The 143602-nt window shown below is 45.6% G+C and overlaps 6 protein-coding genes across 6 annotated transcripts in view; 4 read left to right on the top strand and 2 right to left on the bottom strand.

Annotated features, from left to right (window-relative positions):
• Nucleotides 1-1689, bottom strand: part of LRIT2 (leucine rich repeat, Ig-like and transmembrane domains 2) — a 3637-nt gene extending 1948 nt beyond the window's left edge. Inside the window, exons 1-2 of the mRNA XM_076338056.1 lie at nucleotides 1580-1689; nucleotides 407-1188 (exon numbers count right to left, since the gene is read on the bottom strand). Coding sequence (XP_076194171.1) covers nucleotides 407-1188; nucleotides 1580-1689 — 892 coding nt within the window. The remainder of the gene's footprint in view (nucleotides 1-406; nucleotides 1189-1579) is intronic.
• A 9195-nt stretch (nucleotides 1690-10884) lies between these two features.
• LRIT1 (leucine rich repeat, Ig-like and transmembrane domains 1) lies at nucleotides 10885-21366 on the bottom strand. The gene is made up of 4 exons (XM_076338055.1): nucleotides 21245-21366; nucleotides 18223-18689; nucleotides 14387-14692; nucleotides 10885-11870 (listed from the first exon to the last, which is right to left on the bottom strand). Exons 1-4 carry the CDS (start codon nucleotides 21364-21366, stop codon nucleotides 10885-10887), a joined length of 1881 nt encoding a protein of 626 aa, XP_076194170.1.
• A 13457-nt stretch (nucleotides 21367-34823) lies between these two features.
• Nucleotides 34824-52841, top strand: RGR (retinal G protein coupled receptor). Its single transcript, XM_076338054.1, has 7 exons — nucleotides 34824-34902; nucleotides 37929-38085; nucleotides 39731-39852; nucleotides 49270-49423; nucleotides 50016-50133; nucleotides 51658-51771; nucleotides 52698-52841. Exons 1-7 carry the CDS (start codon nucleotides 34824-34826, stop codon nucleotides 52839-52841), a joined length of 888 nt encoding a protein of 295 aa, XP_076194169.1.
• A 35662-nt stretch (nucleotides 52842-88503) lies between these two features.
• SLC18A3 (solute carrier family 18 member A3) lies at nucleotides 88504-90257 on the top strand. Its single transcript, XM_076338053.1, has one exon. It carries the CDS (start codon nucleotides 88504-88506, stop codon nucleotides 90097-90099), a length of 1596 nt encoding a protein of 531 aa, XP_076194168.1. The 3' UTR covers nucleotides 90100-90257.
• Nucleotides 90258-92312: 2055 nt separating this feature from the next.
• Nucleotides 92313-126175, top strand: CHAT (choline O-acetyltransferase). The gene is made up of 15 exons (XM_076338052.1): nucleotides 92313-92374; nucleotides 95338-95482; nucleotides 97579-97770; nucleotides 99984-100102; nucleotides 101536-101589; nucleotides 104418-104598; nucleotides 105597-105774; nucleotides 110734-110903; nucleotides 112990-113090; nucleotides 113291-113419; nucleotides 114569-114691; nucleotides 116195-116336; nucleotides 119499-119561; nucleotides 123969-124106; nucleotides 125807-126175. The coding sequence occupies exons 2-15, from the start codon at nucleotides 95420-95422 to the stop codon at nucleotides 126074-126076; spliced, it is 1923 nt and encodes a 640-aa protein (XP_076194167.1). The 5' UTR covers nucleotides 92313-92374; nucleotides 95338-95419; the 3' UTR covers nucleotides 126077-126175.
• Nucleotides 126176-131254: 5079 nt separating this feature from the next.
• Nucleotides 131255-133822, top strand: C5H10orf53 (chromosome 5 C10orf53 homolog). The gene is given in 4 exon segments (XM_076338004.1): nucleotides 131255-131300; nucleotides 132654-132731; nucleotides 132734-132766; nucleotides 133758-133822. Coding segments are annotated over 4 exon segments (222 nt in total).
• The last annotated feature ends 9780 nt before the right edge of the window (nucleotides 133823-143602 follow it).

Here is a 143602-nt window from a genome sequence, read left to right as displayed (position 1 = left end):
TATATATGTAGTATATAATATATAGTGTAAATATATATGCATGTCTAGATAACTATGTATTTATTATATTTGTATGACTGATGTATTATTAATAGTTCTACTTCATGTGTCATGATGAAAGAGCTACTACTAAAAATCCACACATTAAATAATGGCGTAAAAATGAGGCTGTGCTCCTTTCATCTTTGACTTACATCCTGCATGAAGCAGCTCTTCTCATGCCAGTCAGACGTGCTTAGACACATAGGATGATTAAGATTATTTGGATTATTGCCACCACAATAACTGTGATGCTCTAAAGGGGCTGAGAGCTGATGTGGTGACCAGATGGCCTAAGACCTTTGTAAGTAGAATAGCAGAATGTAAAATTTTAATAAAAAAGAAAAGAAGAAAAAGCTTTGCTTACCATTAAATGCCCTTAAAAGTTTGAGTGCATAGGTCCACGAGACAGCCGGGGAAGGGCTGGCTTGCACAAAGCAGGTCAGAGTGACGTTCAGCCCCACCGGGACCGTCAGGTTGGTGTCAAGGGCTGTCGTCAGCGGCTTCATGCAGCTGTTGAGCTCCACTTCATGAAAAAACTTCCCTGCCCTGAATTTCGGGCTTGAGCAAGTTAAATAGGAATTCATCAGAATAATAGGTGGGCCGACTGACTTAATAAACTGGACAAATCCCCGCAGGCGACAGTCGCAAATCCAGGGATTGTCGTGAAGGGCTAGGACAGCGTTGGAAATAGCTTCTATCTGCCCCTCCGCCCTCTGGCTTCTCTGGTAGACGGGCCAGCTATAGAAGACATCCTTGGATATGATGGTAAGCTGATTTGAGGATAGATCTAAATAGGTCAGGTTGGGCAGATAGCGGAGTGCGTGTTCTGGAAGGACATCCAGCCGGTTGTGCTTCAGATCCAGGATTTTCAGAGCCGGGGTGTCTTGGAATGCTGTCCATGGCACCGAACCTAATTTGTTCCCTTGCAAGCGCAGCTCCTTCAGAGCCGGCAGATATTCCAGGCTCTTGATGTGCATCACCGTGATGTTGTTAAAATTGAGCCAGAGATACTCCAAGGCACTAATGTTCTCAAAAGACCCACGAGGCAATTCTGTTAGGTGAGAATTTTCTATTCTAATTTTCCGGATGTCCTGAGGGATGTTTGCAGGGATCTGCCTCAGCAGCGCAGACATGCAGAGCAAACTCCTACGGAGGAAACCAGAAAATTCTCCAGGTCGCACACCACGTTCATGGCTAACAAACCAGTTCCCTATACAGGCCTGCAAGCACTTGAATAATTATAAGGTATTGTATACAGGGCATGCATAAGCCATACATCCATCCTTCCCAGGGTTTTACACCCGTTTTCCCACAAAGAACACAATTAAGTCATAAAAATTGCTATGTATGCAACCACATAACTCAGGGAAATAAGAGAAACCTCATTCTATGCTCAAGCTAGTACTATTCAAGTATCAGAGGAGGCATACCATGCGGCCATCTGTTTGGTTTTGGTGCTCACATCATCGGCAAATATATACTGGGACTCTCCGAGCTGCTTCACTGGTGCTATGACTAGGGTAACTAGCGTTCTTACCTTCCAAAGCTGTCTTGAGAACAAGAGCATCCTGTGACACAAGACGAAACAGATGGGTTTATCCTGTGGAAGGCCAGAAGAAGAAGAAAAATATAACAAATAGGGTCCATATTCTGCTTTAAGAAAGCACTGTGCAGGGTTTGCACCAAACATGCCAACAGCCTCCAAGAAGTAAATCCTATTAGCTGTAATCTTCCTTGACGCAGAAATAAATCCTGCTGGGGACCCAACCCTAAAGAAAACATGTAGTATGGTTCATAGCCTGTGTCAAAGTGCTAAAAATCACCCCTGGGACCACGCCTGGCATTTATTTTTTACCTGCGGGGTTTCTGACAAACATGTTTATTTGGTTGATAATATGAAGATGGAGCCAAAAGCACTTCTGTTCCCAAACCCTTGCAAGTAGTTAACCAGGCCTATTTGCTTTTTTCTTTTTAATTTCAAGGGGTCTGTCTCAATCTCCTACATTTTAATGACATTCATCAAGGCAGAAAACCACAGTAAGGGCCGGACTTCACAGCTGTAATTTGTCAGTGCACAGTGCCGTATTGCACAATCCACGGGGCCCCAAAAACCTGCCCGCAGCCCTGTGCAGGGTGCACTATTGCACATGGTGAGCGCGAAACCTACTCCCAAAACTTAGTTGTTCTGTCACGGAAACAGAAGTACAGCACTATTTTTCCTCTGAAACAACTTTTTTTCCCCCTACTATCTCCATTCTTACACGGTGGTAATGAAAACGGTAACATAGCTGTAGCCAGTCCGTGGGCTTCTCTGAGAAAAGAGTACGTTGGAAGTTAATCTCTATTGCATAAATATAAAATTCCAGTGCTGTTCTCTGGCTTCCCCGTAAGACATGTGCCCATTGCCTTTCGGTCACCTTGAAAAACTCAGTCTAAATGAGAAGGGATTTGGAGAAACCAAATTTATTTATCTTTTTTTAGTCCAAAATAGCAGGTTTCGGTTATAATTTCCAAGCAGCGCTGCATTCTCCTGGGGCCATCTAGTGTGTATGGGCTTCATTACAGCCCGCAGAAGGCAGCACGCCGCCAGAAAAGGGCTTAACCTCACTGCCGGTACGTATGAAGCTGGGTCACAAATCGAGATTAGCCTGAACCTACTTAACCTCTAACCTACAGGACCAGGGTAGAAGAATATTTATAGCGTGGCGGCTTAGATCTATACATGGCTGTCGGGGCGATTGCAATAGCGCGGCCGCAGTAAGCCTACAGAAGACATAGGATTGATCCTGCAGCTTTTAAATGGGAAGGTGCTTTGATTTCAAGGCGAAACGGCAAAAACGAACCGGTGGGGAAACCGCCGGGGACTGTCGCGGCGCTTTGCGATTGCCTCCCGTGTACAAGCAGCGAGCTGCAAGTATTGGGCCCGTTGAGCCACCGTTGCTCGCTATGCCCAGCGTCTAACCACGAGCGTATGGGATTTTTATCTTATTTTATTTTTAAACTGAAATGTTCCTTAGTCGTCCACGGTGCAGCACTTGCCGTTTCAACAGCTGCCCCACATTCTAACATGTCAGTAAGCCGTGAGTGAAGGAGAAAGGCTGCTGGTCTGTAGCACGGCAGATGCAGCAGCTCTAAATCCCCCACCTGACTGTGGCGGCCGCTGGGGACATGTCTTGGTGAAGCTGTTGCTGTTGCAGTGAGAGTGGCACCAGCACAGACCCCGTGAGCTGAGGCAGAGGCTCCTTACGCACTTTCAGCGTAGCTTCAGCAGCGAAGGGGCCACCCGTCCGCGGGGCTGGCTGGCTAAACCGGGAGTGCCGCAGAAGCGACACCGGCAGCTGCAATGGGAGGATGTGTCCTTCCCGCTCGTCCCTCAGCCGCCGAAGCAGAGGGCCTCGGGGACCCCATGCCCACCCTGCCTCGGCACCAGCCTCTGGGGACACAAATGCCACGCTCACCAGTGCCTTTGGTCCTCTTCTGTAGTCTGCCATGGAAAGATTCCTTAATAAAGCATCATTATTATTGTTGTTGTTGTTGTTGTTGTTATTATTTATTATTATTATTATTATTATTATTATTATATTATATATTATTATATATATTATTATATAATATATATTATTATATATTATTATTATTATTCTAATTATTATTAGAATATTTTATACTTTTACACTTTATTATAACGCCTGATATTATTACTTGGTAATAACAGTAGTAAACAACACACAACGCAGTTAGTTAGGAAATAGCTGGGAGTCAGGAGCAAACCCGGGAGTCAGGAGCAAACCCGGGGTTTGCCCATGTGTCCGCTGCAGGGTCTGGGAGAGAACAGCTTTCAGCAGAGGCAGAAGAAAACCAACGTCTTGATGGTGTTCAGCGTTAGAGGTGACGGGGCACCTTCCCGCGACGGGAGAAATGGCTGAAGTCCACCCAGGTCATTGGCTTGTCCAGTCACGTTGTCCAGGCCTTCACAAGGTGATGGCGGTGCCCGTCGGTGTGAGGGAAGACTACCCGCTTTGTGAGCTGCACACGTGCCACCGGCGAGGCCGCTGGGTTGGGACGGTTTGGTTGTCTCCGGCACCAGGCGGGCCAGCGGCAGCGATTCACCACTTCTAAGGCTCAACCTTGCAAAAAAAACTCCTTTGCTCTCAGGGAAGGAGCCTCCTTTGCCACCTTCACATCCCTCCTCCACGGCCCGCAGGGAGGGTCTTAAAGTACGTGGCAGCTAAGTCACGTCTTCAAAAAAATCTTTCATGAAAAGCATTATTTATTAACAGGTTTATATACGGAGTAAAAACAACTGGTGTGTCCCCCCCCACGTACTTCTTTGGGGACAGTACAGGTGCAGAATAATGCCCAATGTCCTGGGATGCAGCAAGTAAAATTTCACCCAGGCTTCTCTGTTAGAAAGAAATAAATTAATTGAAATAAACGAGTTGATTAACAGAAAAAAAAAATATGAATTGCAGTTGCTTTGTTTCTCCCACATGAGCTCTCCCCCCAGCCCCACCTGTCTTCTACAAGGCTGGAAAATGGCCTTTCAAAGAGTGGTGTCAGTCAGTACCATGGGCCAACGCTCCGGCTGTTTTCAGGCTGATATTTACTTGCTGCTTGAGAGGCCATTTCTCTAAATAGTCCCAAACCCCAGGTGTACTCAGAAGGTTCACTATTAACCTGAGAAACCAGTGGTGAACTACTTATCAAAATCAGATGAATTAGTGGGTAGAGAGTCTACCCACTCTCTAGGGTAGAGAGAGGCAGGGAAAGAAAAGAAGGGAAAAAAGAGTAAAGGAAAAAAAAAAATCCCCTAAACACCGTTAGCCACAGCCGTTATGTTTATGTTCCCTACTGGAGTGGGATTTTGTTGCCTTTTTTAATTCAGCCCAGTTTATACCTGCCTGTAAATTTAATGGCCACTTTCGTGACAGCAGATGTCCACTCAGTTCGGCTGCTCTTTAACGTCATGTGGCATCCTGGCCGAAGCCAAAATGCAGAACAAGCTGTCTAAAACCCAAGCTGCCAAAATAAATCTCCATAGAGACATTGTCTGCTAATCTATGGGAAGTGGAGTTTAAGAGACTGCTCTGATTGCCAAAGCAAACGCCGAAAGGATGCCCATTGCGTGCGCCCAGCAATGGCGGGGGAGTCAAACTCCGTCTTGAAGCGACGGGCACACACGGCTCTGTAAGAAATCAAGTCCAGGCTGATGCTTTACAGTTACAGTCCCTCTGCCGGGGCTATCGGCGTTAGAAATCCCTGCTGGGGAGGACATACGAGGTGAAGGCTGCAGTTGGGTATTTCGGATACAGTGCACGTAACACCGAATGGTACAGGCTTGAAAAAGCAGCTTTGAAGAAGAGGAGGGTGACGTGAGAAGAGGTGAATAAGGCTTTTCCTTCACACGCCTTCAACAACAACAGCAGCTGTACAAACTTGCCAGTCTTTCCCCAATTTTTTTGAGTAACCCAACGGCCCTGGCAGGGTCCCCTGGGGCACCGCAGCTCCAGCTCCACCGCAGCAAGTCCCACAGAGAGCTGGCAAAGGGGCGTCACCCGCCTCCTTTCACCCTCCGGAGGAAAGGAAAGGCTTCGTCTCTTGCTCTGGGCACCTCAGGGCAGGAGCAGAGTCCGTCTCCGACACCAAAACCAGGAGCCAAGGGCCAGCACGCTCCCGTGGGGTGCGACTACGGGCGCAGCAGCTCCACGTCACCACCAGCAGCCCCCGGCCCTTGGGAAACGGGCCGCGCTCCAAGGCTCGCTGCTGCCCCTGAGAAGCTCCTGGCCCTGCTCTCTGGGGTGTACACACTTATTTCTCATCACTTTGCTGGCGATTGCGAAATTCTTTCTTTTTAATTTTGATTACTAGGAAAGGAAAATGGGGGGTAATTCTTTTGCTCTGTTTTGGGCAACAAGCTGCGTCTTCTGTTCATGGACTTTAAAGCTGGTGAAGCTCCCGCTAAGCCACAGTACTGTAGCACTGACTGTTGATTAAATACATCCTGAAACTTTTCAGACATTCCCAGAACACTCTGACATTGAGGGACTTTGATGTCAGCTTCTTCAGGAGCTTTTTAACCTTTAGATTTTATTTTACCGTTGGAATACTTTCAAAGTCATTCATCAACTTTTTAAAATATCTTGAAAAATGTTTTACTGTCCTTCTTGACATTTTTGGGTTCTTCATTTTTTTTTCACAAATTTATATATCCATGCACATGCACATCTTTGCGTCCTACATTTTTTAATCATTTAAAAAGATCTTTTAGTCTATTCCTTCTGGGCACACAGAAATAAATGTGGAAGTGACCACACTTAATGCATTTATAACCTTCCAACATGTTTAAATCACATTGTGGAAATAAGGTGTTTGTCAGCCCGAACATTATTTTGCATTTGTGGAATTTTTATACATATGTGGCATTAAAAATATTTGCAGAGACTTTATAATTCAGAGCCAGTATTAACCTTTGTCTGGATCTACTCATCAGATAATCTGGACACTTTTTAAGATGTTTGGAAAAACATATTTCAAAGCCTCAACATGTTTTTTTTACATTTCTTCTTGCACTTCAGCTACTTGCGGTACTCCTTTTTAATCACTTTGGGCACATTATTTCATTTATATTCTGCTCGGTTCCCTCATTTTGATAGCTGCTTTTCTCCAGATCCTTTTGAGAAAAAGAAATAATAACAGTTTTTCAGTACAGTTCAGCGCTATTTGGATTCATTTTTAAAACACGATTACCTTATTTTTTAATCCTTATCCTTAATTTTTCAATTTTACACTAATCTGATTTCCAGACTAAGTATAAAAAGATACTGTGGAAGGAGGAGCTTGCCTTTGTTATATATCACATGAAGTGCCCGCTGAGGAGTGGCTCGTCCTGCTCTCCAAAGCGCTCAGCCCAGGCGGCCGGTGCAAACCTCCTGCCTAACGCAGGTGGACAGGTACTGTATTCCTAAGTATTACTGAAGTGGTCCAACACTCCCCTGAGAAGAAATTTTTAAATGGTTTAACAGTAAAAGTAGGGAACATTGTACTCCAAGAGATTCCGAAATAAGAGATTGCTTGACAGTGCCAAAATATTTGAATTAGACCCCAAAAAGCAACAAATTGGTCAAAACCTGGCACAAAGAGATTATTAATAGAGGAAATATTTTCCGAGGAAACATTTTCCTAGGAAAAAGAAAACCAAATAGAACGAAGTGTCAAAAAAAAATATTTAAAATGCTATGAATGCAGTAATTCCAAAGGATATTCAGGTGTTCGTTTCGGTTCTTACAGCACGTCTGGCCCAGGATTGACTTTAACCGAGTAAGAAATTGTTTCCAGGGATGAATATTCTCCTTGCCTGAACTCCGAGCCAGCTCCATTCACATGTCTTATGACCAGAGAGGGAAGCTTGCCCGAGCTAACCCTGCTGAAACTAGGTGCCTAATACCCCTTCGGTTAAAACAACAAAAAAAAAAAGATCCAGTGACGTATTTATCTGTCGCTTTACATGCTTCATACCACTAAAAATCTGACCCAAAGCTGTGCTGGTTTTGGCTGTGGTAGAGTTAATTTTCTTCCCAGCAGCTGGTATGGGGCTGTGTTTTGGATTTGGGCTGGAAACAGTGTTGGTAACACAGGGATGGTTTCGTTACTGCTGAGCAGTGCTGACACACAGTCAAGGCCTTTTCTGCTCCTCACCCCATCCCACCAGCGAGCAGGCTGGGGGGGCACAAGAAGCTGGGAGGGGACACGGCCGGGACAGCTGACCCCAACTGACCCAAGGGATATCCCACACCATATGGCGTCATGCTCAGCGTATAAAGCTGGGGGAAGAAGGAGGAAGGGGGGACGTTGGGAGCGATGGCGTTTGTCTTCCCAAGTCACCGTTAGGCGTGATGGAGCCCTGCTTTCCTGGGGATGGCTGAACACCTGCCTGCCCATGGGAAGCAGTGAATGAATGCCTTGTTTTGCTTTGCTTGCCTGCGCGGCTTTTGCTTTCCCTGTTAAACTGTCTTGATCTCAGCCCACGAGTTTTCTCACTTTTACCCTTCCGACCCTCTCCCCCATCCCACGGGGGGGGAGTTAAACCACCAGTTGCCGGCTGGGGTTAAACCACGACAAGAGCCTTGAAAGTCACATTCAGCAGAAAATCAGTTTACTTAATGGTTTGAAATTTCACCCGCAGTTTAGCAAGTATAGGGTTTCCCTTCTGACCGACAGCAGACGACACAGAGCTTATACAAGTTTCTCTCTATTGCCTATCTTGTGTGAATCACCAGTGCAGTACAGAGAGAGGCTTGTTCTGGAGCAGCAGCAGTTGAGTGCTAAACTGTGATGCCTCACCTATGTGACACTGAGAATACCCATAGGAAATAGAAAAGAAAAATCATGTTTCTTCTACTTGGGTTCGCTATTTATTCAAAGTGCAAAAAATATCCAAGAGAGTCTGTAAAACTTAACACATCCACAGTGAATGTCACAGGATGACCTCTCCATCCTCCCCTCCCCGCAAGCAAAGAGCGACGGCCCTGGCCCAGCCGGTGCCTTTTCCATTCCCGACTTACAGACCGTGTGTCGGAGCACGCACCAACGGAGCGGGCGAGAGCTGCTCCTCTCCGGGGCTGGATGCGGCAAATTACGCAGCTCATGCCTCCAGGCAGCCGAAAGGTAAATACCTCTCGTTCCCAGTCAGATCCTGCAAACCTGACTTACAGGAAAGTCCTTGGGCAGTAGGTCCACTCCACTGCAGGAGAGCTTTAGGACAGTCTTGATCCTTCAGGGCTAGCTTAGCCATCCAGGGCCATGTCAGGCTGATTTCTGCGCAGCCCAGTGATAGTGCTGCAGATGTGGGCAGGAATCAGGCTCAATAATACAGCAAACCTTGCAACTCAACCCAAAAACTGCTACTGGAAGAATATTTTTGTTCTACCTTGGAGAGAGACTCTAAAAATCATCCTGGGAAATGCAACTGTATAAATAATAGATGTTACATACTACATGTATCATCAATTAATTTGTTGTATTAAAATACATAACTTTGCAAAATGTTAATTGTAAACCTAAAAATCTATGCAGTCCAGAGACAGAAGTAGCATGCATTATTTTATACAGGGATTGACAAATTCTCCCAATACAAGAGAAGTTCTTTATCATTAATGTGAGGAATACAGGGAGTCCTATCAGAAACTATTGTAATGTATCCCCTGCTGCTAGTATTTATGTTGAGGTCAAATGACTTGCTTTTTCCATCAGGCCAAGTAATCTGACATAACTGAAAGGCTTCTGTGCAAGGAGGACTTGCAAAATCCATACAGGGCTCCGTTCCAACCAGTGAATTTTGTTAACCCACACTGTACATACACATCCAGAATGTGAGTGGAGATCCTTCCAATAAATTTACAAATATACAGTTCAAAACAATTCAGCAAGCCTTCTCAGTTATCATTTCAACTTGGCTGGATCCATCCCATTCAACATTTGGCAGAACATATAATTTTCTTCGTGAAGAATATTTATTACAAAGAGAAAAACATTATATACAGTATTACTACATGCGGGACTGGAGTGGAAAATTATACAGCTGGGAAGTGCTTTGTGATAAGCACTCAGATCCAAATTCCAGTGGAGCTGCAGGACTTAAATAACTGATTAGCTCACCCTGGCTACGAAAGTACATTTAGATGAATATTAGACAGGGGTTTTTTCAGGGCTGTTGAACTTGTAAAATGTTTGAAACCCAAAAGTCCGCACTGAGCCTCTGCCACCACCGATGCCATGGTGGAAGTCTGGCTGATGTGTGCCTGGCCAGCGGTCTCCCACGGCATCACACACCCCTGCTCTGCACGGAGCAAGGTGTTTCCATGACCAAACCTCAAGTGCCTGGCTGAGCCCTCTGGTCTTAACCACCAGTTTTGTCAGGAGAGCCGGCAGCAATGACGGGGCTGGTCTGGGAGGTTTTTGCAGAACTGTCTCATGTAGGTTTTTCAGTATGATTACAAAGCATTACAACACCTCGCACAATTTGCAGAGTAGGATATTGTATGATTTTCACTAGCACAGATGATATAAAACATACTCTACTAATTACAATACAGCTAGAAAATGCCAGCTAGGCCTGATACCGAAAGGCCTGCGCGGTACCGTTGTTCAAGGAAATCTTAAGTATAGTGTTTAGGGCCAAAATGCAATCACAAAACGCTCTCTATTATGTATTCTTAGGAGTGGATTGGGTTTTGTCTCTTGATTTCTCTCTCCTTTGCACATTTCTCTGAATTCAGAGCATAGAGCTGTTGTTATGTTGGACACGCTAGAAAGGGTTGCTGTACATCTGCGTTTAGTGATCTATTAAGCATCAAGCTGCATGTTTCATGCAAACATGGGGGATGTAAAAGGTGAGACTCTCAATCTTCACCTTCATAGATATTTATATTAAAATTACTAAACACTCCCCTGTTTGTCAACCAAAAGAACATCAAAAGAGCTGAGAATAAAATACTGAGCATCTTGCAGAGCAGGTACTAAACAACACCAAGCAGAGCGCGCTCAGAAATGTTGCTTAATGTCCTCACACTCAGTGTGCACGCTTCATTTTACAAAAATAAAAGTGGTCCAGGAGAATGAGGCCATTATCACAGAAGCTTTTGACCGGGTACAAAACAGCAAACCCCAAGTGGGATGAGCAACATGTTTCTGTAAAGCTTGGGCACCATCTAGCCTCTTACGTCCTCCTCCAGAACATGTCAGCGACAGAAGCATTGACAGGGTGGCCGGCAATGCTGGAGCAGAGAGTCGTATATACAGCCACGTGCTTTCCACCTAGCAAGCCGACAATCAGCCTAGTTACTATCAGCAAAAGTATTCGTTAGGTTGCCCCTCTATCTTTGGTATTGCTTCTGAGTCCACGCTGGATCGGGCGGACAGCAGCCTGTTTGACTCATCGGGGGTATGTCTAGTCAAGTATTCTCCTTCCACGCCTTTCGGCTTGGCCCCAGGAGACAGGCTTTCAAAGGTGACGTAGGACTCCTGAATTTCCTTGGGTTTCCGCGCAAAGCATTTTTTGCAGCGCCTTTTCAGTGCTCCGCAGCAGACCACCAGCGTCAGAGGAACAGCAATGACACAGGCCACGCTGATGACAACCACATTGATGAGCTTCTGGGTCCCTCCTGCGCTGGCAACTTCGTCTGTGGAAAATATGATGCATTGCTCCTTCTTGGGGATCAGCCCTTTCACGCAGACACACACGATGTATTTGGTCTTTGGCAGCAGCCCATAAATGGTGACCTTGGTCTTCCCTGGCTCCACGTTGATCCGCCGCATGTCTCTCTCCCCAAAGACGGCATAGAGGACACTGAACACTGTCGTGTTCTTTGCCAGAGGCGCCTTCCAGGCCAGGGTGATACTCTGGTCGGTGCCTCCTATCACCCTGACGGACCTCACGATTCGCTCCGGCTCCTGCTGACCGGTAGGCGGGCTCACCAGCAGGTTTCTGGGGTTGCTATCTTGTGCCACATCTGGGAGGAGGAGGCCCTCTCCGGTGCCCACTCCAGCTCCCAGGGTAGGCACGGTGGAGGTGGTGATAACGTACCTTGCCACCAGCTTGTCATTGTAGGCAGCTGCTTCCATCCCGCTCACCTTCCCACTCCACGCGCCTTTGGCGTTGGAGTCGGGGCCATCCGTGCTTTCTGAGTCCGTGATGATGAGAGATATGAAGGCCTCTGTCGCCCCCAGAAAATTCTTTGCTTTACAGATGTACTCTCCAGAGTCGAGATAAGAGACTACAGGCAGGCCCAGAATAGACCAGCTCATCCCATCACTGGAAATCTCTTGGTGAACTGCAAGGAAGGAAAAATGTAAAATAAATAGGCAATAATCAATAGAATTCATAACAGGCTTTGTAGAATATTAAGATTCAATCAGCCAAATGTCTGCTCGATGCAGTAGAATCATCGTTTCTTTTTGCCACCAAGAACATTACAAAATCAAAGTAAATCCAAGAAAAGGACATTAACACTAAAATTAGGTTATGTTGGGATTTACAGTGCTTCAGACCGAATATATGTGAAGCAGTTGATCCTATTTCCTCCCAGTTGCCGTACAGTTTGAAAACAAAGCAGGAAAGGTTCTTCCATTAAAAAAAAAAAAAAAAAAAAAGCTTAAAAGCTCTTATGTAGGTACAATACTTAAAAGAGTGGAAGGAGTAGAGGGTAACACGACCTAGTTGAACATTAGATGCAGTTCTCTGAGTCACAGAAAATACAAACAGTGGAGATTTTCTTCTAAAAACCATGTATGGACTAGTCTAGAGTATATGGAGAAAAAAATAGCTGCAGAATAATATCCCTTTTACTGCTAAGTTAGTGCAGGTTTTTATATTGAGCCAAACACAGGGACAGCTGATCGCTTACCACTGAACGATACGTACACAGCTGAGGGTTGATTTTCTCACTTGGTTTACCAGGAGGCTAAAACTAGCTTTTTTTGCCTTTTTCTATCTGCGCAGGAAAAAAAGAGCTGGGATCATGCAGAAGGGTAAAGCTCCCTCTTCACTATTTAACCAGCCTCCTTAGGATGAGCACGTACTCTCTCTGCCCTTTCTCATTGAAAGGTAAGCCAGGGAGATGTCTGAAAGGCAAAGGTAAGACAGGACGCAAACTTCTCCCAAGCCCTCGCGGGGTCAGGATCCAGCCTTGGCAACCAGGGCACGTTCCAATGGCAGTGAAATACAATGGCAGCAGAAGTTACTTTTTCAGTTTAATGATTTACTGAACGGTTATATTAAAAAACATAAAGCTACCGGTCTTCCTATGGCACTTCCCCATACATACAGACTGAGGGCTGTTTCTCACCCCTTTCTATTCAGAACACCGACATTTCAAACAGTCATATTATAGCATTGGCACAGAAGCTGCCATTGCTGAGAAATAATGTATATTTTCAGCCAACTTTTTATTGAAAGGTGCTAAAGTCTGGTTTAATGGGGCACAAAATACATCATTCTCAGTTGCAGCTCAAAGTAAACTCAACGTACGCTTTCAGGAAAGCATCCGCCGTTTTATTTTTTGTTGTGGTTCTCTTTCAAGCGTAGGAGGGATGTTCGCAGCACAATGGGTAGACATTATCATTATGAGGAGCAGCTCTGCTACATCCTGCACATCATGCACAACAGAGCAACAACTTGTGCAGATCCTCAAAAAAGGATATTTATTACAAGTGGTTCTACTGCCGTGAAAGAAAAATGCTCTCTCCCCTATTTCTGTGCGTTGAGGAGCCCAGTAACCCTTCGAAGATCAGACCCCATACTTAGCGATCTATCTGCTGAGTTTAGACCCTCTATGAAAGTCAGGGCCAGGCCTGGGAGACAGTAGCATTCAGGGGAGGTTGGAGGGATGAAGGTTCAGGTCCTGATCTAAAACCTCTAGGGCAAAAAGCTAAGGATGACTGCCTTGAGTGCAGCAAAGGCTTCTTCCCTACATTCCCCACACATTAAGGGGCCAACACTGCAATTTGGGGTCCAATCATTCCTGCGAATGGAAATGAAAACATGATCGGTCACAAAAACAGTGGTTGTTTGAAGGCTTCCCCCGCAAGAGGGGTGAGCACAGAAGAGGGACCTGGTCAGCATTTCTCCCATAGAGCATTTTTCCAAGAGACCTCGTCAATCCATCAGAAATGAACCGTTTCTTGGAAGCATTGTCACTGAAGTAGTGTATCCTTCAGCAGTTTAGTGGCTCTTTTCTCTTTTAATATATCAGTAATGTTGCATGTTTGCAATCTTTTCTTCCTTTGCCACGGCAGATTTGAATCCCAGTTGAATTCATGTCAGACATCTCTCTGCCAGAGATGTTTACCAACTGATTCATAGTAGCTCATCATTACTCTCAAAGACCCATAAAATAATTCAGTGGGAAGCCTTTTCAGTGACTGAATAACTAAATAACTAACCTGAAAAAGCCTCTTGCTACAACTGGACATATTTCATTTCTTCAGCTCCAACAGGTTTGAGCAGAAAACCCCTCAACGTGTCTCACCACCACCACAATTGTTACGAAACAAAGCAAAACCAACTTTTTACGCATGATGGTATACATTTATCTGATGATATTTACATCAACATGTAAGTTATTTCATATTCTATAGAAAATCACAATGCTATAGTGAATTACACACAATACTATTGTGAATTATAGTGAATCTTATTTTTGCACCACTTTCTTTTTTTGGGTCTTTTATCAGTAGGCAGGATCTTTTGTCATAGAAGCTTCCATTTGCTGTACAGTCCGTAGAAAATAAAGGTGCCGGTCTCCCTCACTCAGTCCATGTGTACGAGAAAAGCTTAAACCAAACCCACCTGTGCCGTTTAGTTGAGCACCGTCAGCCCTTCTCCAGCTGAGCTCAGGAATGGGCACCCCCGTTGTCCCACATCGCAGTAGCACGGTGCTGCCCAGGATGGTCTTTACTTTGGCTACGGACGTATGTACGACGGGGCTTTGACACTTCCTGAGCTCGACTTGGCTGAAGAAGACTCCTGCAAGGCTCCGGGGGGTGAAGCATTTCAGCCTGGGCTCAATGAATGCTATGTTGGGAGACTGGAAATTTAGGAAATGGACCATTTCATACAGGCTGCAGTCGCATACCCAAGGATTGTCTTGCAAGCCTGTCAAAATAAACCAGAGCACTAAGTCACTCCAACAGCACCTTTTGTTTCTGCCACGTTTGTTTCTATTTTTCAGCGGGACAAACTGTACTAGGCTCCTAACCTGCCCTGGTAAGGACTGCCTGGGCATATGCAGGGTATGCGGGGTGGGGGGGGGTCCCGACAGCCCCCCGCTGCTGTTGGCTGAGGTCGATTGATCCCATAGTTGCCAGTTAGTAGAAGGGAAAAAATATGGCTTGCTAAGGTATCCCAAAATCTGGAGTTGAAATCATATTCTTTAAGTTCAAAGCAAGACTATCCATATCATGAAAACATCGGTATTTATGCAGGTAAAGAAGCAAAACATGAAGTTACTACAAACAGATTTGGTTCCAGGGTGGAAAAAACAAGCCGCCATGGGGGAGGGTTGGTTTGTTTTGGGGTGTGGATTTTTTTGGTATGAAGAGACTACGGAGTCTCCTCCTCAGACAGGCTAGGAAATTCTTCTCACTGGACATTATTAAAATGTTGGCCAGATTATCAGGCCAACTGTCAGGCCTGCAATAGGTGTAGGTGATCCTACTTGACTGTAAGAGTTCTCTTCCAGCCCTGTTATTCTAAGGTTTTTTCATTATTTTAGTAATCAGTTGTTTTTCCTGAAACACTAATTTACACTTGATAAGATGAAAGAACCGTTTTAAGGAGCAAATTGAAGAATATACGTGTTATGGTATATAAAAGAACATAAATAGACAAAAACTATATTAAGAATATACACATAGAAAGGGGTATATTGAAGAATACACTCCTGTTTCAGAGTCCCAGAATGTTTCTCTTTTTCTTTTTTCTGCTCAGTGCGCGCTTATTGAACTCAAATTCTGAAAAAATTAGATATTACTCTACTAAAAACAGATGCGTGAAGATGGTACTGAAAAAGCAAAATCGGAACTAGAGCAATGCAGGAACAGAAGTTGCTGCATTCTGATTAAATCTGTGTCATCCTACTTACAAATATTCTGTCATCCTACTTACAAATATCCACATTCGCCTGTCCTATGGTCAGGTGAAAGGTCTCTAACGACTTTAGCTAGCAGAATTGGCACTGGGGATATTTACACCATCTGACTCCAGGCACGCATTTGAAGCCTAAGCCAAGGAGCACGGCGTCCCAGGCCTCCTGCCTGCCATGGGAGTGAGCTCTGCTCCCTCCAAGGGGGCTTCACCTCCTCTTTTCCGCAGGCAGCCCAAGGACGTGGCTTTTGGGGCTGGCAACTGCCTGAAAGCAAAAAGTGCTAATAACCCCTCGATTCCCAGCAGGAGGACACAACAGCTGCCCACCCTACGGCGCCCACTCTTGCCGGCCCCCGGCGCGCTGCAGCGGTAGTCAGGCAAGCAGCAGCTTTCCGGCAAGAACCAAGTTCTGGCACAAGCACAGAGGCTGCACCACAAGGCTCCTTGAGCATCAGGGGGCTGCTTGAATTTGCTGGAGTCAACAGAAACCCACGGGCAATCAAAAGCCCCTGAGGCCTCAGATAAACTGTTTTAAAGAGTCTGCTGAAAAATCTCTTGCTGAGACCGTTGCATACCATCTTCCCTGGGCTTGGAAGGGGGTCTGAAGGTGGTGGGCCTTGGCAGGAGGGCACTTCATATTAATTAATGTATTGAAGTTGAGGGAACTACATAAAGAATGAAAGTTCAGCTTGGCTTTGTTTTATGGCATTTTTGCTAGCAGCTTACCTCTGACTTCATGCACTAGATGATAACAATTTATTCCAGATTCCCTGGCAGGTGCCCCAGCCCCAGTCGATGCCGCGGCACCCCCAAAGCCCCAGTGAGCCCTTTGCTGCCCTGCACAGCAGAGTCCTCTGGGCTCACGCGGGCAATCCTCACGTGCAAAATCTTGCAGCCTTGGCACAGGCTATCAGCCAGCAAGCTACCGCTGGAAGTACTTCTTCTTGAAGTAGTCTACAAGCAAGGGCTCTGAAGAGGAGGAGTCACACTGATGCACTGTAGACAAAGGAAGGGACTGGGCTGACTCTTTGTTATTCATGGATTGTTTTATGCCTCCATGAGAAACATTCATGGGCAGAGTGAAACGGAAACGTGCAGCTGTGTTTTCCCATTCTGAATTTTTTAGGATCCTGGCACAAGCAACTTGTGCGCAGCTGGCTACGTAAACGCTCAGGTTGGCCACGAGCATCAAGGCACGATCTGTTCTTCCTGACAAAATACTCTCCTAATCTATATTGAACGGAATAACATTTTTACAAGTAACTTGACTCTAAAAAATAAATAAAGAAAAGAGTATGATCTAGGCAGTGCCTTGTCATGCCACAAATGAAATGGGCAATCCCAAACAGCCAGCTTTGGCTTGAAGAACTTGATACCGCATCTGGCAAAACGAGAGGACGAAACACCTGCTCCTCTCCTGATGTTAATGAAACCTTAAACAACATCTGCTAAAGATACTAAAAGCTTTGTAGGCGGCAATTTGAATCTTTTTAAAGTCTTGTGCCTCTTTCCACTGCAATCTGGTTTTAAAAACTTCACACCCCCCCAAATTTATCCAGAGAACAAAGAGCAGCGGGTACTTCCCAGAGTGAGAGAAAACTTGCGTGTCTCTGATGAGATTACCAGCAAGTGCCTGAACTCACACCCGTGGCTGTAGAGGCAGTACACGCAGATGCACACACCCCGCAGACCAAACACAGTCAGCGGAGCTGGGTCAGCTCATAGGAAGTGAAGACAGCAGATGGCAACAACTCTGAACCATCATCAACCTGCCGTGGATTTGAACCAGTGCACGATGGCGAAAAGGCTGAGTAGTAATCCCCTGAACTAGAAAATGTGCTCGAAACCTCATCTGGGGATACTGCAACTGAGAGGATTCAAGACAGTCATCTGTAATATGCCCTCCGACACAGAAATGGACAATTGCTCCAAAGCCAGACTTCTGAGGAGCCCAGAATTGTCAACAAAAAGTGGATTCCTGTAACTTTATAGCTGCCCTTGAAGGCAGCACTATCTCGGTGGCTTTGGGGAGACTAGGGTTTAATTCTGTGTGAACAGATAAACAAGGCTCTGGAAAGGGACAAACTGGCAGTCCTGACCCAGATTTTATGCTCAGTGATGGCTCTATTCCTCTTTAATTTGAACATAATAAATATCATTCTTTTTATTTAATGCTGCTTGAAATGGATCGATTCCATAGTAACTGTTATTAGAAAAGAGCACATGAACGATGTGGAGCTCTAATCATATTTGTATTTCCCTCAAAAATAGCAGTGTCAGTACATAAAAAGGGCTTGAGCAAGAGCCACCAGTTTTCTGTTACAAAAATTCAAGCAAGCGCTGAAGTTTGTGGTGTAATAAGCCGGGTGTGGGGAGCCTGAGGTGAGTTTGTTAATACGTAAATGACTTTGCAGACTTTATACGGGGTATTAAATTAGCAGCGTACTTGCTGTGGTAACCACAGTGGGCGAAGATGCTGCAGTACGATGCGGCGCTCTTGACAGCTGTGCCCCCTGCAAAATGACAGGCGCTTTTCTTACCTAGGATGAGCTTGGAGTTATCGCTGGGGAAGTAAGGAACGGCCTGGAGGCTGGCCCAGGTGGCAGTAAGAGCCTGAGGAAGAGTCATCAGCTTATTGCTAGACAGGTCCAGGTATGTGATATTCTTGACATAACGAGCAGCGTCTGGAGGGATTGAGGTAAGTTCGTTGTTGTGTAAATCCAGAAGCCTTAGCTGCGGCATGTCAGCCAGGGTTTCCCAGGGGAATGATATTAAGTCGTTCCCGTCCAGCCTCAGCTCCTGCAAGCGACGGAGGCCCTTGAAGGTGATCCCGCTGAGGCTGGCCAGGGAGTTATAGGGCATCCAGAGGTACTCCAGGTTGTGGAGCGCGTGGAAAGCCTCTCCCGGCACCCTGCGGACGGCTGTCTTTTCTATCCGAAGCTTGGAGGTATCTACAGGGATGTTGACGGGGGTGAGGGTCATCTCCGGGTCATTACACAGCACTGTCCTGGTGGGAAAACACAAACACAGATGTGACTTTCTTGTATTTGGAAAAGGTTTTGAAACTTTATTTTAAGGCAAGATTTTGATCTGCCTTTCTTCTTCCACAGGCTTTCTCCTTGTCATTTCTTACTTGCTGCTGATCTCTACATCATCGCCATAAGTACATCAACTTGCAGTAATTCACGTGTACCTTTTGACTGCAGAGATTGCAGCGTTGTGCCTCTCCTGGAGTGGCGTGAGTCTGAGCCTGTTTCTGGGGGTTTTTTCTTTCAATTTTTTTTAGAGTACTTATGATAGGCAGCAGTGACAACATTCATGCACAACAGAGGATTCTAGCGCATGTTAAAACACAAGGATCCATAAACTGAACAATAAAAGACATACGAAAAGAAGCCTTACTGACGTGTGGGATGGCAGGAGGTAATATAGGTTAAATACGGCACGGGGTCTTTGGTTCGTGGAATGAGGATAAGAAAGTCAGCTAACAACTCACTGGAAATACACTACAGCAAGCTCTGCTTCACTATGAAATAGTCTGGAAGGTGTGTCCGGATGGAAGCAGTCACTGCACCGCAGGCACGTACAGTTACGAGAGTGAAAGTGCAGAAAATTAACTCTTTGGAAAATGCTATACTAAAAGCAAGGCAGATTTATGTGTCTTAATTGTTCCTTCCCATTTCTAATCTCTAGAGGTCAAATCATGAAAACCCTGTGCTGCATTTTCGCAGCCTTCGTACAAAAAGATTGTGACTTTGACTTTGCCACGATGTGGGATTGTAGATAGCCGTGAGGAATGCAGGGAGACAAACCAGGTCTCTCAGACTGCACTTCAATTTGCCTATCAGCAAGGAGAGAAAGGCAAGTTCTTAACAAAATACAAAGCCACCTTGCAAAAGGTAGCAGGTTCGATAGGCACGTCCCACTCCGCATGCTAAACAAGATACCGCAAGAAACGTAATGTGATCAGTCAAGTAACATTTTCTTATCACACTGCCTGGCTGATAAACAGAGTGTTACAAAGTTGCCAAAACCAGATTGGTTTTGGCTGAAAGCAATTATTCCTCTACTATCAACAAAAGCAAGTAGCATCGCTGAACCCCTCATGCAAGCCTTCCGGAGTTAAATCTTATTTGATCCTACAGTTAAACTGTTAATTTACAATCAAAGCGTAGTGCATTGCTCCCATCCAGCACCTTTATTGTGGCATTAAATCCTGCCCACCCTCAGCTGAAAGTTGAGATTTTGAGGAAGAGAAAAATCTATCAAATAAGAAAAATCCAGAAATCCTCTGCCAATAAAACATTTTTTTTGTGTAGGCATGACACAAACTGTTTGATAACGGAGACGCTATGGCAGTAAAACAGTGTGCTTCTCATAGTGTCCCTAAACCATGTGAGTGAGCACTAAACATTTAATCTATGGGATAATCTCCTCCTACTAGTGAGAAATACGAATCATAATGCAGGAAAAAAGGTGACATTATGCTCCTTAAGGGACTAATGGATATTTGCTTTATTATGTATCTTACCGAAACACACTACAGCTTTTTCCAGTCACCGAGAGGAAATTCCCCTGGGAACTGTGACATTTATGGAGCAATAATTGGCTCTCCCGCTATTGCACTCCCTTTTAACAATTGCAGACTACTTCTGTCTCAACCACGTTTCTTACTGGGAAAGTTTCTGATATTAATTCTATAGCGCCATAAAAGAGATAAGAAAGTAGATCTTTTTAAGGGGATCCAAAATACAGGGACAGCCTTTCATTTCCATACTGCGGTCTTGTCTAGAAAAAATTTCTTCCAAAGGATTTTGCAAATACTGTATCTCTGTCACAAAACCTCCTCTACTGTGAACCACACCTTATAAAAATGTAGCCTGTATTTCATTAAGTCAGATCATTACTTTGTGATTACCCTTCAGAAAGACTTTTTTATTACAGTCCTCCAGAGAAGTGTCTGTACAACGGCACTGCATTCAAAAATGGATGCCCTTCTGGTCTTGTCATCTTTTTTAACGGAAAGTTTCCCGTCTGAGAATGATCTGATTTTATTTTTACTATTATTATTATCCATTTTTTCGGTTCATTCTCACCTACAGCCTACCGCTTTACCTAAAGTCTCCATATGAAGGATTTTTTTTAAGTAAATGGAATTGCAGGTTTTGGTACCCCAACATAAACCAAATCTGGTTACACTTTAGAAACAAACCAGCAGAGCAGAATAAAGCCTTTTAAAACTAGCATTTTCAGCATAAAGGTAAAAAAAAGAAAATGTTGTTGCAATTTTATTCCCTTTTTGCCATTGCACCAGCGGTAATTATGTCACTTCTGTTCTCGCAGAGGAGATGCCCAAACGCTTTCTCTGAAATCAGCTTACTGTGTTTTCAGAGGCTAATCCTCTGCAAATAAAGCTAGAGCACAAAGCGACTGGAAAAATAATGGACACGAAGCCTGGACGCAATATTTTCTCCTCCGAGCATCCTTACAGAGGAGAAGAAACAAAATCCCCGACACCCGGAGAAAGAGCGGCAACCCCCCGCGGGGAGAGTATCGGCATACCTGGCTTTCGTCCCTTCGCTGAGGCTGTGGAAGGCGCAGCTGCACTGCGATGGGCACAAGCCGCCCGCCCGTGGCAGCCCTCCGAGCGTTAAGCAGCAGAGCAAACTCACCACGATCCACATGGCTACCTGTGCATGGGAAGGACACCTGGGCGCTAGACAACGTGGAGGGCTTCGCCTATTGTTTTATCCATTGGCTGGTCACATCTTGTTAACTCCCTTTCGTTTTCAGCCGCACTGTGATCTTCCAGCCTTCGCTGAGTCCATCAGATAAAAAAGGATAGGCAGGGATTAAGGATGGGGACTTGAGTTATTTTCATGAAGGTGCTTATTGCTTCCTGGAAGCGTACTGACAGCATTTCTTCCCTCAGGGAGCCCCATCAAAACACCCTCCTTGGGCAATCTGTGGCTCTTGGGCAAGCAAAAAGCAAACATACTTTTTGGGGACCTGCATCACAGGCAAGATAACTGCTGTCTGAGCAGGAACGAGCAATAATTTACTTCCTCGCAGGGAACTTAAAAACAGCTTCTTGTGCTAATGGAACATAAGCCTCCTATATAAGAATACTAAAAATATACAGAGGTACTATTAAAAGGCTTTATTTTCTTTTAAAAACTCCTAGTTTGATCAAGCAATTATTGAACTGTTGGCAACATGCCTGATACTAATAAACAATGAATAACCCAGTAAATGTGCACATATGTTGGTTTATATCAGGGCTAGCACACGCCTGCAGGACTGAGCACTGTGCTCTGTCTTGCCGATACAGCAAAGCCCAGGCGAGGGACCATTTTTGGGAGCACCACCTGATGCAGGGCCGTGGGACAGCTTCAGGAATGCTAAGAAAAGCTCAGCTCTGTCTTAAGGACAGCCCAGGACCGAGCGTCAAATTATTTTCGTGCGCTCCCCTTGAAGACAGTTGTTTCCCATCTATTAGCAAAGGCAGCCGTAATTGCAAAGCTGATGGAGACCACCCATGTTTTCAGCAGTCTTCATCTGACTCCAGAGAACGCTATACATGTGAGAAAAGTGGAGCCCAAATATGCACAAATATAAAGCTTAAGAAGTTGCCACTCGAGACGGGAGCAGAATTCTATTCATACCAGCAAGGACATCTCACATTTATAAAGACTATTATTTTCTGTTGAGTGTGAAAATACATAAATCACTCACACCATAAATGTGCAACACTCCCTCAAAAGTAAAAAGCTTTGGAGAAACTAATAGATGATTACTTTCAACCTGATCAGATTGCTACTCCCCCATTTCCCAGCCATACTGCATTATAGCTTCGGCAGAAAAATTGACCCCTGTGTCAGGCACAAAACAGAAAACACAAGTTAAAAGTTAACAGAAATGAGGAGTAACTGAATGGAGCCGAACAGCTAGCAACACAGCGCTAACCAGACACCACTCCTTCAGAGATGCTTTAGGGAAATACTTCTCTTCCAGTTCTGGAGCCGAGGAAAGCCTCAGTGCCCAGCAGCGTCACAGGGGAGAGTCCCAGATGCCTCACTCCAGCGTAAAACATCAGCAATTCTACTAAAATCCGGGACCCTGTTAACTCAGTAGGAACTCTGCCATCTGCTTCACCCAAAGAAATGGGAGTGTGGGATCAAATGTGGCTGGTTGAGGCAGAAACCACCCGGCATCCTGCTGGCCTTTCGGCACCGGTCACTTCCCAGCTTCCCTTTTCTTTACCTAAGGTCAGAGAAGAAGGGGAAAGGAATTACAACCACAAAGGTTTCTCTAAAAATTAGGTTTTCTTGGATCTCAATTATAGCCATATTGATCAGAAAAAGTGCCCATCACAGTCTCTTCTGTCAGTGTTTGAGGATGCCATGGCTCTTCTCTCCACCTCTGGTAGATAACCATCTAAATTCAGATTTCCCTAGGAGAGAACTACAGCTCTGCACCTTTTTAAAAGCCTGGTTGTATCTACGGCTGCCCTTCTGCAGAGGTGCATAGAAGAATCAAATCATATGAACTGCCATAAAGCCAAGGAAGAAATATGAACAAGCTAGCCCAAAAGACATTTTGGAGTTTAGAAGAAAAGATTAAAAAAACCCAAACAAACCAAAAAAACCTGCCACAGACCATTCAACATGCAAAGCTCACACCTGAGAGCGCCACGAGGGACAGACGTGTTTTGAAAAGCTGCTGCGGATGTTACTCCTCAAAACTCAGATCTCCTCCACGCTTGTGCAGCCATCTCAAACCCCTAACAAAAGACCAGTCCAAGGTGGCTGTCAAGAGGGACAGGATGTTCCAAAATAAGCGTAACATCGGCAACTTGAGTTGCCCGTTGCTGAAGCCGGTCTCTTTTCCTGTTGGCAACAGAGGGAATTAAGGGAACCCCGTTCCCCAGCTAAGCTGGACGCAGAAGGCTGCATGGTGTAACCGCCCTCACGTCCCCACCGCTTCCCTACTGCCCCCTGCTCTCCTGCCCGGGCGGAGGATCCGCCTGTGCGAGGAGGATCCCTATGGGATAAACTGGCTGAAGTAGCTCCAGAGTTCACCCCCCACCCCTCCTTTCCAACACTCCTCCCTGTTGCAGACCTGTTGATTCTGCTTTTCCTTTCAAATATTTAATCAGCAGTTACCAGTCAGAAGTGCAGCTATAACATACCTATGGCTACGTACAAACTACCTGAAGGTTAATGAGTATATTACAGCAACGGTATAAGGCATTGTTCCTAACAAAGGTTGCTTACCAGGATTTCTGGCGTATAGCTGTTTCCATTCAGAATTCATCCTGTGTTCTTCAGCAGAATGAAATTACACTGACAATTTTTCAATAATTCTGGGTAATGAACTCTGAGACTTTCAAGGTAATCTAGATGTGGTTTGAGGCTAACTATTAAACAGACATTTTATAGTGCCATAGTTTCGCATAAGCTTGTTTCACAAGTAACTCCGATAATTAATTAAGGCTTGTAGAAATCACTTACTGAGAGGATGGCCCAAAGGATTATTTTTCCCCATGCTATTTTCACATTCGACATTTATTGTTGTTCAAAGAGAAATTCAAGTATCTCATTGTTTATTTCTGAAGAGATGAGAACATGATGCAGTGCTGCTCATTAAATATCCATAGGTGTTCTCTCATCGACTTCCATTATGTCCCATTTCTAGATTTAATGATTTCTCAGTTCCCTTAATGATCTCCAAGCTAAGACCAAGCTCATCGGTTTTTTTAGTGCACTCATTGGTCAACTTGCCTTGCTGCCCAGACTCTGCCTCAGCTCAATACTCGCAACATTGACTGAAACACCTCTCTCCCCACTGAAGTTAAATTCTACTTGAAAAAGCAATTCAACATAATTAACCTCTTGCCTCTATTTTTTTCAATGCATCCGACAAAGTGGTTTCCCTCCATTGGAACTCTGGAATAATAAACTTGTAGAAAGTAGCAGTAACTGTATGGGAAGATTTGCTTTCATGACCCTCAATTTTGCCTCACAAATGAAACATCTCAGTTACGACTAAATGCCGGGAGCAGTAGAAGTAAACTTAATTTATAAAAACCAACAGCAATCAATAAAGCATGCCTTAGCAGCTGCTAATGCTATGCACTTGGTCAAGAAAACCGCTATTTAGTTAACATGACAGACTCACTTCTGAACAAGAAAGAGAAAGACCTGGTGGTAGGCTGAAAGATTAATAAAACAAGATAAATAAAAGTGGTAACATTAACATGTTTCTCACCTTGGAGTGAGTGTATCTCCAAGTGTGTCAGAGACATGTGGGAAAGGGAGGGAAAAGAACTAGTCAACTAATAACCCAGTTCTGTTTTATCAGCACTTACGTGTTTAAGGTTTTCCTCCCCATTTGCTATATTCTCTTTTAATCCTTTCAATCCTTCATCACCACCGAATGATGCAAATGATGGGTTAAGCGTCAAGCCACAGATACACCCATGTCAGGCTTGATCTGAACGGCCAAGAGAGTGGGACTGGCCTCACCATGAGGAAACCCAACAAGAGGTTCATCAGGAGGTGAGGAAGCCAGCTCGGGTAGGCTTTGGACATAAGGAGCTGGAGGAGGAGGAAAAGGAGGAGGAGGAAGGCCTTGGTGGGAGCACCTGGGTTCTCCGGGTGCACAGGCTTCATAGATGTAACAGAAAGGAGCGGGCAGAAGAGAAGAGAGAGAATTGGTAGAACGTTCAAAGGCAGTGAAACGAGATGCCTAAAAACATAAGGGTAGATGCCGGTACTTGCACTTCAGGGACTGCACGACAGGAACTGCAAGCACACGCGAGGCAGCATCGGTGAGTGGGCTGCAACTAGATGCTGCTTCTGGTTACGTCCATGCTCCCTCCCTAATTCAGTGAGACGGAAGAGAGAAAACTGGAAGCAAAATCTAGCTACTGTGTTCAACAGACCACGTATTCACTTTTACACACAGTTCTGGTTTGTCCCCGAAGCATCTGTTTGCAGTGCAACAGCTTTCTAGATCTTCATGGTATTTTTGAGGCTTAAGTGTATTGTCTCCTCCCAACTACTGAACAGTTATTCACACATCATGCTACTTAATTTAAAATGAACACTCATTAGCTAATTTCCTTGTAGGTGCAGGTGATATTTAGATGAGATTTTAAAAATCAGTATCACCTTTTGCAAGTGCCAAAGGTACCAGTGCAGAGTAAAAACATTTTTTCCATGACAGCCAATTCCATTCCATAATGAAACTAGTGGGCGTTAGGCCCTTCTCTTCCACGGGCACAATTCTGCACTCTAAATCATGAAAATAGTGCTCCTTGCTGCTTACTTAGGAAGTAAAGAGTTTCTTCTCTGCATCAAGCTAAAAATGTCAGCTGGAGAAAAAACCATACAAAGAAGCAGCCGGCAAGTGTCATTCAGCAGAAGCGTAAGAATTTGTTTTGCATTCTCCGCGAATAGCCAGATCCCCTGTTTATATTTTTGGTGTGAGTAAGTGCAAAGCAAATGGGGTCAAAGTCTACTGTCAGCCAAGTTCAGCGCATGGCAATCTTTCCTATCCTTCCTAAGTGGGGTATAATTTAGAGAAAATTTTTTGGTTTGTTCTTAGTAAGATTAAGTTAATTACTTGACATTATAGTTTCCATTTTCTCCCATATAGACGTTTTGAAACCAGAAATGTTTTATCAGCAGATTCTACTCACAAGCTCAACAGCAAAACTTGAGTGACAAACTCAGCATGCTCCACCAAGTCACTCATTTTTAATATGGCCATTGGACAGAATTTATTTTTACTTCTTTTCCCCATATACTTAGAGAAATATGGCATAAAGCAAATAAACCAGCATATTTTATCATAAATGAAAGCCATAAAATACCTTATTATCATGGTTTTGTCTGAAAGGTTTTATTAGCAAACAACACAGGCCAGACACTAAATCAATTTCATTAGGTAAATGCATCTCCAAGAAGCTTCTGGCAGGGCACATCTTGTAAAGTGGAAAATCCTTCCCACTGATGCAAGTCGAGAGCACGTTAATGAATTACGTCATTCTAAATTGGATCTTGCACTTAATGCTGATGAAGGCAGCTCCTCCAGACCTATAGGGCTGAAATCATTAATAGACCTCTAGGCGTGCTGAAGAAATAAAAAACACCCAAATGGTTTTTGGCATGGAGCGTTAAAAGTCAGTCAGTGGTATTTCTTCTGTGCATACCTTGGTGGTTATAGCCAGTACAGAACAGCAGAAGTGGGTACAGACCTCTAACCCAAGGGGGACATAAATGCATACGCCTCCCTTCTAAATGCAACATTTGACCCATTTCTGCCCGCGCAGCAGAAGCCGTTCCACAAGGCCACGCTGCAACCAGCAACGCTCAGTGAGGCAAAGTCTAGCAGAAGATGGAGGTGTACACCAATCCACCTCGTCTCTCCCTCCCTCCCTCCCTCCCTCTTCTCTTTGGGCTTGTGCACCTAGGCAGGTCTTTTCATGACTGACGCAAATTTAAAGTGCTGGGTGTCGACGACACTACAGTACCCAGGACCTCCAGGTCCAGCGGGAGAATGATCCCCCCAGTAACCGGTAAGGCAAGTTTGGCCCCGGGGTGGAGGATGTGACGCTAACTCTTGCCTCACCTTAAGGGAGGAGTGGGCCAGCCACCATGGCCATGGCTCTTCTATCTTCTTCTCCAAAGGCCCCACAGGGACAGGCAAATGCCACTGGGGTCGGACGTACAGGACCCCACAGCAAAATTCTCTGGGAGAAACTCTCTATAAACTCCTCTGCAGAGGGAAAACAGCAGATGAACTAAGTATCTCTTTTTAAAAACCCGCCGCAAACCTGTCTTTGAGGCTATTAGTCTTGAGCACTAATGAGAGTGAATTTGTGTTGCCCATTAGATGGAAGCTGGAAAATGCTTCCACCCACAAACAATAAATGCACAGAAAATATGTGTGATTCCATGCCAGTAAATGCTTTCACTACCATAAAACCACCCACCAAGCTAATGTCAAAAAAATAACACAAATGTGAAAAACACAACTGAGTTGCACAGCGTGAATCTTTTTGAGGGTACCGATGTTTCTGACTAGTTTTGTTACACACACAAAAAGACCTTTAAAGCTCAAAACAAGTATCACTCACACATGCTACAGTCATCTATCAGCTTTCTGCTATGCCAACTCTCTTGACGTTACAGCTGGTAGTAGGGGGCGGGGAGGAAAGGAGGAAAAGAGAAGCATTGCAGCAAATTCTCGCTGCTGGAATGTATGGTTTACAAAGTGCTTACTATTTCACATTTATACTGAACCAACGTCCAGGAGCTCTAGTAAGGCGTAGGCACTCTAAAAGTTTTTATCAAAGACCGACACCTGTATCTCTAATAGAGCACAGCCAAAGAAGACATGACACAAAGATTAGGGAAAGAAACATATGAACAAATCAAGTGTATCATTGACTTGTATACACATATATATATAAAAAAATTCTAGATTTAAATCTTAAGTTATCATGAATAGGAAAATTAATACATATGCTCTGCTAGGCATAAGCTCTTGACTCATTTCTGATCAGAACAGCAGCTAAAGGGGAATCTTTACAAGTCTTCTAAAGAAGGAAACCAAAGACACAGTGAGTAAGGCTGGAGAAGTATTTATGTGTCTGTACACACATGCACACACCCACAGAGTTACCAAAACATACACGTACATTTACAGCGTAAATGTAATGTCCGGCAGCATCGTTCTCGTGGAAAAAAATACTATTCTTCTCTGAGATGCCACAGCCACATACCAGTCCACTGTAGTCCATTTTGATGACTGGACATACCATAATCACATCTGACATGTATTTTAAATGGGCAAAACTTTTTTAGGTTTATATTCCTGGCCCCTCTTCTCTACTGTACCTTCATCCCCTAAAACCCAGTAAGGTCCCTACAGTTTAACAAAATCAGCTAACTTTGGGCTCAGCATCCTTAGCTGCATGATGGAGGGGGTCATTGCTGACTGCAACAACCTTTTCTGATTTGGACCTTAATAGTATTAGTCTAAGCCCTGCAGAGTCACCTCTGCTTAGGAAACAGTGTCGGTTTTATTTTGCTTCCTCAGGCATGCAAGAAGAATTCAACTTCTGTTTAATTCTCGGCGCTGTTTACGTGGCTCCTGAATGCAGGTGGAGCATAGTGTTTTACACAGCAACCCTCTGCCCTCTTTCCAGCCCGGTAGTCACCAGCTTTCCTATGCTGATTTACCTGCCTACAGCCTCAAGATTTTGCAGGCCGAGTACATGCCCTTGTGCCCGTTCTAGGAAACCTCTCGGAAGCTGCAAGGCAAGTCTTACGCACAGGGACCAAGAAAAATAGAAAAAAACAAAAAGAAGAAAACAGAAGAAGGGAGAAAAGGTAGGAAGAAAGGGAAAAGGGAAGCTTTTGCCCTGGTGTATTCTATTTTCTTAATGTTGTTTTTCTCAGAGCAATAAGCTCCTCTCAACCTATTATCTTCGGTGATGCAATGTATGTATATATATGCATGTGGTGGGGTCATAACAGGAGAATTACATTGCCTGTGTAATTATTCTTATTTTTATTCTGATTATTCTTGGACTAAATGCTTCATTATATACGCCTGGAACTATCATTTTGAAATGGCACATTATGAAAACTCCTCTCCTCCTTCATTAGCTAGCTACAAAACAAACAATAATTCAGCAACATTCTCACATTAGAGATGACAACAAAAGCACAACTGAAGGCTTTGCCTTCATCATGATTAATTTAGTTTTGTGAGATAACATAATGCAGTTTTTACAGGTCTCGTTCCACTCTATTATAAAAGGCAACTCAGCTTGAAGAAATTGCTTATTACACCGAGCTCAAAGGATCGGGTAACAGAAGCTAAATCAATTAGGCAATCTTTAAAAAAACAGTAGCATTTATTTTATGGACATGTGGGGGAAAGCCCTGGTTAATTCACAGGTGTGGTTTATAAACGGTTCTGTCGAGTGTCCCTAATGTGCACTGAAAAGTGCGCTTGGGTAAGACAAGAGGCCTTCTACACCTAGTAGAAGCCTACTAAGACAAGGAAGATATACAATATCACAGCGACGGGAAAAATGAGGCGCTTTTGTCATACCTGGCCTAGAAGTTCATTTACACAGATGGTCAGGAGCACAGGCTCACTGAGGAATGGTTCAGAGAGAGTCCTGTTGCTTCTTTACGAGAGCAATAGTAAACAGAAGGAGAGCTGGTCTGCAAATCCTCTCTTAATACAACTAAAGCCCCTCTTGAAAAGTAGAGTTTCCTTTGAGAACTGGGTGCTGGTCGCTGAACTGTAATTCCTGAAAGAGTTGTTATTCTGCCTGCTGTGGGACGGCCTGAACCCCGCAGGGCAAACTAAACAAGCGGTGTCAGGTATATCCTATATTCTGTAGGGCTGCCTTCTCCTGCGAAGTGCTGAAATATGCCGCTATGCAGCAGAGAGAGCGAGCATATTTCATTATATTGTGAATATGTATATGACCCTAAAATTAGTAGGCTAACTGCAAACAAAACATATTATTTATCGGTGTCTAAAATCCATTTTGAGAGACAGGTAACAGATCAAGGCAACAATTATACATATCTGATAACGATCATGATTGGTGTATCCAGCAAAGACTAAGAGGTCTAGGATGCAATTAATGTTCTAGTGACTTTATCAATTTTCTAGCCTGAGTGGATATACATATATTTATCAAACATACTCAATTTACTACGAATTAAGCTACCTGTCTCTAGAGGGGCAACCCAAACAGTAGGAAGCAAAGGCGATGCATCTCAACTCCACAGCAAGTTTCGTCTCTCTAATGCCTGAAGCGCAGCGGTGTGCAGGAAAGCCAGCCCCAGCGCAGCCTGGTCCCGGGCGGCCGCGCAGTGCAGAGACCAGGCCACGGCACGGCTGTGAATGACTGTCTGGAGCCAGGCAGCATTGCCTCCTTGTGTAGACGAGCACAGGGTTAACGCATGACGTTTGGGGAGGAGATGAGGGAGCTGCGTCCTTTTTTGAAGGGATTTTCGCGCAGCACCGCTCTGGCTCTGACTCTGAAGATGCCCTCCTGCTTTCCTACTTCCCACTGAATTTACAGCTCCTTCACTTTGGCTCAGCATGGCCAAGGAGCTTTCCCTGGATACTATCCTTGATCTTGGCTCTCTGCACTTGCAAGCAAGCCCCTTCCTCTGCACAGGCGGCGCCTCCCACCCCCGGCCCCCATCCTGTCCGCAGAGATCACAAACCCCGCTCTGGAGACCCTCGCGTCCTCCCCACTGGCCCCCATGCTCACCCCCCAGAAGCACGGCCACTGGCTCCTGCCTCCCCCGAGCCTCCTTGGCCATCCCCAGGCCTTCACCACTACTTCTTCCTCCAAACAGCTCTGGAGGCATCAGATGGAGGAGCGTGTTAGACTGCCAGACTGTTGAGGAGGACGGTTACTACGTGGCCGCAGGCTTGCCCAAAGGGCTGACGCCTGTCCACGTGCTGCTCTGCGGGCTTGTCCCCTGCATCGTCCCTCCCGTGGCCAGCGCCAGGTGCCTATTTACGGTCTGGGGCATATTCCCAATCACTGCTTCCAAATCAAAACGAATTTACGCAGCTGCAACTAAAAGGTCTCCAGACAATACGCTTTCTGGTTTCCTTTCCTTGATGAGAAGCATTTCCCATGGGGACCAGGATTACCACTCATCTCTGCGATATCAAACTGAAATCCTGTGTGGCTGTATTCCCAGCCCGCTTCTGCTGAAATGCTGCAGTTTGTCATTTAAAGGTGCTTTTGAATATAAAAAGTCAAAGACGATTTGGCTAAACCTGAATCAGAAGAAAGGATTAGGAAGGTAGAGGAATAATACTACATCAATTTAGGAAGGTAGAGGAATAATACTGCATCAATTTAGCAAAGTTCTTGCTGTGAATATAAAAAAGTATGTCAGTAATCTGCATTGATTGCTTGGAGAAAATTCAGAGTGCGTGAGTGCTCTGTTATCTTTGCACTGCACCTTCTTTTGTTGTGCTTGTACCAATGCATATTTTACGAAGATTAATATGCTCCCACCAAATCCATACAGTCTTCTGAAATCCATGGGGGCATCTGGCAAGAACCTATCAGATCTTTTTTCTGTGTGTTCCTTGCGAACAGATTAGTAACCAGTGAAGTATTCTTAAGTGAGAGGGTAAAATGAAATGGATGTTTTATTGATGCAGAGAAGAGACCAGTGGGAATTCAAAATGTGAACTTGCAAGATAACATCAGCTTGAGTGAAAGACCTTTTCCCCTGAATTTGCAAACAGCAAGTAGCTATCGAAAGAATGCATAAAGTAGAAAGGGATCACTAAAAACTTCATAATTTAAGGAGTTAATAAATGTCTTCGGCAAACTTGTTATCCTTCGCATGTTTTCACTGGCTTCACAGGAATACACGATGCGAGGTTGTGTCTTACATAAAAAGGAGGGAAAGGAAACGACTGCAGCTTTGTTTTACTCACTGGAAAAAGAACTATCATTAGTAGATTCTATCAAACTCAATAATTTATTCCCCATTTACACCTCCTCTTGGCTTGAAGAAAACCCTTTGTAACTAACTGAACGTAGCAGCCATATTGGACCGTACAACATCCCATACTACCCCAACGAACTATTTGTCAGCTTAGCACAGCATCAAAAATAGATACTGAGCGCCTGACGCATAAAGTTTCTACTGATACCAATCGCACTCGAGTCAGACACTGAACCACCACTGAAAAGCTTGCCGGTGACTGACTTGTGTTATTAGATTCAGTATTGATAAAGTAAATAAGGTTTAGACATGAATTTTTTTTAAGACACTTGAAGAAAAGCAGCCAACGGGTTCACAGTATTCATTCTAATAAAGATCTGCTAAACCCTAAGGGGTTGGGGTAGTAGCCTACTTTCGTGGAAAAAATAGTTTTGGAACGAGCAAAGTTTGTACCACAGACTTTAACACACACCACAGAAAATACCAGCAGTGTAACACGTTTGGGAGGTTTGCTTGGGAGCGAGGGCGAAGTACAGCGACAGGCAACCAAAAGCACCTGACAGCCCTCATGAGGGCAGTTCACACAATACCCATGTCCTTTATCCCTAGTCTAGAAGAGCTGTGCAGCTTTATGTTGACAAGCATTACAATGAGCCATCTATTTTCAAAACAATCACACTAAAAAGATTTACAGCACATTTACAAGATCTAGCACTAATTTTTTGCAAGAACACACAATGGATCACTATTAAAACACAGGCTTAGATCAGTCATTTGCCCTGCTAGGAGGCAGGGCTGTCACCTTCTTTGTCATCAAGACGTGTAGGTGAGTGAAAGACAAACATAACGATGGATTTATGTGGTGCAATGTAATTTTGCTCTGCTTAAACCAAACATCCATATAGCCTAACAAATATCATGCCCTTCTGAATCCTACTTCAAAATTCAAGAGCATATCCATCAAGGCAATTACCTACATCAAAAACAGCTATAAATTGAGTGCCAGAAATCACAAAACACGGCAAGATGCTTTCACAACAGCCTTGAGGCTCCGATCCGTTCTCCCGGGTATCACAGCCTGTAAGCACGGCTTTCAGGAAAACTGCAAAAAATCCACCACTGTCTTCAACTAAGACCCCCGACTGTGAACGCACCTCCGCTGTGTAGTCAGGAGAACCATGAACAAGCTCTGGAACAAATTCACTCTGCCTGACATCTCAATCAGCCAAGAGCCGGGTCAGCGCGGTGTGGGGCCTGAGCTGGGGGAAGCCAATATCCCCTGTGCTTCAGCTCCCTTTTTGCTCCCATTTCGTGGTAGGATTATGAGAATGAGGAAAGTTATGTGTCGAAGTAGCAACTGTCGTGCTAGTGGCACCTTCTTGTCAGGGCAATGAGTAGGTCTGTGAAAAAGTAGTAAGGAATGAGAAGTGAAGAAAAAGGAAACAAAGGCACTAAAAAGGGTGGAATAAAGTGCCGTTAAAAGAAAACAACCCTATCTAGTAGTTACCATAGCTATTGCTACTCTAAATATAGGTTAAAAATTGAGAAGTATGGCCAAGTTGCTCCCTTTTAACGGGCAGGCATTGAAAAATGACATAAATAATAGTTGTATAGCTAAAAAAGTACCATTTGTTTCAACTGGACTCTGAAAGCTGCTGCCTTCCATTCCGCAGGATCCAGGCATTCAACTTCCCAGAGAGTTAGTTAATCAATCCGTGGTACAAGAGATGGAAGGAAAATGGTTGACCCTGCTGGGAGATGACAAGGGCTCATGCACATCTCGGATCCATCGTGTGGTTTGCTCGTGGGAGGAAGCTGGCCGGCCGGTGAGGATCTGGAGGCTGGACAAGCTGCACGTTGCACATACTCCAGAGCCACACTACTCCAGGACCCCAGTCCTCAAACATCTCCAGAAGGACAGTAAGGCAGTTCCCGCGAGCGCTCACCACTGGGCAACTCACATACGTCCTTGTGTGTCTGGGGCCCAAAATCAGCAATTTGTAAGTGTTTGCCTTTAATCAGGCTGTGCACCTTAATTTGAGCCTCAGTTGTGAAGAAGAGAAATGTTAATATACAGAATAGTCATTGCCAGAAAAATACACTGGCCATTTTCTAAAAAAAGGGGTGAGGGGAGGACCTATATGCTGCAGAAATTCTTGGTTCATACTTTTCCCCTAATTACCAACTCAATCAGTGCCCCTTTGTTTTTCAGGTCACTCCCCAATTATATATTACATGTTTCCTTCGTTCCACAACCTTTAATTCTTTTCCAGTGTTGGAGAATTAACTGGACAGGATTCTTAATCTTGTCTCTACAAAGAACTTGTTGTAATTGCAATGAATGCTTTCATTTTGCTGGTGTCTGAAATACGATTTGCAGGGGAAGGGGGAGTGCAGGTTGATGCTAGTCCCATCATTAATGACATTCTTGTGGGGATTGTAGTGGTAGAAGTAAAAACCCCAAAGCTTTTATATAATAACAAGCATGTGTCTGCACGTGAGCCGCTCCTTTAAGAAGCCTTGGACTAGTGGAAGAAGGGGGATCCGGAGAAAAAGCAGCCCTACAGCTATAGCAGAGGGCAGAAGTTAAATCTCTTGGCATTTTTATCGCAAGTATGGTCGCTGCATACCCTCTCCCTGAAGGCTTCACTGAATTAGAGGTGTTTGCCATCGGCACTGCCCTGCTGGTAGAAGGTAAGCTCAGTGCGGGACCTCAGCAGCAGTAAGATTTTTGCCCCTGTTATTCCTGGTGGGAGAGGGAAGGAAAATGGAAGCAAACAGCAGCATTTGTGGCACGCTGACCCAGACCTGCGGTGGTTACTGTGGCCGCATCACCAGTACTTCTGGTCCGCGTATCAGGGTGAGCTGCAAGCTGTTTGCAGTGAAGATCTGCTCTGTATACGTAGCTGCCCTATGGCGGGGAAGTATTTGCTACTTAGCTTTCTTATGAAGAATTCGGGATGTCAGATTTTTGTTGTTGACTTTTAAAGGCAATTTTATCTTCCTTGGGGGAAGGATGTTGAAATGACTGATGATCTCTCAATAAAATTGGGCTGCTTGTTTTGTGGGCTGTGGTGGCCGTCTTACAGTCAAAGATGATAGGTCCAAAATAGCCTCTTAACTGTTAGCACACATCCAGATCGCATTGGTAGCGCTGCAATTAATGGCTGCTGGGTAAAAATAACAAACAGAAATATACTTGCATGAGATTCAAAAGCTCTCACAGTGTTAAGAAGCAAAATTTGAGGTAGGAGACCGTATTCATTTAATTTAGCCAATGTGGGCTTTTCTTAAGGCGTGTGCCACTTCTTTGCTGAGGGACTGCAACAGAACCGTGAATTTGTTCCTACCTGGCAGCTAGCGAAGGACAGGCTTGTAGTTAGGATTATTTCAGTGTCAGTCACTGGCGTCTCTTCTGAGCCACATCCCAGTCAGGGCCTGGGACCCCATCCCCGCACAGTGCTGCTCAGCTGGGGATGCAGGGATCGTGGGGCCCAACAGCAGAGGAGGAGAAGCTGTAAGCACCGTCGGAATGGGATAAATGCTCATCAGCTCACCCCATGAACGTGGAGCATGGGAGAAAGGAGGATGCTCGCCGTTTACCTTGCAGGCGAGCTCAGCTGAAAGGCAGCATCGTATCTGCCTGCAAAGGAAAGTTGGAAGAGCCGTGTCAGAAACTCTTCCTTGGAAGAGAGAGAGAGAAGAAAAAGCTTCTACTACTGGCCCAGGGGCGAGCTGCTGCCTCAACAGAGTTCAGGGCTAAACATGGCCAACAGCCATTAAGCCGTCTGCAGAGCCTGGCAGGTCCTGGCATGACTTTGCACTTGGTTACTGAGGGGTGAGAAGCGGCAGGAGGACAGGGACACCGTCGGGTGCTGGGTGCTGGCAGAGCCCGACAGCCAGGGTCCTGCTGGGGAACGGCTGGTCATGGTACCACGGCCCTGCCGGCCCTCACCTGCCCGCCCACCCACCCGTGCCCGGGGGCTGCAGCCCGCCAGGGACCTGCAGTCGTTGAAGTCCAAGCAAAGTACCTGCTGGTAACCTTCGCTTAAAACTAGATGTGGTCTAACACACTTATGTTTTACTAAACGCAAGTCTTTTCCATAGAGTTTTAGGCAGAATGTGCCCAGTGGATTGGCAATAATACTTTACCTTTGTATGACTCAGAAGATCAAACTAAATAATTAAAGATTAATTCACTTTCTCAGAGATGCTGAGAGAAAGGCAATGAAGACCTTTTTTTGCTGCAGCTTCTAAGTGCAGTTTGCAAAAAAGTGCTGGGGAAGAGGAAAACCTTGCATTCACTTTATTAACTGGACACATTTGCTGTTCTAAAAATGAAAACGCAAAGCTATTTTTTTTTAATTTAGTAAGTTCTCTATTTGTACACTCATGCCGGCCTTCAAGAAAGCACAGTGGGGTGAAGCCTGGTGCTTCCAAAACCAGGGGAAAGACAGGAAAAAGTCGATACAGTAATGACTCTTCAGCTCTACTCTAAATACGATCACACCATACCTCTCCTAAAGGCTGGACTGCGTTTGGGAGAGCTGGCAGCAGTTTCACCCTGTGGGTGGGAGGTAAGCTGGCAGGGAGTAAATAAGAACAGCAGATCTCGAATGGCTCCCAATATTTCTCCTGGAAATATTTTGTTATATGTTGTGTAATGAAAGACACACATCAGCTGTTACTATGGTTATGCCATCAGCCATTAATGCAATTAAGGTAGGAGCAGGATTTCTGACTAGACAAAATCATCCATCTTATGTAACTGCAGAATTAAGACTACGAGCATAAGTAACTACGCTACTTTACAGAATTAGGGGATATGGATCTTCTTCTGCGCTACATCATTTCTCTTTCCAAGAACACAAAGAAAAAGACATACTGCCTCTCATCGAACGGAGACTTAGAGATGGGATGTCAAGTCAGAGCCTCATCAGAGCTAGAGTAATTCAGGTCATCCTGAAAAGGACATTACAGGACAAAGCTTGAGTTTAAACCAGTGAAGAATGGGTGCAGCTGTGTGCTGGGTGAATAGCTGGGGTTGTCTGGATGCTCCTCTCTGAGGACCAACGTTAACTTATTTTTTTAAATTTATCAGTGCCTGCTTTTTGTAATTAGATTATTCCTTTCCATGTATAGTCTATTGACGAAGGGCAGTAATAAGCTGGTGCGATTCAAGCACTGTCTAGGTTAACCTTAGACAGAAGCCGCAGGGAGGCAGGCTGACTGAAACACGGCTGAGGGATTTCTATGCTTAAACACAAAAGACTGTTACAATTGATATTAAACACAACCCATTTCTCTACCAAAGACAGGCCTGGAGACGCGTGCACCAGCAGCATGCGCTGGCTGTCAGCCCCTCTGAAACTGCCTCCTCTGCATCTCCCTCGCTCTGACCCACGTGTCCCTGGATGGAGCCTAGCAATCAGGTTTCTCTACTAAAACAAAAGGCAGAATTACAAATAAGATTAAACCATTTCTGCTCCGCGTGAGTGGCCCTATCCCTGATGCAGTCTGAAGCATTGGCTTCAGCTGTCACCTACGACTTCTCTCCTGAAAGTCCTTGTAACTCGCGTGCAGACTGTGACCACTACAGATATATTCCCTGTGCATAAGTTTCCACAGTAATTATTGTTCTCTCGTTAAAGAAAACAGCAGTGTCATTGTCGATATTTTCCATTTCCAGTTGAATCACGCCAAACAATTCTGTATTTCAGCCCTGCTTGGTTTCTGTCTGAATGGCTTGACAATTATTTCTTTCCGAAAAATCAAAGAACTCCGAACACCCAGCAATCTGCTGGTTCTCAGCATTGCACTGGCCGACTGCGGGATCTGCATCAACGCATTCATCGCTGCCTTTTCCAGCTTCCTAAGGTATATCTTCTCCCTCCTGAATGACGCTCAGAAGAGCCACGTGAAAATCAACAGCTTAAGTTCTAAGAGGCCAAATTCATTAAATGACTCTCTTTCTAGCATACCGTCTAACCAACCTTCTCATTCTCTCAATCTGAAACAGCAAAATGAAACTCTGTATAGTTCTACCAGGCAAGTAAAAAAGCAGACTTCACTGCGTATAATCACTGACAGATTATAAGACTGATTATAGAAGACATTTAACCAGACAGCTTTACCAGTGGCTATAGTAGAAACTACTTGAATATCAAAATAGCAGTACATTTTCATTTGACTAAACCTCTAGACTGACCCCAAAATTTACCTGCAAGTCTTTGGTTTTTTGTGAACCTTTCCGTTAAAGCACTTATTTGAGAAGTTGGTGGAAAATGAAAATGCAGATCTGTTAGCAGGGAGTTCACATCAATTATGACGCATTTGATTTTCCACATTTTCACACATGTCAATCATTTAATCAGAGGACAGAAACAATATCAAGCATTTCAGCAAGTAATTACAACAAAGAAATCACAAGCAAACCATACTCAAAAAAACACCCACCACCCTATAAAATAGCTGATGAATAATTCCACCTAAGTAGCATATTTTTAAACCCTGGAAATACCTTTAATAGAGAACAGCCAGAATGCAATCATTTTATTCTCTCTTAATGGATATAAAAACATTTTTGCAAATTAACAAGTCAATAATAAGCTCCAATGAGGCCTTATTCAACACTGGTTTACCTCCTGTATAGGTCACGCTTGTTTCAGACACTCAATGTCTCACTGAAATCAATAAAGACGCCTTTACTGAACTGGAGCCGAGAAGCTAAGGTCAATACATCAAAATGAGCTTAGTTTTAACAATTGCAGGACCTTTTCTTTTAAATGGGAGCAGAAGTTTCCCAGCCTCCCAAGAAGTCAGCTATCTCCTTGTTCAAGGGGACTAATGAATTATACCGGTGTTCTGTAAATACGTGAGAAAGAAGATTGCTGAAGATTTCCACCTCCCAGCCAGCTTTATGAGCGTAAGAGTCAGGTTAGATGAACACAGAAAGAAAAAAAGCCATAGCTCCTTGCCATGGGTGACCAGGGTATTGAAGGCACGTGTCAGCAGATGTCTGCTACATGAGACCATCTCATGGTTCTTTTCATTCTATGTCTGCGAAGACATCTGGAGGCCTCGGTCTTGCTGTCAGGAGTATTTTTATTTGTTGTGAGCTTTTGTACTGTGTTGCATGGCGAACACTGACTTTCCAAAAGGTTATTACTCATTTGCTACTTTCACATGTTGACAAATTGGCTGCTCCCAGGGGGTGCAAATTTTGAAGATACGGATAATTGGATGAAATGTAGATTTCAAATTAAAAAAAAAAATTCCAATACATAAATGCAGGGTTATATTTTCTTCTCCATATTAAAAGTAAAAATAGCTGTTGTACTATATGAGACACCACAGCAAGATAAATGCTGGCAAATACCTAAAGGCAACCACAGGAACAGCTTTCACGCCGTTTCTCAGACACATGCACAGGTTATCATTTTACCCTCCCTGTAATGCCATTTCCAAACGTGTCTTCACCTTTTGCTATCATTTTCTTAACATATTCCTTGTCTGTTGACAGATACTGGCCCTACGGCTCTGACGGCTGTCAAATCCATGGATTCCAGGGCTTCTTGACAGCACTAGCCAGCATTAGCTCCAGCATGGCGGTCGCCTGGGACCGGTATCATCACTACTGCACAAGTAAGGGCTACAATTTACCTAGCAACCTTACCCAGATCCTGCTATAAGGCAGCTTGCTTAGATTTCGGAGAATCAAATCAAGCACATATTTATTATCTGCGTACCTTATATGTAAGTTTATTTATCTTACGCACTAGAGAGAGCGCAAATATAAACCATCTCTCAAAGGACCTCACACGGGGGGCACTAACCAAGCACTTTCAGGAGCTATTTCCTCTTCCCGATCACATCCAAGCCCTGGCCCTCTTGCCATGCTTTCACCTTCTCCATAAGTAATCTTCAGTGTCCCAAACAAAATCCAATTCCTCATATTGAAGAAAAATCTATGCACCTTGGGCTTCCATCCAACACCCTGCTGTGTACCAAACAGATCTTCATGCCCATGCAGAGTTTACTAATTACAGATAAATTTCGTGCAGCTAGAGAGCTGCCTCTGCAGATACAGCAGCTGGAACAGAGCCCAGGGCAAAGCACTTCTGCAGAGGTACCATCGGGCAGACAGAGCTCAGCAGCCCCATTGTGCGACACCCAGGCACTTCGGGACGCAAGAGCCATTTGTGGGGTTTGTGCTACGTTCCAGGCCCCCTTTTGAAGACTGGAACTCGGTACCTTTGTTCCCAAGCAAGGAACAAATTATCTGTAAGTTTCAATAAAAGTGGCAGAGCTATTTTTAAGTACTGATAAAAGGAGGAATATGTTATTTTTCCTCTCCTAGTAAAGGCCATTTTTTGGTTTTTTCTTGCAATTTCGTTTTTAACTAGCTCTGACAACTTAGCTGGATTTAATGGAAATATAACATTAGGCAGGGAGACCAACCCAGGAAAATAAATTTGCCTTTTTTTGTGGACTTACAAGAGCATGTTTTTGATTTAGGTGAGAAATAGAGATTGACAGGATTGTCAAATATATGGATTTATAGAGATAGATACGCTCTTTTATCACAGAACTACCTCCCAAACTGTGGCGGTACTGGATTTGTGCATTCATGTAACATGAGTGGAGATTTCTGCTGAATTAGGGTGCTGAGTCGGATTTGGTGTCTGCGGAGATGGCTAGGATTTGTGCTGAGGCTCCGGCTGTGCTCCAGCTGCCACTGCGGATGGGGAGAACGGGGGAATAACCGTATTCTCTTAGCACAAAAGTCGGGAAGCACAGCAAGGGGCATTATCACCCGCTGTAAAACAAACTAGCAGCCTCGTGAGCAGTGGAAGTGGCAAAACCTGCTTTCTTGCGAATACGGTGCACAGGGGTGATGTTTGCTTTTGTCTAATAAGATGGACTTGTGCTGACTGCTCTGTGGGTGCTTTCACGGGGCCTCGCCTCTCCCCAAACACCAACTTTCCCAGCAAATGGAGCGACTTGGTGCCTGTCAGTCCCCACTTTCCCTCTCCAGTTTACTTCTAAGCAGCCAATGTTTTCAAAAGTTATTAGGACAGGACTGAGTGACAAACACAGGGTGTACAATCTCACGGCCCTCATTAGGAAAAGGGAAGGAGGCACGATATGAAATACAAACTTATTCTGAAAGGACACCTTAGCACTCCGCAGTGCCAGGAATGCCCTAACCTGCGCTATTTGGCCATTTTGGCAGTTGTGTGGGAGCCCTGCCACCTGGGAGAAATGGATGAGGTCCTCCCATGCAGATCTGCAGCTTTCGTGTTTCCTGCTAAAGCCGGGCCCTTTCCAGAGGAGTGAGGAGTCCAGAGCACCCCACGTGACCGCACCGTTCCCCCAAAAAATTGTGTCCCTTGAGCAATGTTGACAGACAAATGCAGCCCTCCTTTTCTTGCGCTAAAGGACAGGTTGCTCAGGCCACTTCGCAAAATATTTTCTAAATGAAAGTGTAAAAGTTGGCTGGGGAAGAAACTGCTGAGCTGCAGCGCTTAATCCCCTCCGCCGTCAGCATCCGCATGCCTTTCAGGCATGGCCTCCCTATGATTAAAGCAGCAAGTGGTAAAACACACCCAGAGCACACAGCGAACTTGTTCAATCTGGTGATCCCGTTGAGGGTGGAAAGGTTGCCAACTTTTTGTTCTGCACCTTTTGTCAAGGATTCAGCTCAGGCAAGGCAATGTGGTTTTTTTCCCACGCCCAGACAAAGGCCCCAAATAATGCAGGCTGTCAGCGAAATCCATACCAACACCCTTTGGACGCTGAAATGTGTTTGGAGCTAGAAGAGTAGCATCCGTATTTTACAAGAGAGACAGCCTGAAAATAAGCGTGTCTTTGGAAAGACATTTTACTCTCTGCAACATTGACTTTAATGCTTTCATGCCATGCACTCCTCCAGACAAGAGCACACCACATTAAGAGCACAGGCAGAGAGACCCTGAGGGCACAAGCTTCTTTACTTTGCACAAATTGTTACTTACTGATGGCCCAACATTGCTGCTATTACTGAACATTTTGAACAACAAAACAAAAACAAAACCCCAGAAGGTTTAAAAAGCTCATGCTCTGTGGCTATTCCAGTAAAACCAGCCACTGCTAGTTTCATCCTTCACATGCTGATTGCGAGGAAGATTAAGTCGTACTTCAGAGATCTGATACACCAAGCCTACAGGCTATACTGTGTTCTCAATCCATACATTAAACTCCTGTTGACACTGGTGCGAGTTGCATGCCTGTACAGAAGGTACTACATACCTTTGCCTAAAAACCAAAGCTGTCAACCCTTTATCTTCGCTCCCCGGGAACTGGTACTCCTTCCAGGCTCAATTACATCGTCCCCAATGTTTTTGTTATGTCCTAACAGTTTCCAAGAAAACCTTTGTTTTGGCATTCCTCAGCTTGACACTTGATTATCCACTATCCATATTTCTGAGGAAGAGCTGATGAGAATGTGAGAGATTACTATGGTGATGAGAAAAAAATGGGACTTTTCAGCCATTCTGGACGCTAATAACACAAATATGTTCACCAACATCCTCAAAATTAACCAAGTTCTTAAATTTGGAAGTCAGTACAACCCTCAGTGACAAAGTGCTAGCCTTTAAAGTGTATTGATAACCAGACACGTCACTCATCAGAAAACAGGTTGATATTGATGGGCATATGGAAGAAGACAGTATGACCACCATACACGACAGAGAAGCTAGGGTTTCAAGACATTTTACTCTTCCTCCTCTTGCTTTCTTCCTCCTGGGCAACCATGCCGGGCAACTCTCTTTTCACCCCCTAATGTGGCTTTGGGGGCCTATGAGACGCTACTTTCACGGCAAGGAGGAGAGAACGGCAGAAATCTGTAGTCTAAAAGTATGCAATAAGAGGAGAAAAGGCAGGGGAGTCGGAGGGGTTTGAATGCCAATCGCTAGCAAGATGGGAAAACAGATTATTGTATTTCAAAATCTGATCATTGGGGGGGGGGGGGAGAAAACAGAAGCGGTTCCATGTTGGTGCCTGACAGCGAAGGAGGAAGGGGCAAACTCTGAGGAAGCTGTCTATCAATAGCCAAGCATTCAGGACAGAAGATGACATTTTCTGTCAAGGCAGACATTGTTAGTTCTCCCTCCCTGGCCATTCAAATGAGGAAAACGTCCTGAATTACGGTCTTAACATAGCGAGGGAGGAAGGGAGCAGCAGCCTGGGGGGGTCCCCCTGGAGCTGGGATCAGGCGGGCAGAGGGCAGCTGGTGGACAGCCCAGGGGGTCAGCGATCTGAAAGCAGGCAGCCGCGGAGACGTCTTTGCTGAAGGCATTTCCATCTAACGCACGGTTCATTTTTGGTGAGAGGGCAGCACGCTGCTGTCAGCAGGTTATGGAGAGGGGAAGGATCCCGGTCAGTTTTTTTCCTTTCATAAGCATGGCATAGAGTTACAGTTTTAAAAGGAAAGAAAAAAATCTAGAAGATTTTACACTTGCATTTAAGAATTAGGGGGAAATGGAAAATCTGGAGTGAGTTATGTCAGTACTTTTCTCAATATTAACAAGAGAGAAGACGAACAAAATCATCAGGGATTTCGCAGCAGCATTCAGTTTCAAAAAGTAGAATTGCAGTGAGTTTTATCTAATCCTTAACATTCAGGGAAATCTAGGTTGTTATATCAGTATTCAAAGATTAGCAAACTACCATTTGCTCCAATTGCAGCTGTCAGCTCTGTCAAATTCGGAGCATGTCCTGCCCTCACACTTACTGCAGCCACCCTGCCCCACTTCCCTCATCACGTCTTGCACCTGCATCAGTTTTCCCTGACAAAATGCCAATGTTTACACAGATCTTGCATTTTCACTGAAGCGGGAGGTAATCGCCAAGACAGCTTTATGAGCATGGAGAACCACAGCAAAAAATTAATGGAGTAAAAAAATCCCTTTATTGGGTTATTGTAAAGAGCTTTTTCTAATGATATGCACAATAGAAGCTATTACGCAGTGCAGCTTCTTATTCCTACAAAAAATGAATACTTGTGAGCACCAGTGACTGGTGCTTTTCGCACTGCAGATGAAGTAGGTACCAACACCTATTTTACTTATGACTGATACATATTTTCCCTTATAAGACTTTCAGATATTTTTGTCTTCGACAAACTTTGCCAATTTTAAGTGATGCATGCCATGAAGTCTGGTACAAGCCATATTGTTCCAGAATATATCAGTTATTATAACTTAACCATTTGCAAGAATGAGGAAAAGGGACTTTTCTTCCCTCCATCCTAGAAAATCCTGTTGACCTTTTGTTTGAGAAATCCCTTTTGAACACCAGCCTGAAATCTAGTTGAAAGGTAGCCACTGCGTCAGAGGGGGTTTTTTGCCCTTTCTGTGAAAATCAGCTAAACGTTTGACCAATTTATAAATCTTCAAAAAATCTAAATTTACAAATGTCCCCACAGACTAAAGATGGAGAAATGTTTTATGATCATGTCACTAAAAACTGGCCAGCATAATCAAAAGGATTGTTCCATGCTCTATCTAGCGCTTCCTAAAATTCAAGCTTTTGACATCACAACTTTAGTAATCTTTAAACGACGGGGGGGTTTTGTTCATAAGAGTGACCTCTTTCTGTTCCAAAGCAATTACAGAAGCCATTTAAAATCCCCTGTATTAATATTTCACTGTATGGAAAAGAGAAGTTTCCCTCTTGCTCTTCAAGGAGAGAAAGCCAGAGCACAGGAGTGATTAGACTTAATAGGACCAAATTGCCAGCACTGGGCCCTAATTAGGAATTATATCCTTAAACATATGCTGAACTCCATACATACACATTTAACTGAATTAGGACCTACATGGCTATTATTACATTAAATTTTATCAGGCAAAAAAAGGCGTTTAAGGTAAAGCAATGGCTCTGCACAAAAACAACGGAACTGCTCTCGACTTGCTCTCTTGCTGGCGGCCCTCTCAGAGGAGGGCATTTTTGCCGTGTGAACGGAGCATGATTCTCTCACTGTTCTTGTACTGAAAGTATTTTTTTCTGGGTAAAACTAAAATAATATCAGGTTTGTTTAATTTTACATTGATACTTTTTTAGCTACTTCTGATGTGTCATTAAATGTTTTCTGGAGGGTCAACAGGCAGCTGATTTCACTAAGACTATTTCACCCCATTCTCATTTTGCAAAAGGCCAAATCCGGAAGGAAAAATTTAATATTGTAAGTTCTGATTCTCTGCTTTTCTAGTGTCCAAAATGGGACTCCTTAAATGTGAGGAGAGAGAACGTATGAACTCAGCCCCAGAGATCAGCTTTCCAAACCGCAGGCTGTCGAGACGTGCCTGGTGCCACACTCCATTATTGCATGGTCCTTTTATTCTTCACCTCGTAAGAAAATGGGGTTCCCTAACACCCATGGAAAAGTAACTAAAATAAACTTTTTCTTACAGTTTTTCATAGAAGAGGCACAAGCGTTAAAGCAAAAAATTAGGAAAATAAAGGAAAAAAAGAAAGCTAATGGAAATGGAGAAGTGTCGTCTCGCTGTGCCCCCCCACGGCCCTGCCAGGCGCGTGGGCCTTCCCAGCTGCAGCAGAGGGGGAACCGAGGCAGGGCACTGCCAGCCAAAAGCACGGGGAGTCTTCCCCTAGAGTGCCCTATAGGCTGCCCTCTTCCTGTTAAAAAATTAAACACAGAAATCTTCATTAAAGCCACTCTTGATAGAAAGCATTTGAAAGCCATTTCAGCAGGAGGCCTCGCAGCTTTCTTGTTGCTCGCACGCGCCCCAGCTGGTAGCGCATGGGGCCGGAGGAAAGACGTGGCACCGAGAGACTGGGCACCGTGAAAGACCCCGGCGGTGGTGGGAGCCAGTGGAGCAAGAGCTTCCCCCGCTTTTCTGTGCAAGGCGACAGCAGGGAGGGTGAGATTTCCACCCACCTCCCCCCCCAAACGCCTGCAGGCAGCTGGATCAGCACCCACGGGCTGCCTTCAGCATGCCACCAACACTGTCCCAGCGGCTGAGGGCAAATTTTGTCAGTGCAAGGATCTTTTCCTTGCGTGCAAAGATCCGTAAGGTGCCAGCGTGCGGCTAGGACACTCGGGTGCCTCAGTCGTGGCCCTTCGCGTTTTGAGACCTTCAAGGTATTGCAGTAGTCCATGAAGTGAAAGGATGGGGTGGAAAGAGGGCAAAGCTTCTGCCACGAGATACCACGAAAAATAATCGGTATTAACTATTTTATAAGACTTGCTGAGAAACAAAAAAACCCCCCAAGATTTAGTTTGTTTTTTCAGAATATCAGGAGGGCTTACCACTTACAAAATTGCATTCCCAAAGCAATAAAGCTACTTTTGGCATGAGCTTGGTTTAAAAGAAACACAGTTCAGATCCAGGTTTCAGTGCTGCTGCTTTTGATAATGCCTTTAAAAAGTTGCTAGAATATGTAAAAGACAAAACAAACCCGACAGCTTGTGTAATAAGCTTTGTCCTGATTGAATTTCAGGTTACGGTTGTGTAAAGCCAAGTTACAAGAACTGCTATGTAGAACACAAATGGAAATGGAAACCTTGGATGAGTAACAGCTCTAACATGCTTGCTTGAGCATATACCTAAATAGGATGCAGTTCTGAAAGATACAACTTAGGCTACATCGCTTCTTTGGACTGGGAGGTTAAGAATAATTACAAGTTACTAAAAAGTTTGACTCGTATTTCTAGTCCCCTAAATCAGAAACTACCCCTTTATTTTCATCTATGTCATTCTAGAGTCATATTATGTCAGTACTACAAAGCGGTATTTGAGCCTTTGCAGCCAAAGTATATCTTCTATGTAGGAATCATACGAAAGACAGATATTAGTCATTATTAATCAGTCTTCATTAGTAATTATTAAAAAATAATGTTTTAAATGACTAAAAACACCAATAGATTTTTTGGTAACTACCATATTAAAACATAGAGTATTTAAAAAAAAGGATTTTCTTTACTTTTTCCTTGGTATTTAAATTGCAATGTGTACACCTGGCTTTTCCCATAACTAATTTTTGAACGCCTGCACCAAACAATTTTTCCACGTTGATTTTTAATGCAGTTCAAACTCTAATTCTTTTCCCTGAAGAACTTATGGAAGGTAAGAAAAAGGACAGAGGTAGAATCAGCATTCCTGTAAAAGGGTGTCGTGGTTTAATCTCAGTCGGCAACTAAGCACCACGCAGCCGCTCGCTCACTCCCCCCCCCCGGTGGGATGGGGGAGAGAATTGGAAGGGTAAAAGTGAGAAAACTCATGGGTTGAGATCAAGACAGTTTAATAGGTCAAGCAAAAGCCGCGCAGGCAAGCAAAGCAAAACAAGGCATTCATTCACTGCTTCCCATGGGCAGGCAGGTGTTCAGCCATCCCCAGGAAAGCAGGGCTCCATCACGCATCATGGTGACTTGGGAAGACAAACGCCATCGCTCCAAATGTCCCCCCCTTCCTCCTCCTTCCCCCAGCTTTATATACTGAGCGTGACGTCCCATGGTATGGAATGTCCCTCTGGCCAGTTGGGGTCAGCTGTCCTGGCTGTGCCCCCTCCCAGCTTCTTGTGCACCAAGCTGAAAAGTCCTTGCCTAGTGTAAGCACTGCTCAGCAACAACTAAACCATCGGTGTGTTATCAACATTGTTCTCATGCTAAATCCAAAACACAGCACTGTGCCAGCTGCTAGGAAGGAAATTAACTCTGTCCCTGACGAAACCAGGACAAAGGGCAATTTCACTAACACACCTACTTTATTATCCTTCTTTAACGTAAACAGGGACAGTACAACACAGAATAGCTACTGCAGAGCTTGCGGTCCTCCCCGGGGCTGCCGCCTTATGGGGATCTCCAGCCTGTGCTCTCCACCCACGAGTCGGCCACGTCTGATCCCATGGCAGGGCATGATCCTCATGCACCTCCAACCCTTCACCTTTCGGAGAAAGGTCGGAATGGGCCTGAATCTTCCTGGCCTGCTGTGACGATGCCGCTGTTAAGGGCAGGCGAAAAGATTGCTTCCCAAGCTCAGTGAAAATTGCATCATTACTTCTCCCTAATGGCGGATTTGATTAGAAAGGAGTGGTGGGCACAGTCACCGTGCTCCTCGCTGGTGCAGCTGGCGTCACGGGCTGTTCGGCACGGGCACGATTACGGACGTTAGCCTCGATAACAGAATTATCCAGGCCTTTTTACAGGCAAGCAGCGAGGCTAACGCAATGTCCCGCAGCAGCAGGGAAGCCTGCCTGCCTTCTCCATGAAGAAATTCTTCCTGTGCTTTCTGAAGTTTCCAACCTTTCATTTCATTCCTTGACCTCTTCCTGTGGTATTGTACGGAACTGGATGAGGTAGGCACAAGCGATCATTTTTATCATAAAATTAGAAAAAAATTACTAATGCTGAGCTTCACATTTCCTGTTCCAGGCTAAGCAATGATCTTAAGGGCAAAATAATTTGACCAGCAGTATTTCTAGGACAAGATCTGTTGTCAGGTTGTGTATACACATTCACATATATATTGATGAGCAGCGTTCTTAGAACAGGGTATATTTAACATCCAGGCGTGCCCTGCACGCCCGGCGGGGCAGGGGCCGGGGACGGTGTGCAGAGTCACATTTCTGACCGGAGTCACACCCTGCAGCCCGGCTCTCGTTCTTCCGACGCTAGTTATCGCACCGCCCCGCGCCTTCTACTCTCTGCCTCATCTGAGTCTTCAAACACGTTCCCAAAACGCAAGAACGTAATGTTTGCAACAGCAGCTCTGTCTCCAGTGTGGTACAAAGCTGAGCAGCAATACAGCGTTTGTCTAGGTAAAGCACACAAAAGGGAAGCACAATTTGCCGTTTCCTAACTTCCAAAAGCTTCCCTCAAATTTTATGCGAGGTTGATTCCTCCAGACTCAGGTCAGCTTCAGGCTACAAAACACAGACAACTGCCTGTTTCTGCCCGAGGCCGTGGGGCCGGGCACCGGGCTCTGGCCCCACAGAACCAGGCAGCTTTGCCCCGCGGTTTCATTCCGGGGATGGAGACCCCCTTTTCTCTTCCCGCAGGGAGCAAGCTGCAGTGGAGCACGGCCATCTCCATGATGGCGTTCGCGTGGCTGTTTGCTGCCTTTTGGTCCGCGATGCCCTTGCTGGGGTGGGGGGAATACGACTACGAACCCCTCCGAACCTGCTGCACCCTGGACTACAGCAAAGGGGACAGGTGAGGGCCGGGGCCAGCTCCCAGGGGAGGGCGGGTGGAGGCTGCCGTCCCCTGGGGTGGCCTCAGCAGCACACCAAAACCCACAGCTGTCCCCCATCGTTGTTGCGGGGGGGCAGATCTCCCTCCCCAGCGGCTGGGGCAAGGCAGGCACGACCCGAGGACTGCCTTGACTGGCACGGCGGCATGTGGGAACAGCTAAAGTCAGCTTCCTCCCTGGGAGAGGCTGACGCTCAGGTGTCTGCTACTCCCTTACTCCTTGGTCATCTAGAAGCTGCATCTGTTCTGGGTTTAGGACTTGAAACTCTTTAAGAATGGTTTTGTTTTCATGCAGTCCAGCACTGATGTCTGAGTAGGGATGCTTGGGTGTAGAAACCAAACACCCGTCGCGATTTTCTGCAATACTATCTGTCCCACACACAACAGCATGGCACAACTTAACCGGCCTTCAGCAAATGCTGCACCTAAAGCATGTTGACAAAACTGGTTTTGGCCATTTTAAAAATATAAGTTAACGAATTTTTACAGCAAGTTTACAAAGATGCCCTAGAGAGGAATTAACAACCTCTTTTTTTTCCCTCCTCACCCTTTCCAGAAACTATATCACGTTCCTTTTTGCTTTGTCCATTTTCAATTTCATGATCCCGGGCTTCATCATGCTGACGTCCTATCAGTCCATACACCAGAAGTTCAAGAAAAGCGGGCACTATAAGGTAAGAAAGCTTCCTCGGCCCCTGCAACTGCCTTGCCAAAATAGGGCTGCATCCAACAGAGACAAAGTCCTTAAAAAGCCGATTTCTTTCACAGAGGCTTTGGCTCAGCTCCTTCTGTGCTAACTCCCCAGTGTTACTTGAGTAGGAGGGTAGCACAACACAGGATGGGGCCGCCCAGAAAATTCGTGGGAACCCCATCCTCAGAGATTGCAAGATTTGACCAGCCAGCCACATCTGCCCCGACCTCGTGCTGTAAACAGTTCCCCATCAAAGCAGGGGTCGGACTAGTGACCCTGAGGATTCCCCTCCACCAACACTGGTCCAACCCCAGTCACAAAACAAACACGCAGCATGCAGAATATTTGCTAATAGCGCACCAATATTTATCCAGAGGAACTTTGCTCGGGAAGGACCATCATTTTCCTGCTTTGCTGCAGGCTCTTAGCTTATCGCTGCGGAAGTCAGCACTGCAGGGAAACACGCAGGCACCCCGTGGGGGGGAGAAGGGCCTTCCCAAACACGCCGTGTTTACGCTTGGCTGAGGAAGTTCAGAAACCTTTATGAGCTGGAAACAAAGGAACTGCTCCGGCGTGGCAGGTTTATGGGAATGTAACGTGGTGATTACATGAGTTGTTTCCTTAGGTGCAGGCTATACAGTCTGGGTACTATGCGGGGCTGGCGAGCGCAGCCCGACCCCTGCACTCAGTTCTCAAGGGGGATGCTATACCGGCAAAGAGACGGTCAGGCAGACTGGTTCGTAGCTGTCTGGAATATACACATGTGCCCTCTACATATTTCTTGAACAAATCTCCGTGTTTGTTATTGTAAGTCTATTACTTTTTTTTTTTCAGTGAGTTTATGCAATAGCGTGTGATTTCTTTCTTACGATATTCTGTAGCTGTGCAGACTAGTTACGAAGCAGAAAATTTAAGGATGAAATTATCACTTCCCTATTCATTAATATTTATAAAATACTTGGGAACAGCTGGCCATGAACACCACGGGTCAGGCCCTAGCATGAAGGACACAGGAATCCTACTACCACGAGACAGATGCCGCTGCATCCATCTGTTGCACTGCCACAGCAGCGGCTTCACACAGTTTATTTGTCTGCAAGACCCTCTAGGAAGTCGGCAAAATATCGTTCCTCTTCATCTCTTTTTAAATTTACACATTGCCCTCCCTCCTCAGCAGCAATCACTGGCCATGGCTTCTATGTCTCGCACACACACTGATTTCACTGCTCTGCCATAAGGTGCTTTTGTCACCTCTGCCCAGGAGCGATTGCCGCTCCCCACCCAGCCCCCCGGAACGGGGCTTTGGGGCTTGCAGCCCTCGAGGCAGAGGGAGCTGTGCTCGCACGCCTCCGACACCGACAGCAGAGCCGCAGTGATACGGCATGTCCTGCTGGCTGATCCTCTCCCGCTGCCGAACACAAACCACGGTCTCACAGGATCCCTCCCATCCGCTTGTTGCAGCGCGTGGTTGTGAAACACAAAGGAATTGGTTGCTCTTGTTTTTCAGTTTAATACCGGTTTACCGTTGAAGGCGCTGGTCATTTGCTGGGGTCCCTACTGCCTTTTATGCTTCTACGCAGCAGTCGAAAATGTGATGTTCATTTCACCAAAATACCGCATGGTACGTCTATGCCACCCGAGGGAACTCGAACAATGACCTTCTCCTTACTCTCCTCTCTCTCTTCCTGTGGAACAATGCCAATTTACTCACAATTGGTTTTACTTGTTATAACAAATATAACAAGTAGATCGTTTCCTCCGAGCATTCTGTTCACCTACCGCTTTTAAGGCAAAACAGCTAAGCACAGTGATATAACAGGCATTATATTACTGCTTTGATCAAGCAACAATTTAGGAAGTCAGGGGTTTTTTTTTCTTCAGCAGTCAGTTAGAGGTCTGTAGCCTGCACTGCTTCGTGGTTTGTAGGAGCTTTTTGTGTCCTTCCCAGAGTCAAGTACCAGCTCGAAATTTTCAATTTTGAAGAGACTGTTTGTCTCATTCATTCTTCTAATACTTCTCCCGCCTCAGGGAAGCTGCAGTTGGTCACTCTTAAGGTTATGCTGCCTCCTTTTTTCCCTTTTTTCTATGAGTCTTGGCTCCGAGACTGCCTCTGGGCCTCAGTAATATCACATCAAACCTTTCAACCTTCATTCAGTCCCCAAAAATCAGCCCAGTTTCAGGTCACCAAAAACATTACTGTACTTAGGTATTCAGTATCCCACATAAAATGTGTTAGCAATATCAGCCCACTTATCCATCAGAAGGTGTCCACCCTTCACTCCTCCTAAGTGTTCGTATTCACTCTCAGCTGAAATATCCCAGTTTCAGGCAATGCTGATCTAAATTCTTTCTCCTGGAGACTATAATTTCCTGAGCAAGGGCCTCCAACTGACCAAACTGCTTTTACCTCTCACCTCTCCGGGGGCAGCAAGCTACTGCCATTGGAGACAGGCATTTGTTTGGTAAAGGGAAACTGAGCCTAGGCTGAAATCAGCCCATCGGCCCCTCGGTGCTTTTCCTATTAATAAATACTGTGTCTCACGACAGATTCCTGCCATTATTGCCAAGACTGTGCCAACGGTGGATGCCTTTGTATATGCCCTGGGGAATGAGAACTACAGAGGAGGAATATGGCAGTTCCTCACCGGACAGAAGATTGAGAAAGCAGAGGTTGATAATAAAACTAAATAACCCATTACGGCATTAAGCTAAATTAATGCAGGTACGTCACTGAAAGCCAAACGGCAGAGGAAACTGTGTGCATTCTCTGATATGTACGTGCAAAGGTGGTTCCACATTGGAAAGGCCGTGCATTGGCGACAAGCAATGAAGTACTGAAAGAAAGCCCTCCAGATAACTGTCCAAACCATCACGAGCTGCTTGTCAAACAAGCTGCCTTAAACCTGGGTTGATTGTCATCAGTCTCATTTTATATGTCACTGCAAATAAACTATGTGCTGGAAAGCATTTTTTTTTTTCCTGATACACTAACATAAAAGCTCAGCAAATTAACTGAAGCGGGGTATTCGTTTATTCAGTGAGGCCTCCTCAAATCAATCTGTGCGGTTTGTCCATATGGTAACGTCTGGATTGCTAAAAGATTAAAGGAGTATCCACTATTACACCACATGTCTGTATAAATAGCTTGTTCATCCGAACAACGCATTTTTCAATGCACCCAGAATGGGAGTTCCCGAATTTCCATGATGAATCTGCCTTCATAATGCCATAAAAACATTTTAGTGGGCATTCTACCCCAATAAGGAATATTAGCTTGGCTCCTATTCAAATGAATTAGCGTGTGACATTCAGCTTTGTCACACACTAAACTGCATCAGATTTTGCAGCTGCGGCTTACCAGGACAATCAACAAGCTCATAGTCCATCATAAAAACATTCATCTTTTTCTCGAATACTGAGCAAAAACTGAAGGGAGGTATGGGTCAAATTCTATTCTAAAAATGTCGTAAGAATAAAAATTACCTTCACATCTGCCATTAAATTGCCCTACGTTCTACGTGAGTGAGAACAATCTCTGACTCGGTTGTGACTAAAGAGCCTGAGCAATTAAAAAGCCACTTATTTTATAATTATCAGAATTCATATATATTTTAAACTATTAGAAATGTCCATTTTAAACATTTGTATTTGCTCATGTTGCTCACGTTGCCTACAGGATGAAAAACTGTCAGTTGATGTTGCCTGTTACTACAAGACGTGTCTCAGAATGACCCAATTGCAAAAAAATATGTGCATGACACAGAATACGAGAGATTGTGCGTACAAAAAGCCAAACCTAATGGAATCTTACAGGCATCATATGGTTCATTTCCAAGCATTGACAGTGAAAAAGCTTTTGAAGCTAACCAAAGAAAAAGCTGATCTGTCCCTGTGATGCTTTCCAACATACAAGAAGGGAAAACGGTTTTGTATGAGTTACAAAAGGGTCAGGAAAAATAGTTGTGTATGGGTTACAAAAGGGAAGGAAAAACAGTTGTGTATGGGTTACAAAAGGGTAGATGGTGCAATTCTGGAAGCTAAACAATCAGCGGGTAGAAGGGACATTCCCCTTATGGCTAGAGATAGGAAATAAATGTCATTTTGTCTCAAGTTAACCATCAGGATCCCATTCGGAGATGTGCTTCGGGACTTGTGAGGCTCAATCTAGTCACAAACTACCTGACAGAGCAGTGAATAACACCATGACAAAATTATTCAGAATAATCACATCGAAAGTTGACAGCTAAGACTTACATCTTAGGTACACATAATGTTAAGTGAGCAGATGACAAAATGTTTGCACTGATAAGTGCAAAATAATGTGTATGGGCACAAAATTACCTTTAAGTATGTATCTGCAGTGACAGGCTCTGAATCTGTAATTATCTCTTTCTCAGGAAAGAGAACTGGGCAGGTCTTGAAGTCATCAGTTCACTTGTCAGCAGGGTCATACTGACAAATCCTGGCAGAATGCTAAAAAACACTAAAAAAGGAATAGGAAACAAAAGAGGACACATGGTCACACCACGTGAAAGCCACTGTGCTCAGACTTACTGAATAGTGTCCGTAGTTTGGGTCATTCCAGCTCACAGAGGATACAGATAAGCTAAAAAAGGGTCACGGGGATGATCAAACATGAGGAGAAGTTTGAACACGGCAAGGATGAAATGAAGGAGAGTGCTGGCTCAGAGGAGGTAGCTGGTGAGGAGACCAGAGACAGCCTTATTGAAGCAGGGGTGCCGGGGATGTGAAGGTGGGATGATCGTTTGCTGCTTCCAACAGCGCAAGAACGATGGGACACGCAGTAAAATTAAATTGAGCTGTGTATTTTCTGAAGTTCGCCGTTTGAGGAGTGTTCTTCATGTTTGCCTACTGAAACACATTACGGCTTACATAACAATACTGTAATCATGTAATAAATAACAGCTTAAGACACTTGGTTAGGATCCGAGTCCCCTTTGGCTTAAAGGGAACATGCCTCAGTTAGGAACTCATCTCAGGCTTTGGCTTTTAGTCCATTTTCAGTTTGATTTCTGACTTGCCCTCACTGTAAAGCTTTTGTCGTGGGAGCAGAAAGCAGCAGAGCTGTTTTCTTCATTCTGTTGGGCAGCTACAAATTTTAATGTGCCTCTGTTTAGGTTTGTGTATTGTTTTTCATATTTGATTACTGAAAGCTAGCGATGGGTAAAGCTGAGTATTATTACTTAGTGAGCATAAAGTTGCTTAGCGGTACTCAAGCCCCGAGAGGAATACGGCCTCTGTCCTCGGCAGCAACCGAAGCTGTCCTCTGCGGCTGCGCTGAGGAAACGCAAGGTAACGAAGTCACTGAAATCTTCCAGACCTAGGGATGGTGCGAAACTCACAGATGTGCTCTGGAGAACATGGGACACGTTCGTACAGCCCAGTGCAGTGCTGTAAATGGAGACCACAGCAGAGGCAGTACAGCGCATTACGGCGACATGAGAGCAGGCTGTCCCACCCAAGAGGGGCCTCACGCGGCTCCCCGGAGCAAGACCCCACTTCAGATGGTTCCCTGCGCCCCAGCCTGTTGCACTGAGTAGCTTTGAGCTCCGGTTGCTCCCATCTGCTCAGAAATCCCACCTGCTTTCACGCTGCACCTCCAAAGCCAAGGATGTACACAAAACCTGAATCATTTCTCCTGTCATTCATCTCCACCCTAAATAAGCGAACGCTTCTCAACCAGTCGGGCCCGTGGCTGTCCCAGCCTAGGGGCTCCTTCGTACAAGGAGATACAAAGGCTCTTGATTGAGTGGAGAGAGGCAAACGAAGCATTTGGACAAACTGAGTGGACTGAAGGACCTCCTCAGTTCTGGTTCATAATGCCTCGGCTGCTGTCTTCCTACCAAAGAGTGGAGCAAACGAGGCTGCTCGTGGCTCATCTATTGGATCATGGATAATCTCACTCTCCCTGCAAAAAGAATTGAAACAAACGGAGACAGAAATAAACAAAAAAGTTTCCAGGAACTGGTCACAAAGGCAAAAATCCTCTTCTAGCTATAACTAGTTCTCACCACTAATTTATCCACATTAAGAAGAACCGGCTGATGATCACTAACGAGTGCACCAACAAGCGTGCTGTGTTTCTTTCAGAAAAATGTCTGAAAGCAAACTGCAGTGCATCAAGAAGCCAAACACATCCTTCCAGTTAATTACACAATTCATCGTTAGCAGAGTCAGCCTTCACCATAACAGGGCTGGCCCAGTGCCCTCCGGCGCTGCCGGTTGTCCAGATCTTGCCAATTAATACCTGCTACCATCCTGATAAAGCCTGCCACAACAAGGTCCCGTATCTCGAGTAGGTTATGCTGAAGCATGCAAAATCCCGTCATGTTTTCACATTCTGGAGAATCCCAGACGGCTAGAAACAGGATTTATATTACCCTAACCGAGGTACAGCCCAGGGGGTTATACAGGGGCTGCAAAGCACTCCCGTACAGATAGTATGCCACCTACTATCCAAAAAAACCCCCGAAAGAACAAAAAAGGAGAAACGTGTAACCCATGGATGCATTCAGCAACTCAGCTGAAGCCGGAACAGCCAGTCTGAACAGCAGTGATTAATACCTGTCCTGTCACTAAAGATGAGAGTGGCTACAACCTGTCCACTTGTAAAAATAATTAGGTGGCACTTCAGGCTACTTCAGGTTAGCTATTGCAGCCCTTCGTTGGGGAGGGCTTGGACAATTGCTCACGATCAAAATAGACGAGGAAAGCGTGCCTCTCCTTAGGGTTCAATTACTTGGTTCGGTATCCAACCACTCTTAACACACAGTGATCTGCGGTATTATATCCAATATTACCAAACCACCCTACTGTCCCTCTTACAGGCAGTCCAATTCTGCTCATTTTGCTCATTTGCGTCACAGTGAGTATTTTGACACGCTGATGAAAAACAGACTTCTGAAGAAGAAATAGAAGGCGATTTTTCCTCCTTATCCCTAGAGACAAACAGCATAATTTCTTCAGGTCTTCTTTCAGCAGACAGAAACGCCTCACACCTTAAATGGCATCTCTTGCAGTCCTATTTTCAAGGCTATTGAACACCCACAACTCCAAATGAAGTTACTGCGTCCTCAACAACGCTGCAAATCAAGGTCTCGCTGACTCAGCTTTCCTGCACTGCCCACACTCACAAACACCCTTCAGTGCAATAAAAGGGAGTTGCGATTTTCTGCAGTGCACCTTCTCCCTGTGCTCCGTACGCTTTCTGATGCATTCTTCCTAGCACCTCTTGTACATCCGATCGGGGCATTACAAACCGATTCAGGAATAGGGTGAGGGGAAGAATTTGCCCTGTTCCCAGTCTATCATCATACGGCTTTGAATCGCTCTGCTGTAGAAGAGTGACGTCAGCCGGTTTTGTCACCAAGTGTTCGTGACAAGTACTTATCCTTCCTGTCACGTCTCACTTAAATTCCTGTTCATGTTTCACCTGGGAGGATGGCTAAGCGGAGACTCACACCTCAGCCTATGATATTGAGAGTTCGCATTTTGGAGTTAAAATGGAAAAATATTTGGTACCATCTGCCTTGCGTGCATATTCACACTTAGAGGTTATTCATCAGAGGGTTACCATCAACGGCCTGTAGCTACCCTAGGCAGGCTAACACCGTAAATACTCAGAAGGTGCTTTGTTATGAAAACAGGCATTCCACTTTCTGCAGAGAAAAAGGGAGGCTGGATCTGTTGCATTAAGATTATGTAAAATAGTAAGAATTTTTAAATGGTGAACAGACGTGCTCACACATCTGGTTTAGGTCTTGTTTGGAAGTTTGCTAATGTAAGCTAATCTCTTGTGTACCATTAAAAGACAAAAGGATCCAATAATAGCAGCAACAGAAAGCACAAAAATTCTAAGAAGATCTCAGTAAGATGCAAGTTTGAATGATTATGAATACAATTAAAATTGTACATGCAAGACTTAAGAATTATTTTATTAACACTTTAAGACCCTTGGATTTCGACAGGCAGGATTTTTTCCTGTGTGAGCCATGTATGAAATTTTTCAAAGCAGGTTTCGTTCAGAACGCAACATCAGATCATAGAACTGTCAGAAGAGGAGAGCTGGGGCTGAGTACAGAGCTGGGGTACAGATTTTCCTCATTTCAGAAGAAGCAGGAGACAAGCCCAGGGCTCAGCCTCCTGCACGCTGGCGGGAGACGGCTCCCCGGAAAAATGCCAGAGAGGTGAAGCAAAGGCAGCTGAAGCAAGCTGCTACCTCCTTTGAGACCCTGGCCCACAGAAATTGTCAATGCAACCAAGAATTTACACCTAAATGTTGATTTCATGTTGAGAAGTATTTCAGGTGCAGATTCAATTACCTACTTTATAGGAATCTAATTTTAATTAACCTGAGTTTTAAATTAATGTAAACTAATTAAACACTGTTTAGAAATACGTTTCAGAGGACAATACTTGATTCAGTAGGTCTCCAATGGTAGAAAATGTGCTTCCTTTCAATAACAATTTGTTCTTGGGAATCTGAAAAATAATTGTGTAGTTATAAAGCAAGGTCTAACATCCTAACACAGTGCTATCATAAAGTTTTAAAAATTATTACTTCTAACTGGTAGTACAAGAATACGACTGTAGGGAGACAAATATTTGTGGTCTACAAACACATGTACCTTATTTTGTAAGAAAGGACTGAAATGGTGACAGCAATAGTTCACTTACATATGAAAACCAGCAAAGAAAATAATATATTTGGAAGCAGAGAGCGAACTTTCAAGTCCTAACAGCAAGAGTGCTAAATTTTCAATGTGCTTTAGATCTTGACAGTGAAAACAAACTGTATTTTGGCAGACAACAGTTGGAGGCTCTAATTGCTGGAGAAGTCACTATTTGAATTTTCTTGGTGAACAGTGAGATAACAGATTTTTTCCCTCATGGTGTTCAATGATTTGCATCCACTGCCCCGAGATTTGTTCCACTGAACTACACAAGGAGGTGCTACGGCAGCATTCCTCTCTCCATAAGCTGACCTATCGTTCAAATACAGGCAGTTTTGCAAGCAAATTATATCATGTTAGGTGAGAAGCCGCTGTACTGAAAAGCAGCTGTACAAGCAGAAGCTTAAGGAGGAAAAATGCCGTTAAACAAATAGAGGGAAGACAAAAGCAACGCTTTGATGGCAGTATTTGTCAGCTCTTTCGCTATTGAACCGGAGTAATTTCGAACCTCGAAGCTGATCGGCACTCCGCAGTTACGCTTTCGGCCCAGCAACGCATTGAGGGGCAGCATGTCCCAGATATCACAGTGAATGGCACCTGTGATGTCTGGATCAAATGCTGTATTTCCCAGAGGGCTCTGCGGCCTGTCCTTCACTGGGAAGGTTTCAACTCTCTTGAAATAGCTAACAAAGAAAAATCTCAACGGAGACAAGACAGTGGGCTGATTTACTGAGTTAGCCCTTCATCTACAAAGAGGCTACATCTTGAGATACTTGGCACAGACATCCAGCTCCTGGAGGGTAGTCCCCCAGCCTGAGTTTGGTACATAAGCTCTCCCCCAAAAGTGGGATCCACACACAAGGTAAGGAAAAGTATCTTAAACAGACTATCAATCTGAAAAGGCGTTTTTTTGTTTCATACCCTGCCTGCTTGGCCTTTGGCACCACATTGAGCCACTTCCCTGCAGCCTGTTTTCAGCAAGGATTCAAAACCTGGGACTAGGCAACTTGAAGTCTGTCTTTTCATGTAATGAGCAAGAAATCACTGTTATGGCCAAAAGAGATGCTTTTATCCAAATAGCACTCATCTGGAAGTGGAGGGATTCAAATCCATTTGTCCTTAACCTGATGGCAGTCAAACACACATCTTCTCTCGCCCCAGAGAGCCACCAGGCTATTGCGAAACTCTTCCCTTTCCCTACTGACACTATACCGTTTGCAGAAAAAAAATACAAGGTTTTGCCAACTGAAGGGGTAGAAAATGAGAACAAGCAATTTGGGATTGATTTGATTTGACTAGAAGGGAAGAAATCTGGATCATGATGTTTGCTTCCAGGACAAAAATGCAAAGGCTCATGTGTTGCTAATGAACACTTGAATTTCTCCAAGATACTTGTGAGGATGAGTAAAATACGACAAATTACACCTCCTATGGAATTAGCATATAACATATTCTATGGACTAAAAACTAGGCCACTGGCAGATCTTAAAATACAGTTGGTAGGCAGATGGCACTGAACGGGAGAGAGACTTTCTTGATCCAGATTTTTTTGCTTCTCTATGCTATAGTCACATATTTAGGTGACATAAAAATTTGTGGAGTAGTAAACTAAGAGATAGATGGGTTATCATTACAGGATGACCTGAACCACCAGAGTAAATAGCTGTAACCTGAAAAAGTGTATTCTGGTAAGACCAAGTGTTTGAGATCCAAGAATGGCAGTCGCTTATATTTACACAATGGAAGACTTCGCTTTGAAAAACAGAGCTCAGAAAAGGATTTAGGGGTCATTATAGATAATCGCCTCAATGTAAGCTGTCTGGGCAATGCTGTAGCAAAAAGGACTAATGAGATTCTTGAATATAGCGGGGTCGGGGGGGGAGAGTATGAAGCAGAAATAACGAAGGATTCCAGCATCTCTGGGAAGCACTGCCAAGGCCCCTACTAGGTTACTGAATCCTGTCCTGGTGTCTGCATTTTAAAGAGGATTTGAAGACATTGGACAGAGTTCAAGTGAGCGTCACAAATGAATTCTCTGGCTTTAACAAAAAAGCCCAAGCCTTCTGACATGACACGTAAGGAGCTCAACATATTCAGCTCACTGAAGAGAAAGCATAGACATACCTTCATCACACTGTGTAGGTAATTGCACTTGCGGAAGATATACGTGAGGAGCTTTCCAATCTGGCTGACAAAGATCCAATGAGTAAAAGTTGAAACTAGATAAATTCCACCTTGAAATAAGGGAAAATTTCCCAGCAGTGAAGTAATGAAAGACAGGAACAGCTTATCAGGGGAACTAGTGAAACCACCATCGCTTGCAGCCTTTTAGACAAAGACAGATAGCTCTGAAGAGACACCTTTAGCCTAGTTTCAGACTAGATGATTAGGGTTGTGCTTCCTAGCTCTGTAAGCTGTGAACCCTTAGCTCACCTATGCATACCTTTATTTCCTCAGCCCCTGGTGAAACAGGATTGCCTACACTGTACTCAACGTGCTTGCAATGTTTCCGTGATGGCTCGAACGATGCTGCAGGGCTTATGACTGGCAAGGATGCAGAGTTGGCGTTGTGGGGCCACATTGGCCTCATGGTCAGGGAGAAGGGGTGGTAGAGGGCAGGCGTTCCTGACTCTGAAATGCATGAGACTGGAACCAGAGAGAGGCATCAGGTGGATGAACCATTGCTCCTTCTCAACAAGAAAAAAAACCCTCTTTTTCTCTACACCTTGCTTGTTCTAACAGATGCGTCTATGTTGCAGCCCCAGAAACAGCTATGTGTTACAGCGACAGACGTCCCACGGGAACTTTAAACAAATTAGCCTGTCATACATGGGAGGTCAGACTAAATGATCTTACAGTCCCTGAAGTTGTTTCTTTTTCTTGTATTACCCCAAGTATGTTTTCTCTTCCTTTCACAGGTCACTGGAGCAGAAGTATAAAAAGAGGGCAGAAAAAGTACGCACTTGAACTGAGGTTTTAACCTGGCGTCCCCTGGGAGTAACTGAGTGAATGCAGTGACTTCCAGGCTACGTGAAGGTAAGCAAGACAAGATGAAACCCTGTCAGTTGAGCAAAATTGCTTGTCTGTGAACTCCAGCTTCCTCCCACTCTTATGTCCTATTCTGATACAGGCAGGCAGCTCTGACAATCGGCTAGGATTTTGATGGCAGGTGTTTGAGAGATCGTGATCCATTCCTAAGGTAGGAATGAGCAATTGCCACAGCAGCAGGGTGGCCATTAGCAACTCTATTTTGGCAGGTAAGCAAAAAAAAAAAAATTCAATATGGTATCTGGGACAGGACTCAAACAAAAAAGCACACCCAGTATAAATTTTGATCTTGAATAGCAGTGGAGAGTGCTCAACCCTTGTGAAGCTAAGAAAGCTTTCCTTTACACGCAGCCCAAAACTGTTTTGAAATGTTCCACTGCTTTCTTCAAACTCACCCACAGAGCAGTTAGAAAGCGGAGCACATCACAAACACAGAATCATTAAATCATAGAATCATTAAGGTTGGAAAAGACCTCTAAGATCATCGAGTCCAACCGTCAAGGTCAGACCTGGTCAGACCTGATCCCAGCGTGCTTGCTGAAGGGAGTCACACTAGACAACTTCACTTGCCTAAAAAGTTAGGAGGCACCAGGTCTTTTATGGTCCCTCTGCTCATTCAGAGGCAGGGTCCTCCGGAGGACTGCTCATCCCGCCCTCAGATGAACACGTAGGGCAGTGCAACAATACACCCTCCGAGAGCGGTACCGTTGCCATCCAGCCACTGTGGCCTGCGCTTGGCACCAATGCAGCTACGCTGCAGGCTGTGACAGGCACACAGGCAAACTGCACACTGGAGGGCATTGCAGACACACGGACACGCTCTGCTCTCCCCGTCTGCCGATCCCACAGCAGGCACCAGCACCTCCGCCGCTATCACCGAAAGATGGCGTTTGAAATTAAAGGTATATAGCAGCCATACTTACAAATGCAACACATGAAGCAGCAATGAGTTTAGACCAGAAACATCAGTGGAAAAACCCAAGGTTCTTGACTCCAGTGAAAACCCACTCAGCAGCTGAAATTAGAAACATTAATCCCGTGGCATTGCCCATCTACCAGCAAACAGCTGTGTGACTACTGCTGGCTGAACCTCAGTGCCTTGAAATGGGATTAGGATGAAACGAAAGGAAAAGCAAGCATCGCAGGCATCGGTAGGGCAAGCAACACCTTAGTGTGTTTTGTATTGCATTGACCAAATAATAAAACTGGTTTATTGGTGTCCTTTTGCAGTTCTTCTTTCTGAGAATTCATTACCAGCAGAAACGAGAGTATTAAAACAAAGGAATTCAGGACTAGAAGCATCTCAGCATCCTATTACCCAATAGTCTATGCTTAGATCCTGCATTGAGCATTCGTTAACTTCGTTTTGCTATAACATTTCAGAGGCCTGAGCTTGCCACTGAAGTCTATTCCATTGACTTACCACCACAAGAGGACACTATGCCTCAGACAGGATATACAAATAAAGAATTATCCAAAGAGATGGCAATCTCTCCTTGGGTGTCTTTAAACAGCGCGTGTTGTTTTTCTGGCTGAAAACTATTTGTGGATATGGACAAATGACAGGACAGCAACAAGAAAGAATCATCCTGTGGGGAAGGTGCCATATGGTACACAAATCCCATTAAGAGGGTTTAATTGTTATTTTAAAGCCTACAGACAAGCAGGAGTAAAAGGGAGCCCAGTTCAGATCTTCTCCAGATGCCAATTTTGCTTACATTTTGGTCACACTGAGAATGCAAGATCCATCCCTCCTCCTGCTGGCAGCCATTAAATATGACTGAAAGAAGGTGGAATAACTCCCAATTACTGTAGGCAAACACCAGTAAGCCAGTGCTGTGCGTTGCCTCTCACCGAGTCCCCAGGCTCCTGCGGTGTCCTCGTGCTAGCAGCCAGTCCTTTCTCAGTTGCACTGCCAACGTAACTCAGAGAAGCTGGTTCATCTATAATGCAGTGATGGGATTTTCCCCGTTTAAAATTTGTTTGCCTCTCTTTTCAGAAGTGACCCACCCTCCTGGCAGAGCCGTAAGGCCAGGGCTGCAAACGGCATTACTGTTCACACATCTATTTCTTCTTTTTTCTTTTTTTTTTCCTTTCCTCCAGGTGGTGGAAAAGAAATGAACTGGGAGGGCTTTTCAGGGAAGGTGACTGTACTGTGACCAAGGGGTAGTACTGGAGCTGCAGAGCTGCAGTCTGCATTGGTCCCTCACATCCCAGGCTGGGCTTTCTTGTCACCGTCGTGTTGGAAGTAACTCGGAAGAGGAGCTGGTTAAGTACTGGCTCCAGCAATCAAAAATAATGGCACGGAGGTGGCTCGTCAAACTTCAAGCAGTGGAAAAAAACTGACCTCTGAAAATGCATCCTGGCTGTTCCATCAAGGGTATAACTGAAGCGTCTAGTGTGATTTTATTAAATTGGTGTATGGAAGTAGTACGTCATTTAGAATCACAGGCTTTGGTTAAAGCTCTGATTGCAAGGTTTTAAGCAGGTCTGAGGCCCAATTAAAAAAATTAAGTCCACAAAATTTAATCCATCTTTACCTTTTTGCTTCAATGTGACTCTTGTTAGCTCCCTAAAATTAGATTTTTAATCTCAGATTGGCACCCCATTCTCTGCCACTCAAGTAGCACAAACAGTGAGAAGATTATGGCCACTTATGTAGTATCTATTTTCCTATAATCCTTTTAGCACCATAAATGCTAAATATAGCATCCAGTTTAAATTAGCTTTAACCTCAAGTTGACTCCAGTTAACGATGCAGGAACAGTCATTTAAAAAAAAAAAAAAAAACCACAAAAAAAAAGGTAGAAATATTTCCACCCTTAAAAAAAAAAGGTATTAAGCTGGTCAGCGCATATCAACAGATCACCTCAACAGTGGTGAATTCTCTAACAGCTTTTTGGAAACCTGGGACACGTGAGCTATTCGTTTGCCCCACACGGGTGGATTGGTTACAGTACTCACCCTTACAAACAGCCACCCCAAAAAGCACAACAAGAAACTGGGGCTGCTCATGCAGCTCCTTTATCCTGGCTATATTTGCAGATGGCTAACACCGAACACCAAAGCATTGTTGTGAATCAAACTCCCACTAGTTTTTCCAGGACAGCCCTTTGTAGGCCCCATGAGACCTTCACAAGGAAAACTAATATATCCCTTAACCAGGGGAGGACCGTCGCTAGATCATCGTAAGTCACTAGTGAAAAGAGCTAAAACAAGCTCAAAACCTAGAACAGGAATGACTTCAGTAAAACAACTGCAGGGAACCCTGCCTTTCGCTTGGCAGTTGCTTCGGAAGAAATACGTCCTCAGCATCAAAGCAGGGGTGTCAGGAAGGCTGCCAGAGAGCAGAGGTCTCCCGCAGTCGGCCGGGGATACCCGTACGTGGCCCCAGGGAGTCGGGGCCAGCTCCTGCTGACCGCAGCCAGCTTTACAGCTGGGGTACACCCAGCCTGCCAGGGCCAGAGCTCGGTCCGTGGATTTTAACGTAGACATTTATCGGTTACGTGCTTACTTGTCAACCGGTATGCTCTATTTCTGCCTCCGCAACATCACTTATTCTGGACCAACTATGTTTTTTCATCAGCCAGTTTGCCTGAGGAGCGTAACAGCAAATGAGCCCAAATAACCCAATCACCCTGAAGTAAACAACCATCAGGTGCAACACCCTTAAAGTCACAGGTTCGTCCCAAAACTTAGTGCTGGATTTAATAAGGCTGCAAGTTTCTCCATGTCTTACCTTTGCCCTTTTCGGGCACCACGTGGAGAGAAGGGAAGTCCACCCTCAGCAAGCCTGGGGAGAGAATGACCGCCAAACCCTACCCTGGTATGGGAAATGTCATAGAAATGCAAATTAAAACATATCTGATTGTGTCTGCCCGTCCATTTTGCTTCAGCTCGTTAGGAACAATTAAACAGACGCCTAAAGCTGAGCAGTAAAATGAGTACCCAGGGGCTCTTCCCACAGAGTTTTCCTCCTTCACTTGGAGGACTGCCACGCACACATATTGGGATATTCTCAAACGTTCATTACTGAGATACACCCATCTGTTAAATACAGATTGAAAGGAGACGATAGATAGAGCTGGTCAAAGGAGAAATAATGAATCAGAAAACGTTCTTGTGAACTGCCATGACCGCTACCGAGGCATTTTGTGAGCTTCTGTTTAAAAAGCTATGAAATCCCAGCAAAATAAACAAACGCATTGAAAAACTGGTATTAGGGTTCTACATCAAAAGCAGAATCAGACTGGCTGTAAGCATGAAATCCAGAGCCCGTAGTAACGAACACGACCCTCATGCTGCTTCCAGAATGTTTTTCCTTAAGAAGCATCAAGTTTCTCTTGTTATCTGGACAAGACGTGTAGTACAAGAGTAAACAAAATGTTTTCAACTACTCCGGGATACAAAACCAAGGAGCAATAAGATACTAATCAATACAGGAAATATCGGAGGAAATACAAGCTCCAGGTATTTATTTTGAGCCCCCTGAAGCTAGACTGAGCACCTCGTGGACCCCAGCAAGAGTATCGCTGCCTGGGGGGCACTCGGTCTCACTGAGACACGAGGAAAGAAGCAGCACCATAGAGAGGAGGGGGGATACAAAGATGAAGGACAAGGACACAGGGGTAGAAACACATATTTAGAGGAGAAATTTCTCCAGTTTCCCTATATTTCAATTTGCAAACATATTCAGCTCTCGACTTCAGCAACCTCTCTGACTCGGATCAAATCCCCTACGGTAGGTGGTGGACAAACATCCCAAGTAGGTCACACACTTTAGAAAAAGAAGTCATCTGCGTTTCATAAACTAGGCCCTTTGGAATAAAGTGTTTCTCTTCACTTTCATTCTGCAGAATTTTTAAAACTTGCTCACTGATACTTGTGAAGAGATCAGGAAGTTAAGCAACTATCTATGCTCTCATTTCCTCATGAAATACAGGTTAGTTTAATCTTCTTAGGCTTTGCAATGATACTATAAGGCATAGCTATAGTACGAAAGAGCGTGTCACTCCAGATGAAAGAGGCTGCAAAGGTTTTGCTTTCCTCTTTAAAAAAAAAAAACAAAAAATACCACACACACACACACGACTTCATCATAACAACAGTATCTGTAATTTGCTTAAGGGACATCTAAAGGCAATTCCACTCTCAAAAAAAAAAAAGGACAGAAAGCCCAACCTTTGAAATTGGAGGAAAGAGATCAATGTTACTATGCAAGTGGGGACACTCCCTGTAATAGCGAAAAGTCAGCACGTACTTGTCCAGGTAAAGAAAACGATACAGCCACCACGTGTGTGACAGTGGCAGGAATCGCTTGCCGTAGCAAGCGAGTCAGAGGGGTAACGGGTTGCAGAGGGCAGTTGCGATGGCGGAGGCGCAGCAGTGACATCCCACCAGCTGTGCCCATGCCTACCCAGGGGAAGCCCCCAAGCTGCGCCAGTGTAATGGCACCCACCGCTCCACGCTGGCTCCGTACTGTACTTCCGTGATATTCCAGCCTCTGAGGAAAACGACTCATCGCTAGCTTACCGCAGTTCGCTACCTGCACAACTATTTGGGGGGGGGGGCATAATAAATAATTAACACTGACCAGAATTGGTGTGCAAATGAAAACTCTTCTCCCTCCCAACTCAAATTCCTGTGTTATCATTACCAGAGAACACTGAAATGGCAAATTTCCACCGTAGGGACAAAACAAGTGCTCTTACGCCGAGTGACCACATCCTACACCCGCAGCCAGGAAAGCTGCACAGCTGGTGCACGCCAGAGGTTGCTCTATGGCATTTCCCATCACTGGAGCAGCCTTAGCGGGCCCCAAGGAAACCTCAATTGGGCAACGAGGCTGGCGAGGGGTCTGGAGAACAAGTCTGATGAGGAGCGGCTGAGGGAACTGGGGTTGTTCAGCCTGGAGAAAAGGAGGCTGAGGGGAGACCTCATCGCTCTCTGCAACCACCTGAAAGGAGGTTGTAGCGAGGTGGGGGTCGGTCTCTTCTCCCAAGTAACAAGCGATAGGACGAGAGGAAATGGCCTCAAGTTGTGCCAGGGGAGGTTTAGACTGGAAATGAGGAAAAATGTCTTTACTGAAAGAGTGGTGAAACATTGGAACAGGCTGCCCAGGGAAGTGGTGGAGTCCCCATCCCTGGAGGTATTTAAAAGACGTGTAGATGAGGCGCTTAGGGACATGGTTTAGTGGGCATGGGGGTGTTGGGTCGATGGTTGGACTCGATGATCTTAGAGGTCTTTTCCAACCTTAATGATTCTATGATTCTATGATTCAATCAACCATTTTTTTTCCTTAGATAGTTCCTGTCATAAAAAGTCTTCAAAAAGGGGAGTGCAATGAGAGAAATATTTCTTTAATACTGCTCTAAAGTTGCAGGCTTAGCCAATGCCCAGGCACTTCCCAACATCCTCAGCACTGACAGTCCCCTGACCAGAGCACTGGACTTTTTTTTTTTTTAAATACCATAGAACGAATGGCGATGGACCAATTTCACACTGGCTTTCTCCTCACCCTCTCCTCAAGACAGCACTGAAATCAAACTGAGAGCACATCGCTTTTATTTGTAGTGAAACAACTGATGGACGCCTTGAGGAGTATGTGACTCGTCTGATTTCTGCAGGGGGCCGCCGGGTCCCGCTGGTGGCTCACAGCCTCACGCCTCTTCAGGCTGTCTTTTCCAGAGGCCTGGGGGCAGCTGCCAGGAGGGCTGGGGAGGCACGTTCTCGCTACAGCCAACCATGAAGAGCACAAATCACATGCACACAATTTATCCAGACTAATCTTGTCGAACCCAATCTACTACCCCACAAGTGCTGCTGAGCGAAGAACCAGTGGCAGGAGCATACGTGGCAGAGGCCTAAGGATGTGCGGCCGTTTGATCTGCTCAGCCTGATCGGTGGCAGTGCCGTGCCAATGTCACAGCTGGAAAAAAAAAAAAAAAAATCACTTGGCATCTCTCGGCTTTGTCTTTTCTGAAAAGTCAACATTCCTACCATATTATTGTTTCTCTCTCGTGACAGTAAGGAGACTCACAGAGCCCACGACCTCCGTTCACTTGGCACGTGCGTGGAGCACTCCAGGGTGCATATTCAGACGTAACCCGCCAAAGATGTTAGCAAGGCCTTTCCCACAGCCCACCAGGGCAGGTCTACAACACCCTGTGAAAGGGTTTGGGACTAGTAACCACATGCCACAGCAGAGACAGACACTTCTCCCAAGGACTGCAGGGCACCCGATCGCCCATGCTGCTGTTTGTGACCACCGCTGTTTATTTAGCACAACCGGCTGAGCAGCATTGGCCAAGTACGCCAAGAGAAAAGCCCTTCTCTCCTACCACGGCATCTCTGGAGGGGAAAGGCATTGACAGCTTCTCTTGCTGTTAGTTTTCCAGGCTGTCCCTCATTCCAGAAGCACACTCATGTAGGGACGTCAGCCAAAGACAGGGAGGTCTACCCACCCAGCTATTCCCAACTCCCAGGGTACCTTCCTTCCCTAGAAGCAAGCACCATCCTTCCAGTCCTGGAGATATGTTAAATCTCCTAAGGACCTCTCTAACCAGGGGAACCACTTCCAAGTAACGATAAAATAAAATCATCTCCCCAATAGACTGTTTCTAGTAAGAGCAAAGCGCTGGAGAGAGGACAGTCCCTGCATCGCTTGCTGAGGGGAAGGATCTGGTGTCCTGAGCATCCGTAAGTCCATTTAATACAGTGACCTGTCTCCATTTACTGAATTGATTTGGCATATGAGTGTTTACTCTACTGAGTGTATTTAAACTAATGGCTGCTAAAGCAGCTTATGTGACTTTTTAATCTAGCTTTTCCATACAGTCATTTGTGGAATGACTGTTTGAAAGGGAAACAGACAAGAAATTGGGGCAAAACTTCCACCGACAGACACTGAAAATGGTAGGATGTGGCCACAGCACATGCGATTACACAGGCGGATCTGTGGCTTGTTCATTGCCGCCAGCCTACTTTCCCCACAGCCGAGCACTTCTACAGGGCACCTGACTAGAGGCACATGCACGCTCCCGCTGAGCAGATCCCAGACAAGCCCCCGGCAGGCTGCACTTCACAAAATTAATTTCATCCTCTGAAGCAGAAAACAGAAATTCCCCCGCCAGCCCCTTTCCTCGGGGAGAAGGGGGACACGTCCAGCTGAGAGGAGAGGCCCAGCCAGGTGGCTCATCGCCCCGTGCTCTCTCTCAAGGGTTTGGACCGTCATGAAGCGCTGTGGCAAAAGGAGCGTTGGTCACTGAAAGACCGTTTCGAGAGCCTGCTGCGATGTGCAGAGACTGGCTCTGATGACAGATTACCTCATTTATTGAGGACATGTAATATTCTGTGTCACTGTACGGTGGAAGTCGCTTTGTGCCATTTGCCCTTAGAGAAAATAACGTTGATCTCTCACAAAACACGAAGATCTATTGATCTGTTATTAAGTATATCTGTATCACGCTATTTTCCCTTTCAAGGTCTTCCATACCTTTCTATAGTAATTAAGCATGCCACACCAAAAATCAAATCAGTGCAAAATCATATTTACCCCCAACATGTCACGCAACTCGTGGTTTCAGCATACGATAGAAAAAGCTAATCAAAGGACATCAAACAGTCTTTGCAACAGTAATCATCAGATTTACTTCTCCTAATGCATCACACTTGACCTTCTGATGACTTCCCCGGCTTCTGCGCTGCAGGCTGACCTACATGCTGCAGAACTGCAGACAGCACAGGACCACGTCCAGGTATCGTATGTAACCCATAACTCCTTCACAGGTCGTCTTCTAGGCATTGCCACTGCTGTTTTAAATACGATCAATAAATTGACATAAAGTTGATTTTTAAAATGAGCATTGTCTAAGCCTGCTGTTCTGATACTGATATATCCTTATCAACAGTGGCACAGACACCGCTTCAAAATTAGAGACAAAAAACCCAGCCCAAGACATTCTCCTCTGAGGGGACTGGCGCTGCCTACCCCATCAAACCTCCACCCGCACATGCCCCCCCGAGGCCAGGAGCCGGGGCTGCTCTCACGGTCACAGATCCCCCCGACTGTCCCGCTGCACTCAACAGCCAAGCAGCACGGTTTTGAGAGTCCCTGCTCAGAGAGTTGGTGATCCGAGATATAAACATAGGAAAATGAGCCAGGAAGGGATAAGTAACACAAACACAATTATGGTTCCTGGGTAATAAACACCGTCTTTAGCTTCCTGAAGAAAACCCTATTCCGTCAGCGCGACTCCAAAGGTGAAAAGTCACTTCCCACCACCTGTCACAGCAGGAAAAGAAAAAAAAATCACCTTTGGGTAATCTCATCCTGGGGATAATCAAGTTAGCTCAGCCTGCAGATCCGAGAAGCAGGAGGAGCAGATGCAGCATGATGTGGCCAGCCCAGCTCTTTATGAAAGCCACCTTTGCTCCTGGGTGGTTGGGGCCATGCTCGGGGCAGGGGTCTCCACTTTTCTGGGCATCCCACCTTCCCGCAGCAATGGCAGCACCTGACTGTTGCTGCAGCTTCCAAAACTACAGAAGGAACTGGCATGATCTACTTAAACCACAAGATCCACCTGGCAGTGGATTTCTGAGTGATTATCACATACCTCAGGTTGACTCTGGACTTTAATCACCCAAGAAGTGCGATAATCTCCAACATACGTGCCCTATTGTGGCTTATCACTGGCAGAAAATGACAGTGATGCATAAACGACGAGTTGTGCTCTCCACACGCACTTGGATCTGGCGTGGATCCCGGGAGCCTACTCATGCCCTCTGTTAGGTCAAGTGCAGAAAACAGCTCTCCTCCGTCGCCACTGCCAGCTCAAAGGTACGCCACAAGGTCATCTCCACGCACATCAAAGATTTGCTGACTAGATACTTGCGTGCACAGCTGGGAGGTGGAAATGTCATTCGGCGCTGTGCCTCGTCTCAAAAAATAACATGATGTGGAAGAAAGCTGCTGAATATAGATCATCAGTCCAAGACTGACGGCACAAAGTGGCAGATAGCCAGGCAACGAGATGGGAAAGCCACAGGTCTCTGTGACAACTATTTCTTCACTTTTAGAAATTGCTTTGATGAGCTCTCAACACGGGGTAGCTGCCATTTCCTTCAGCCTTTGCTGAAGCTTTAGTAGAAGCACGGGCTGTTTCTGTTTGTTGGATTTTGAATCAGAGAAGAAGTGGACTTTCCTGCAGAAATCAGGGTGTCCTCTCTCAGGGAGGGAGACTGGCTAAGTAAGAACAGAACCAAAGGGGTGTTTAAGTTCAAAGATGGCACCAGAAGGATGCCTGAAAACATAGAAAACATTCTTTGGAGGAAGGCCAAGATAGAGAGGTGCGTCTCAGACTGTAGTTACAAAACAGTTGAAACGTCTGAAGCCCCGGCTGGCCCCTCCGTTCAGCTACTTGCCTAAGGAGCCCAGCCGCGGCTCAGCTTCGGATGTATTTTAGACTTGCAGGACAGAGCTGTCTATGACAAGTCAGAGGGAGGTTGATTGTCTGGACTCTCCAGGCCGATGGCCACTGGCAGCACACCTCACTGCAGCTTAATCTGCTCTAAGCAGCCCAGACAGAGCAGCTGCCGTTTGCTCTGTGCTCTTGCATAAACGCTGTGGATTTTACTGCGAAATCTGGATTCGACAAACTGGGAGCAAATAAAGACAGCTGATGATGATAGCCAAGCATCTGAGCAGATTGCCCTTAATGGAAACAAACTCTGCCAGAAAGAAATTTGTTTCTCCAAGAAACGTACATTTTTAAGATTGATGTATTTGTTTGCTGTTCACCAAACACATCATTTGAACAACTACATTGTGACTCATCTTCACTGACATCATCTTAATGCATTACTGATGTTACAATAGAAAGAAAAAAAAAAAGACAATGTCACAACCAAATTAATATCTCCATTGATCATAAAACGTAGCGTACCCATCCTCAGAGAGGAAACTTCTATGATGATCCTCATGAATGTTTACAGAACACAAAACTAGGACTTCCTCACACAAAACTCCTGCTGAAGCCAGTAACTTTAAGGTAATTCTTACGTGAGGAAGAAGTTGCTGAATGTTCTATCAAGCACAAAGATACCAACATTTGTCAAGGAATACTTTTTATGACAAAAATGCTGTCTTGTAATTCTTAATTCCTTTCAAATAATTCTACCACTAAATTACCTTATACAGGATCTAGTGAAAATATATAACATTTATTAACAAATTTTCTAAACATATACAACTGTCTTCAGAGTCTCAGAGGCATGAAATCAGACAGTTGATGTTTCTGTGCAGAATTTGGTGTCAGCATACAGCAGCCAAGAACAATACTTGTTAAAGCAGCAAATCAGTGCTTATACTGGTAAAGTAATGGAGAATGAAATTTATATATCAAACACTCTAAGATGCAAGAGGAAATATTAAATAAGTGAGCTCTGTCAACCTGAAGGTGGAATTAATTTCTTGGTATGCCCCAATAACTAAGTTCCTTCTCACTTCAGAAAAGCAAGTCTTTTTTACATGCAAAAGGTGGCACCAGATCTTTGTGCTAAGGAATGAAAAAGCAGCAGTTGCTCCAAATATGAAAATAAAATATGTTTTCACACCAAAAAGACATGCAGAAATGCTGTGCTGTCAGTAACAATGAAATACTATCTAGTAAATAGAAGTCAGTTACGGTAAATAGAAGGAGCCCCATTCCCTGCCAGACTGCATCTCCTACAGCAACCGGCATATGTGCGAAGTGAAATGAAATTCTATCACATAATGCTTCTCCATCTGCTTACACTCCGCTGCTTCTACGCTCTCTTCTTCCTTTGCTGTCAAAGACTTCCCAAAATGCTAGGCAGTAGATAACCAGATCTGGGGCTGAGATGAAAAAGAAAAGGGCTTTTTTCCCCAAAAAAATACACGATACCTTTGCACCCCCTACTGGGGAAAGGGTCAGGAGCAAACCGGCCCGAGAGCCCTGCCACGGAGACCTTAGCTGCGGTTAGGGAACAGGTTACGCGTAGGATTAACGAACGGTAAGGGAAGCTCATGAAAATTCCTTATTTTATGATCACGTTCTTGCAAGGTCACTCAACTCTTTGCTTTTCGTAAGGGAGGAGACCTCTTGTGCTGGGTAGAAAGGCCATTTTAACACCAAAAAAAAATCTTAACTAGCAAGGTATCATTAAATAACATGTCGGGAGGACAAGCATTTGCTAGCTGCTGAAAACCAGGCCTTTGCAAGTGACGCACAGAAATCACTGTGGCAGATTTTCTGCAGCGAGGATGGCGAGCCCTCTTCCGTAACTTTGACTCTCTCCCTTTAAGTTCAGCAGCAGCAGACCACAGTATGATGATTTTATTCTTATCAGTATTTTTTATTAATTTAAAGAGTTATCCAAGGGAAAGTGTTCATGTTACTCGGTAGAAAATGTGTTAAAATAAAAGTATTCAAGAAAGCTACTAAAGAAGTTAGATATTTGGTTATTCCAGTTTATCAAATAAAGATAGTAACAAACCCACTTTCAAAGAGCCTCTCTGCTGTTATGTTTATAACCAGAAGGTGGCATTAAATTGCCACAAATCTGCTCCAAGTGTCCTTAACTGCTGCCTGCCCGAGCCTTGCAGGGAAGAGTGCCGGGCACGTCACACAGCTACACGTTCACCGTTTAAGCTACCACTGGGGTAAACCCCCTGGAACTAGAGCAATATAGCCAATAACTAACTCATGCTACACCGGCGACAAAAATGCTTTATTTCTTCCCTCCTGCCTGTTCCCCCCGTGCAACCGGCCTCTGGCGTATCTGCCCCGGCTTTTCTGGAAGACCACTGAAACTAGAGGACTCGGAAGGACCCCACGTCCCTTGGTGTGTACGAGACGTGCAGTACTGTCTCATGTCAGCAGTCGAGCAGAACCCCAACAACTCAGGGGAGTTTCAGGGGAACAGGTTCCCATGATCCTTACCGCTTACTCACATCATCTCCAATGAAAAGGTCACGCCATGGAAATCGGGGGTTTGGCTGGAGCCTCTGTTGGTTTCCAGCAAGTCCGAGGGCCACGCTGCCACGTTGCCTCTCCTACAGCGTTTCTGTATAACTGCAGGGGTGCGTTTGTATTGATTGCCCAAGCAAAGGCTTCCCAGGTTTTACTGAGAGTGAAGTTAATCTCAGTAACTGTCCACAGCCTGGAGCCCTTCCCAAGTGCAATGGAAAGCATCCTGGGGCACAGGCTCATATTGATAGCATCTCTCAGATGGCTGAAGTTTCAGGAAGAAAAACCCACACGTGCACACCTGCGCACGGGCACCAAAGAGAGCCGCAGAGCCCTCAAAGTTTCCTCCAGTCGAGCAGGAGGCTCGATTCCCTCCTGCACTGCTCCAGATCTGCGCTGCTCCCCTCGGTCCCGGGGCCGACACGCGCTCCTGAGCAGTGGGACACACTGGGGCAGGCACTGCTCCGGCTGCACCGCCAGCTGTCTGTCATGGATGCAGAAAGGCTGTCCCGTGACATAAAAAGAAGAGGTCAAAAGGATGCTGGGAATACCCTGGTAAATCTGCCGTTAGAGAGCAACACTCACCCCCGCACTGCGCGTGAAGTGAACGGCAGGGTGTAAGAGCAGCCCTCGAGACGCGCACGGGCACAGCTTGCCTGGCTCCAAGCCGCCCCTCGGTGCGGTGGCGAGATTTCCAAGCAGGCTGCAGCGAAGAGCGGAGCAGGCGGAGGAGGAGAACCAGGGTCCTGCTCCCCTTGGCCTGCCACATCCCCGCAGCAAGTGGCAGCCACGCCGTCCTCTTTGAAGGAGAGAGCTTTGCTGCCACGGGGCCAGCTGCCAGTCAGACAGCTAACCCCATGCAAAGGCATGGTGCTCTGCCCATGAACGGTCGCTGTCTCAACGCAGACTCTAGCGTACTGCCAGAAAAAGAACTTTAAAACAAAAATGTTTTTTTCTTTTTTACTAAGGTAGCTCAGCACGGTTATTTCATTTTCCATTTTTAATGAGTTGGTCATTATTCCTTTTTAGTGAAGTCTTATTTTATTCTAGTGTTACCCCACCCCACCAAAAAAGAATACATTTGGGAGAAGAAATTGCCATTTACTAAAAAGTACAACAGGAAAAAAAAAAAAAATAAGTAGGCATCCAAAGCTGCAAAATGGAAGGATCAACATTCAGGATATTTCAACTCTAATGCAGGATAAGGTGACAAGGTGAGTAGCTGGGACTTCCTTCTTTCTGTGATCATTTCCACACAAACAGAAAAGGAGACTCCGGCAAGGAAAAATCCGGGTGTTGGAATTACTCTGTATTTACACAGAATAAGTAGCAGTTCTCTCAATAAGTTTTGAGATAAGGACAAATCTTATTTGTAGCTTTGCTTGGGAAAGAAATAAGGAGAAAAATATAATATTTTTATTTCTGTCTTTCAGATAAATAATTCAGAGGTTTGAGTGTTTGGAGATTTCTTTGTTTTGAAGAGAAGGAAGGGGCTCCAGTGACGGACATTTAAAGAAGAGATCAGCTTTGCCAACACCCACGTGGCGGCCCAGACAAGATGAGTATGTGCATGCAGAGGGAAAGGAAAGAAATAAAACTCAGGGTTGGAAGAAGCCTCGCCATTTGGGTTGCCAGTCATCTGGATCGGCACAGCCTCCTGACAGCCCGAAGTCTGCACTTCCTTCGCCTGAGACTCGGCGGTGGAGGGACGGGGAGGACAGACTGAGACCAACGCTCAGCGTGACGCGAGTTGGATGTGGTCAAGAGCCAGACCCGGACCCACAATATAAACGTGGCAGGGGGTGTTTATGTATGAGCCCTATTACTGCTGCCTGAGAAAGTGTAAGGCAGGGAAAGGGTTGGAGTGAGCGGGCAATGGCAGGGAGCTCTGATCAAGAGCACAGCGGTGCTCAGTTTGTAGCACGTGAAACTACTGGAAGATCGAGTGCTCAGAGGGACCGAGGGAAATGCAAACGGAGCCCCCGGAGGGGAACCATATTTCAGCAGGTCATGAGCAAGCCAATAATGATTTCCACTTCATTTGTATGTGTGCTAAACATACTCGGCATTACTTCAGAGGCTGGGGTCAAAAGTTCGATGATTACAGATCTTTGCTAAAGGCATTGTGCTAGAAGACACATCTGGATCGCTGCTAGGGGAGGGTCAGAGCCGGGTTTGCACTAACCCTTACCCCTGCCCTGTCCTGGTAGGGTTTCCCAGCTGAGATCCGTTATATGTGTAACTGGCACACTGAAAGACAGCCACAAAGCTTATCTCATATGTTACCTCAGTACCAGGATGCTTCAAAACAGCGAACAGGAAGCAGAGCGAGTAGGGCCAGCATTGATTTTGCATCTCCCAATAGCCTTTCCACGGTGCCAGCCTCCCGGGCCAGCAAAAGCCTGCCTTTGTTCCAGACCCTCTTCAGCTTGTCCTCCAAAAACGTATCTAAGTACAGCACACACAAAAATTAAGTCATGCATATATGAGGGAGGGGGAAGGATAGCCATCTTCCCTACCAGCCTTCAGGGGAAGGGAGGTAATTACAGAAGGGCAAAAGTAGAACACTTTAAATTAGCCAGTGCCTAACGCAGAGAGTGCAAATACTCCCCCTTGCAGTAAGTCAGCATACACACTCTTGCTGTCTCCGCAGTGGTGCCCGCACTGCAGTTGAGGCCCTTGTACACGTTTCAACACCCACTGCTTTCTCAGCACACAGTAGGACACCCATCGTCCAGGTACAAACACAGCACCTGGTCTTCAGGGCATCCTTATGGGGCTTAAGTGGGACCTAACCATCTGCTGCTAAAGGAAGCTTTGGACCAGCCTCATTCCCCCGGGGGAAGTAGCAGCAGATGCCTGTTCCCAACCCCGGGGCAGCTCTGCAGCAAGCCAGCGTCCCTCTGAGCACCCCAGCCCCCGGAGCAGCGCCAGCAGGCAGCTCCCTCGCAACCACTGCCACGGCCTCTCTGGAAACGGAGGACGCTGCACCCTTAGCTGCTTCACTGCTTGCCTCCCCGTAACGCAGCAGCAGCGAAGCGACTCCCAGCACGAGCTGATTTGCCTCGACCCGAGAGAAACACTTCGCAAACCAAGGGTCAGACAGCTGATAACTTAGCTTCTTGGCAACACGGGCAGCATTGCAACCTCGCCCTTTAGGCTTTGGTGGTCGGGTGGACTCACAACGTCAACCCCACACACTGAGGTACGTGGTGGAGTTCCCCTCCACGCCTGCAGAAAGGTGGCCGTGACGTTGCCCCTCACGGCCCCAGTAGCACTTGGCTGTTGCTGCGTGGGGATAAGCTGAAGGGAAGGTGACCTGCAAGCACAGGATTCTCTGTCTGAGGAAGAAAACAGAGCTGCAGCAAAAGAGAGTGTCAAGTACACAAACCACAATGCTGGAAGCGTCCTTTTGCACCAGCTATTGATGTCTTGGCTCTCTTGCCTTACTCTGAAGCGTACCTGTGTTTCAGAGACTCTCACGACTGAGTTTCAGCACACAGTTTGCCTTTCTTTACATTGAACTGGCAGGAAAAGGAGGAGATTCCTGTTGGCCCCAGGGGCATTACACTGACTGTGTCTTCCAGCTATGAGTAGCCTCACAGAAAAGAAATCTTCCAGGGAAACCTCCAGACTCGAGGGAAATGGAGGACCAGAGGCTTTCACTAACTCGCACAGGGCTTGGCTGAACTGGATTCAGGTAATGAATACTGGCTGGGGAAGACATGGGTTCATTTTTCAAGGACTCCTGCGTGATTCTGTTGAACTTCAATAGGAGCTTGCAATGCACGTTCTAAGGGTATAAGCCTGTTAACAAGCCATTGTTAATTTGACTTTTCACAAGGGGGGGGAGCTAAGGAAAACAAGCCCATTTCTTTCTTAGGAACTCCCCCCCCCCCCCCCCTTTTTTTTTTTGCTAATTAAATTCACCATAATTACCACTGCAATATAAATCTAATAAGAAGTCTGAGTTCTGTTTTCCATTGGTAGTCATTTGCACTGCTCGATACAGGCAACTCACTAAAGCATAAGAACGATACTGCAAGACAACCTTCTTGAGTCAGTGGGTAAGAAAAGCTTACCTAGACAGTGCTAAATCACTAAAACTGATTACACCCTATTGCTTATGCTCCGATTCCACTGGCAGGAAAGGTACGAGCTGCCTTATTTACACACACACACACACACACACACACACACACACTAGTGAACTCATTCACACACAGCTGCTTTCCACCTCGGAGCAATAAAAATTAATGATAAAAATAATTAAACCTCATCAGCCTTCGAGCATTTGGAAGCCCCAGAGCCCCATCGCCAGATCCTCTGAAAATGCGTCAGCCTCCTCCTGAGAGAGGCTGGGGCTTGGTTCCTGCAGAGACTGGCTGCCAGAACTACCACGGCGCCTGGTCGTCACACTCCAGCAACAGATTATTCCATGGTATCGACCCCCCTGCTCTGGGTTAATTCTTTTAATTGTCTCGCCACATCTTTTCCCATTAGGCTGATGTAACTTGTTTAAGTATACACAGATTGATTTATGACAGCACTAGGGATGTTAATCAGATGCCTGCTCTCCAGTTAATGCACGCTCTGTAAGAGATGCAGGACAATAGTCTCCCATACGGGCGCTCTAGCCTTTTGCCTTGAAATCAAAGGCAGCCTCACAGCAAGAGCAGAATTACACCGCACTAAGAATAGGCAGCCTCCACCGGCGTTGCGGGTAAGGCAAGGTCATTGCCTCCTGCTCTCGATTCTCAAGTACCATCTTCTTTAAATATAGCTGCAATCAAGGAAATGGAAAATCTCTTTAAAAGTTCATTGTTAGGAATTTATTGGAGTCAACCGAAACCCTAAAACCTTGTCAGGAGGTAAAGGGTTCTCTTCAAATTCAACCTCATTTGTCTCCATTTAAAGAGGCACTTTCCTTCTCAGTGTATGTTCAACATCCTTTAGCTCACCGCTGCGTGTTCCCTGCATTCCCCTTTTACTGAAGCGATGTGCATAGCGCAGAAGCCTGCATAGAACAGCCTTCTTTTCCATACATACAGCTTAGGTCATGCAACGCACAGAAGACTTAATGTTCAGATACTATGGAGACAGTTGAAAAAACAGAGTTCTCAATAGTACCAATAAAAATTTGAGAACTCTGGAAAAAATAGGACACCCTGCAGATCCAAGGTACTTTTCATTCTATTGCTGTGTTCAAAATGAAATCAGTTAGATACAGTCAGTAAGAATGAAGTTCATCTGCAGATGCCACCATCTCATCAAAAGTCAAAGAAAACTTGACCCCTAACTTTGTGCTTCTAGGGAAAAAACCCAAACAAAAAACTCCCACACATCCACTTTGCCAAACTGCTAAAGAAAACTGAAGTTCTGATTCTGACTCTAACCTACATAACCAGACACTCTTTGGGATTACAACTGGGACACCACTGGTCCCATCACATTTTGACAGCAAATCCCATGCATTTTCCCACCAGGAGCTCTCTCAGCTGATTCTCCCAGGTGCTCCTCCTGCTACCCAGCTGGTCCTGCCTTGGTCAGCGAACAGACTTCATCCCTTCGGATTTGCAAATCCTCCAGAGAGCTTTCAGTACAGTTCCTAAACGCAAAGTTACTGGATGTGCTGACAAATCTCAGCATTTCTTAAGAAATTTACTCCACTTATGGCCTACTCTTCTCAGATTCAAGGAGAGAAGGGGAGGAACTTATGTAAAAAATTGCAGAAATGATCTCTTGAACTGAGTTCCAGACCCATCTTATACACTTTGAACACAGCAGAGAGGAAGCTGATTCGGACGTAACCAAGAAGTGAGGAGAGCAAATACAACAAGGCCTAAAAGCGACCAAACTGATGGCAGCAGCAGAGGCTTCGGGGAGGAGAAACACACAGTCAAAGCAGGGACACACTTCCAGAACTAAGTAACAATGACACACCTGCCCTTTCACGGTTTTCTTCTCTCATCTGACTTTTTCTGCAGCCAGGCCACAGCCAGCAATGCCTCTCCATCAGTGCTGCGCAGCCTGGAGCCTGCCAGCAGCAGCCTTGCAGCCCCTGAGCAGGGGCCAGGACTGCGCCGGGCAGGGAGCGGGCTACAACCCCGACAGCATCGGCCAGGCCAGCACTGCCTGCCGCTCCGCTGCCAAGCCCGGCTCTCGCCCAGCAAGGGTCTCCGGGAGCATCAACCCCAGGGAAGGCTTCCCAAAGCCCTGCATCGGCATAGACGTGCTAGGGACGCCAGGAAGGAAAGGGGAAACCGGCACTAACTCCACGTGCTTCCAGCCCAGGCAGGGAGGCAACGGGAGGTGCGCGGCCCCCGAGAGCCAGCCAGTGCAGCCCAGGTTTCTAGTGTCAGGTATCTCATATTTACAGCAAGTTCTTTGAGAACAGCCTTCATGCTGAGAGCAACTCACAACATTCTCAAACAAAATAAGTGAGACAACTGTAAAAGCACCTCCAGATGATTCATGAACAAAGACCAAAAAAACCTTATCTAATGTATTATTAAGTATGGATTATTATTCAGCTCTATTCAAAAATACCAAAGGCTGCTTTGATAGATCTAAAAGCACCAGCAGGAGCCACTGCCCTTTGTGCCTTGCTAAGAAGGGCCCCCAGCTGACAAGGGCCACACGGACCATATGCCGCTCTGAAGCGGCACTGACAACAGAGATCTCAGCAGATACTCCAAGTGACAAAAAGCACCGCGAAATCACTACCTTCACACTCTTCTGCCCCTACCCACAATCTACCCCAGGCCCTCACTCCAACAGCAGCTTCAAACCAGCACTGGCTTACCCCAACCCAAGACTGGCCTCACCCATGGCCCGAGCCCATCCTCCTTAGCAGGGTAAGACCCAGCCTTATACCTTCATGAGGAACCAGCCCTGACGCACACCTCATGTCCCTTCCTAAACTTGCGTGGATACTAATCCTGCACACCTGCAAGTACCTACAAGGTGGCTTCAATCTCCACTGATTTTATCTATGCTGCAAAAAGGAGCATTTTCTCCCCTTGTTCTCAAGTGCTTTCAATGCTTTGAAATGCCACAGCCATTCAAAATGTTAAGGCAAAGGATGAAAGCTACCGAAATGTAACTTCTTATGGACAAAAGAATGCAATGAGAAGAGATGGGCACGACCGGTGATAAATTCTGCCACAGCCACACCTAACATACCTATAATGTATGCACATGAGTAAATATCTAAGGCACTGAGTGATTATCTAAGTTTATCTTTTCTGACTTTTGTAAGTTACATGGAAAAGTAGGATCCGCTACAACATTATGTTGTTTGTCTCCAGACACTAACGCCCATTTCATACTTTACTCAGAATTGTCTCCTTTGCAATAATTTTGTAGAAAGGCATTACAAAATTGCCAGGTGCCAGAGCTTTTCTTGACAGTGAAATTTCATGTAAATAGCATGAAGATACAAGCTGACCTGTATCCTGTCACTGGGATATGTCACATACAATATACCCTGCAAACACGTTTTTAATTCTTTGCCAAGAGATTTGCCTCCCCATTTAAGTAAAACATCCATATTCAATTCATTCTGCTTGGGACAATATTGATCGCTTTACAGATTACCAAACCAAAATATCTGACAGGTTATTTGAAATATCCTTCTTCTGTAGCCAGCACGAGGAGAATGCCCAGCATGATGGAAACCAACGTTTAAACTGTCAGCAAATCAGACTGCCAATCTGATACCGCTTTTAAAGCCGCAGAAACTATTTGTGAGCGTGTGGAAGACGTGTTTCCTGCTGCCTTAGTTCTGGGAGGCTGTTAAGCAACGAGGAGCTAATGAGGAATTTGATTTGGGCTACAGCAAAGCCTTAAAGGGTGAGCAGACATGAGTGGCTAGTGGAGAAGCACGTTAAGAATCAGCAGCATCAAAACATTTCTTCAGTTCCTGCTCCCTGCAAAATTGGACGAACAATGAGTGCGTGCATGAACTTGAGGGGTTTTGGAGCAAGGATAGATTCTGTATTTTTACAATTGAAAAGCTGAAAAACAGGGTAACTTTGGAAAAAAACAATGTTTTTATGGTTGGTTGGAGAACATGTTGACAGGCTTCCTCAAAAGAGCAAAGACAGACATAGGACAAAAGTGGTGCTGAAGTACTAGGAAGAGAAGCAGTCATTGGGAGGAGCAGGATCTTCCCAGCTCTTAGAGCTGCTTCTTGCACCTCAGAGATGGACACCATTTGTAGTCCTCGTCTGGTCTGGGACTGACAGAGCAAATGTTTGAAGGATGTAAAGAGGAGACAAGGGCGGTTTAAGGTGACACACAGAGTAGACGTAGGCATAGCGGGAACCAAACAGGAGAAGAAATTTCAAACTGAACATTAGGAGACTACTCAAGCTGTGAATTTCACTGGACAGCTAAGTATTCTCCAAGGGGGGAAGTGGAAACTCCGTTTGCTCAGTAGAGATGTGACTTTATTGTATAGAATACCCTGTACTTTCAGAGTTGGAAGACATGCTATAATTTAACAGCTCTTTTTTAACTCTAACTGCGCAACCGTCTATTACAACTAACAAGAACATCAACTATTGCTAGATCTAACATAAGCTTAGACACAAACCCTTGAATAACTTTCTCTCTTCTCTTTCTCATCTATTTTGCTGTCTCTCTCTAAGCATTATTGCCAAAGAGTGAAGCAGCATGAAGTATGGGTGCAACATTAAAAAAAAAAACCCAACAGATCATTTACCATTCCTCAAAAAAAAAAAAAAAGGTTATGACAACCATTTTTAAAGAGCAGTTTTGCTTATTGAACACAGCTTTTACGGACATGGACGGGCACACTTCCATGTACAGTCCCCGTCCCTCGTCACACCTGTATCACGCACGAAGTTTTGACAGAGAATTACAACAGACCCGGTCTCCCCAGGCGGCCGTGCCTGGTGGCTATTCCCGCTAACACCAAAAGCCCCGTTGGCTGAAGGCGCTAAGGCTTGTCCAGCCCGTGCTGCCAACCAGACCTGCCCAGCGGGAGCCTGAAGCAGGACCAGGGGCACCGAGCCCCGCCCGGCCCCACCCCACCCCGCCCCGGTGCCACCGCATGGTGCCACCAGCCATGGGATTTGCCAGCCCCTGCCAGGACTCCCTCCCTGTGGTGAGGCCGCACCTCGAATCCTGTGTTCAGTTTTGGGCCCCTCACTACAAGAAGGACGTCGAGGTGCTGGAGCGTGTCCAGAGAAGGGCAACGAGGCTGGTGAGGGGTCTGGAGAACAAGTCTGATGAGGAGCGGCTGAGGGAACTGGGGCTGTTTAGCCTGGAGAAAAGGAGGCTGAGGGGAGACCTCATCGCTGTCTACAACCACCTGAAAGGAGGTTGTAGCGAGGGGGGGGTCGGTCTCTTCTCCCAAGTAACAAGCGATAGGACGAGAGGAAACGGCCTCAAGTTGCGCCAGGGGAGGTTTAGATTGGATGTAAGGAAAAATTTCTTTACTGAAAGAGTGGTTGAACATTGGAAGAGGCTGCCCAGGGAAGTGGTGGAGTCCCCATCCCTGGAGGTATTTAAAAGACGTGTAGATGAGGCGCTTAGGGACATGGTTTAGTGGGCATGGTGGTGTTGGGTTGACGGTTGGACTCGATGATCTTAGAGGTCTTTTCCAACCTTAATGATTCAATGATTCTATGATTCTATTTCCTCTGCTCTCCAGAGCTCCTGTGTGTGCCTTCGTGTGCCTCTGCCTGCACCCGTCTGTCTGTCTGCCTCGGGAACAAAGGTTTTAGTGCCCGGCAGGAAGGGTACGAAGCTCAGCTACCACCGAGGACCAGGAACATGTTAATGGCTAAGGCAAAACAGCCAATGTTTTCTCAGTAATTCCACTCATGGCAATAATTTATTGGTTTCTGTTTGACAGCCCCACCATTTTGTGCACAAAAATGCTTTTGAAATTAAGTTGTTGAAAACGGACTTTACCTTCTATCTCCTCCCTTTTCCTCCACCACACTTGTAAAGATTATAAAATACTTGTCAAACTAGGTGAGCCTCTCCTATTTGGCAGGATCAGATTAGCGGGTCTTTTAATCAGAAATTAAAATTAGACAAGAAACACGTAATTAGTTTAGCACTAAGTGCTAAAAAGTATTGCCATATCCTTAAGAGGACAAGCTCTCTATGGCAGACATTAAGTACTTGGGCTATTAAGAAAATTAGTATTTTGCAGACATGAGGAACTAACTCTCTGAGTCATTGTGTTTGGACTCCTCCTAGCAAAAAGTTTTTCTCCTGTGGAAGAAAGACTCCTAAGGATGCACAGTTAACTTAAGTCCATTCCTGACAGCAGAGTGCATCACAGCAGTTGTTGCTTCTCTCTCTCTCTCTCTCTCTCTCTCTCTGTAAAATCACCCTGGTACAGCATAAAAAACAACTGTCATTCCAAAGAGCAAGGACTATCAATTCAGTGGGTAGCAGGACAAGCGAGCGCATATTGTACACAAGTCATTTTTTCTGTTTAACTACTCGGATGTTTATTTTGATGTTTGGAGAGAAACCTTTCTCATTTTTCCGAAATTCCCAAGGTAGGTAGGTCTTTCTCTTTAAACTAAAGTGAGTGTTAGAAGTGTGACCAACTGGTCAGACTAAACCCCGCTTTCCCCTCATATTCAACTTGAAGTGATACCATCATCAGACGTGTAGGTTTATGTGCTTGTATGTGTGTTATATATTTTCTGTTGTTTCTGAAATCTTGAAGATCCTAAATGTAATTTCCCTTCCTGGGCTTTTTTTGGACTCAAGAACAAATTCCTCTCTGTGGCAAAACAGTCTTCATGAGCTGCACTTTCCTTCATCTACAGCCTCTAGAACAAAGTGGTAAGAAGTCCTGGTGCAGTCAACTCTGTTCTTTATACAGACCTAAAAGCTCCTCCATCTCCTTGACATTAACAGTGGCTTTCCAAACCCGCGTGTTCTGCACTGGAGGACAAATGAAGTACATCACCTCCTCCGCATTCCTCCTCTCAAACCAAGTAAGTGTCACATCTTCCGGGATTTGGGATAAAAGTACAAAATTTTAGAAGTCGTCTCATCTCAGCCTGAAGTCCCTTCCCAAATATAATTATGGGTTTCCAAGCCAAACACTAGGGAGACTTTTTTTTTTTCACTTTAATTTACTATGGGTCCATCAACTTTGACCATATTTGAAGGTACATTTTCTCCCCATTAGTTCTGTCTAGTCAAAGAAGCTCACGTAGCGATGACGCATCTCTTGCAGATAAGGGTATCTGCTGATTTGATTTACTAAGAAGGCTAAATTTATTATGCAACATTTTACAAGTATAATACTGCTTTCCCTTGATGGTAATAAATTCGGTATCAGCTCCCCTGAGACAAGAGAACCAGTCCCTTTATTATCCAGACATGACCCCCAGAGCCAGATTCCATTTTAGAGACGGGAAATGGCCATATCTCTGATTAAAAGGGAAACTTTAATCAAATAAAGTGCCTCATCAAGCAAGAGCCAAGATTCCAATACTCCTGACTGCAGCACAGCAATGATCCAAAGTCATATCTGCCCCCAACCCATTACCGCTTACTGCAAACGTGATATCCATCCCAAACAGGAGGTGCATCCTTCAGCGGTTTCTTTATCATCCTGGGAGCCGCTCCTCCTGTGCCCACGGTCCCTCGCAGAAACATGTTCTCAGGCTGCTACCCCAGGGCCTGTTTGAGGAACCCGAGGAGGATGGGCTTCGCGGTGTTTGGGCGTTTTTTTCCCAACTAAATCAATCTCACAGGTGACAAGTAGCCTGAACCATGCAGCCAAGCACAGCAGCCGTGGCCTTCAGCTCAGTACCCTTCCAATAACACTCTTCCATTCTCTCAGACACGTTCCTTCCACGCTCTGAAATGATCTTTTGAAGCATTTAGGATACTAGCTGATTTAGAATCCCGGGGTCAAGAGCTTTGTCCCTATTGTCAGTGGTGTATTTCTGCAGTTTTACAGCGGGGTACTAAACGAATAACAAATAACGATAACAATGACAATACGGATGTCTAGGGGTGTTGTTATTTTAAGCGTGCTTTAAGACTCCACTTCTGTGTAAGCACAATTGGATCTGTATGCCACTCCATGCAGGGATCCATCTTAAAGTCTTTCTGGCCCTTTAGACAGTTTTCTTGCAAGAGAGCAAGATACAGCAACTGACAGATAAATCATCTCCCTTTCAGCCGCGGAAGCCCAGCTACGCAAGCAAATGAAGGCGCCCAAATTCCACATCTACTCAGGCACCGCTCGGCTGAAAGATCCAGTTATTTCATACAGCCTTCTGCAGAGATCCTCCCTGGATCAGCCCGCGTGTCATTTCTGCTACAGCAGCAATGATATTTACCCTCTGCTTTACGCCAGGAGTATCTCCCTAACACCAGAGCCTCTGCACCGAGTGAGGCCCCTCGCTCCGCAGGGCCCCCAGCTGCGGCACCGGCCAGGCAAAGTGCGGGAAGCATCTAGTACCACCGCACTTGAAGATTGTTTTCCCTGGTATTTGTCGGAGCGCTACACACGCACACGCCCGCCCGCAGGAAGATGGTCACTGTGTTGCTCCCCGCTTTCCAATGCGGCTTCAGTGGCCTCCGAGTTGGGAGCGCTGTCCCCCGGGGAGGGGGACACACGCCCCCTGAGGAGGGGCAGGGCTCAGCCCGGCCCTGTCCAGCCCCGTTCCCGGTTAGCCCCAGCTCCGTCGGGGGGGGGAGCGTCCCGGACGGGTGCTGGCGGCCCGCCCCGGCGGGCAGCTCTCGGGTTAGACGGCGGTAGCCGGTAGGTCCGGGCTGCGCCGCGGAGGCACGGGGCGGCCGGGGAGGGGGCGGCGGTTCCTTGCGGCCCCGGCGCGGGGGCGGAGGGGGCCTTTGCGGGTCGCACCGCACAGGGGCCGAGTCGGTAATCGCCGACCCCCGCCGGCGAGCCGGGCTCCGGGCCGTCCCACCGGGGCAACGGCGGCGCCGAGCCGCGACGACGCGGGACCGCTGCCCGCAGCGCCGGCGGGCGCACGTCGGGCCCGGCCCGCTGCCCCTGCACCGTTCAGGCCCAGAGGGAAACGACGGAGCGAGGGCTCCGGGAGGCTGCCGGGGGAGCCGGGGCCGCTTCCAGGGCCGCCCGGGGGTCCGCGGGCAGCCGCGCCGTCGGGGCGGGGAGAGCTGCCGGCGGGCCCCCGCCTCGGGAGTGGGACCGCCTCCCCGCCGCTCCCCCCCCCCCCCCCCCCCAAGGCACACCCCCGGGGCGGGCAGGGACCGGCGGCACCCCCTCCCCGCAGCCCCCTTACCGCGGCCGGGCTGAGCTGCCGCCGCCGGCGCGGTACAGCGGGGCGGGGCGCGGAGGGCGGGCGGGCGGCGGGGGGGGGGGGCGCGGGGCCGGCGCCGTGGCGGGGGCGGGTGGGGTTTCCGTGCGCGGCGCTTATTAGTGTGGTGATGGAGGGCCGGCCCCTCGGAGCCGCCTCGCAGCGGCGGCGCGGGCTGGCGGCGGCCGCCGGGAGGTGAGCGGCGGCGGCGGCTGGCGGCTCGGGCGGCGGCGGAGGAGGAGGAGGAGGAGGAGGAGGAGGCGGCGGGGCCGCCCTCGCCGTGCCCCATGCGGGCGGCGGCGGGGCGGCGGCGGCGCTGAGGGCGATGTCGGAGGCGGGGGGCGCGGGCCGGGCGCGGGCCGCCGTGGCGCGGCTGTCGGAGGCGGTGGGCGAGCGGCGGCGGCGGCTGGGCAGCGCCATGGGGGAGGCGCGGCGGCAGCGGCGGCTGCTGCTGGTGGTGGTGTGCGTGGCGCTGCTGCTGGACAACATGCTCTACATGGTCATCGTGCCCATCATCCCCGACTACATCGCGACCATGCGCGACCGGGGGGTCGCCGCCGGCCCGTTCCTGCCCGCGGGGTTCAACGAGAGCGGCGGCGGCGGCGGCGGCAACCGGAGCCTCCTGCCGGCGCGGTACCCGCCGGCCGCGGGGGACAACGAGGACGTGCAGATCGGGGTGCTGTTCGCCTCCAAGGCCATGCTGCAGCTGCTGGTGAACCCGCTCAGCGGCACCCTCATCGACCGCGTGGGCTACGAGACGCCGCTGCTGGCCGGGCTGGCCGTCATGTTCCTCTCCACCGCCACCTTCGCCTTCGCGGAGAACTACGCCACGCTGTTCGCGGCGCGCAGCCTGCAGGGGCTGGGCTCGGCCTTCGCCGACACGGCCGGCATCGCCCTCATCGCCGACCGCTACGCCGAGGAGCCGGCGCGGAGCCGCGCCCTGGGGACGGCGCTGGCCTGCATCTCCTTCGGCAGCCTGGTCGCCCCCCCCTTCGGCGGCATCCTCTACGTGTTCGCCGGCAAGCGGGTGCCCTTCCTGGTGCTGGCCTGCGTCTGCCTCCTCGACGGGCTGCTGCTGCTGGCCGTGGCGCCGCCCTGCGCCGCCGGGGCGCGGGCCAACATGCCCGTCGGCACCCCCATCCACCGCCTCATGGTCGACCCCTACATCGCCGTGGTGGCGGGGGCCCTGGCCACCTGCAACATCCCCCTGGCCTTCCTGGAGCCCACCATCGCCAACTGGATGCGGGAGTCCATGGGGGCCAGCGAGTGGGAGGTGGGCCTCACCTGGCTGCCCGCCTTCTTCCCCCACGTGCTGGGCGTCTACGTCACCGTCCGGCTGGCCGCTGCGTACCCCCACCTCCAGTGGTTTTACGGGGCCCTGGGCATGGCCATCATCGGCGCCAGCTCCTGCCTGGTGCCGGCCTGCAGGAATTTCGGGCAGGTCATCGTTCCCCTCTGCGGCATCTGCTTCGGCATCGCCCTGGTGGACACGGCGCTGCTGCCCACCCTGGCCTTCCTGGTGGACGTGCGCCACGTCTCTGTCTACGGCAGCGTCTACGCCATCGCAGACATCTCCTACTCTGTGGCGTATGCCCTGGGGCCCATCGTGGCCGGCCAGATTGTGCACACCATGGGCTTTGTGCAGCTCAACCTGGGCATGGGGCTCGCCAACGTGCTTTACGCCCCTGTCCTCCTCTTCCTCAAAAACGTCTGCCAAATGAAACCCTCTCACTCGGAGAGGAACATCCTCCTTGAAGAAGGACCTAAGGGACTCTACGACACCATCAAAATGGAAGAGCACAAAGGCATGGGCAAAAGCCTCCGGCCAGCGGGTGAGACGGGGGAGAACGGCATGGACTCCTACCGCAGAGACCTGACAGGGGTGTCCGAGGAGGACTCGTCAGACTATGAGTACAGTTAGGTTCCCCCACGCGGCCCAGCCCCAGGAGCAAGGAGGGGCGTGTGGGAGAGAGGGAAAGGGGGGGATGAAAGCAGTATTGCATTATGTTTCTGTACCGACGTGCAATATATACAGTTTAACTTTTGTCATGATGTAATGGCTTTCTTCTTCTAGACTTATTTTTAATAGGCATTTCCTTCAGCATTCTGGCAAGGTGGGGGGGGGGGTACGGGGGGACAATCCTGAAGAAAATTATCTGCATAATCATTGGCATAAATCTGGGGGGGATCCTTCCAAAAAAACCCCACCAACAACAAAACAAAACAAAAAGCCCAACAGCCTCGTAGCTGGGGTATAATTGTGCAAAGTTTTCTCAAGCTGAAACTGTGTGTGACATACTGTATATCTCTGTAAAAAAAATAAAAGCAAAAAAGTCTGTAAAATTTCGAATGGCATATTCAGGGACTTAGTAAATCTTGTGTACATATACTTAGATTTTCAGTTGGTTTCATATATTTAAGAAGAGCAACGACTATCACAAAATCTTATTCTTCCTTGGGAATAAACAGAAGTATTGTACTTTTTTTTTTTCTCTCGTGCTGCTCTCTGGTAAGTGCAATGTGCTGTATTATGTTGAAGTCCAAACTACAAGAATAATACGATCTGAATAAACGGAACCGAAGGGGATCGATTGTCTTTGTTTCATTGCCGAGGGCTGCTCGAGGGAGGGGGCTGGTCGCGCTCGGCGTAACCCCTACGGTAACAATTCCTCGTAACACAAACCTCATCGGTTACCAAAATCGCCCCGGAGAAAACCCCGGTGCAAAACGTTCTCATTCATTCTTCAAAACGTGTGTAAAGGGGTCCGAGCAAACAGCATCGCACTGCAAATGTGCTATCGATCGCCTAAAAACAGCTCCTCGCACTCCCCCGCGAATTTAATTTCAGTTCTCACAATCGTGAATGTCAGTTTTCGAATATTCCAAAAATTACGTTACCAGCAGTTGGAGGCACAACACCGGAGAACGCCTCTCTCGGTGCCGAGTGCTGCCCCCGTCGCAGCGTGCCCACCTCAGCGTAGCCGCCGACGGGGATTAAACAAAACAAAAGATGGGTGAAGCGCTTCATCCAAACCCTTGCAAAAAGTGGAAACCTTCGGTCCAACCCCAGAGGAACCGGAGTGCGTATTTTGCCCTGCAAATTTATCTTGATATAAAATAAAATCGTTTATTTAAATTCCTAGCTCGTTGGGAAACAAAGTAAGAGACTTACAATCTCCAGAGAGGGGGAAAAAAAAACGTATAAACGGCCGCAGCAGCCATTAACGGGCTTCCACCCGTCCCGGGGGGGGCTGGGCGCCGCGAGGGGGGCGCGGAGAAACCGCCCGTCGGTCCCGCCGAGCTGGGCGGGACGCGCGGCCCCGCCGCGCCGCAGCTCCCGCCGGGGCGGCCGAGGCGCCGCTAAACTCGGGCACGCACCGCCACGGTGCCTCGGCACGGCGGGTTTGGCGGGGGGGGGGGGGCGGTGGCCACCGCGGTGGGAGCGGAGCCCCGCTCCCCCGCACCGCAGCCGCCCTCTTTTGCGGTAAGCGGCGACAGCGGCGCCTCCTCCGGCCCCGCCGCCCCGGGGCCGCCCCCGCTCCCGCCCCGGCCCGGCCCGGCCCGCTGCTGCCGCCGCCCGCCCCGGGGCAGCTCCCGCAGAGCCCGGGGCCCTCCCGGGACCGCTGCCGCCCCTCCCGGCCGCCCGCCTCGCTCGGCCACGGAGCTTTCAGGAACCGCGGATGCCCCACGGGCCACGCCGCTCGACACTGGCGACGACCCCCGTGGCAACGCGGGTCCCCGAGAGCTGTGGCCCTCAGGGGCTCCCCTTGCCGCCGCCGGGGAGCCTCTCGGCTGACCCCGACGGCGGTAAGGGCGCGGGCGAGCCCGGCTCTGCCCGTCTCCCCCCGCCCGCCCTCCCGGGACACAGCCGGCACGGGGCGAGCCGGCGCCGGTGCCGCCGGCAGGCACAGCCCGCAGGAGGGGCAGGACAAGCGCGGCGCGGCCCGGGCGCGGAGGGAGGGCGGCAGCGCCTGTTGCGCGCAGCGGGAGGGCCGGGCCGGGCCGGGCCGGGCCGGGCCGGGCGGCGCCGGGGGCGCGGGGCGGGGAGGAGCCAGGCGGCGGCGGGGACGAGCCGCGCTCCGCACGCCCCCGCCCAGAGGGGACCCGGCCGCGGAGGAGGCGGCGGCACCTTGGACAGAGCCGCCGCGACGCGCGGAGCCCGCCCGGGAGCCGCTCCGGAGCGCCCCGACGAGCAGGTACGGGCGGGCGGGCGGGCTGCGCTCCCGGCGCCACCCGCCGCCCCGACGGCGCGGCTTGCGAGTGCCGGGGCGGGAAAGCCGCGGGCCTGGGAGCGGGGGAGCGGGGGCGGCGGGTCCCGCGGAGCGGAGCCGAGGAGGCTCCCCTCGCCAAACCCCGCGGCGCCGGCGGCTCCCACGGGGCCGCCCCGTTGCCGCCGCCCGCGGGTCCCGCCGCGACGGGCGGTCCGGGAGGGAAGGGGGTTCCCCGGGGCTGAGGCGTGGGAAGGTCTCGGGGCGCGCCGGCAGCCTCCGGCGGAGCGTGAGCGCTCCCCGACGGGCCCCGCCGCAGCTGCGGCCCGCAGGGAGCTCCCGGCGGGCGACGGGGCGGCTCCCGGCTCCTCTCGTAATGTCACGGCCGCAGCAGTGCACGCTTCGCACATGCACTCCTGGTAGCGCATGCATTCCTCCTGACGCTGAGCATGGATTCCTGAGAACTTTAAGCTTGTCTTCCTGATAACACTGAGAGCGGGGATGAGTAGATGGGGGCTGAGTGTAACGCCCCGGCAGCGTTACGTACTGCAGGCTGCCTGCTGAGCCCACAACGTATGGAGAACTCAAGTATAAGCACATGGGCTTATTTCAGTCCTTCTCCGCTGTCTGCTAACGGAGAGATCAGTGCCTTTTGTTGTGGATTTGAGCTGCTGCTTTGAGCTGTGGGGAAGGCCTCCCGGCTCCCCAGCCTGCCATGCCTCGCAGCCACCCCGCTAAGCCGCTCACCCCGGCCCTCCAGCTAAGCCGGCTGTAAATAAAAACAGCTAGGATTAATTTTTTTGCCTAATAACTTTGACAATGCACCTCACGGCCGTTCCAGTGAGCAACTTTGAAGTCATCTTGAATTTCTGCAGGATTTTCTCTCGTGTCAGTTTCCTTGCCCTTTATTAAGCAAATAGAGGATTGGGCGTGATGCTTAGCTGGCAGCGCTTGAACCAGAGACAAAGCCTCAGTTCATCCCCACGGCAGAAAAGCACAGTTCAGGCTACCACCCCCAAACTCTTTATCACACTGATTTTGCAGATATGCGAGACTGTTGTTAGTAGCATTTCCCAGAGACACAGAGCCAGCATGGACTTGTAGTCGGTGCGACTCCATATTGCAGTTTGACAAAAAACATAAGGAAAGGGAGGACGAGAGTCCCAGTGAGAGGAATACCAGCAGGATTTTTCCTTTAGGGGAACACAGTTTTAGGGGCTCTGAAGACAAAATGGCTGCTCTGTATTTGAACACAGGCGGGGAGCTGAGGCCAGCCCATAAACAACTGGGCAAGCCACAGTCCTCCAAGAGTGACGGGACGTGTCCCATTATTTGAAGCGCTTTGAACCCGCGTTGCTAGGAATAGAGTGCACGGCTAAGCGATGAGACCTGTGTAGCACACGAGAGGGAGCGGAGCAGCGCAGCGGGTTAATGTGGCCTTTCCGTGAGGGAAATCGTCTCTCACCTGGGTTGAAATCGTGAGCAGATGACAGATCAACACGAGTTTGCTGTGTGGCTCATTGCAGGGCCCCAGGGACATCTCTCAACCTTATACAACCTACTTCACAGCACATGGCCCCACTGGCAGCCAGTGCAGGACGGGGAGGGGACAGGATCAACACAAGGTGTCAGTGACCACATACGCATTGGCAGAGCCATGCTGGAGCCGCAAGGCTGGAATAGCCAAGCCGATTCCTCAGGAGAGGAATAATGCACAGCCATCCCTGCCCGTCACTAAACAAAGCTCTGCATCTCACTTTCATACACCGTAGGTTTTTATCCAAATTGTTCTTAAAAGCTGTTGTAGAAATAATTCGAGTGCCCTGAATGTATAGCCCCAAGGGTTTCAGAAAGGAAATGACGTTCTCTTCTACTTCGTCAACACATGTTGTCTTTTATATTTTGTATACACACAGCGCAAAGTAATTAAAAAAAAAACCTGAAAAACTGTGATCTGTCAAGACCTGGCTGAACACATAGAACTTACTCTGCTTTAGATCTACCACCGCAATTGAAGGACAGCTGCTTGGTGTGGGCATTATTATATCGGAAGAAATATGTGTGCCATACAGCTTGTTCTTGTACAGAAAAGGAATAAGAGGCATCTTGAGAAGTGAAAACCAGGATAAGCGCAATACCAGAGAGAGACGAGTGGCAGTATCTGCTCTGTCACAGATGACTTCTGTGACTTTTGGCAGGTTAAGCCGTCTCCCTGCATAGGTATACGCTACTTGGAAAGACTGCTGCGCGAAGCGGCTCAAATGCAGCGTACGCCACCCCTCCCAGTCCTCCCACAGCCAGCCTGCCAGCCTAGGCAGGCTCACGGCGTCCCCCAGCCCAGAGCTATGCCCCAAAGCACTGGCACCCTGCGAGCTTCTAGCCTGCGGGGGGCAAAGGCATGTCTCCATCCAGCTCCTTTCCACAGCTTCCACGTCTTTAACGCGGGGATGGCAGCACCTCACTGTGTCCACGGAACCGTGCGATGACAAATACATGTAAAGACTGTGGTGCTTTCATATAAAATGGTAAAGGGAGGACATATCCTGAGATAGAAAACGGCAACCTTACTATTACCTGTGTCGACATTAGTACATTCAGAGAAAAGTCACCTCTTTCCTCCAGGTAACGTATAACAGTAATACAAAGCGTGCAGACCACAGCACAATGCACTGCGAAGTAAGCTAGAGTGACAAAATAAACCATGCTGAGAAGGGACCGTTTATGTGCATCAGATAGTTCTGGATAAAGAAATTTATAGCGAAATGAGACAAACAATGTCAGAGCAATCTCCACAGGGCTCAGTTCAGCTACTTTTGAATGTTGTGCTTCTATTTCTCTTCAGTTTTGCATTCTGAAGCTTCTATGTATGCCTGCGCAGGGAATACTCCCCATGTACATTTTGGTTATAAATAATGGGTACTGACTGGACTTTAAATCTTTTCTATTTCCAGAACTGAGGCGTGAGGCTCCATAAGTGCCCCCAAGTGGCTTCAATTTCTGTCCTCAACAAAAGATATCAAAAGAAATGCAGGAATGCCTGTCCTAGAAAAAAACATGCAGAAGAAAGAGAAAGATACATGCAGTAAAGATGAGACAGTAAGTGACTGTTTCTGGGAAAACAAAAAGGAAAAAAGAAAAAAAAAATGGTTGAAGATAGATGACTTAACAGCTTTTAATGCTGTAAATTAATGTAAATTAATATAATAATTGTAAACCAAGCTCTGTTCCAGAGCTGATTTCTTCATTTCAGGGAACACTAGTTATCCTGCAGCAGTTTATAATCAGGAACTTTGATGTGACATTAGTGCTCCTCGTACCCAAATACACTCTTCCTCCCAACGTCCTGTGAAGAATTTCAATAAGTGAAGTGTTATTACACAACAGCAGACGCATTACTACACAGTCAGAGATGGCATGTAATTATTTCTTAATAGTATGGAACTATCAAACTGTCACATATGATTCGTTTTCAAGCTGGTTTAAAAGATGCCGCGTGTGTGTGCCTACAAGTAGTCAACCCCTTGGGTTTAAAGCTTTTTTCCTAAGCAGAGCCATGAACTGTACAGTAACCTTACCCAGAAAGATAGGGCCAAAGCCAGGCATCAAAAAGAAATACTATTTGGCACATCTATTTCCACTGAGCAAGAAGTCAGTGACAGAAGAGAGATGCCCTGACTTAACATAGCTTGAAACTGTAGAATTACCGTTCTCTTGTTTCTGAGATCCAGGGTGCTTTACAGGCTAAACTGGATTTGCGTTTCCGTTAATAACAGGTAATCCTATGGCGCTTTTTATGAGTATCTGAAATCCTGGGTTTCTAGATAGGGAACCATAACGCAGCAGTGACTTTTCTGTGGCTGTCCAAAGGCAGAGCTGGTGGTTGAGCTCAGAGGAGACCCGCTCCCTGCCGCCTTCTCTTCAGAGCACTTTCTCCACCGCCTCCCGCCCTGCACGCGGTAGCAAAGGCGTTTGCAGCTAGCCTTGCTCTGAGCAGCAGGTGGGACTAGGTGCCTGCCAGACATCTCTTCCAACCGAAATCACGCCATGGTCCTGTGATCCTGTGGAAATGAGTGTCCGTTACATCACGAGCTAGTAAAAAAATCTGAACTTTACCTGCTTTAGGAGACAGGCAAAAATCGAATTAGAGAAATAAACCTTCCAAAAGTGTATGGTCTACACTAATCGCTAATGGACAGGCACGGCTGAATTAGATGACTGTTTCTCAACTGGGAGACACGTCTACCTCCCTGAGGAACCATGCTTAGAGCATCACAGCCTCTTGCAATTCCCCAGTCTTTCATGGATTACTTCCTTGCTTGATTTCCCCACTGCCCCTCTGGCTTTTAAATGACTAATTACACTTCACTTGGTTAATTCTACATTAAAGAACAAAGGAAGCTTAATTGCATGGACAGCATCAGATTGTTTTCTTCCCAGGTACTATTGGTTTCCTGCTCCAAACAGGATAAGGATAAAGCAAGCAGAAACAGAAATGTTTTATCAAGCCTTCTAGGAGGGTTCCAGGCTGGCTGACAGCAGAGGTTTGGCAGGGTAAAACACGGGTTTATTGAGGATTTTATGTAGTCAGTGCTAATAAACAGGTAGAGCTGCGTGTTTTCTATTTCTGCAATTTTATAACCAGTCATAATACCAATCAGACAAGTATTAACCCATGGTTTTACTGATCACAAGCTAAATGCACTTCTTTACTAATGAAATACCTTCTCTTAATGCATTCTTTTATATGCTCTAATGTATTTGAAGATTTCCTAGAGTCTAGCTCTATATGCTTGCATCATGCCTATTTTCCTGTTTGTCCTAGGATTTCTAGAATTTTTACCAAGGAATATTCTCCTGTTTTCCACTAGTTTCCTGGCCTATCCATCTGAAATCCTCAGTGGCCAAAGGCCTACAAATAGAGCTACTGGAGAGGTGCCACTGCTTCAGTATTGCATACAACTGCATACGATGTCCTAAAATCCAGGCACTTTAAGACCTAAGGCAACTCCACTGAAGTCACACAATTACATTTGCAGTAATCAGGCATCTCAACTGCTAAAACAGAATAAATGGATTAAAAAAGGGATGCAATATCGGCAACAGAAGAAAAAAAAGAAGGAAAAAAAAAAGAGGACAGTTTGAGAACAAGTAGAATTACTTGCTAATCACTTTTTTTTTTTTTTAATGATTAGGCAGTGCCAAAACTTCCAGTGCCACCACTGCAACAGACCTTACGCATGTACCTACAGTGCATGAAACACTTGGTGCCAGAGGAGCAATTTAGAAAGACCAAGGTCATCGTGGAGCAGTTTGGAATTGCAGGAGGCCTGGGGGAATCCTTGCAGCAAATCCTCGAGGAAAGAAGGGAAAAGACAACGAACTGGGTAAGCAAATGCAGATGAGAAAAATAATTGCTGTGTTGGATGATGCTCATTTACAAACTCTGCAATGTTCTATATGTGGTCACTGCTTTCTTTCAGTGGGTCAATGCAAACAGGGGTCACATCAGATTCTACCAAAGGGAATGAATATTTCAGACATATTAGGCTAGAATTTTCAAACAATGTCAAAATCCACGTCATTATTATGTTTTCAGATCAGCAGTTTGCTGACACGACTGAGGGAATTCATGCACCTCAGGTGCATGCATGCAGGTGTCAGCTCTACCTGTAGGAAGCACTGTATTACATCCTTTTTGGATGTAATTTCTTCCTTTCCCTCGAATAACAGGATTTAGAGTTTTTATTAAAATGAAAAATGCTTTCTGATAGGGCTATAAAAAGTGCCTTGCACACCCATCTAGCCAAAGCTCTGAGCCAGTCAAATTATTCTGGAGTGGAATACTTTAGGATAGGCATTACTCTTTTTAAATTAAACTATTCTTTGCCATTCGTTGTCACACCATACCAATGTGGTTACCCTGAAGTATTTACTTTGCCGAATATACACACACATGTATAGAGATATCTCTCTCTCTCTATCCCATAGACCATGCTGAGACCTCAGCCTTTAAAGAAGTCCAGCTTTCTGCTTCCCAAGACAGGAAAATTAAATAAGCTGTAGATAAAAGAGATTTTATCATTCCACAAAGTCACAGTTCATCCTCCCTGCATTAACCGTGTAAGAATACGGCAGCTGAAAACTAGAAACACTTATTTTATTGCAGTCCTTCCATCCCAGCAAGGAAGAGAGACACTGAATGGTTTCATGGATTCGGTGAAATCCTGCAGGCTTGCTACTGATGTCAGTGAAGCGTGGTTCTCCCTTAACTTTTCAGTTGTGTGGCCCGCAAGAAAACCCCATCAAATTGCTGCTATAGTCAGAAAAAAAGGCTACAGTACTGGCAGTGCTTTTATTCTAAAAGCAGCGCTTAATTTCTGAACCACTTGTTGCCACAGTCTGAGGCCTCCACTAAATGCCGCCCAATCTCTTTTTGTTATTCTGATCACAGAACTTCATGTTTTTGGCGGCTAAATTAACCATCGCTTAAATAGTGTTCCTGATAAGAAATAGTGTTCCAGGAGACAACCTGGAACACCATTCATTTAACCACTTCCAGCATGAAAATTACAGAGGAAGGATGTACAAGCGTTTTCTGAAATGTCTCAACTTTAAATACTGGTTATTAAAATTAAATACCTGATTCTTAAGATAAACTAGAAATGTTTTTATTTGGAATTCAACTTGCCAGGAGTACAGCTCTAGCCTGTTCTCCTGAAGACTCCAGAGACTGTGGGGGAAGCATCTGTTCTAACAGCAATGAAATATCTCAGAGGAAAACTTTTTCAACTGATGCATGCATTGGTAATTATTTTTGCATAATATCGTTGTTGTTTATAGTTACTGTATGCAAAGCATGCCTGCTAAACTCAGAAAGACCATTTGATCTTTTAATGAAAGCCTCCATTTTCCAGATGATTCTTCAAACTCTGCTCAGACATAAAGGAACGCGGTTACCGTACGTCTGTGTTTTCAGTAAAAATGGTTAGAAATTTAATGTGTGTGTCTGTCTGGGTCAAGCATCAGTAATCTGCATTTGAGTCAGTGGACACAGAGGGAATTCTCCGGGGGCCCTATCCACATGCCAGTATCTGCAGGACCGAACCATTAGGCTCGGGAAATTCTTTTCCCACCCTGTCTTGCTGCAGGACAGCATCTGATGGCTAGCGACAGAGCGTCTTGGCATCACTGACAAATATTAGAAGCCCCCTGAGGAAAGCCATCGCTAGTAAAATTCTGTCCATTTCTTAAATATATCCGAATCACGATTCGAGTCAGCAGTTGGCATGTGGTCCTCAAACATTTTTTTGTTGTAGAGGGGAGCAAACAACAAAATACCCAAACCACCACAATATGGAGCTTGTTTGCTTTTTAATGGAACACACCGTAAATTGCCATTGATTGAAAAATAGGATTATGGAATTGCAGCTGATTTCAGCTGAGCTGGGGTCACAGAGCCCGGACTGAAAATGCTCAGCAGCTCCATTAATCAGAGCCCATGCCTGACACCAGGAGCACCAGGCGCTCTCCCCTCATCCCCAGCCTGCCTCTCCGCCCGTTGTTCATGGCTTTAAGATTTCATGTCCCCTTCCCTTAGGTGTTCAACTACTGGCTGGATGACATGTACCTCAGCAACCGGCTAGCTCTTCCAGTCAATTCCAGCCCAGCAATTATCTTTGCTCGTCAGTATTTCAAGGATGTAAATGACCAGCTGAGGTAATGTACTACGACTTTGCAGCTTTTGCTAAATGAAGGGATATTTTCAATGTACTGCTTCTGCAAAAAGACAATCAACTTTCATTAAAAAAATGAGGGCTGTAACCATTAAATGATTTCCTACTAGGCCTGCTGACAAAGGCAGTGTTTGTAGGGTTACTCATACTGATATTCAGAAATGAAAGTGTCATTACTATTACATTTATTGCATGGAAAAAAAATGCCATGGGATTTATAATTTTTAAAGGAATATTTGCAAAGCTCTTCATTGTATAATTCAAGTAAACCATTTTGCGATGGAAAAAAGAATTACTGATTTCTGACACATTGTTTAAAGGAAAACGATCTTTAACATGCCATCGCTATGACTTGTAGCCACCCTGCAAACTGAAAAGGCCACGCTGGCATTAAATCGTCCCTCCCAGGTGCCCAAAAGGGCACCAGAAACACAGGGGATCTAAGAATTCAGAAATCATTCCTCCCCAAGAACACTGCTTCCTTCAGGCCCTTCCTTCCCGGCCCTGAACTGACCTTTCTCCTTTGAGCTGTTGTGGGCAATTACAACCATTTAAAAGTGAAAAGGCAAGCAAGTAGCCAAGCACAGAATACACCTCTCCAGACACTCTTAAAACAGGGCTCCATTCTTCAGCCTTTGCCAAAACATTTTCTCCTTTTAAAACAGTAAACCAGATCAAATCTACCTTCATATAGTGCAATTTCCCCCTTTGCTTTTAGCACTCTCTAGCTGCTCATTACTGAAAGAATTAACTGCACGTGAATTTATGCTATTATAAAACAGCCAGAACCTTGAAGCCGATACGTTATTTTAACATTTTGCATAGACAGCCAATGTGTCTCTTTATTTTACTTTAAACATAACTATAAATGCTTCCATTCATTACTGACTAAATTTATTGTGCGCACAGCTTTCGAAAAACCTCCACTTTGCATTTTCTAATGCATGCGCTTTAACAGGGAAATGTCTCTCTCAGAGCCTCCCATTCAGATGCAGTGCAAATGGGCAGTGTCAGGAAATAATACACCTGCCCGCAGCTCTGCAGAGAGCCTATCTGCTTAGGACAGGCAGTACTCCAATAAATCGGACAGCTTATGAGTGTTGGTATTGAAACCCGCGCTCAGGATTCTATTAAATATTCAGCCTCTGCTCCCGTTCTCTAAATAAATGCTCTCAGGCTTCCTCCTGTGGTAGTCTCTTTAACCAGTTGAAGGGACCATCTCTAGGATTTCATATTTCTCTTGACATGAATTAATTTAGGTTTTGGGTGGGGGCGGGGGGCTCTTCTTGCCAAGCCAGAAGACTTTCTCTCCTTATGCTGTGTCATCAATCATTCAGGCTCCCCTCTGTCTCTCAGAAACAGCCCAGTGTTGCCAAATGATAAAAGACTGATGTCACTTCTATCTGCTGCTTGCAGGTTTGCCGCCAACCTCATTTCAGGAGTGCAAGACTATAAAGCTTTGCTGGACACGTAAGTAGCTTGGAAGGAGAGCTGCTGCTTGAGTATCCGCAGGGCTTCTGATTCAAGGGTGCTCTAACGTGCCCAAAGTCAGGCTGCATTGCACCTCTCCACCATTTGGAAGGGCTGGGGCTCCAGCATGCCTCAGGGCAAGCGCTTCAGCAGCTTTTTATGCACTTTCTGCTTTATAACTGCGATCTAACAGGTTGGAGAAGGATCCTTTTTGACGCCTGCTGGTCATCACTCTAGCACGCGCAGTGCAGCCCAAAGGACACACACAGCCTGCTTAACAGAGCTACTGAGAACACACCGAGAAGTCTCTGCTCCCCAGACCCAAAGAGCAGCAGCGCTGCGCTTACACAGCCTGCACACCTTCCCTGGCACCGGGCACCTGCCCGGGTGCTGCACCCCCTCCACGTACTGCACCCTCCATTTAGAACATCAGCCCCCCCGCCTCCCTTCCCCCAAAAAAGAAATAACACGTCCCACCGGGAGAAGGAAGCCTCGCCACAGACAGGCTAGTTCAGTGGCTAGTAAAAATAAGAAGTTACTTACGCCATCGTTACTTTCTGTGTATAAACACAGGGGAAATCCATGATTCTTTAAGTCATGCACGAGGTAGCTCGTAACAGCATTTTAGGTAGCGTTTCTTAACCTCACCTAACGTGTTCCAAGTTTACTGCTGAAATCACTGCTCCCCCCGAGAACAGAAACAGCGGAGAGCCAAGCACAACGGCCACCGCACCATAGTAGGGAAGGGGTCGTTCTCCTGTCTGGAAGTACAAGAGGCCTATGTCATATGCTTAACCAATGCTTATTTGGATGAGGAAGGCAAAGTCCATATTCAAACAACAAAGTCCCTATCATCTATGAATTAGACAAAAGAAAGAGGAAGAGGCTGTCTGATTTTTCACTTCAAAAGTCTTGACGGCTACTCAGAAAGTATAGAAGAGGTACTTATTTAGGAACACGTGCTGTTGTCCAAGATACGCCATGCGGCTGCGTACACCAGCACTGGCGTGCTGTGAAGTACTATTGCATGCTAATGTAGTTCGTTGCATCTCTATATGACAGCATCTGAGATGAGACATTGCTCAAACAAAGGATAATTTAAATTCTTATTATTTTGACCTCGCTACTCTAGATCCAAAGACTCCTGTGATCAGATTTGCTTGCCTTAAATCAATAATCATTTAAATCCTCACTACTGCGTCCTTATATTGTTATTACTCTTTGCTTATCACCCCTCCTGTATGATTATGAGGACACCATAATTGTAACGTTTTCAGTTCCTTGTTGCTGTTAAGGACTTCTGCCAGCGAGCGTACTGCTAGCTTCTCTTGGATCACCCCACATGCAGAAGCACAATATTCCAGCCCAAACCCAGGCGTTTAGTTTTAACTGTGCAGATATTCCATGCAGTTGCCAGGACTAAATATTTCAAACAAAGCCTAACTTGCTCACATAAGAGAGTTATAAGATCTTACACAGACATCTCCTAAATCAGTACAAGATTTTCTGGTGCCGTCAGTCAGAGTTAACTCTGACCTGGTTAGTTAACTCTAACCCCTTTCTTAACTGCTATAATTACAGATTGTCTTATCAAAATCTACCATGCTATTCTACTGTTTTCAGTCATCACAGGCGCTCTTTAAAACTCTGTTAAATGTAAGAGGATTTCTGCATTATGCAAAACGTGGGAGAAGGAGAACACTAATAACCCTGTTTTGCTGATAAGGAACAAAAGAAAATTAAGCACCTGTACAAGGAAATAAGCGATACAGAGAGTGTGAGAGCCAGGAACTAAAGTGAATATCCCTGGTTGAGAACGGCAACAGTTCTAAAGAGACAGCTAAACAAGATAAACTGGCATAAAACGTTAGCCCGTATCAGCTGTATGACAGTAACCCTCCTTGTCTGCTTCTTTGCCCCTGCCCCTCTCTGGCAGGCTGGAAGCTTAGCCCTCTCTTGCCGAGGGAAAACCTCTGCACCACAAGATCTTCTTCCTCCTGTGGTCTCTGCAGCCTCTCCCGAGCGGCAGCACCGTTATTTCCTGCTGCAGCGTCAGTGGGCTCTTTCACAATCCGTAATCATAATTGTGATAACTTCTTTTTTTTTTTTTTTTCCTGGCCAGTAAAGAAGCCTTTTCAGAGGTGGTGTTTTCGCATGCCTTCCAATAAAAAGGGAATAGGTTTTCAGCACTTCTTCCCCCATAGGTCTAAGTAAGGATTAGCGCGTAAGCGAGGCTGTGTGGAAAACAGAAATGCCCTCCGTGTTGCCCCAGTCGCTCCTGTTCATCAGGCAAGGCCCTCTCACACACTCTCTCACCACTCTGCAGAGTACGGGGCCGCTGTGGTGTGCAGGGAATTTCATCGGTACTTTTTTTCCGGGGCCGCTGTGGTGTGCAGGGAATTTCATCGGTACTTTTTTTCCGGGGCCACTGTGGTGTGCAGGGAATTTCATCGGTACTTTTTTTCCACGGCGCTGTGTCTGTTCTGCTGACTTCTGTCCTGGCAAGTTCCCGGGGTCCCAGCTAGGCAGGCTTCCCACGCACGCTGCAGAGCTGCTTGTGACCTGCTATTCCTTCCATTTCCACTAGATGATAATGCAATTGCTTAATGAATATGCATGAAGCTGCCAGGAATGATGTATTTAACTGTGGTATGGGAATTCATCTATTTCCCTTATACTGTAATCTCGTTTTATTATTCAATTTGTGTTATACCTGATCTAATTGTAACAGAACAAAGGACAGATTAGATTTCTTTTCCTTTCTGTCTCTCTCTCCCCTCTCTCCCCTCTTTTCCTCTGGCTTTGTTTTTCTCCTTCTCTCTCTCCAGCCATGCTTTACCTGTTGATTTTGCTCATGGACAGCTGTCTGGTCATCCTCTCTGTATGAAGCAATACTATGGACTCTTTTCTTCCTATCGTCTTCCAGGACATACCAAAGATACCCTCGTGGCCCAGAAAAGCAGTGTAATGCCAGAACCAGAGCACATCATTGTTGCTTGTAACAATCAGGTAAATGAGCGTTCTTTTTTTATACCTTTCTGTATTTCTTAGTTTGCTTAAATTCACTCAAGAAGAGCCTGATGTCATCACTATTCAGAAACACAATTAGCGTGCTGCGTATGAGCTCGCTTCTTACCAAGCATTAGCTGTCAATATTTCCAAAAGATGCTTCAGCAGCGTTTTTGTCCTTAGCCCACATTGTGTTCCAAGTACAGCGATGCAGAAAGGAGGAATGTGGCAGAATTCATTTGCTTTCTCATTCAAACAAAAATGTTTATTAAACAGAGGTGAAACCACAGAGAAAAAAAATCTTGTTAGAGTGCATTTGCTGGAAATGCTCTTCTCTTGACAGTCAAGTATTGGCACACAACGCATGGCATATATACCACCGTCCCACGCAGGGGGGGGCAAAGCTATGCCTGAAGAAGTTAGCACAGGTGCAGGCAGAAATACTGAAGCGTTAGAGTGAATCTGTCCCAACCAATAAATGCCGTCGAGCAGCAGAGTATATTGGTATAAGCAGAGTACCTTATAGCCCAGCTCGACTATTTGTAGTACCGGAGCCGTGCCTGCAGGCCCCCTTGGAACGAAGGGGTAGATCCCGGTGGTCCCTTTTCCAGGGAGTCCTGTTCTTCACCTCAATGGGAAGTTCTCTAGATTCTCTAGGTTATTTTTAAACAAATACTACCATGGAAATTATTTACATGCTTCCTGATGTTATCTCTTCAGGGGTTTTTTTTAAGCTTATTCAAATAACGTCTGTTTTATTTGAGCCCAACACACAGTATAAGTCCCCTATAGCAACTGGCGTTACACTGGTGTACAAAGACAGGAGGGGTGAGCCCTGCGCCAGCCCCCAGAGTTTTTGTGCTCCATTGCCTGCAGGCCTGGCTCTCCAGGCAGGACTTCAGCATCTCAGCACCTACCCAGGCGAAAGCAAAATGTTGGGCCAGTAAGGGTCCAACCCATCTGTGACTGTTCTTCTGACTTCTGTCATTTTTTTGCAGTTTTTTGTTTTGGATGTTGTCATTAATTTCCGTCGTCTCAGTGAGGGAGATCTTTTCACTCAGTTACGAAAGATAGCCAAAATGGCAGAGAATGAAGAGGAAATGCTGCCTCCAATTGGCCTGCTGACAACAGACGGAAGAACAGAATGGGCAGAGGCCAGGACGATCCTTATGAAAGGTTAGCAGCAGCAATCCCAGCTTTCTCTTCTTCATCATCTTCCTCCTCTTCCTCCTCACCATCATTGCCTTTCTTTGCTGGGAGTGAACATTACAGCAAATATAGGACTGAATGTGCAACCTCACTGCTGAATTTTGCTAGCAGGAGAAAACTCAATACCTGTAAGTGTTCAGATGTGTGTTACCAGGGAAGCAGCAGATGTGGTTTGACCCTTTGGCTGTGTATGTTTAAGTGTTACGCCGTGTAAATAGCTCTCGCTCCATTCTCTGTTTTTCATCACATAAATTACATTACATCAGATTTTGTGATTTGTCTCTTTCTTCACATCCATTTCGTACCAATAGGAATGACGTATCCTCTTAGCTTTTGGCAACTATTAGACGTTTTTCATCTCATCTAACAGAGGCATCTACAAGTTCAACACCTATTGAATCTAGCTGTGTACTCTCTCTAGTCAGTGGAGAAAAGCAGAAAGTACCAGGGCTGATTCATCCAAATCTTCAGTAACTATCTAGGAAAGGTGACGCCAATTATTATCTGGGGATAGCGCTCCTCTCTTCCAACGACAGGCAGCATTTAGCTGTCGTGGATTCTGGACTTGAATGCCTGACTTTGAAACAGATGAAAACAAAGGGTGGGATTAGTCACCTCTATCACTTCACACCTTATATATTTTACCCTGAAGCTAGGTGATGTAAACACCCTCTTTTTGCCATTTTAGGTGACTTAGGTATTCATTTTTCCCTCCTCAAAAAAATGTTAACTCATCTCTTTATCCCTAGTTCAGCAATGCTACAGAAAATACTGCTGTTTTACCAATGCCCTGGAATACACAAGAGTTGCCAATAGTCTCAAAATATGTTTACCATCCCAAGGAGGATCTTTCCTTTTCTTACTCAAGTTTATCTGTGCTTATAAAAACTTTATATAGATAAACACACGCAGAGTCCTGGCCATTATTACAGCATTATTACGTGGTACCAGTCTCATCTTCAGGCTTTCCCCCTCCCCTCCCCATCTTTTCTTTTTAAAGTGGGAGAAAAAAAGATTCCTTATTTTAATGAAAACTGAGATAAACACCTAATCGTTTATTTTCATGCCACGCTTTTAAGTAAAACAGTGAATACCTTGAAACCTGCAGCAAAATCATCTTTGTAAACCTCCATCATCCTGAAGAAAAAAAGACGCATCAACAAAAACTAGCAGAACCATCTCCACAGTGTGTTTGGATTGCCTGGCATTTGCTGAAATATTCATTTTACTGAACGGAAGCAAACCAACTCAGTTATGCAGCTGAAAAAAACGGATTCTGCACCAGCAAATATCACCGCAGTCTAAGCAGGAATCCCATCCTAGACCACTCGTATTAGCACAGCTCCTCTATATAGTATAATGCATTGCTGTTACAGGTGGATACACGATTATTAACAGCCCTTTTTTCGTTCTTATCCGTGGTGTAATGTTCATGCAACAATAACTAACAGAGGAAGAGAAAAGCCTCTAGTGAAGCCGTGTGAGGTGGAAGGGGTCACTCCACAACTGTTCTGCACTGGGCAGGGAAAGAGAGGGTGCTTCGGGACGGAGAAGACCTATACAGCACTTTGCAGAGGTTATGAAGGAGATGTATACATGGGCCTGCATAGACCTACAAGTAGAGGATAGGTCTTCCAGGTGAGAAAATTTCAAAGAAATTGTAATAAGCCCAGCCATCACTGATTTATAAACACATTCAGTATTTTAACTGCATTCAGGCTGCAGAACTCACTCTCCTAAGTACACGAAGTGAATTCTTACTGCTATAGGGGCTGCTGTCCCGTGCGTACTGTGTCTGAATTTGATTCAGAACTGCCTTCTCGTATTTTCCTTTTTAAAACAAAAGCCCCAGCTAACCCAAAGCTGACTGGCCAATGCAATGCAATTGTGTGCATTAGAAAGGAAGAAGGACAAGAAATGCCTTGCAGGGCTTTAGGCTTGTTCTCACACTTCTCCATTGTTTCAGCTCTTTCTGGAAATACTTATTTTCCGTCCCAAGTCATGGTTCATGAGTTCCCGTGCAGTTCATTGCCTGCTTTACATGATAATTTTTTCAGTGTTTGATCAGCTCTCTGGACATGTCTGTTTCTTTCTGTAAGGGCATCTTTCCCCTTCTTTTCTGTTTCTAGCAGAGCTTAATTTTATCCACTCTAATACCTAGACTCAAGATACCCTGAAGCCGTATGTCAGAACAAGGGCTTCATATCTGTCAAAGATGTGTGGGCAGCAGCCACAATGAAATATATATAAACCTATCAGACAACATAAAGCAGAACACCGAGCAAGCTGTGAGCAGTTTGTAAATCACTATCCAAGCAGTTTTTCCTTGAAGGTGCCTGTCCGCAGACACCAGCAGCTGATGTGTATGGGGCAACTTCCATTCACAAGGATCTTTTCAGCCTTTGTGCACCCAGACCATCAATGGAATAAATACCACAATTACGGTCAGCCCTGCAAGTGTCAGATACTAGAAGAGCTTTACAGCCAAGAGGACAGGGACATGTCTTCTCCCTTATAAAGCTTCTGAACACTTTTGAAGACGATTCACAGGGACATCAGTGTTTCACATGTTGTAGGGGGGCACAGATCACTAGCAGAAAGCTCAACCTATCTGCTTGCCCCATCACAGAATCATAGAATCATTAAGGTTGGAAAAGACCTCTAAGATCATCGAGTCCAACCGTCAACCCAACACCCCCATGTCCACTAAACCATGTCCCTAAGCGCCTCATCTACACGTCTTTTAAATACCTCCAGGGATGGGGACTCCACCACTTCCCTGGGCAGCCTCTTCCAATGTTCAACCACTCTTTCAGTAAAGAAATTTTTCCTTACATCCAATCTAAACCTCCCCTGCCACAACTTGAGGCCGTTTCCTCTCGTCCTATCGCTTGTTACTTGGGAGAAGAGACCGACCCCCACCTCGCTACAACCTCCTTTCAGGTGGTTGTAGAGAGCGATGAGGTCTCCCCTCAGCCTCCTCTTCTCCAGGCTGAACAACCCCAGTTCCCTCAGCCGCTCCTCATCAGACTTGTTCTCCAGACCCCTCACCAGCCTCGTGGCCCTTCTCTGGACACGCTTACATCTGGACATCAGTTACAATCTCCTGGCTCAGGTCCTCGTAGGAGCTGGCAGGAACGCCAGGTGACTTCCCTAGGACTCTGCTTCTGTGGGCAAGGGAAGGCAACACACGATGTCCTCCACCAGCTCCCCACACAGCCTGCCAGAAGTCAGGCTGGCCACCCCCGTCACTCGGGCTGCCAGCGCTCCCTCGCAGGAGCCGCCAGACAGCAATGGAACCTCACCACAACCTGCAAGAGGCCGCAGCTCCCCCTCTTCCTCCTCGGCCACTGCTATCACTTGCCTCTCCTCTTGACACCTTTTTCATTTCTTGCGTATTTGCGCTCTTTTTTACTACGCAGCGTCTGGAGGATGAACCTGGATGATAACACGCATCTGGGGTTTTTTCTAGCTCCTCGCTAACCTGTGTTACTCATTTTGGGAAGGTACATTTTTTCTTACTTTGAAAAATGCTGTTCTTTCAGAGGATCAAGCTCCTTTTCATATTTGCAAACATTAAGAACATGGACATTTTTGAAATGGCTCCATATTTCAAATGCAAATCAGAATCATTTAATTTTAAATTTTTTTTCCATTCTTTCAGCTAAAATCATCTCCTGAATTGAGCACAGGTTTGTTGAACTTAGCACAGACTTGCAAGAAGTTTTGATCAATTTGAATTTATATCTTTAGTTAAGAACTTTCTGAAACACAAACATTTTCACCAAAATCTAGCAAAACCAGCAGATGAAAGCTGATCTGTTAAGAATGGAAGGAATTTTAAGTTGATGTTTGAAATCCCTTTTTCCTTTAATCTTGTTAACAACCATTTAACAGCAATTAATGATGTTATATGCTTTTAAATAAAACAAGTTCTTGTTATAGGTTCCACACTTTTATCCTTTCAGTTAAGAGCTGTATTAAGTGCTCACAATTAAATATTTCCCATGCCTCAAACTGGCCCTCAGAAGCGAACAAACCTTTACCTTCATAATATTTCTGAGTTAAAGAAACTGAGAAAAAAACCCCGCATAAATACACCATAAAGAAGGAGGAGAGTGCTGAGGACGACGTAAAAATAGCTTTTGTAGTCCACCTGTAGAAGCAAGAGTGACAGGATAGGGAAAAGAAATAGAGAAAGAGCGCCAGAAAAAGCCCGTTTTATTCAGCAGTACAGTAGCAACAGGGGGAAAGCGGAATGTGGCAACCCATGGTTTTGGCAATACCATGTTCAAAAACTAAACCTCACGACCTCATCCACAGATGTTTCCTCATGTGATGTAGGCAGTATACCCAGTCCGGGGCTTATTTCTCTAAAGCACAAGAAATGACCAGGGACAGGAGAGAGAAGAGGGTTTTAATACAAGAGCACAAAACCAACATGGGCCCTGCTGCTCCTTGTCCAGAAAAGGGTTTTAATGGGAGAACAGCACAAAACCAGTATTGGAACAGCAGGGCCTGAGCAGAATACTGCAGCAATAGCATGAGCTCTGAAATTCTCTGTTTTCCACCTGTCCTCTCTGTAGCTGTTACATATAAAATAAGTGAGCATTGCTGGCTTTAAGAGGAAAGCAGATCTATTTCATAATATGATTACTTCAGGAAATGAAAGGCAGAAAAAGAAAGTGGATATTACTGAATCATATGAAAGATACACAGCGATATTGCAAAAGTTAACACATGAATGAATGCCTTGGTGTACCGTTTCCTTGCGCTGAGAGGTTCTGCTGTTGGGAGCGCTCTGCAGACGCCAGCTCATTGCAGAGTCAGGGTCAGATCTTCAACGCTCTCCAAGGCAGCGGGGTTCCCCAGCCAGCCCTGCGCCACAGGTAAGAGGATGTGAACATTTCACTTTTTTATCCCCAGACTCTACTAACCGCGACTCTCTTGACATGATTGAACGGTGCATATGCCTGGTGTGCCTGGACAGCCCAAGCGGGGTGGAACTCAATGACACGAACATGGCATTGCAACTGCTACATGGGGGAGGCTACCATAAAAACGGGGCCAATCGTTGGTATGACAAACCTATGCAGGTAAAAACCTTACGGTACTACGATATTACTAGCACGTGGCAAGGGACTCCAGTTGCCCTCGTGGTAGGGACCACTTAGAATCAAGTGGGAGAAAGAGGGGAAGGTGGTGTCAGCATCTGCCAAGGCAGGGTTGGCGTGAGCAGCGCTGCTCCTTGGAAGGCAGGGGAAGCAGACCTACTGCCTTGCCGGCAGCGGGGGGGGCCTTCTCCAACACAGGTACGCTTTCACCTTCCCTGAAGTTGCCCTTTGCACTTGGGGAGGTAGACAGATACGCAGACATACAGGTAGGTAGATATCTGATTAAAAAAAAAAACAAAAACAAAAAAGAGTACGCATTTAATTGCGCTCAACCAAATGAAAGAAAAATGCTGGACTAGCATCCCAGAACAAAAAAGCAAAGCATAATAGCTTTCTCTGTTTTCTCTTCTCACACATTTTCCTGACGCCCTAGAAATACTACTGCTTACAATTTAGCATGTGTTTAAGTTAGTATTCCGTTCTCACTTAACAGACTGTTTACTCGTTTAATGACATCCTTGTTGAGACTTTCCTGGAAAGTATTGATCTCTCCAGCCTTTTTCCCAATCAGATTTTGATTGTCATATTTGGCAGTGTCGCACTGTTACTTTCACATTTTGCAATAGACCCAGGGTGAAGCAATGTATTAACGTCCAACTGTCAACAATGTTGACATCTCATGAAAAATTGAAAAAACCCCTGACTGATGCATTGCTTGCGCAATGCTTGTTGCTCTTGCCATATCTAAGAACAGCAACATGAAAAGAGAAACCACTAATTTCACTTGCGCTGACTTACCCCAGTGCAAATACATTTCAGTAGTCATTCCTGATTTATGCCACTGCAAATGACATTATTAGCAGGCTCCAGTGCTGTGTTCTTAGAGAACAAACCATTTGTCTGTAGTTAGAATCCTCTGTTATTTGCAGGGCCACTAGTTGAGATGTTTCAAGCAGATGAGAATAAACAAGATTTTGTTTACTATCAGAAGGTAGCAGAAAGCAAATAAATTTGCATAGTATATGGGAGAGCTTCATCTGTTCAGATGTATTCAGGCCAGAAGTAGTTCAAAGGCGAAGAGAAATTCTTAGGGAAAAAAGATCCCATTTTCTTTCCTGGAAACGCAGGTTATGTAGGAAGCCATTCTCGTAGCAGGACTTGTTCTTTCTCTCCATATTCTTCTTCAACTTTGCAGTAAGGCATCAGAAAACGTCCAGGTAAACTTTTTGCATCACACACTTACTCTGTGAAAACCTCATGGGAACCAGGGAGGCAGGACGCGTGTGTGATACAAACGCGCAGAGTGAGCTGAGTGGGAGAACTCCAGCCAAAGACACTTCAAAAGAAGTGGGGGGAGAAGTCCAGAAAAAGGACAGGAACCACGTGAGACGAGTTGCAGTTTTGTCCTAGACATCTGCTTTTGTTTGAGATGCAGAAGTAACCGACTGCATGGGGGTATCACGGAACTACAGTGCAGCAGGTTAAGTGTCACCAGTTATACCATGCGTATGCAATGAAATCAGGAATGAAGACAAGAGGGAAAGGAAGAAAACGCCACCAAAAAAAAAAAAAAAAAAAAGGTAAAGAGAAAGCAGGGCAGTAAAACAAGCTATGAAAAAGCTATCAAACAAGGATGGGCTTGCTCATTTGATATGATATTTGTAATAAAATGCGATCCTAAGGGACTTCCCAGATACAGAAGTTGCATTGCCCCCAAATGTGGAAGGAGGACCCCGGCCTGTCTTTCTATTGACGGGTTTTCTCTGCCATAAAGCAGATGCTACATCCGATTTCTGGACTCCAATGGGAGTTGCTAAAATTTACATTCTCGCAGGACTCAGTCCAAAATAGCAGCATGAAAGGGATCCAATGCAACGCCATTCACGGGACAAGAAAGTCCCTGCGGTAAGTCACCCACTGATCTGTAAGTCAAGGAAGTTCCTGATATGAGCAATAGGAAAACCACAGGAGAACGACAACATCTTTTGTTAGGTTGCCATCATGGGTAACTTACCCAGGACATGATTTATTCCCTATGTATCTTGCACTTGTTCTTTTCCTTGCTCAGTTTGTGGTAGGAAGAGACGGAGTCTGCGGTACCGTGTGTGAACATTCCCCTTTCGATGGCATCGTACTGGTGCACTGCACTGAACACTTGCTCAAGCACATGTGAGTCCCCTTTCAGTACAGCTATCGTACTCGCTCCAGCCCCCGGGAAGCCTCTGCCAGTGGCAAATTCCCCCTGATGCACAGGGCCACTAAGACCCATACAACTGTTGGAAACCAGTCATTTACCTGCTAAAAAAAGCAGTGTTTAACAAATAGATTATTCCTGTGACCTTAATGACTTTTCTCTCACATACTGACAGGAAAGAAAGCTCCAAGAAATTAGTCCGAGCTGACTCAGTGAGCGAGCTTCCTGCTCCACGGAGACTAAGGTGGAAATGTTCCCCTGAAATTCAGGCACATTTGGCATCATCAGCAGAAAAACTCCAAAGGTAGAACAGATGCCTCATTTTTCTCAGCAATGGCTGCAAGCTGGGAACTACCCGGCACCGTGAGTGCAGGCATGGGTTTCCTCCTGGAGGGCTCTCCCTGCCCTCCCGCTCCTCCTCATCTTCCCAAGGTGGACATACCTAGCATCTCTCTGCAGGATGGCACCCTTACGGGCTGGAGCTGCTTCGCTGGATTCGGGAATTGCATTAGCATTGTTTTCCTTCCATGTAAATATTAGAAAAGCTAAAGACCACTGGAAAAACAGCTGAGTCCTATTTGCATGGGATGCAAACAGTGCAGGTCCTCTGTTTCTGTGGATGCATTTAATAGGATTGACCTGACTAAAGCCGAAGCCAGGGCAATGGGGATGTGTTTATGGGACAGTAGAATACAACTGGTTTGAATAAACAATTTGAATTCAGGAATGTAATTTGTTTACATCCATGTTGCTCCAACAAAGGTTAGTTCTTCTGACTCTGTTTCCAGACTGTAAAAGATTTGCATGATCTTTGGGGGTGGGGATGGCAGTGAGAGATTTTCTTCCAAATTATTTCATCTCAACGCTCGGGCCTGTGATCTCTCTGTAGAGAATTAACACATTGCCTGCATGATCAGCTGTAAGTATGTCCAGCGTGATTGCATTAGATGAGAACTCGAAGTGGCTAGAAGCATACATGAGAGTATGAAAACATTCAGGATGCAGAGAAATTCCTTTTTGTTTTTAAATAAAGGTAGTAGTCCTCTAAATTGAAGCTTGCAAGGAGCTTACAGCCTTCATCAGGTTTTAAATCCACCCATGTCTCACACTAGTAAATCTCACAGAAATTTGTCAAGAGCAAAGGAGGCCCTGGCTTAGGCTTTTTTTTTTTAAAAAAAAAAAAAAAGATGTTTTACTCAAATGAACAGAATGACCCGAGTGCCACAGCTCATGTTAAGGCTGCAGACAACAAGCCCAGTCTAGCACCTGTATGAATAAAAGTTACTAACTAGGAAGATGTGACCAAAGGCTGGGACTGGCTGCAGAGCAGGAGCCCACTCACCTCCGAGAGGGTACAGGCAGAAAATGATCTCTGGGTCTTATCTGCAAATGGAAATGGAACGTGAGATTCTTGCATCTCCCCCTGCAGTAACTGCCTCTGCTTGTTTTCCAGGATAGTAAAAAACCTAGACTTTATCGCCTACAAGTTTGAGAACTATGGAAAGGAGTTCATTAAGAAACAAAAGATTAGCCCAGATGCCTACATTCAAGTAGCACTTCAGCTGGCATTTTACAGGTAAGGTTACAGGTAATTCAAATCATAGGAACAAGCACAAGAGGAGATTCACAATTTGTTTTTTTTATACAGAGGGTCCATTTTCTCCTCAGCACCGAAACAAATGCCTCCTGCATGGAGGTGAGTGATCTTGCCTAATGACCGTAGGTCAGACAAGAGAAATTGCCACCCGGTTCTGAGACGGAGTACTCCTTTCCTTCACTCCCTTTCCCTCTCCTTGCTCTACCTTCCCATCCCCGTGTCCCACACACGCCGTTCCCAGCCAGTACCCTCCCCACAGCTGCCCCCGCCCTTGGCATAGAGAAGAGGGTGAGGGGACGTGGCGGGGAGTGGCAGACAACCCTGCCACCCACAGCAGCAGAAGCAGCTAGGGACTCCAAGTCCCCGGGGCAGAAACACTCCCTTGCCGCTGCGGGTAGCATGGGAGGAACGGTGGCAGTAACCCAGAGCTCACCGCATACGCATCCTCTGCACCGCAGGGAAAAATACTACAGCAGCATATCAGATCAGAGTTCCTACGCAGGAGAGTAACTACTGCCGCTTCCTTCTTCGCAGGCATCCCAAGATTTGATAATATCCTCTAATTTCCATGGTATTATCAAAGTTAAAAGCTCCTCTCTACGTTGTTGGAACAGCTAACGCTCCAGGCTAGAGATTGGTTGCATGGTTTCCTGCAGAACAGCCTATTAGACGAATAATTCTTTATCGTGTCAAATTAAATCCTGAAGTGGTCTTTACCTAGTCAAAACCAGAGATGCCCAACACATTTTGCATACGCCATTAACATCTGTTAAACATCCATTTTGCGTATTCCGTTAACCAAACTCCAACAATGGCCGGGTCCAAGATTTTCATCTGGATCCCAGCCATGATATAAATCCCGTGTATGCAACAAAAACCTTAGGGGACAGTCATGTTCCGAGACCCCTGCTTCAACTGGAAGGCACAGTGGTGCCTGAAGCGACGAGTAGTAGCTGTATACCTGGACCCAAATTAAACAATAGTCTTCACACTCTGTTCTATTTGCTGTGTGGGTTTTCATTCCAGCTCACAGTCTCAAATAGCACCCTTCTCCCCTTTTAGTTTTCTATTTTTCATTCACACACAGAGTGCATTTTTTCTTGTTTTAAATAAAACATATTTCACGCCCATAAGTAAATGATTAATTACACAATTATTTTATGATGCGGTACAAATAAAACATTCCTTGAGATCTTTCATTAAATTTTAGTTTCACTAGCCTTGTTTTTACACAGCAAGTCATTTTTTACTGGCAATGCATAACTAAAATGTATACAGCTGTATGCAGCTCCTCATATTAGAAAGGAGTGAGCATCCGTCTTTTTTAAGTTTCTTATAGAATTCTATCAACATTAAGATGAACACTATGCGAAAAATAAAATCGTGGCTGTAACAATAAAACATACCAAGCCTACATTTCTTTTAAGCTTTATGACGCCTTGAAAATAATTATTCTTTGTTTTTCTTACTTCATTCTCTCAGATGCCACAGGAGACTTGTCCCTACCTACGAAAGTGCTTCCATACGCCGATTTGACGAGGGCAGAGTCGACAACATTAGGTCTGCTACCTTGGAAGCATTTGCTTTTGTAAAAGCAATGACTGATGACAAGACAGCTCTATCGGTATGTTGGTCTGGCTCCCTCTGCCTTCTTTGGCAAAACACTAAGCAAATAGTGCATTCATGATCCCCAGTCTCTCGCCTTTTAACTGTTAACCGAGAACATAAAGGCACAGGGCAGGGTAGCAAGCCTTACACGATTTTGCTTTTCGTGCAAACCAACCATTAAGCTAAATATAAATATTTCCTTATTTTTATTTAAGCATCCAAAAGATTCAGAGGTGCCTAAACATGACATTATAAGAAACAAACCATCTGATCTTAGTCTTAGCACTGTCTTCTGAACGATCTATCATCAGATCCAAATTCTGCTCCCTGGAGAGATCGAGGCTGGACATGCAAAGTTCAGGATCATTATACTGCCACACCAGGGGAACTGTCTGGCAGGTCCCCTCCAGTAGACAGCTCTGCTGCAGACTGCAATGCGTGAAGTGATATAATTCACATGCTTTGATTTTTGGATAAGGTGGATATATTCTGGCTGATCTTTTTGGTTTTAAAGGTATGTTTCTACCAAATAGACTTAGGTTTATAGGATCCTCAAGGGGGCTGAACCTTCACGATGAAAAAACTTCATCAAGCTAATAAAACAACTCTCCGAACTGTCCTGACATCATCCTGCAAAAAGAAAAACTAAATTGCCTTTCTTTGAGACACCACCATCTGTTTGCCAGAAGCATGAGTACTGTACATAGGAGATGGGGATGCAAAGAGGTACAGCTGAGACAGCTGAGACTATAGCTGCACAAACAGCTTTGGGCACTGTCCCTCCCGCCATCCCCGGAGAGCCTCCCTCAACGTCTCTCTGTGTGCCACTTCCACCCACTGCACTTCGCAGCTGTCCAGGGAATTTCCAGGTAGCTGTTTAGATGCAAAACGCTGCCACAACGTAGATTATTTCGCACAGTAAGCCCACTCCAGTGGCAACAGCCCACGTGACTGTTCTTTAGAATCTAGCATGGCATTGCTAGAAGTATTGCTGGGCTGTAGATTAAGTGTAAATTAATGAAATACTGTGCACCAAGCTCTAATGTCCCAGAGGATGAGGCAAATTTGCCCAGGTAAGTGCTCTGTTCCTCCACTGCTTCTTCAATCTCCTTAAGGTTACCGTGCCCAGAATTTAGCTCATGAGGAACAAGACTCAAGTAAGTTCCATGTTAAAATGATAACTCAAAGGAAACCTGAAGTAATTCCCTACGCTGAGTGGGTAATTCAAGGCAGATTATAACCATACTATTACACTTAACAGTGACTACCATACCATAGACAAGAAGAGGCTGTTGTTATTTGCTGTCAGTGTCCTGTCTGACAACATGGTTCTTAATTGTATTTCATTAGCATCTAATGAATGCTGTCACCTGTGCATACCTTCCCCTCCACACTTGGGTGCTCAGCACACCCCCAGCCCCAACACACATTGCTGCAGGCTGACTGTACTCCTAGGAGGAGCCAGCCTGCTCCTAGCACGTTGTTTTGCCAGATCCTTCTTGTTCCCTCCAACAATCTCTTCCTACCTTCCTTCTTCCAACACTTACTGACTTCTGCAGCTCTCCCAAAGCTTCAGCGTTTCTCACTGTTTTACCACCCAAATCTGAGATTGTGCCCACCTTTCACAGCATCCTAAACTGTATTGCTTCGCAGAAGCAAGCAGAATGCCATGCGTGTCTAGAGTGAGCTTGGTCTCAGCCCCCAAATCTTTATATTGCATGCCTTGGCAGAACCGAATAGGGAGAATAATGGTTTCATTCCCCCTGAAAAACCTGCAATCATAACGCAAAGCAATCCACTGATAGCTTTCCTGGCTTCTTGCCCACTGAGACGTGCAAAGGACATTTAAACTGGTCTGTGATTGTTCTTTCCCACAAACTTTCAGAAATCTTTGTTTTTACGTGAACATCTTTCAGTTCAAAACCATATATATTGTTATCACAGAATCATTAGGAACAAAATTCACTTAACACAACCCTATTCCAAGGTGATTTCTTTAGACCTACAGATTGCCTCTGGATGTGAAGGGGTTAATTCTATTTTTTGGTCAGAGAGATGAATCACTTGGTTTAGGTAGCCCTGAACTCCCCAAAATATTGTTTGTTAACAGCCATTAATCCACATCGAATTAAAAACAGTTTTCTATCTGATGCTAATAAAAGTGATCTTCAAACGATGGCTTGAACAGTCACCAAAGATTGATCGAGTTGGATTGATTCTCTAGCAGGAGAAATATCTCATGCATTTGACACTTGCTGTAAGAGAAGCAGCAACTGACACTGCAGAGATTGCTGAATAGCTGTAAATTCATCAGATTTAAAGACTGCATTTGGTAATTTAATCTGTATAAGGGGTCTAAGGCCTAGCTCTGGCCCTATGAAAAAATATCAGACTCTGTACTTTGAAGGTCCCTGATGGTGGCCTTGAATTGCTCCTAAAATGAATTCTTTGTTCAAAAGATCATTCATCGTCCATAGGAGCTGAAGGTTCCCTGTTTATCTGGAGACCCGGTCATTTCTGGCTGTTTCAGGGTCTCCCAAAGTTGCAGTGTCGGACTTGATGTACAGCAGGGCAGCACTTCTTAGGATTGTTCCCTTAATATAAAAGGCTGCCATTTGACAGGAGTCAAAATTTACTAGCTTGTTATCTGAAATGTGAGGCATCTGTGGATAGTAGAGCAGCCTTGGAAAATTCTAGATGCCCTTTCACACAGGGGAGTAATTTTTTGACCAGCTAGTAAAATATCAGTAATGGCTTTCATTAATATCACTGTCATTGTCTAGATAAACCATTCCGGAGAAGATATACTGCCTGGCTGTTTTGAAAACACTGAATTACACTAGGCAGTTATTCTCCCTCCTTCAAATGGAGTGATTCAATTAGTAATAATCTACACCCACAAAATCCATGGAAGGAATCCATGAAAGAAACTGCAAGTCTTTCCTTGACTTCAAACAAACCACCGCCGATAAGCCTGTTCAAGCCTTGCACACCAGGCACCGTTGCTGATCAGGACATTGAATCCCTATGGCTTTTCATTTATAAAGAGTACTTGCACCCGAGCCAGGAGCAAAGGACATTTGAGAGTGCTTGCTGTTTGGCTGCTGGTTAATTGATGGACGATGCTATTTCTTTGAGAGTTTATTCAATAATAGGTATTTTTTGATTCTCCCAACAGGATTCTGAGAAGATGCAGAGATTTAAGGATGCAATTGCAGCTCAGACTAATTACACTATTCTGGTAAGTAAAACACCGCTTTGTCTGAATAAGTTAGTTAGTTTTTTCAAGAAAAGTATGAAGATACAATCATTAACTATTTGAGCACCAGAAAACGTAGGCATCTCTAAATAGGAAAGTGCCTGCTATGTCACACCTATGAAAATTTCTGATGATGCAAACACCCTCCAAATAGACATATTCAACTAACCTCACCTTAAAAACCACTTCCTGGAAAGCAAAGTAACAAAATTCTGCATTAGACATCAGTGGCAAGACCATCAGTCTTGGGCGTTAGCTCTCCTATCTAGAACTGTTATGGAACATGACACTCTGTATTCAACGTATTAATGGGGAATATGCATCTGTGAAATGTTTATGATTTGTATCTGTGTCATAATTAGGAGACCCAGACACGAATTAGGATTCCACTGTTTGGTGCTGTGCAAATTAACAATTCAAAAATGGCCTCCATCTTAAAGAGCTTGCAATCAAAATTTAATAAAGGGATTTTTTTATATATATTGAAAGGTTTGCAAGGAGGAACAGTAGCCAGATGAAATAAGCCTTTATTCTGAGTGCTCTGTGAAATGCAACATGAAATGTTAGCCGTGCAGATAGCCAAGAAGTGGCAAGGACAGCTGAGAGCCTTAGCAGGATGAGAAGTAAGCAAGGCTTAAAAGCAACCAATTTAACTGCTGTGTAACACGCATGAGAAGTAGAACTCCAACTGCAAAATCCAGATCCCTCAAATTTACAGGTATTTAGACCCATAAGTGATGAAGTTACAGATAAGCTCGACAGCTGTAACATGTCAGGAACTCTTTTTTCCCCCTAAAACGAACTATTTCTGCATTTTCTTATGTTCCTCTTCCCTAAAGGAGAGAGGTCCTTATCTGGGACCTGATCCTCAGGTGGACTGGTATTCCAAAGTGCCATTTCTAATAAAGGCCATTAACAATGAGCGAACGATTATAGTAAGCTCTCTTTTAAAGACCTGAATGCAGTGTCTAATAAAAGGAAGACATGCCCTCCAGTGAAGAAATCAGTGTAGTATCAAATACAACTCATTTTCTGTTGATCAAAAATGAGACAATTCAGCCTGGGTAATGCTCTACATTCCACTGTGCCAAGACAAAGCACAGACTTACTTGCTCTACAAACAACTTAGTCAAACCACTCATGAAATTAATAAATGTTAATAACCAGCTACGTTAAGTGAATTTGCTACCTATGGTTTTGCCTCAGACCATTGCCTAATAAACCCACATTGCTGATTACTGTTTAAATACTCGTAATATTCAATAAATCATTCACTTCCAGAGGTGGTTTCAAAGGTATACGCAGACCACTGGAGAGGTGAAGTGTTGCTTTCAGGCAGGATTTGTTCCTAAGACTGTGAAACAAAAGAAGCAGGGAAGAAAAAATGGTTTTGGGTTTCAAGCGTTGTGCTGGGAACCCACATCTTAGAAGCTGAGACTCCACGTCATCTCTAAAGCAGCGGCAAGTCTTACTTCAGGGCAACTGTCTCACCTGACCCATCTCGGGGTAATCTCACAACAAACACAACATACTGTAGGTCTACTAGGTCACAACCAGTGGAATTTCTGTACACAGCTCTTTAAAAAAAAAGAAAAAAAAAAATTCCATTAAATCCCCCCTCCAAGTCATTTCTGTTCCAGAAACTGTTACAAAATTCAGCCTCCAGTGTAGCTCATGGGAAAATATTAAAATCGCCATCAGAAAATTAATTTATCTTTAAATTTAAAAAGGTCTCCAGGTATTTCTACTCACCAAGCTGCCCTTTCTTTCTCAGAATAGCAGAACATAATTGTTGTGCCTTTAAACTGTGGGCAAGACTTACATGGTCTGACTAAATCATGTGTAACAGACTGAAATGTAATAGCTCCTAAGAAAAACAAAGAAATCTACTTCATAAAACAAAAAGCAATTTAATGATTTTATTTCCCCTTGTTAGGGCTTACTAGTAGCATTGCTATCTTAAATGTGGAGCTCTAAAATTCAATTTAGCACAGTTTTTTCCTATGCGTTGACTCACAGTTTATTTCGTTAGCCTGTCTCGGCCTCTCTTCAGACATGACATTGATTTATGTTGCAAAAATGTCATTGCTAACAGCCTTATAAATCTTGTGTGAGAGCAAAATATTTCCTTTGATTATCAAGTCCGTTTCCCTCTATGGGAAGAACAGCGTAAACGCTGCCCTGATGTATGCTACTTTTTTGCAAGCATCCTTGCTCCGTCTGGGCTGGTGGACAAACAGCCCCTTTACCGATGGGTGCCTACTCCTTAATAAACCAGACAAGATTATGCACTCCCGGCCCCCTGCTTCAGGCACTTAGTGGTTAAAATAAGTGTTGTTCGTCTGTGGGGTTTTTTTAATTCTCCCCTTAAGAGGAAAACCAAGCTTGTGCTCTTTTTTAAATCCTGCCTTCTCTCAGGTTGCTTGTTTCGCTCGTTACAAGGGGCCTGTGCCACGGGGCTATCAGTTCTGCTCTCAGTGTAGTACGACGTGCCTTGTTCAGCATCCCCTTCCTACATGACTTCAGCCTGGTACCGGGGATGAGCTACAGCTCAGTCCTCATAATCAATGCTCTTACCAGCTAGAATAAACCTGGACTGAAGGATTCTAAACGCACGTTTTAATCTGAGGCAAATCCTGCCTGGCTGCAACAGCTCAGTGCTGTTCTTCAGATGCCAAAATTTTGATTTGGTTTCCTAAAGAAACAAAACTCTGTAATTATCCTGTCTGCCCATCTCCCACTACTGACTTTTGATCCTGTTAGCCATCTTCAGTCACATTTGCCAGCAGGACAAAGACCTTAAAGCTAATAAATTCCCTAAGCCTGTAGCATTAGAATCATAGAATCACAGAATAGTCTGGGTTGGAAGGGACCTCTAAAGGCCATCTCGTCCAACCCCCCTGCCCTGGGCAGGGACATCTTCAACTAGAGCAGGTTGCTCAGAGCCCCGTCCAACCTGACCTGGAATGTTTCCAGGGATGGGGCATCCACCGCCCCTCTGGGCAACCTGGGCCAGTGCTTCACCACGCTCAGCGTAAACAATTTCTTCCTTCTATCTAGTCTAAATCTACCCCCCTTCAGTTTAAAGCCATTCCCCCTTGTCCTGTCGCAACAGGCCCTGCTAAAAAGTTTGCCACCATCTTTTTTATAAGCCCCCTTTAAGTACTGATGGGCTGCAATAAGGTCTCCCCGGAGCCTTCTCTCCTCCAGGCTGGTAGGTATTAGGTATTATTAGGTAGCTGGATAGAGCAGAGAGACCCAAGCATAGCAAGCTCATGGCAGAAGGACTTACTGCAGGCTCAGCAGTAGTTCTTGTGAGCTGGCTCGCTGGCCACCAGCACTGCTAACGTTCAGCCACTGCACATGCTGCTGATCACCTCGGCTGTAACCACGAGAGAGGAGAGGAAATTGGGGACATTCGGGAGCAGGGTTTGGGGGCAAGCGTGGCTGGTTCTGCGCTGGGGATGATGGTGAGCGGAGACAGGGGCAAGCAGGATGGCAAGTAGACTGCTCTAGGTCTCTCGCTTGTCAAGCACATTGTTCTCATTTGTTAAGCGCCGTTTAATTTGTTTCTAGACTCATGGTGCCTGGACTACGGTACCATCCAGCTATGCTGTCCTACACTTACTGTTTCCAATTGCCTCATTAGAGTGAGGGCTAAAGTAAGGGCTGCCCCTGAGATAATCCAGCTCTGCAACGATGCCAGCACAGGGGGAGGGGGAAGGAACTGGGATATTTGAGCAGTGAATTAAATTGAGAAGGCATCTGTGTCCCTAATCTCAGTCTTCTCAAGTGGTGGGGTATGCTAGTAGATCTGTGACAGATCACTGGTAAATCTCTCTGTTATTCTCTGATCACTGTTAAGTCTGTTGCAGACGTCTACCAGATCTTTGGATATAAATTCTATGGAATAACACATGCTTTACCTGCCAGAGTCAGACACAGGCAGCAAGGCAATGAAAGATTAATTTGTTCCAATTTGGAGGTGGTTTGGAGCCTCTTATGTTGAAATATAATCCAAGTGACGCACAGGAAATTCCAAAACACACTTAGAGATTTCTGGTGTCCCATACGCTCCCCTCAGCAGCTTTGGAAGCCCAGCCCATGATATTCAGCTCTGAGAGATGGTGAACACCCAGAACGCCAGATAACTTCAGCACATAATACATCTCAAGACCATCTCCTTCCGAATTTTTACATCTTCAGAGCACCATATGAATTTCTAGTTACTGATCATCAGCAAAGTACGTACTCAGAGTAATAGCTGAACATTACAGGCATTACCTCACTCAAACCAAGTTCAACTCTGACCAGAAAACAAGGCAGTAACAGCCAAGAAAATGTCTCCATACTCAGTTAAATGCTGGTGTCTTATCATGTTGTACACAGGCTATTACTGGAATGGCAATAGACAATCATCTGCTAGGGCTCAGAGAGGTGGCACGGGAACACATCAAGGAACTGCCAGAGATATTTACGGATGAGACATATTTGACAAGCAATCGATTCATCCTCTCGACCAGCCAGGTGAGTTTCTCCTGTTCACTGGTCTTGCTAAGCAAAGGCTAATTCATTTGTGTTCTGCCAGACCTTGTAGCTCACAGTGAGAACGATGTATTACAAAAAAAAAAAAAAAAAAAGAGCTGATACTATCGAGAAGTCTGCAAAGTTCTCCAGATTTTTAATCCAGTTCTGGTTCATTCCACAAAATCAGCACAGTAAATACCAACTGAAGTTATCACTTCCCTTGCAACAGCCCAAAGCCCTTCCTGGAAATGCTCACAAACAAACTCAGTAAAATTTGTATGAGGGCTCAGTGTTTCCTCACTTTCCAAACGACCTATCTTCCCGTTCCCTTTCTTCTCCTCCTTCCCTAAGGTGACAGCTCTAGTGGGAATTCTTTAGTCCAGTGACAGTACAGCCACAAGCCAGACAGGCTGCCACTCTGAGAAACAAAAGCCAAGAGCCATGAGGCAATTTTACTCTTAAAAGTAGCTGCGTTTGAAATCTTCGAGAGCCTTCAGTTACTCGGTGTAAGACTGCAGCCTCTGCAGGCGTGCATCTTGGATTTACAGACATTTTACAGACATTTACGGATTTACAGTTATTTGCAACTATATTAAGATACTCTAAGAGTCAACATTTCCTACATTTAACGTCCTGAATAAGGAAACATCTTTATAGCACGCAGCCTAAAAATTAAATGTTTCATTGCATATAGTAGCAGTCCTCATGAAAGAAGAAATCTATGTAGGAATTCATTTACTGAAGCACTAACCCAACTGCACTGATTGGAACTATGCAACAAAAGAGACTCATAACATCATGCTACAGCATAAAACCTTAAGAAGTAATTTGATCTTTCCATAACGTTTGTAGGCTTTCAGACGTGAGTGACTGTAACCAACATACTACTACATAAATTCTCCAAGAAACTATCCATGAGCAAAGAGTGCTTCTGAATAGCTTTATGGCCTTCGGCTGTTGCACAGCAAATTTATCTGACAATTCTATGGCTCTATTAGCAGGACTAATGGCTTGTTCTGCACCATTAAAGAGGCAAACGTCATTTGTGAAGGCCCATGTACACAAAGTCTGAAACAGATTTCTAACTCATCTTTTATTCTCTGCAGTAGAAAGTGTTTCACTCCTGTATGTTGCCATGATTAAACTGAGGTGTAACAGAAACGTAACATCTAGATGCATTAAAATACGTTTTTATACAGCATCACAATTACAAATGATTATTAGAAATGGACAATACTACTTTCCATAATTGATTACAGTCTTCACATTACAAGTTTAACATAACCTTAAGATAACCTTAAGAAATTAAAAACCTTAAGAAATTGAAAACCTTAGTGAAGTTTTATGTATCAGAATTACATACAGCCTTAAAAATTCCGTATCTATCAGTAACAAAGCTCATAGCTCTTGAAGATCTGTATAAAGTGAGCAAAGAAATGCATTATATCCACTTCAAATTATACCAGTTTTCAAACGCTGGCAAACAAACAGAGCAACCAAATTCTATGCTGAGATCAGCTTTTACCTTCCAAGTGTCAGCTCCAGGTCTGGACTTCTGAAGGAAGTGATATTCTACAAGGGGGATTCACCACATTTCCAGCATTTGTAGCATTTGTTTATCCTTTTCCTCATTCCTAACCCGCCGATTTCGGGTGCCCTGATTAATCAGAGATCACTCCTTACCTTCTCCCTGCAACCAGGTTCCAACTACTACGGAAATGTTCTGCTGCTATGGGCCCGTGGTGCCCAATGGTTACGGGGCATGTTATAACCCTCAGCCAGAGCATATATTATTCTGCGTCTCAAGCTTTAAAGACTGTAAAGAAACCTCCTCAGACATGTTTGCAAAAGCTGTGGAAGAAAGCCTCCTAGAAATGAGAGATCTGTGCAGCAAGTGCAACTCTACTATGGCAAAGCCACTTGCTAAACAAGAAGCAGCCCCGCAGCTGCAGAGTGACCGCAAACTCTGAGGCTGTGGGAATTACTCTCCTGAATTCACCTTATGAAACAATGACGTAGTTGTTCAAAGGCAAGATAGTACTAGTAATATATTAGCGTAGAACCAAAATGTCATTTGTTTTACATTGTTGCCAACGTTTAAAATGCTGTAAGTGCTAAATCTGCCATTTCTCGCTTGAGAGTCGGCAAAAAAGGTTCGGTCTCACTGGCTGCGATGAAGGAGGAGGTAATACGAGCATGTGTTGTGCTACCATTTCTAACCATAATCAACTTAGGCCATTTTATCACCTAAAAAATCGAGTAAGTTTGTATATGACATAAATTAAATACTAAGGCACACCAATTAATTAATATCCCCTGCAAGTAGTTCTAAAATATTCACATCTATTCCTGCAAGATTTGCATGTAAAGGAAAAAAAAAGAAATTTCCCCTATTAGGAATGTTGAGAATAACATTGTAAATAACAGGCTGAGGCCATTAAATCTTGCAAATTTACATGAAGAGTATTTAATACCACCATGCTATTTCCTACATAAGAAAAGCAGATTATTTTTAAGAGTGGCCGCTGTGTATTTCCACAAACAGAGTTTGGGAAGATTATACTAGTGTTTGCATGTTCCCCCAATTCAAAAATGCTGCAGAAATAATTTCGCCTTTATTCTGGTTTGCACTGGCCTCCAGCACAGTCCCATTCCGAAAGCAGCGTATTGGAGGTAAGATCCATCACAGAGAACTGGGAGAATTTTGTCCGTAATAAATTGACGTAATTATTTCTTTCTATCAGTGAGCAAAATCCAGTCTCGACAGAGAGGCAAAGCACAAAGCGTAAGTGCAATTCAATCCTACTTAAGACCTTTTTTGTTTGCACAAGAATGAATTTAGTCATTGTGACTAGCAGGAGCGTGTATGCAACCACACAAAATCAAAGAGCAATAAATAGCTAGAATGAAGAGGCAAACTTGCAGTATAAGGAAGTCTCCAAGCTAGAGCTATAAATACCAGTTTAAGAGTACTGGTACTCATATCAGCTTTGCATCATCCCACTTGGGAGGGATTTATATTTTTAATAGTAGATGTAGGGTATCATATTCTGCAATATACAGTAAATTCAATCAGGAAAATAATACAGTATCTGGTAATTCCCATATTCTGCGAGTGTTATCCTGAGGGTTTTCTCATTATGTCTTTCATTCCCTACAAATCCTTCCAAGGACTGATGTTTTCAGTTACCTTCTCTCAAGCTCAAATATGTTGCCTTGCTTCGAGGTGTTCAGTCATCATCGTTAGACCACAACTTGCTCACTGACTAAAGACACTTACTTACTAACTCCAGCGCGGGCCCCTTGCTAGGCAAGCTGGAGCGCGCTCGGCAGCACCGCTTATTTGCCTGTGGAGAAGCGGAGACATTTCTTCTTCCTTTGTAGACTGAGCAATCACGTGCTTAAGTACTCTCAAGCCTAAAAGTAGGAGAACAGATTTATTACAATAAACTAGAAGCGCAGATACGTTTCTAAGAACTCTAGATACAGAGTCAGTAGCTTATACATGTCCGTGCTTCCTTTGCTGCCTCTTCGGAGTTGCATACATGCAGTTGAGCAGTCTGCTGGATAAAGGCTGTCCACAGCCCCAGGTGTGAAAGCACAGTGGGCCCGATAATCAATCGGAGCAAGCCAGCTATGTTGGAGCAAATCAATTGATTTACAGTGATTGAGAGCTGGGCTCATTTTTTTTTAAAGTTAATGCGTTCATTTAAAAATATGTATGTTTCATTACTCCGAGAGCTGTGGTTCAAACCAAAGATGAAATCTATTTTTTAGATTATATAAATAATATTATGGCATAAAAGCTGCCCCAAAGTTAAAGTGTAAAAAAAACAAAGAAAAAAAAAACATCAAGAAAACTGTTAGTCAAACCAAATGTTCACTTAATGAATATACGGTTCAAAATATGACTTTAAATTGTTCCTATACTATAATTATGCAAATTACTTTGAAACATTCCCAGTAATTTTGCTTTGTTCTGTCTCATGTCACTACAAAGGCATTCTGCGTTTTTAACACAAATGTAGCACTATAATCTCCAGATTTTTTCATAGAATTATATGTTTAGAATGATAACCATATTTTAAGTGTATAAAAATGCTGTGAATAGTTGATTATTTATTAATTTGCTTCTAATGAAATACATAATTTTATTTTGTATTCCTAGTTCTATAGGTACTGATATTTATTTGCAAACATTACCTGTGTTTTCATTTTACTTTTTTGACGGGAATTTTAACAGTAGCTCAGACACTGCGCTCACCACACAGTCACCGCGAATTCAGGCAGAAACTACAACCACACCTGAAATTTTATACCACTTCATCATTAGGAGCCCCTTACTTGCCTACAGCTGCCGTAACAGGTGTTTTGGATTTCTCCAACACTGGAAAATACTGGTGGTGGAAAATACCGACACCGTGTTTTTACTCGAGGAAGAAACCGGTGACCACCCATCCTTCCTATTTATTTAGCTAGCCGTTCCGTACTTGTGCCTCAGGTACTCACCGAGCTGGTGCCTGAATACCTGAGACGAGCAGCTTCAACGAACTCGGTCCCTCCAGAGGAAGGCATTTGCCTACGTGCTTAACCTTAGCCGTTACCCCTGCTAAAAGTAGTATCTGCAAAGTACCTGACTTTGTTCAAGAAACTTCAGACGCAGTTCAGGCATGTTTAAATCGGAGAGTCCCGATTAAATTACAGATGGATAAAATTCACAGCACAGGGCGTTACAAACTTCTCCGTTTGCCAGCAGGAGCTTCATACGGGACCGCGCTGCTTCTCAGTTAACAGAATCCCCTACACCTATGTGGTATGAGCCCATGCTGCAGCTGCGTCTATTAAGGGTGTCAGGAAATAGGTAGTTTTCTTAGGTACTTACTCAAAATTATTTGTATTATGCAAACGAAGTTCTCTTCTGAAGTTTAAAAATACACAATCTGTGCACATGCACTTACGGAAATCAAATGCGAAGCTTTTAAAATGTTTCCAACCAGAAAACTATGGAATAGATTGTTCATCATAAAAAGGGGGAAAATCTCGATTGACACACTACGTGTAATTACATTAACCCAACAAGTGGCAATGATTTAATGAGACCCCTTGGCGGGACCCGGGACACACAAACCCCCTGCAAGAGAATTTTAAGAAGGTAATTGTTTCACTCCCTCCGTAGGTGTACACCCACGTACACGCGGTATTGCGATGTAGAAATTAAAGAGCCAGTTTTTGTGTACTTCTGTATTCACAGTGAACAAAAGCGAAAGAAACTTGAGTTCAGAACAGTGGTGTTTGGGGGGGGTAAGAACCGGACCTCACTCCCCCGAGCGCTGTCAAAGCCCCCCGTGCGGTCTGTAATTAAGCAGGACAGGGTTGTGACAACACAGCTGAACTCCGTCTGGCGTACGAGTTGCAGAAGACATGAAAATATTTTAGCGATACTTTTATTTTTATAAGATAGTATAGATTTATGACCAATGTAAATGTGTATTTATAGCACATTTTGTTTCTGTTTTGTGCTCTATTGAAATATATTTATCTCTCTATATTAATATCTACCACCCCAAGTGTACGCTGGTACCACGAATTCAGCTTATTTAAAGACGGAGTTCCACACCCCCAATAAAAACTACCAGAGGAAAGCTCTTGTCGCCTTTTTGTGCCAGGCGGCCCCCGGCCCCGCGAGCCCGCCTCGCCTCGCCTCGCCCCGCCACGCCACATGCCGCCTGCCGCGGCGGAGCCTCCGGGGCCGACCCCGACCCCGCCAATGCCGCCCCGCCGCGACCCACCCGCGCCACGGCCCTATGAGGCCCCGCCGGCCGCCCCGCGGGGCAGGCGCGGCCCCTCAGGGGAGGGGAAGCGGGACAGCACTGCTAACGGCCCCCAATGGCCCCCAATGGCCTCCAATGGCCCCCAACGGCCTCCAGTAGCCCCTAACGGCCTCCAACGGCCTCAGCGCCATGGCTCGGGGCAGGCCGGTCAGCGTGCGGCACGGCGCCTGCAGGGCCTGCGGGGCGCGGGGGGTGCCCCGCAGCAGCCGGCTCATTTGGCAGCACCAGCCGAAGCCCCAGACCACCCCGCGACTGGGACCCCGCAGCGCGGCCGGCTGAAAAGGGTCCCCATCGCCGCGACCGGCCGGCTGTCCTCCGGCCGGACCCGCGCCCCACGTTTCCCCCCGAAGGAGGGGAGGTGCGGCAGGCATGGCGGCAGGGGAAGGCAGGCGGGGCAGGGCTCAGCCCTGCGCCGAGGCCCAGCAGGCTCGTTTTCCTCTGGTTTCTCCGCCATCACGCTGTACCGAAGGGTCTCGGTGCTGCACGGCTCGCAGGCTGCAGAGGGAGGCTCTAGCAATTGCGTCACGTGTGTGACAAAGGAAAGAGCCGGTCCTTAAACATGCCTCGGAAAGCACAAACACTTCCATCCTTTATGTTTGCTAAAATAAACTTGTATTACACTGTGTATATATTTTCCTTTTCCAGTTACACAAACCTCATTAAAAACACGGTCTGAAATAAACCCATAAATCAAAGATGAAAACGCTTCAGCTCAAATTTAGCTATAAAGCAAAGTACGTGGGAGTACAAAGTAACTTCTGTTGCTCACAGCTCACCTGTGAGCTCCCAGCAAGTGACATAACGTAGGTGACAGGTACCCCCAGACTCGGGGGGGCAGCTGTGCCCTGTTTGGGAGCAGAGCTCCCTCCGACTTCTCGCAGCCGCAGCCAGGCTCCAGCTGGGAGCCGGGCAGGGTGTGCCGCTCACAGCGTTGCTGCGGGGCTTGAAATGGCCTCGCTACAGATCTAACAGAGGAGCCGTGCTCCGGGGTATTACAGAGTTAGCTAGCACCGCAGAAGTTTACCACCCACACCTAAGGTTGCAGTGACATACCGCCCACAGAAGAAGATGTAGCTTTTTTCCCCCCATTCATCATGAATTCTGTTTGTTAGGGAACGAGCAACAGTTTTTCTCCATTCTAATGCTTTACAGCAGCAAGAGGATACATAATACAAATTTCTGCCTAGCAAAATCCATCTAAAGTTGCAAGATAAATCAAATTGTATGTGTTATCTAACGTATTCAAATAAGTCAAGTTTTGTGATTATAAAGGCTTTAGGCCACATAGATGCAACAAAAAAGAAAGATAAACTCAATATGGGACAAATCAGTATTTGGTTGACACTGGAAACTTACAAAGCGCGTGAGTTAACGCGATAGAGGGGCTACTGGCAACTCATTCAAATGCTCTTACTGGGGCTGCTGGATCATTGCGATGTACCTGACATGGACCGAGAGAGACCAGGCCCCAGCCTAGGGAAACCAGTATTTTTTTTTTTTTTAATTATTTTTTTTCTTTAGAGCCAACAGTGTAGAGATGTCACCTCTCTCATCCATTTTATAAATGCGAATTAGTTGTCGGAGATTGCCGTTCAAGTTTCCTAGAAAGCAGTGCGAGCTGTCTGGCGAGGATGACACAACAGCCGCAGAGGCTGAAAGCATGCTGCTTTGTGAACCAGACTCCTTCCTCAGCCATTTTCTGCAGTTTTTCAACAAGTGGAATTAAAACGCTGCAAACAGCTGTCACAGATGGATGCAGTTAGGTTAAACGTTTGAGAAACACCGACCCTTGCAAGTCATCCCGCTGCAGCGGAACCGGGATAGAGGAAGCGCTACCTCTACCGGCCAAAATAACCGATGTGTACTGGTCAGTACGCTGTCTCAGCCTTAACACGCAGCTGATAAAAACCTGGAAAGGTGAGACCCTGAATGTTTGACTATACAGGAATCTGCTTCCGCCTTGTAAAACAAGTCAAAAGAATAAGATTAATTAGAACAAATTTAAATCTGTGGGGGCCCAGGCAGAAGCACGTGGCATTTCTGTTGTTGCTGGAATTGCACTATCAGCCAGCTCTCTTATTTCCCCCGTTCTGATTAATTTGCAACAACACTATACAACGTACCGTAATAAACCCAAAGAGCACCTAATTCATCAAAACAAATACGTGGGTCGAGAGAGGATTTTGTCCCTTCTGGTTTGATTCTCAAGCTTCACAAAATCTCAAGTCTTTAACGGCCTGAGGAATCGCTCTTTCAGCAGAAGCGAAATGAATTATGCGTCAATGAACAATTGGGTTATCAAGGTTGTTCACTTAATGTTCCAGCTGTTCTGTAGCACCATCTTAACGTTTATTGGAGATTGCTCTTGAATTTAGTCTTATTCCATGGTACTTACAAATAAATGCATTGCATTTCTTACAGCTGCTGTGCCAGTTAATAGCAAATACAAGTACATAATGAATGTCTTGCCTTTTACCGCTAGAACTAGAAATGACAGAGGGTGGAGACTTCATTCAAAGGAGATCCATTAATGTAATAATAGTGAAGCAAGAGATTAAAGCTGATAGGATTTGTGGGGAGTTTAGTACAGCACTTAACTACATTAACACCGGTTTTTGCTCCTTGCTCTCCTAAGTGCTAAAACTTAGATATACTCGGAGTTCACAGGAAACCAAGCAAATACAGCACTGGCCACTGCTTCTTTGCCTTTTTCCAGCTGTCCTGCAGGCAGACGGACATCAACTTATTCTGGAAGGGATACCAGGCTGGAACGCTGTAGAGCTGGTGGTCAACGGGGGGTTCGCTGCAACATCGATGACCTGGATTTTGGTAAGTACAGAGTTTTACTCATCGCAGTCTCTCACTGAAAGCACTTACATTTTGAAAAGAGCGCTTCCTGAGGCATAAACAGTCCAGGTTCTGTCGACGTTAACACTTTTAAGCTCTGCACTCCTTTCTATTTGAGGCAGTTTGAAGGGCACGGTCAGGAAGAGAGGATGGTTTGGGAGTTAAGGCCATGTTTGGGAGAGCACCGTTCGGGGCCTTCCCGCACGCACCAGCACGCAATCACAAGAAAACCTGCTAGGTTTCAGTCCACAGAGGTATTAGGACATCCTTTTGCTTTCAAAATAGCAAATATTTTTCTTTGCTTGGGCCTTAGCGTCTTTGGGTTTTTGGCCTTCCCCTCCTCCCCCCCAGCAAAACATAGATAATACCATTTCAGCGCCTCGCAGAGAGGAGTTTTTTAATCACTTTTTGCTGCAGCTGAGACAAGGAGTTCAGGGCTCAAGTCTTCTCATCTCCTGTGCAAGTGGCTTCCAGAGAAAGGCTGAAAGCCACTGCTTCTCACCTCCCCACTTGTCAACAGCCTCTCTAGGGCTGGGGACGGGAGTTGTGGAGCAAAAGCGGGCCAAGGATAACGGCATTTCCAGCACCGCAGCTTGGTTGGTTTCACCTCCCTGCAAGGAAGGCAGACAGGCCAGGAACTGGGAGGTTCCCGTTGGAAATTTCTTCCAACAAAATAAATCTTTTTTTTGTCCCAATCCTAGACCTACGCTAGACAGCGAAGCGCTGGCTAATAGGCCACGCTACTGTCTGCTGAACCACCTGCACTGCTGCATTCACTTTTTGCTCTGTTTCCACTCCAGATCAAAGCTGAGTCAGTCTCAGGTGATACAGCTAACCAGGGTAGAGCCAAGCTGAGTCCGAGTACCATGAGGAAGAATGCAAAGGAATATAGATGCTAGCATAAGAAGTAGAAATGTAAAATAAGAATAAATTTACTTGCATATACTTTGTAAGTTGTGGTTTTCTCCTTTAGGAGGTGATGGCAAGTTGGATCCACTTTGTGAAGAAGCCAGAAAAGCAGTGTTAAATGCTTACTGATTTACAGGGACATATTCCCTTTTACCTTGCTTTTCTGTCAGGCAATTTACTTGCATTACAAAGGTAATAGAAATGTCAGGATACACTTGGTTCTTTACACTTCTAGGTCTCGTACTGAAGCTCTAGATAATCTTACTTGTTACACCCATGTGTCAACCAAATAAGAATATACTGCCTTTTCCAGAACCAGTCATATGTTACCACCTTGAATATTACAAGTTCATGGAGAACTGAGACTTGCGTGTAGTTCTAATAATTTGATTTTAATTAAAAGAAGAATGAAACTCCTGGATATCTTTCATTCCTTCAACTTTTAGAAAGCTTCCTATGTCAAAGATAATAATTTCAAAGTCATTCATAGCTGATGATCAACCCATACATATTCATACAGATGCGCCAGTTCCGCTCTTCTCTTGGCCGCAAGCGTTCCGGAGGACATTCGTGCACCATTAGACACAGCCCAAAGGCACAGAGAGAAAGAAGTTGGCACAGCCGTAAGGACAGGATTAAAGCTGACTGGGTGTTACCACAACTGATATCCCAGGTATCTCAAAAGTCATGCTGCCTTTTCCTCTCTATTTTTGCCCCCCAGTAACTAGAGTATGAAGCTTCTCTTTTGCTTCTGATTTGTCAACGTATACTCTCAACCTCAACTGCAGTTTAAAACACTTCTGACTCAGGTAAATCCAGCAGTTTGCAAATAATCATATGCCAGAAGGCTGGTACCCTGAGCAATTTTCAGTTTGGCCCATAATTAGTTATGAAAGAAAGAAGTGGTTCGTCTTTGCATCCTAACAGAGGGGCGTGAACAGAGAAACACAGCATTTGTTGCGGCTCAGGAGCGCTAGGCAGCAAAGCTGCAGTTTCTAGTGCGGCTGCAGGAGAGACAGGCTGCCCAGCATAAAACCAAAAGACAAAGAAATCCGATCACTCGGTATCTCCTACCAGCTGTAACCTGCAGGGAGATGGCTGTAGTTACAAATAACCAAACCACATTTATGGTGATACCGATCCAACACAAAAGCGTTATCAAAATAACACTATCGCTATGCCCAAATACACTCCCCTTACCAATGACCTATAGGTGACAGAGGCATTAAAACAATATTCTTTAGTGAGAAAATAAATACTCATAGTTAAAAGGCGAGTGAAGCAGAAACTATATTGTCCCTTTAGAAGACTGAAACATTTTTGCTTTCTACAACTCTGATATAACAAGATCAGAAAGTGAAAACATTCAGACTGAACCATATCGAGAAGATCAGCACAATTAAGCTTGGCACAGATAACGAAGGCACTTTCTGCAGCAGACATTCACACAGCCAGCAGCCTGGGGATTCGGCATCTGCCCCGCTCTCGTTCTGCCCTGGGCAGCAGCGAGTTAGCCCACGCCTCGCCGTGACCCTGACCTCTAACTGCGGAGCAGGCTGTCCTGCACCACAACCCGACCCCAGCCTCCAGCTCCAGTGCAGCCCTCGGCACAGAGAGGGGCTTTAAAAAAACCCGCCCTACTGCATTTGTCGGTGGGACACCAACAAATGGCTTTCTGCTCTGGCAGTAAATTGTTTATTGGCCTCTTAGGTAAATGCAAATTAATTGGACTTAAACATTAAGTTAATTTAAATAATGTTAGTTCTGGGCAGAATTGGCTCCCAAAAATAGAAGACTAAACTCCCCAGACCTCTTGGGCATGGAATGCCGTGAACATCAATGGAAACGCTCCAGGCAGATGAACTCACCAGTGTGACTAGTTTATTTTTTAAAAAAAGTTTTAGTTTTGCTGTGTTCAGTGCCCTCTGTAACATCACGCTGAGGACGTTTCTGACATACCTCCAAGTTAGAATGCCAGCAGTTTTTTAGGGAGATTTTAAGCCTTAATAGATCAACGCGTTCGGCTGGAATAAATACAAACAAGCTTTGAGGAACACAAGGCTTCAGGTCTGAAAGAGATGCAGCAAACTTCAGGACAAGTATGGATTGAGAACAACTGCTCTGACTTTGCTTTAGAGTAGTATTATGACCAAATTGTGAAAGACCAGAGACAGATGAGAAAAGATTTTTAATATGACGGTGAGATATCGTCCAGCGAGATAAAAAATTAGCTCCATCAGACACTTTGAACACAGCTGGCTAGAATGCATAAAGAGATCTCAGGCCCCATTATTGTGCTTTTGTTACAGAAGGGAAAAATAAATACAAATTTGAAGTAGCCCTTTCAGTTTGGTACCCGTCCCCCAAACACCACCTGCGATCAGTTGCCATGGCACTAGCAGGCAGCTGGATATTTGAAGGCACTGTAGTAGCCACTTGGACAAAGGCATTTGATTTTTTTATATGTGAAATAACTACTTTTTTTCCCTCAAAGTCTCCCTCATTTTTAAGGGGATTATCTGCCCCAGAGATAATCATGGCCATTTGAGAACTGAACCTAGCCTGCAAGTCCTCTCTACAGTGACTTTCATCCAGACTATTGTGATAAAGTCAAATCAGGAGGAAGAAAACAGCAGCAGCAAATTATTCCAGTAGTAACGCCAACTAAATTGCTGTGCAGCTTTTACGGTTTGACTAATTGTCTCATTAAGACACATTTCTGATCACTGAAATGGATCTCAAGTATTTTTAATCACTGAAAAAATTGTACCACTAAGAGCCTCTCTCCCTCCTATCCTCGGCACTATTTGCAATGGAAAACACACAAAGGCTCCTGTTGACCGGAGCCCCGCTGCTGCACAGTGGCAGTCAAATGGTACTAATGGCACAATAACACAATATAACTAAAATAGTTTGCCTTTTAGAGTAACAATCTCATATAACGTGATTAAGCTCTACCATGAGCGTTTCCTTACGTTTTGCAAATGGCTTAAAAAAATCTGACGGTTTTTCCAGTAATTTCTTCAAAAGGGGAGGGAAAATAAAAAAATCATTAGCTATCAAGAAACAAATTAACAACACTCGATACGCTAAGAAAAGAGGAAAACAACTGCACCAAGCACAGGCTGCACAGCAGCACGGCTGGGTGGCACCCAGTCCACTCCCCCTCGCAGAACGCACCTCCAAAGACCGAGTTTGTCACGTTTAATCGCAGGCACTTTGTTGAAGCACTTCGTTTAGGAGCTGGCTTGCCCTCGGCTACCTCTGCGACCGACGGAGAGAGGCACCTCCACAGAGCAATTCAGATCTCTACTGGGGATAGACTGTAGGATCTCTGGGCCCCTAATTTCGGTACTTTTTTGGTGTTTGGTTCCAAACAATATTAAAAGAGATGAAGCTTCTTCCTCATACGAGGAGCACATTTCAAAAGGAGCAAGCCGGCATTATCCAACACGCTACTGACATGCTCTTTACACCCTCAGCAAACAGGAAGATTTTGCTCTTGGCCACCACTCCCGGTGGTTGCACAAGCCGTACATTGCAACAAGACATTTCCCCTTACAAGAGTCGTAGGTGTTTATCCCATGCACTGTCATAGTAAAGACAGCAGCCACTTAATTTTCGAGTAGCTTATTCTCAGAAGCCTAATGCAAAAGCGGCACAGCTACTGCTAGGAGAGATGTACGCTTTCATGGTGGCCAGTCTGATCAAAAAAACCCTGCAAAGGCCTAGGAGCTCTTTTGCGGAGGTGGAAGTGATGCATGGGAAGGAAATCACTCCATACAAATACTCAAGAGGAGCTGGAAAGATCCGATTTATTTTCGGACGTGTTTTGCTTGTTTTAAAGCGACTGTACGATGGTAATCATCAACTTCCCGTGGGGGCACTTCTGATCGTGTACTTGGAAAAATAAAGCAACATACAGCTGGTATCAGCACAGTTCTCAGAAAAGAGTTTAAGCTTCGTGAGAGGAACAGAGTTGAATTATTTTAATAGTTGGGGGTTTTTTAATAAAAAATATCAACGATACTATACATCGTTAAATTTCCTTCCTGTTCACTTTGCATATTGGCCATCCAGTCACATGATATAAAACATGGCAGCACTAAGAACTTCCATGCATCATTTTTACATATTAAGAGGAAGTCTGTGACAGTTTTGCTTCGCAGTCTGTAGGAGATCACTTCTCCATCTCCTCCATCTGAAGTGGAGGTAACAGCTTCGAGTCACAGACGTCTTGTGTTCCCTAAAACGTTTTCCAGTTCTCCAGTAAAAAGTGCTGCACAACTAGTTGTACGGCACTCCACAGCTAGGGCAGGGAAACGCTTTATTCAAGTAAATTCCTTTTTTAAATAATTTCTTTTTTCAGCTTAAAAGAGAGGGACAAAAGTGATACTTCTGTTTTTAACAGTTGCTTTAAACCATCCAGATTTCTTTTAGTTATTTTAAGGTATTTTCGTTTAAAATATTGAGAACATTCCCTATCAATGCCCACACGTTATGAGTGGAAAACAGCCCAAGAGAATACGTGCAGGATTCTTCTGCCCTGTCAAGGCACATATTTACAAGACTCGTAACTCAGTATAGGCTCATTCAAGTGAGAGACAAGATGCATTACTAATTTAAGATGAATTTGAAATGTGGCCATTTACTTGCTACAACTTTCAGTTTTGATCAATTCTGTGAGGCAGTTTTAAGAAAAGACAGGGTTGTTCTGCACCCACACATAGGCACTACGCAGACACATAAATATTTGCTCACATACACGTGTACACGTAAATGTACCCAGGAAGGCATCCGCCAAGGTCATATGAAGTATGGCCAGAGACATTACAAATTAGTGGTCTTTGTCACAGGCTTTGGAATTAATTCTAGGGAACAGAATATGCTAGAGATCTCTGTTTGCTTCCCTTTGGGCTTTGTTACAGAGACAGGTACCACAAAGTTACAGAGTTCTGCATAAATCTATTGAGCTCAAGCGCTGTGCAACAATGGTGCTCACTACGAAATGCACCATTTTACTGGTAAGTCTAATGAAGGGCCTGATGGCTGTGATAAAGGCCTAAGGAAAAAAAAAAAAGGAAGACAAAAAAATAGAAATAATCACACTTCATGCCCCTAATTTTTTAATGCACGTAAATATCAGAACAGTGATGCTGAAGAGAAGGAAAAATACTAGTTTGGGTTTTTTTGCTGACAGTCCCTGGAGAAGCTATTTATGTGCAGTCATATACTGACGTGCACACTCAGATATATTTTCCTGAAGCCTGTAGAGTTTTGTCTAAGCAAGAGCTTCAGAATGTGTGTGTGTAAATAAATTAAAGAACGTCTGTTTTATAATGAGAAGGGTGTATTGTGGTATAAATATTGCAGAGCACATTAAATAAACATGGTCACATATGACCAGGTATCTATTAAATGAGCACATCACAGGAGAAGTTAATTATCTAAGAGTGTAACTAGGAACCGTTTAGAATCACTGGAGATTAAGTTGCTTTATTTCTGTTTACCTTTCCTTCTGAATAGGCAGTAGGTTGTTGCAATGAAGAGTCCCAAAGCAACGCGAAGCTTCAGCTCTTCATCAACTCTAAGATGACAGGGTTTTGTCAACAATAGTTTGAAGTACTGATAAACCAAAGTAATCTGGTGCAAAATATGCCGGCACAAAACAGTATTCAAGATGTAAAGGTGCAAAATATTTATGGCCCTTTTAATATCTTAAGCTGCTCAGAGGGAGGAGGACGACTCACATGGTGTACTTTATGTATACGTATTTCTCTCACATATTGCACCCCAAAAAAAAGCATACACAGACTTCTTCAAAACTGATTGTTACTGTCAGAGACTAATATCCCAGGAGTAATGTATAACTTTACTATATTAATAAGATTTTTCTAGACTTGAAAAGCTATGGTGTTTCAGTCACATGCAAAAACATTAATTCTGATGGAATTTGGTTTTGCTTGGGCCATGAAATCCATGAAGAAAACTGTCCACTACTCATCCTATACAACATAATCAACATTGCAAACACTGGTAAGGATACGTTTGTCCAAACCGCTCTAGCACAAAGAACAGTTGATGAAGAAGGATTTAATCACATAAAATTCTTGAAAGCAAGACGAAGCGAATCCCTTTAAATTACTCAAGTACTGCTTAAACCCTGTAATTAACATATAGTAATAAATATTTCATCTTTAACAAGCCTATTGGGAGCAGTTTGTTAAACATTTATTTCTAGTCACGGGGAATTATGTACGATCATTTTATCATGTTCTGTATTAGACAATTTTATTTTATCCTCTTTATTTTATCCACAGCAGTGGAGACACTCATTTGGGAAAATATACTCTTCCCTCAAATGTGGAGAAACATACTCTTTCTTCAAAAGTGTTTTGCTTTTTACTAATTAAGTTTACCCTTGCAAAGTCCTGGCCAGCACACAGTGACGGTTCCCATGTACTTGACGGCCTCTCCCGTGGAATCGACTTACTGCAGATGCGGGAGCTTTACTGGAAGCCCCAGGAAGACTACCCAGGGCGTCACTGCAGAAGTAACCTGGGCAAGGTCATTTTGGGAGACTAGAGAGAAGAACCGAGGTCTCCTCCGTGGCACAGCCAAGCCCCAGACAGAGGATAGCAGGGGTGCGTTTTCAGGCACTTTCTAACGTTGACCCGCACTTTTTCCTCTACCCCAGGTAGCGTCGCAGGTGCAGGGAGAAATCCGTGAGAGCACTAAACATCACGGCCCTTCAACCAAGTCCCTGTTATTCCACTGCGAGGCCAGCTGAAACGCGGTCGCTTAAACCGCTACTAAAGCAAACCCATTATACTGGTCGTGTCTAATGTCAGCCCGGGGGACATAATCGAGAGCCAAGCTGGGCTCTTGGGCAGAGCTTCTTCACTTGTGGTAGTCTGAGCACACCCGCCCTCCTGAAGGGGAGGAGAATACACAGCTGGCTGGGCATGACGTGGGCAGAAAGGTTCCCTGTGCTCCTTTATGAGAGTATCAGTGAATTTATGGTCTATTGAATAGGAAGTAAAGATTTCTGCAACAGAAATTATATTTCAGTGTTTCACACAGCATCTTTAGTGATGACTACAATTGTTTTCCCCTCTAAACAAATTAGATCTCCATTTGCCATTAACGGCTGCATCACTTAAATATCACAAAGGAACCGCCTGGTGCGCTTATTAATAATTGAAAACTTTGAAGAACTCTGTGAAACATTTTCAAATCAAAGGTCATAAATCTCTAAAACATTCTTTTTCCTGAATAATTTTTCCTTTTGTTCTTTTATTCCTTTTGGATAATAGGCTATGTTTTAAATAATGGCATTAAGAAAAGCACAATCTGAAATAAGAGTTGAGAGGTATCCAAAATCAGAAGTGGTTTCAACAGTTAAAAAAAAAAAGCAAGAATTAGAAGAGAGGCAATATCAATCTGTTTCCTCCTTGCAAGTATGTTGAATTTCTACTTCAGTCTGCATGCTGTTTCCTGATATCTTACACTGATGATTAAGAAAATGCACCCACTTAATCTCTCTCCTTGTCCTGCATAAACATGAAGAAACACTTTCAAAAACCATTTTTTAATCAGTAGAGTCCATCAAATCAAGACTCCTACTGCTACACAATTGGACTTCGCAGAACTACTAAATGACCGAAGGGAACAAAAAAAAAAAGTCCAAAACAACTTTTTGATCAGAGCTAATAGAAATCCTGAATGCCTTTCGCCATTTAAAGCTTCACGTTGGAGTTATTCTACTCAGTAACCTTTACTACCCAAGAACAAGGGCAGAAAGATACATGCAGAATTACCCTCATCTGCAGAGAATTTTTTTGGTGTGCTGTAATGGTCCACGTTTTCATCAGCACAGCAAGGCTGGGTGACAGGTACTGATCAAAGCCCCAAGGCCTGCCATCTTGCCCACAGGACGCGGGAAGAGCAGCGGGCCGGTGCCTGTCCCTCCCAGCAGACCTCGCCTGGGGACGACGGCTGCAGCCTGGCAAAAGGCAGGTCATTCTCCACCTCCACCCCGAGAAGGACAAGGGATTTTTAAAGGGTTTGTTTTGTTGTGGTGGTGTTTTGTTTTGTTTTTTTAAAAAAAATGTGCAGTTCTCCACTATCCTTCACTCAAAGGTTTCCTCACCTTTTCCAAACAGACCTCGCTGCACTTGCACTGCAGTTATACATCCTGAGCAGCTTTTTGCATCAGAAATCCCCGGGCACACTGTGAGTTTTTCTCTAGGCCTTGAAGTCCCCAGAAGCTCTGATAATAATTCGCCGCACCTCGAATACTGTGTTCAGTTTTGGGCCCCTCACTCCAAGAAGGACGTCGAGGTGCTGGAGCGTGTCCAGAGAAGGGCAACGAGGCTGGTGAGGGGTCTGGAGAACAAGTCTGATGAGGAGCGGCTGAGGGAACTGGGGTTGTTCAGCCTGGAGAAGAGGAGGCTGAGGGGAGACCTCATCGCTCTCTACAACTCCCTGAAAGGAGGTTGTAGCGAGGGGGGGGTCGGTCTCTTCTCCCAAGTAACAAGCGATAGGACGAGAGGAAATGGCCTCAAGTTGCGCCAGGGGAGGTTTAGATTGGACGTGAGGAAAAATGTCTTTACGGAAAGAGTGGTTAAACATTGGAAGAGGCTGCCCAGGGAAGTGGTGGAGTCCCCATCCCTGGAGGTATTTAAAAGACGTGTAGATGAGGCACTTAGGGACATGGTTTAGTGGGCATGGGGGTGTTGGGTCGACGGTTGGACTCGATGATCTTAGAGGTCTTTTCCAACCTCAGTGATTCTATGAAAGGACGGTGTTCCCTTCACCCCGAGGGCAGGATGAGGCACCCCTACCCAGTTCCCACCAGCCGGGTCTCTTACCTGCCTGTAGAAAGCGCCAGCAGCCGGGAGCCTGTGGCCCCCTTTCCCTCCTGAGCCTTTCCCAGCAGCCATCCTCAGCCTCCTTCGCCGTAACTCTTGTCCCTCCTACAGCAGAAATGGCCAGCAACGCCCCGCAGGGACCCACTGCGGGTGCCCAGGGGCTCAGCCACAGCCCATTCTGGGGAAAACAAGGTGAAGTACTTGAAGTATTTAGGGGGTGATGCAAAGGAGAGGGAGATGGGCCAGCTGGGACCAAACCCTGGACTTGAACCGGTTAACCACAGGCAACGTTTGCTTGGCCACCCCCCACAGAGGCCAGTCCCATGAGAATTAAGTAGTCATCTGTGCTGGTAACCCATTCGCCCGGCAGGTGCCCTGGCAGACCCCCACGGCCCAGCGCCGACCTGAGCAGTTGCCTGCAAAATTAAAACCTACTGAATTCACCAAACCAACACACAAGACAACAGCAGACTTTTTTTCTTTCATCTCTGACCAGACTTGTTAACTTTACAAAGATATTTCATCTGCTTTTAGGGATTTTCTGGCTTTACGTGATTTTTGAGTGCGCCTTTATTTTGTGTTTTAAACAATGTTCCAAGTCATCTGCACCACTGGCAGAAAGCTAGCCTGAGCAACAATAGTCTGTGACACATAGCAACCAAAAAGACTGATTTTTTGACACGTGCACGCGTGCGCGCGTAGAGCAGAGGTTCCCAAGCTTTCATTTTGTTATTAGCAGCAGCGCTTATTCCCAACTCTGTATCAGAAGCAGCTGGTCTGCTCTTTGTGCACCAAGGTAAGAGCTACCAGAGCTCTTAAGACAGCGGCCAGAGAGTCCAGCCAGAAAAAAAAAAACCACCAAAAACCACCAACCAACAAAAAAGAAACAAATGCCACCCCCCCAGCACACACACTTTCATCTACTCAGTTCAAACAATGCACACACATTCTTGTTTCTTGTCTAGTCCCGTACATCAGTTTTTACCTCCTAGAACAAGCAGAATGGTTCCCTTTCTGGAGAACGGGTTACTCCTCT

The sequence above is a fragment of the Aptenodytes patagonicus genome, chromosome 5 (genome assembly GCF_965638725.1).
Source record: "Aptenodytes patagonicus chromosome 5, bAptPat1.pri.cur, whole genome shotgun sequence".
NCBI classification, from domain to species: Eukaryota; Metazoa; Chordata; class Aves; order Sphenisciformes; family Spheniscidae; genus Aptenodytes; species Aptenodytes patagonicus.
Note: the sequence above shows the minus strand (reverse complement) of the source record. Positions and strands in the feature narration are given on the sequence as shown.

Coding starts and splice junctions, on each gene's coding strand:
- LRIT1 (XM_076338055.1), bottom strand. CDS start 21,366: ATGTGGATCGTGGTGAGTTTGCTCTGCTGCTTAACGCTCGGAGGGCTG. Junction 18,690..21,244: donor AGCGAAGGGACGAAAGCCAG/GTATGCCGATAC, acceptor TTTTCCCACCAG/GACAGTGCTGTGTAATGACC. Junction 14,693..18,222: donor TAACTCCAAGCTCATCCTAG/GTAAGAAAAGCG, acceptor TTATTTTGACAG/GCTTGCAAGACAATCCTTGG.
- RGR (XM_076338054.1), top strand. CDS start 34,824: ATGGTCGCTGCATACCCTCTCCCTGAAGGCTTCACTGAATTAGAGGTG. Junction 39,853..49,269: donor GTATCATCACTACTGCACAA/GTAAGGGCTACA, acceptor CTCTTCCCGCAG/GGAGCAAGCTGCAGTGGAGC. Junction 50,134..51,657: donor AGAAAAGCGGGCACTATAAG/GTAAGAAAGCTT, acceptor CTTGTTTTTCAG/TTTAATACCGGTTTACCGTT.
- SLC18A3 (XM_076338053.1), top strand. CDS start 88,504: ATGTCGGAGGCGGGGGGCGCGGGCCGGGCGCGGGCCGCCGTGGCGCGG.
- CHAT (XM_076338052.1), top strand. CDS start 95,420: ATGCCTGTCCTAGAAAAAAACATGCAGAAGAAAGAGAAAGATACATGC. Junction 100,103..101,535: donor GATGTAAATGACCAGCTGAG/GTAATGTACTAC, acceptor TGCTGCTTGCAG/GTTTGCCGCCAACCTCATTT. Junction 110,904..112,989: donor GGTATGACAAACCTATGCAG/GTAAAAACCTTA, acceptor TTCCTTGCTCAG/TTTGTGGTAGGAAGAGACGG.